At 42.1% G+C, this 144,179-nt stretch overlaps 7 protein-coding genes across 7 annotated transcripts; all 7 read left to right on the forward strand.

Annotated features, from left to right (window-relative positions):
* Nucleotides 1-344: 344 nt before the first annotated feature.
* LOC144683230 (pepsin A-4-like) lies at nucleotides 345-8,392 on the forward strand. The gene is made up of 9 exons (XM_078546187.1): nucleotides 345-393; nucleotides 488-651; nucleotides 2,657-2,774; nucleotides 4,129-4,247; nucleotides 4,937-5,136; nucleotides 6,535-6,654; nucleotides 6,941-7,085; nucleotides 7,800-7,921; nucleotides 8,022-8,392. Exons 1-9 carry the CDS (start codon nucleotides 345-347, stop codon nucleotides 8,146-8,148), a joined length of 1,164 nt encoding a protein of 387 aa, XP_078402313.1. The 3' UTR covers nucleotides 8,149-8,392.
* A 12,043-nt stretch (nucleotides 8,393-20,435) lies between these two features.
* On the forward strand, nucleotides 20,436-29,757 carry LOC144683370 (pepsin A-like). The gene is made up of 9 exons (XM_078546319.1): nucleotides 20,436-20,491; nucleotides 20,589-20,742; nucleotides 24,284-24,401; nucleotides 25,737-25,855; nucleotides 26,549-26,748; nucleotides 28,144-28,263; nucleotides 28,550-28,694; nucleotides 29,409-29,530; nucleotides 29,634-29,757. Exons 1-9 carry the CDS (start codon nucleotides 20,436-20,438, stop codon nucleotides 29,755-29,757), a joined length of 1,158 nt encoding a protein of 385 aa, XP_078402445.1.
* Nucleotides 29,758-41,965: 12,208 nt separating this feature from the next.
* On the forward strand, nucleotides 41,966-51,299 carry LOC144683371 (pepsin A-like). Its single transcript, XM_078546320.1, has 9 exons — nucleotides 41,966-42,021; nucleotides 42,119-42,272; nucleotides 45,821-45,938; nucleotides 47,275-47,393; nucleotides 48,088-48,287; nucleotides 49,686-49,805; nucleotides 50,092-50,236; nucleotides 50,951-51,049; nucleotides 51,153-51,299. The coding sequence occupies exons 1-9, from the start codon at nucleotides 41,966-41,968 to the stop codon at nucleotides 51,297-51,299; spliced, it is 1,158 nt and encodes a 385-aa protein (XP_078402446.1).
* A 12,290-nt stretch (nucleotides 51,300-63,589) lies between these two features.
* LOC144683231 (pepsin A-like) lies at nucleotides 63,590-72,951 on the forward strand. The gene is made up of 9 exons (XM_078546188.1): nucleotides 63,590-63,638; nucleotides 63,733-63,896; nucleotides 67,446-67,563; nucleotides 68,890-69,008; nucleotides 69,703-69,902; nucleotides 71,301-71,420; nucleotides 71,707-71,851; nucleotides 72,566-72,664; nucleotides 72,768-72,951. The coding sequence occupies exons 1-9, from the start codon at nucleotides 63,590-63,592 to the stop codon at nucleotides 72,912-72,914; spliced, it is 1,161 nt and encodes a 386-aa protein (XP_078402314.1). The 3' UTR covers nucleotides 72,915-72,951.
* Nucleotides 72,952-83,412: 10,461 nt separating this feature from the next.
* On the forward strand, nucleotides 83,413-92,739 carry LOC144683232 (pepsin A-4-like). Its single transcript, XM_078546189.1, has 9 exons — nucleotides 83,413-83,461; nucleotides 83,556-83,719; nucleotides 87,225-87,342; nucleotides 88,678-88,796; nucleotides 89,491-89,690; nucleotides 91,089-91,208; nucleotides 91,495-91,639; nucleotides 92,354-92,452; nucleotides 92,571-92,739. The coding sequence occupies exons 1-9, from the start codon at nucleotides 83,413-83,415 to the stop codon at nucleotides 92,700-92,702; spliced, it is 1,146 nt and encodes a 381-aa protein (XP_078402315.1). The 3' UTR covers nucleotides 92,703-92,739.
* Nucleotides 92,740-104,990: 12,251 nt separating this feature from the next.
* On the forward strand, nucleotides 104,991-114,356 carry LOC144683233 (pepsin A-like). Its single transcript, XM_078546190.1, has 9 exons — nucleotides 104,991-105,039; nucleotides 105,134-105,297; nucleotides 108,841-108,958; nucleotides 110,295-110,413; nucleotides 111,108-111,307; nucleotides 112,706-112,825; nucleotides 113,112-113,256; nucleotides 113,971-114,069; nucleotides 114,173-114,356. Exons 1-9 carry the CDS (start codon nucleotides 104,991-104,993, stop codon nucleotides 114,317-114,319), a joined length of 1,161 nt encoding a protein of 386 aa, XP_078402316.1. The 3' UTR covers nucleotides 114,320-114,356.
* Nucleotides 114,357-124,814: 10,458 nt separating this feature from the next.
* On the forward strand, nucleotides 124,815-134,102 carry LOC144683372 (pepsin A-like). Its single transcript, XM_078546322.1, has 9 exons — nucleotides 124,815-124,870; nucleotides 124,968-125,121; nucleotides 128,623-128,740; nucleotides 130,076-130,194; nucleotides 130,891-131,090; nucleotides 132,489-132,608; nucleotides 132,895-133,039; nucleotides 133,754-133,852; nucleotides 133,956-134,102. Exons 1-9 carry the CDS (start codon nucleotides 124,815-124,817, stop codon nucleotides 134,100-134,102), a joined length of 1,158 nt encoding a protein of 385 aa, XP_078402448.1.
* The last annotated feature ends 10,077 nt before the right edge of the window (nucleotides 134,103-144,179 follow it).

A 144,179-nucleotide genomic window follows, 5' to 3' on the forward strand; every position in this document is an offset into this window, starting at 1 on the left:
GTTGTATCCAGCAGTTAACTTATCTTCTGGTGCACTTGTGATATTGATATTTTGTGGCTCTAACACAATTGTTTTTAGCCTGATTTATACAATACTTCAAGTGTTTTGTTATAACCCAAATGCTCTTAATTACTTACCACTTAGGTTGAAGGTTGTCCTTAACTAAAAAGCTTATATTTGAGATAAACTAATCATGAGTACATTAATACTTACTTATCATACTGAATGATCGTATCTGAGGCCTCGTGACAATGGAATAGATTCGTCAGAGAGAGTATAAATGTTGCTGCTCAGGTCCCAAACTCTAGATTCTGTAGAGTCTCGAAACCAACCCAACTGGCAAGATGAAGTGGCTGCTCATCACCCTCGCTTGCATTCAGCTCTCTGAATGTATGGTCAGGTAGGGAATTACCACAAGACAAAAGAGGAAATGAATAATATGTCAGCAAGGAACAGAAAATGTGATGACATTTGCAACTTATTTTATTTCTTTACAGAGTGCCCTTGTATAAGGGTAAATCTGCCCGTGATGTTCTTAAGGAGAAAGGGTTGCTGGAAGACTTCCTGAAGAATCATCCATATGATCCCTGCTCAAAGTTTGAACAACCCTTAACTCTGGATACAAATGAACCAATGATTAACTACTTGGATGTAAGTAATCTCTCAGTTTACCAAACAAAAGAGAAAACTACATCTTAACTTACATTTATTGCAGCTTCCACCTGTAATCTATGTTATTCTCAGAGCCAGTGGCTGGTTAAGGGCAATAATTCAGTGGCACATAAACTGTGCTAGTAGACCTTGTGCTGTAGATATTTAACCTGCTATAATTTACACGGCAATTGTCAATGGATGGGATTCATCTGTTCTATCTGTTGTTGGGTGCCGCAAGTCACTTGGACATATGTGGATTAAGTAAGGAAAGTTAGCATAGATTTGTTAAACATAAATCACGTTAAACTAATTTGATTATATTTTTTGATGAGGTAACAGTGCAGGTTGTTCAGGGTAATGAGTTTGAAGTGGTGTGCGTGGACTTCCTAAAGGCATTTGAACCTGTCATCATAATTGAAGCCTATCGAATAAAAGGGACAGTAGAAGCATGGATATAAAGTTGGCTGAGCGACAGGTCCTGGTGAATGGTTGTTTTCCAGGCTGGAGGAAAGCATATGGTCGGTTTCCCAGGAGTCTGTATTAGCACCACTGCTTTTATTAATCTAGATTAATGACCTAGACTTGGGTGAGACAGGGTACAGTTTCAACATTTGCAGGTGATACAAAGCTTGGAAGTATTGCAAGCTGTGAGGTTGGCAGTGATAGATATCAAGAGGACATAGAGAGTTTGGTGGATTAAGAGAACACCTAGCAGGTAAAATTTAATGCAGTGATGTGTGAAGTGATACATTTTGGTATAAAGAACAAGGAGAGGCAACATAATATAAAGAGTACAATTCTGAAGGGGATGCAGGTGTAGAGAAATCTGGGTGTGTGTGTGCACAAGTTGTTGAAGGTGACAGGGCAGGTTGGTTAAAAAGGCATACGGGATCCTGGACTTCATAAATAGAGACATACTGATCATAAAAGCAAAGAAATTATGATGAACCATTCTACAAAATATTGATTCAACCTCAACTGGAGTCAAATTTCCAATTCTGAACACCACATTATAGGAAGGATACAAAGGCATTAGAAAGGGTACAGAAAAGATTTACCAGATGGTTTCAGGAATGAGAAACTTAAGTTACATGGATAGGTTGAAAAAACTGGGGCTGTTGTGCTTGAAGAGAAGATTAATAGTACGTTTGATAGAGGTTGTCAAAATCATTAGGAGAGTAGTGAAGAAGGAGGGGTTACTGATTTAAGGTGATTGAGAAAAGAACCAATGGTAACACAAGGAAAAACCATTTTTTACACAGCCAATGGTTAGAATCTGGATCATTCTGACTAAAGGGGTGGAGGAGGCAGATTCAATTGCAGCTTTGAAAAAAAAATTGGATAATTATGGGAAGCGACAATATTTGCAGGCATAAGGGGATAATGTGAGAGGATAGGCCTAGCTGAATTGCTATGCAGAGAGCTAGTCGGAAATGATGGGTCAAATGGCCTCCATCTACAGTGTAACCATTTTATGTTTCTATGAAAAACTAATGATCACAACATTGAATCCTATTGATCTGGATTTGAAACTTCTGATTCATTGTGAGAAATTACTTGTGATTTCTGTAGACCTGTGAACTGGCAGCTGCTTGTCTAACCAATGCTGATGGTTACTGGGTTAATATTCCTGGGTACCTTTAATGAGCATGGCTTGTGTTGCTAGGTGGGTGTTTAACAATGCTATCAGTCTTGTTAGCATCAGTCAGAGTTGAGATGCGACCTGAAATTAAAAGAGAACATGAATGAAAGGTGCAACATCATCTTAGCCATGAAGTATATTATTCAGTATAATACATAGAAACAGAGTCATTGCTTATTCCTACTCATTAAATCTCTTGCATTTAAATAGCTACACTCTTCTACTTCTGCATCATGTGATTAGAATAAAGGAGTGATGGGAAGATTTACATTTTCTAATGGGTGTAGAGGAACCTGAGCCTAATAACACAATGATATATTTCCAGGTGATATATTTTGGTCTTTTTCTTTTTGCTGACAGTTGTCATACTATGGAGCAATCAGCATTGGGAATCCACCACAGAGCTTCACCGTAATCTTTGACACTGGCTCATCCAATCTCTGGGTCCCATCAGTTTACTGTTCTGAAAATCCATGCAGTAAGTAAATATTACCCTGCTGTTAACATACTTCCCTTTGTGAATTGTCTTCATGTTAAGGTCAGTTGTGTAGCTGGGTTAGGAAGGGAGTAATCTTTCTACTATAGTCACAGTTGAACAGTGTGTTTTGTAAGATTGAATGAAACCCTAGAATTTTGCTTGGTTATCTCTGGGCTTGGAGAGAAATTTAACTGAGCTTTGATTTTTTGGAGGTTTTCGCTGTGGTTCTTTGTCTCCTGCTGGATATGGATAAATCTTAGGTTGAAGTTACACTAAAATCTTAGCATCAGTTTAAAATAATTTCCAGCTCACACTCCTGGATCAGATAGTTACTGGCAAAGGAAATGGACAGTGGAGAATTTGGGGCAACAAAGCAAACTGAAAACCTGGAAGAATTTAGATCAATGTTTCGAATGCGTAATGAGAATTCAGGTCATAAAAATACTAAACAAATCAAAAGTACAAAACCAAGGTACATTCTCCATAACGCTGAGCCATAGAGTCATGAAGTCATTACTGCACAGAGGGGACAATCTAGCCAATCGGGTCCATGCCAGCTCACTGTAGAGCAACCCAGTCAGTGCTATTCCATGGCTCTATCCCCATAGCCCTGCTGGTTTATATTCCTCAAGTTCTCACCCAATTTCCTTTTGAAATCATTGATTATTTCTACTACCCATTCTTGTAGGCAGCAAGATCCAGGTCACTACCGCCCGCTGCTTAAAAAAGTTCTTCCTGACATCCGCTTGCATCTTTTGCCCGAATCCTTAAATCTGCGCCCTTGGTCTTTAAATTATCAGCTAATGGGAACAGCCTTTCTTCCTCTACCTTATCTAAACCCATCATAAATTTATTATCTTCTACAACTCTATCAAATTTTCCCTCAATCACCTTTGTTCCAAGGAGAAGGACACCAGACTCTCCAACCTGACCAGGTAGCAAAAAATCCCTCTCCCAGGGACCATTCTGGTGTCATGTTAAATTTGATTAGGTTTAAGCTTATCCAATGGCTAGGCTAACAAGAGGGTCTCCCCTAGACTGGCATGAAGTGTCTTCCTTTGTAAGTGTGCACATGGACACACACATGCACACACTTGTCCAACTCAGAGCTCCACCTCACACATGAACACCGCTTTCTGATCCTCCTCACCTTCTCAGGACCTCATTCCAAGGAAAAGTGAACCAGTAATACACCTAAGAGGCTAAAGAAAATTGGGTGGGTGCTTGTTAAAAATAGAAACTTTTAAAAATGTGAGTAATTGATTCTTTTCTGGCATAAAAGTTTCTTGATGTATTAGACTAAATGGTGAAATGTTTTTTTTATTAATTTCATGAAATGAATGTTCTGTTCCAGTGGTGCATAAAAGATTCAACCCCACATTGTCATCAACATATCGTACAAACAACCAGGGTGTTTCTATCCAGTATGGTACAGGAGCCATGACAGGAGTACTGGGATATGACACTGTCAGAGTAAGTAGATTGTAGCCCCTTCATCAAGTAAATTCAACTACATAACAGTGATAATTGATGTCTAACATAATATGTTCCAGATAAGGACACAAAGATCTTGGAATCAAAAATAATGAGTTTGATCAGTTGGAAGACGAACAGATACGTGGGAGTGTAATGATGATGTAGCAGAGAGTGTCTCAACGTCCAAGTTGAGGATTTGTAATAAAACTTGCCTGAAATTCTTTCCATTGGAACAGTAGATATTTGATGAAAATGGTCCCTTCATTCAGTTCAACTCACACCCTTATGTCTATTTGCGTTGAATGTGGGATATGACCTCTGTCAGTCGCCTGCCTTAACTCAGTGGTAGCACTCTGAGTCAGAAGGTTGCATGTTCAAACCCACTTGTACAGATAATCCAGATTGAGAGTGCAAAAGTGTTATAGGTAACCTTTGAAGTGGATGTAAATAAGCCCAAACTACTGATTCAAAGAAGCCCATGTGGCTTCTCCGAAATTCTTTTCCAAAATTTAGCAATGATTGTTAAAAAAAAGTTTAATTGGTCATCTAACCCATTGGGGCTCATGATTGGCTGCATGGGTGTGGGAAAATATATTTGCGAAGTGCAATTTATGGAGAAGTTACAATTCACAGGATAACATTCTGCTCAATTTCTCATGAATAATCACTTGACTTTATTTTTCTAGATTTCAAACATTGCTATCCATGGTCAGGAATTTGGTTTAAGTACAACTGAACCTGGTGGTTTCTTTTCCTATGTTCAATTTGATGGAATTCTGGGCATGGGCTTTCCATCTCTTGCAGCATCAGGAGCGACAACTGTATTTAGTAACATGATGTCTCAGAGACTGGTGGATGTGCCTCTCTTCTCTGTGTACCTAACAAGGTGAAAATCTTTTATGCACTTGTTGCTACATATTATTTCCCTGAATGAAACAGGAACTGCTTATTTAGCTTTCACTCAAACAATCAGCTTGCCTTAGTTGTTAACGATCTTGTCTTTGTGTCAATGCCATGGGCTCAAATTGAATGTAAAACTTGAGCACATTGTGAATGTCAATACTTTAGTGTGGCATTGTACTCCACACCTGAAGTTCCATGGGCAGTTATGGTCCCTGTATCCTAGGAAAGATATAGTTGCACTGGAGGCAGTAAATCAAAGGTTCACTAGATTGGTCCCTGGGGTAAGAGGGTTATCCAATGAAGAGATGTGGAATAAATTAGCTTTATATTCTCTGGAGGTTAGAAGAATTAGAGATGAGCCCAGTAGTGCTCAATTGCTCAACATTTGATTCTGTGTCTGTGTTCACTGCTCACTGTGTATGATTAGTTAAGCCTGGCTGTGGTCAGTTCAAGAGAGAGAGAGAGGCAGAGACTGAACTGAGGCCGGCTGCTGCAAGTGTGGAAGCAGGCATTTTTAAAGCATGGTAAATAAATCTTATCCTGTGCAAGTAGAAAATGGTGTATCATCTCTGCATATCTCCGAGGCATAAAATACAACAGCCTCATTGAAACACACAAGGTTCTGTAGGGCCTTGACAGGATGGACACTGAGAGGTTATTTTCTGGCTGTGGAATTTAGAACAAAGGGGCACAGAGTCAGGATAGGTGGCTGGGGCTGGCATGTTGAGAAACCTCTTCACTATCAGGATATTGTGAATCTTTGGCATTCTCTACCCCAGAGGTTTGCGGATGCTCCATCATTGAGTATACTTAAGGCTGAGATAGACAGATTTTTGGTCACTCATGGAATTGATGGATATGGGAATTGGGCAGGAAACTGATGTCCGTGGTATCTTTTCACTGAGTTTGCTCAGATTATTTGTGGGACACTGCTGTGTGCAAACTGCCTACCACCTTTGTCTACACTGCAATGTTAAATACACTTCAAAAGTATGAGTTGGGTGAGGAAAATTTAAGGCCATTCTCAGGATGTCAAAGGCTCAACATCAATGCAGGTGCTTTCTTTCAAAGTGATTTGGTTCCAAACCTTGAATTTGTCCTCTGGTGCTTCAACCCAATTCAGAATAGAACCAATAAACAGAGCCAGAATATATTCCGCATCATTCATTTAAAAGGTATAGTTGCCCAATTTGAATTTATTATTTTGAATTTATTTTTAGTATTTATGGCAACATTGCAATCAATGACTTTTAGTAGCTGATTTAGAAAGTTGTTGATTTTAGATTTAATATCCAATAGGCAGTCACATTACTAAGTGCTACCTCTAAACTGGAAATGGATCAATCTCTGAGCTTTTCTTGAATTCTCATTTGTTTTACAGACAGCAAGGTCAGTCCGGCAGTGAAATCCTATTTGGTGGAATTGATTCAAGTCACTACACAGGCCAAATTCACTGGGTTCCGGTCACTCGTGATGCCTACTGGCAAATCCTCATTGACAGGTAAGTGATTACCCATCGACAAGAGGAATAGATATTTTCTGCTTCTCTACTGAAGTCTGAGATAATGGTTTTAACAAATTATATTGAAACAAACAAACTAAAAGGAAAGAAGGAATAAAATACTTAGACTAATTTTAAGATCTCAGTTGAATCAGCGTTTATTTAAGATATAATGAATGTCTCAGCGAGCTAGGAAACTCAACTTGCTATTAATTGTTCAATTTGTCTAATACTTGAGGCAGTTTTAAGTCTTTGACGAATTCTTGACGCATTTTTCTCTGTCCAGGGTGACAATCGATGGTGAGGTTGTGGCCTGCAGTGGAGGTTGTCCTGCCATTGTTGATACTGGTACTTCTCTTCTTGTTGGCCCCAGTACACCCATTGGCATTATCCAGCAGGGCATTGGAGCAACTCCAACTTCCTATGGAGAGGTAAACCCATGTTCCAACATTGGGTGTGGATGTGGAGTGTCTGAGTGTGCATCAATGAATCATTCACAATGCAGCCTCTAACAGATCATTTACACTATGACAAAATGCTACACGCTACATTTGTAAAAAATCTTGCAAATTCTCATCCATAATTTGCTCTGTGGAAATTCCCTCAGCCTCTTGTGGGTGGGGGTGGGGATGGTATGTGGGAAGGGAGGGGTAGAGTGGGCGGGAGTGAGAGAACAGAGTGATGTTAAATTAAATTTGACAAATATGAGGCAACAATCACACTAGTATGGACATACTGCCCTATAAATATTTGAAAGGCACCGATATTTGTAGCAAAATTAAGGTGAGGTGTCTTTACATTTTGGAACCTTCTTATTCAAGGGGAAAATTTCATGCAGAAATAGTGCACAGTATCAGAAGACAAAATGTGCAATCCATTATTCTATTTATTATTGTTTTGGCATTGAGATGAACACTGATATTTAGAAATGTTTTGGTGTGATGTTGCTATATGGAAATTAAATCTATCCTGGGAATCGCTAATCTTTCTCTTTAACCATTTCCTGTTATCCTGCTTGTGTATTCCAATTTCACCTCATCTTTAGCTCAATATTGATTAATTAGGAATGGCATTGCACTATTAATGAGTTATTGTAAATCTTTATACTAACACAATGACTGAATGCTGTTTCTATTTTCTTACAGTACAACATAAATTGTTACAATCTGCAGAACATGCCTGATGTGGTCTTCACAATCAATGGAGTGGATTTCCCTCTCCCCCCACAAGGTTACACGTTGCAGGTGTGTTATTGGACAGCAATGGGGTGCTAGAATAAACTTTGAAATTTTAGAAGATGCAATAGGAATATTTTTTTAATGTTAATTGTTCTCCTTTTCCTTACAGCAAACTTTTGACGAGCAAAGAAGCTGCATCAGTGGATTTGGCGTTACTGGTGGAAACCTCTGGATTCTGGGAGACGTGTTCATTGGGGAATATTACTCCATTTTCGACATTGGGAACAATCGTGTGGGTTTGGCTAAGGCTGTCTAATTTCTTCATCTGTATTCTCATTAAAAGCACACCTCGATCTGCATTTTAAGCCATCACATGACTCTCCAGTGCAGCAGTTGTCACCTGGCTGCAGAGTGTAATAGAGGAAGTCATCATCTCTTGAATAACAATAAACAAATATATACAATTGGCAATTGGCTGTGGTTCGTGCTCAGCAGAACTCTGCACTAAATCACAGCTGAAAAACAAAGAAAATAGAAATGACAATTAAAGAAATGGCTTGTCACTGTGTGTTTTTATAGGAACAGACTAAGGACACTGATTCTGGATTGGAAATGAGAATGTTGATAGAGTCTAATTATATTCCCTCTCTGATTGTGCAGCACTTTCACTCTGTTATCTTTTGGTTCTGACATTCAGCCGTGATATATTATTGGTGCAGTGATTCACTCCAGAGACATACACATTTCTGCTGAATGTGGATGACCTCTGCAGTGAAACCTGATTTGAAGTAAATGTGATCCTAACATCACACGGCAGCCTTTTCTCTCCTTTTCTCTTTCATTACAACCGTTCTTAAAATTGTTCAATAAAATATCAACATGCAACACATACTCCCAGTTTTCCTGTTTCTTGTTCCATTTACTTGTGTGTGTGGAGGAGCCTGAATTCATTTCACATTTGAACTGTCTTGTGAGGTGATCCACTCATGTCAAAGTTTGCCAAACACAGGTAGGAATTTGTAGATCACATGAGAAATGGTTGTTGAATAATATCTTCAGAAATTTGGAAGTGGCCTGATGAAGTCTCGTTCTGGTTCTATTTATGTCTCAGTGTAATTCTAATATAAGATCCCATTGATTCAAGATGCTGGATCTTATGGCATAGTGTACAAGAGCGTTGTGTATACTTCTGGGCGCCACATTATAGGAAGGATGTGAACACATTGGAGAGAGCGCAGAAGCGTTTACACGAATGTTTCCAGGGATGGAAACTTCAGGTACAGAGATAGATTGGAGAGGTTGGGGCTGTTCTCCTTGGAGAGAAGAAACCTAAGCAGAGATTTGATAGAGATATTCGAAATCATGACGGGGCTGGACAGAAACGATGGACAGAAGCTGTTCCCACTCGTTAAAGGATCAAGAATGATAGGGCTCAATTTAAAGTGAATTTCAAAAGATGCAAATGTGACGTCAGAAAAAACTTTTTCACACAACAAGTGGTTCGGGTCTGGAATGCACTGCCTCCAAGTGTGGTGAAGGGAGGTTTAATCGAGGCATTGAAGAGGACATTTGATGATTATTTGAATAGAAACAATATGCAGGGTTACGGGGAAAAGGCAGGACTATGGCACTAGGTCATAATGCTCATTTGCAGAGCCAGTGCAGACACGATGGGTGGAATGGCCTCCTCCTGTGCCATTAAAATTCTGTGATTCTGTGATTTCCATTTCAGATTGAGTTTCAGTGCACCCTGGTCTAGATATTCTAAGATGGTCGGCAATGTTTCCCAAGATTGTAAGAAGCAATCACACATATTTTCAAGTCAGCTGCAATGGGACAGCATCGTCCACGTCCTTTACAAAAGTTATCCACATAGTTTTGATCGGCTCTAGAAAGTAGATATCCTGTTTCCCAATGTCAGGTTCAATTTGGGACCTTTTACAGTGGATCTGAGGCATCCAGAGATAGGACAGGCAAAGACAGGCTGATCACCCAATCAGATTGCAGAATTGTCACAGGCAGCATTGCAGGAAGTAAAACGTAGGGAATATAACTCATATTTAAATAAAAGTACAAAAAGCAATGTACAAATTGGGAGATGCTTATCGAGTTAAGGGAGAATCATATGTATCAGAACTAAAACTTAAAAAAAAGATTCTATTAAAAAGATGCAACTTCTATATGTTCTCCTGAGGCAATGAGCTGCTTGCAAAATGTGTTTTTCCAAGGCCAGAGATGTTGTTGAATAAGAACAAAAGAAATGTGAGCAGGAGTAGCATATTCAGCCCCTCAAGACTGCTCCACAATTCAATAAGATTATGGCTCATCTGATTGTGGCCTCAACTCCACTATCCTGCCTGCCTCGCATAGCCTTTAACTGCCTTGTATATCAAAAACCTGTTTAGCTCAGCATTGAATATATTGAATGAGCCAGCCTGTGCTGCTCTCTGGGGAAGAGAATTCCAAAGATTAACAAGCCTCTGAGAGAAGAAATTCCTCCTCATCTCTGTCTTAAATGGGAGATGCCTTTTATTGTGAAACTGTGCTCCATAGTTCCAGATTCTCCATGTGACAGGAAACGTCCTCTCAACATCTACCCTGTCAATCCCCCTCAGAATCTTATATGTTACAATAAGATCACCTCTCATTCTTCTAAACTTCAATGAGTATAACCCTGTAAAGGCTGCGGCAATGCAGCCTGTGGCAAAGCAGTGTATCACTGACAGCAACTTCCTGATTTCCACGTTTAACTGTGCGTATGCGAATGCCAGACCTTGCTGTCAGCTTGACACAGTAATAATAGCAAGCACTGGCAGCATCACTGTTACTACTACTGCAAATTCTGAGCCAAGATGTGATGAAATTAAATGTATTAAATATCAGGAATGCACAGGAGATCAGCATCTGAAAGATAAGTTGCTGTTAAAGTTTATTTTCTTGAAGTATTCACTGGAAACGATAACCTCCAACCCAATAATCCCATTGTGTATATGGATCTCAACTTGAATGAGATGGAAGCTTTCTACTGCCTTAAAGGCTTTAAAACAAAAGAGTCATGGACAGGTTCCACTGGTTTGGAAACATGCCAGCATAGTACCCACATTCAGCTGGTGAAGAATCGATTTTGGGAGAATGCAAATGGTTTTACATCAGTAACAGGCAAAACAATATAATAAACTACCAGGAACAAACTTGAGAGTTACCTGTACGATATGCTAGTAAATCTTTGCCTCTGCATGTTCAGTGGTGAAAAATCCTGCTTACTTGCCATTATCAAAGTACGCTTATAATTTATTTCTTTTCCAAAAAATGGAAAAGCCCAACTGGTCGCTTTAGCCTGGCCATGTAGTTGTGATGCCTTATGCCTCACGGTACAGACTCTCCCTATCCATCTGGAACCATGTCATCTCTGGGGAGAGGGACAAAATTAAATATAAACTCAGGAAATAAAAACTGAAAAATTCCTCTCTCACCCATTTAACCAGGAACACACATTGATCTGGACTTGGATTACTTTTTGATACAAGGTGATCTCGAACCCAGCCCCGAACAGATGCAGCTCATTTCAAGCACCAAAGTAAATCAGCATTCTCCACATGAGCATTAGGAGGGGCATGGAAGGATTTATTAATTGGAATAAATGTTTTGAATTTCATGCATTGGGAGTCAGTGGAATCCAGCAGGGACACAGGTATTAGATGTTTAAGATGCAGAGTTGGGCAAGTTGGAGGTCATGTGGTGAAGACTTCAGGAGGTTAATGAGCAGAGTTTCAAGAAGATGAGCCTCTACAACCCTCCTTAAATAGTGGAACCACATTAGCTGTTCTCCAGTCCTCTGGCACCTCCCCCATGGCCAGAGAGTAATTAAAATTTTGGGTCAGAGCCCCTGCCATCTCCTCCCTTGCCTCCCTCAGCAGTCTGGGAGAAAAATCATTGGGACCTGAAAATTTGTCCTCTTTTAAGCCTGCGGACACCTCCCATACCTTGTCACTCCCTATACCAATTTGCATAAGAACCTTGCAGTTTCTCTCCCCGAGTTGCATTTCGACATCCTCATTCTCTTGGGTGAAGACGGATGTGAAGTATTCATTCAACACTCTAGCGATGTCCTCTGGCTCCACCCATAGATTGCCCCCTTGGTCCCTTAAGGGCCCTACACTTTCCCTAGTTATCCTCTTCCCATTGATATACTTATAGAATATCTTGGGATTTTCCCTACTTTTACCAGACAGAGCTTTCTCATATCCCCTCTTTGCTCTCCTAATTGCCTTCTTAAGCTCCACCCTGCATTTTCTGTACTCCACCAATGCCTCCGCTGATTTGCTTCCCTTGTACCTGCTAAAAGTCTCTCTTTTCCTTCTCATCGTAACCTGAATATTTCTGGTCATCCATGGTTCTCTGGGCTTGTTACTCCTTCCTATCACCCTAGAGGGAACATGTTGAGCCTGTGCCCTCCCCAGTTCCTTTTTGAACACCCCCCACTGTTCCTCTGTAGATTTCCCCACAAGTAGCTGTTCCCAGTCTACCTTGGCCAGATCCTGCCTTATTTTACTAAAATCCACTCTCCCCCAGTCCAAAACATTTTTTGGCAACTGGTCTATTTCTTTGTCCATAACAAGGTTAAATTCTACCATGTTGTGGTTGCTATCACTAAAATGCTCGCCCACCATCACCTCAGCCACCTGTCTGGCTTCATTCCCCAGAATTAGGTCCAGCACTGCGCCATCCCTTGTTGGACCCTCTACATATTGACCTAAAAAGTTCTCCTGTACACATTTCAAGAAATACACTTCATCCCAGCCCTTAACACTATGTCTACCCCAATTAATGTTGGGAAAGTTGAAATCACGTAATATAATTACCATATTGTCATTGTTTTGACACACCTCCACAAATTGTGCACATATTTGCTCCTCAATTTCCCACTGACTAGCTGGGGGTCTATAATAAACACCTAATAATGTGGCTGCCCCCTTTTTAGCTCCTCAGCTCTACCCACAAAGCTTCATTCAATGCTCCCTCCAAGATATCATCTTTCCTTACTGCAGTAACTGACTCCTTAACTAATAATGCAAAGCCTCCTCCACTTTTACCCCCTCCCCTGTCTCGCCTGAAGATTCTATATCCCAGAATGTTGAGCTGCCAATCCTGACCCTCTCTCAACCACATCTCAGTGATGGCTACTGTATCACAATTCCACGTGTCAATCCTCACCCTTAACTCATCCGTTTTACCTGTAATACCCCTGGCATTAAAGTAGAGGCCATCCAGCCTTGCCTTACTCCCTTGAAACTTAATGCAGCTTTACTCCCTCTGACTTGATTGTTTTACTGTATTATGATGTGTCCCTATTCTGCTAACAATCTGTGTCCCCTCACCCTGCCGAATTAATTTGAACTCCTCCCAACAGCACTAGCAAACCCGCCTGCAAGGATGTTAGTCCCGCTCTGGTTCAGCTGTAGGCCGTCCCGCTTCTACAGGTCCCACCTTCCCCAGAAACGGTCCCAGTGACCCAGGAATCTAAAAGCCACCCTCCTGCACCAACTCTTAAGCCATGTATTGACCTGCGCTATTCTACTATTTCTGAGCTCACTAGCACGTGGCTATTTAAGAAGGGTTGTAGAGATAATCCAGGGAACTACAGGCTAGTGAGCCTCACGTCAGTGGTAGGGAAACTATCAGAGAAAATTCTGAAGGAGAGAATCTATCTCCACTTGAGGAGGCAAGGTTTGATCAGGGATAGTCAGCATGATTTTCTTATGCCTAACAAATTTGATTGAATTTTTGAGGAGGTGACCAGGTGTGTAGATGAGGGGAGTGTAGTTGCTGTAGTTTATATAGATTTCAGCAAACCTTTGACAAGGTCCCAGATGGGAGACTTATAAAGGAGGCAAATGCACATGGGATACAGGGTAATTTGATCAGGTGGATTCAAAATTGGCTTAGTTGTAGGAGACAGAGGGTGATGACAGAAGAATGCTTTAGTGACTGGATGCCAGGGATCTGTGCTCGGATCCCAATTATTTGTCATTTATATAAACGACATAGATGAATATGTGGGGGGTAGGAATAGTAAGTTTGCGGTTGACACAAAGATTGGCCGGGTGGTTAATAATGTGGTTGAGTGTCTTGGGCTACAAGAAGATATAGACGGGATGGTCAATTGGGCAGATAAGTGGCCAATGGAATTTAACCCTGAAATGTGTGAGGTGATACACTTTGGAAGGAGTAATTTGACAAGGAAGTATTCAATGAAGAACATGACACTCGTCATGCGTGTCCATTGATCTCTGAAGGCGGAGGGGCATGTTTGTGGGGTGGTGAAAATGGCATTTGGGACACTTGCCTTTATCAATCGAGCCATAGATTACAAAAGTAGGGAGGTTATGTTGGAGTTGTATTGAACCTTGGTGAGGCCACAGCTGTGTGCAGTTCTGGTCATCACATTCTAGGAAGGATGTGATTGCACTGGAGGGGGTGCACAGGATTTTCACCAATATGTGGCCTGGGATGAAACACTTAAGTTATGAAGAGAGGTTGCATAGACTTGGGTTGTTATCGTTGGAGCAGAGAAGACTGAGGGGTGACCTAATCAAGGTGTACAAGATTATGAGGGGCATGGACAGGATGGATAGGGTGCTGCAGTTGCCCAGGGTTGATGGGTCAGTTACACGGGGACACAAGTTCAAGGTGAGGGGCAGGAGGTTTAGGGGGGATGTGAGGAAAAACTTTTTTACCCAGAGGGTGGTGACGGTCTGGAATGCACTGCCTGGGAGGGTGGTGGAGGCGGGTTGCCTCACATCCTTTAAAAAGTACCTGGATGAGCACTTGGCATGTCATAACATTCGAGGCTATGGGCCAAGTGCTGGTAAATGGGATGAGGTAGGAAGGTCAGGTGTTTCTCACGTGTCGTTGCAGACTCGATGGGCCGAAGGACCTCTTCTGCACTGTGATTCTGTGCTTCTGTGATTCTTGACTAAGGATTTCAATGTCAGAGAGCTCATATAGCAATGAAAGTAAGAAATGTCACAAAGTGACAGTATGCAAGGCCTCTCCGTTGTAGCAAAATGATGGAAGTGGCCAGAAACCATAAGTCCTGCCCCTCCCCCCCCCCCCACCGCTCTCCCCCCACCCCCCCACCTCCCCCCCCTCCATCCCCACCCCCAAATATGGCACTTCCCAGTTTTTGCGGGGACAGGGGGTTTTTCTTGCATGCTTGTTTTACAGAGACAAATGGCTATTTTAGTCATTAACTGGACTCCACTAAAGTGGTATTTTGGTAGCCTTGTAGTGTGAAACCTGAATTGTGCAGAATGGACCTGGTAACATCATACTTGAACTTTGGATTCATTTGGATAGCCAGGGTACCTCTTTGGAGTGGTAATGTACCCCTTTGGATTTGGTCCCAAGAAACCTTTGGTGCAGGTCAGGTGCCCTTTGGAATTATTCAAGGGAGGCATAAATGTGCCTAAAAATGCATAAACTCATTACTGTCAACCTCACTGAAACAGTCAATAGATCTGTCAAAGGGGCCTGTTAAAACTGTTAGAAACACCTATCAGGGGAGCTGTCAAAAGTGTCAAGGCATTTAAAGGTCCTGCTCTTTACATCTTTGAAAAAATTGCCTGGTGTATTAAAAAATGATTGCTTGATATTTCATTCTGTCTGTTGACAAAAATCTGAGGGTTGTCATTATTGGATTAGTGCTTTCTGACTGATTTCACAACCATTCATTATCATAGCAGAGTGCCTGCCAATTTCACAGTTTAATTTACAGCTACAAGTGGTTCTGGACTCTTTGATGTGGGACTATGAACTCCAATGCTTGTTGTCATAAGGAATTGAGTACTAGAATGCAATATTTGTTATAGGAACATATAGAAACATAAAAACTAGGAGCAGGAGTAGGCCATTCAGCTCTTTGAGCCTGCTCCACCATTCATTATGATCTTGGCTGATCATCCAACTCAATAGCCTGCTCCTGCCTTCTCCCCATACCCTTTGATCCCTTTCGCCCCAAGAGCAATATCTAACTCCTTCTTGAAAGCATGCAATATTTTGGTCTCAACTACTTTCTGTGGTAACGAATTCCACAGGCTCACCACTCTCTGGGGCAAGAAATTTCTCTTTGTCTCAGTCCTACATGGCCTACCCCGTGTCCTTACACTGTGACTCCTGGTTCTGGACTCCCCCACCATTGGGAACATCCTTCCAGCATCTACCCTGTCTAGTACTGTTAGAATTTTATTGGTTTCTGTGACATCCCCCCTCATTCTTCTGAACTCCAGCGAATTTAATCCTAATCGAACCAATCTCTCCTCATATGTCAGTCCCGCCATCCCAGGGCTAATCCTTTGCTGCTCTCCTTCTATAGCAAGTACGTCTTTCCTCAGATAAGGAGACCAGAACTGCACACAATATTCCAGTTGTGGTCGCACCAAGGCCCTGTACAATTGCAGCAAGACATCCCTGTTGCTGTACTTGAATCCTCTGGCTATGAACGCCAACATACCATTTGCCTTCTTTACCGCCTGCTGCACCTGCATGCTTACCTTCAGCAACTGGTGTACAAGGAGATCCAGGTCTCATTCCACATTCCCCTCTCTCAAATTATAGCCTTTCAGATAATAATCTGCCTTCCTGTTTTTGCTACCAAAATAGATAACCTCACATTTATCCACATTATACTGCATCTGCGATACATTTGCCCACTCACTCAGCTTGTCCAAATCACACTGAAGCATCTCTGCATCCTTCTCACAGCTCACCCTCCCACCCAACTTTGTCTCATCTGCAAATCTGGAGATATTACATTTAATTCCCTCATCTAAATCATTAATATATATTGTGAATAACTGGCTGCCATTCAGAAAAAGACCCGTTTATTCCTACACTTTGTTTCCTGTCTGCCAACCAGTTTTCTATCCATCTCAATGTACAACCCCCAATCCCGTGCACTTTAACTTTACACGCCAATCTCTTATGTGGGACTTTGTTGGAAGTTATTATAAGGCGTTATTTAGTTGAAGGCATGTAAATCCAGAAAAGGGGATTTTTTTGAATGAGAGTGTTTTTAAAATGTTGTGGAGTCTGCAATAGACACTTAGAGCTTCATTTTATAGAACTTTCTTTGATCTCATCACAGCATGGGTCCTGATGTCTGCCCTTGCTGGATACTAGGTCAATTGACATGGTAGCTGTAAAGGAAAAGGGTGGTGTGTGGGGGCCACGGTTTGGCATGAGTGGGGCTATGATGTCATAGAGTTATAAAAAACCATTGAGGCATGTAGAACAGGATAGGTTGGTGTGGAAGTTTTGAGAGGCCATAGGGATGAGTGGGGGGGGCATAGGTTGTGATGGAGGGTGTGAGGGGCCATGGGCATGTATCTCAGCTCCAGGGTGAATAGGAGACTGAATGTGGTCCAGTCAGAGTGAGCAGCTGGGCATTGGGATAGTTCCAGAAACATAGGTGGGAGACAAATAGGCCAGGGTTTTACTGCCCCACCACAGCGTGTCTCCACCCAGCGAATGCAGCGAACCACTGAAATCTCCACTCAGTTCGGCGAACCCTAACATCCCCCAGGGCCAGAGGGGCTGTAAAATCCTGGCCATGAAGTAGTTTGGGTTTTACAATTTCATTCCAATACCAACGTTGTGAACCTGTTTCTCTGCTGAAGAAGATGGGGAACATTTAGGAGACAGTGATTGTTGTATCGTATGTTTTAGGATGATGGAATGCATCGCCTGGAAGTTTGGTGGAGGCAGGTTCAATCGAGGCTTTTTAGAGGGCATTAGATGATTCTTTGAATAGAAACCAGGTGCAGGGGTACGGGGAAAAGACAAGGCAATGGCACTAGGTCATAAGGTTGATTTAGAGAGCCAGTGCAGGCATGATGGGCCGAATGGGCTCCTTCTGTGCCGGTAAGATTCTGTGATTCTGTGAAGAGAATTCAAGACGGAACAATAATGGAATTAATAAAGACACACTCTGAATTATTAGTGTTTTCTGTACTGTTTGGATAAAGAGTAACTCATTATGATTTCAGGTAACAAGAACAAATATTAAACAATGAACTTCTTTACACCACAAGGACAGCCTGGTATTATATATACACCTGGCTCCTTATAAAGTTATGAAACTCTTTTCTTGTCAATGCACAGAGAGGTTCATTCATCTGTTGTCTCACTGTATTTTGCATCACTGTCTCACAGAAAGTCTGATCATTTAACTTGGGGAAACATAATGGGTAAAATGCAGAACATATAAGTTACTCACATACGAAAGAAGCAGTTTTGGGACGAACAGGTTTTCCTATCATGCCCGGCATTGAACTTTTTCTCTGCCTTTGTTGGGTCAGTGCACACAATGGGAACGCATTGGAGCAAGAAATAGTAAGTTAAATATTATACATTCCCAAAAGGGCAACAGGTTATCGAGCTGTTATCGGCCCACAGTTATGTGTAAAGGGAATTGGTCCTCCTGAATGGAAAAATAAAGTCCCGAGACGTTTTTGGGCAAGGTGACCGATTGTACCCAAAGTCGATGTAACCAAAGGTATGATTCAGCAGGAAAACATAGTTAAAAAGGCTGTCTCTGTTCACTTGCCACAGCCGAGAATGATGGGGATTGCCCAGAATTCTTCAGTATGGCTTCAATTCCCAAAGATTATCAGCAAATGTTGAGTTTCTCTTCTATTGGCAATTGCTGAATTCACCCCAATGACCTTTCACGACTTGAGAATTTATAATGAATGCAAGTGGGCTGTTGGACACAATGATGTTTATCGCAGTTTGTAATCTTGCCTTTTTCCAATGTCCAGGGATACAACACTCCACAGAGACCAGTGGATAGTAAACAGGAGCAGGAACCTTGGCTTTTTCTATTTCTTGGGCTGGAAAATGCTGGATTCAATTGCAATGCCATGGAGGAACGAATTAATACTCAAGCATGGGCCTAATTGCTTTGTACATATAGGCAGCAGCCAGTCGTACACAGGAAAATCCGACTTGCAACAATGGGATGGAAATGCACGGATGGGGTGGTCAGTGGCACAACCTAGCAATACATCCAAGTCATGAGTTCAAATCTGACCAGGGAAGTTGCTCAATTTAAATTCAATTAATTAATAAATCTGGAATAAAATGCTAGTCTAATTAAAAATGATCATGTAACAACTGGATTATTGTGTAAAACCCAGCTGAATTACTAATGCCCTTCAGGGGTGGGAATCTGTTGTCCTTAACTGGTCTGGCCCACAGCAAAGTGGTTGACTCTCATCGACCCTCTGAAGTGGCCTAGCAAGCCACTCAGTTGTATCATCCCACTACAGAAAAGTTGATAAGGGGGTTCACCATCACCTGCTCAAGGGCAGTTTGGTGTAATAATTGCTGTCCTTGCCAGTAAGACACATATCCCAAGAACAAATTTAAAAAGCAGTTAATCCCTTTTGGTGGTTTTGGGTAAGGGGGTAAATATTGGGTATAACATTTGGGGAATCCATCTGCTCTTCCTTGATAAAGTTAACTTGAACATGCAGAAGATCCATATTTTAACATGGCATCAAACATGTAAACCCAGATTACATATTCAAGTCCTGGACTACGGCTTTTGAAGCCAGCACATCATAAATCTGAAGTGAAATTTCTACCCCTAAAGAGTATATTTCTAAATTTCAAATGCAAAACTTATCTTGTTGGAGTCAGATGATTTTTCTAAATCAACAGGGCATCACTGTTGCAGCTGATGTTGTCAATTGAGCCCCCTCAATGCAAGCATGTTAAATAAGTACCCTCCAGGAAATTCAACATCAGAGGTTCTTCAACCTCCGCAGTGGCAAATTTTGATTTAATCGTTCATGGGATGTGGGCGACAAAGGCTAGGCCAGCATTTCTTGCCCTTCCCTAATTACCTTTGAGAAGGTGGTGGTGAGCTGCCTTCTTGAATCGCCGTGGTGTAGGTACACCCACAGTGCTGTTAGGGATGGAGTTCCAGGATTTTGATCCAGCAACAGTGAAGGAACAGCAATATATTTCCAAGTCAGGATGATCAGTGGCTTGGAGGGGAACTTCCAGTTTGTGGTGCTCCCATGTGTCTGCTGCCCTTGTCTTTCTAGATGGAAGAGGTGATGGATTTAGAAGGAGCTGTCAAAGGAGCCTTGGTGAGCTCCTTGCAGATGGTACACACTGCTGCTACTGTGCATTGGTGGTGGTTGGAGTGAATGTTGGTGGATGGGCTGCCACAAACATGAACTGGTTAAATGTTGTATACAACAGTTAACTTATCTTCTGGTGCACTTGTGATATTGATATTTTGTGGCTCTAACACAATTGTTTTTAGCCTGATTTATACAATACTTCAAGTGTTTTGTTATAACCCAAATGCTCTTAATTACTTGCCACTTAGTTTGACGGTTGTCCTTAACTAAAAAGATTATATTTGAGATAAACTAATCATGAGTATATTAATACTTACTTATCATACTGAATGATCGTATCTGAGGCCTCGTGACAATGGAATAGTTTGGTCAGAGAGAGAATAAATGTTGCGTCTCAGGTCCCAAACTCTAGATTCTGTAGAGTCTCGGAACCAACCCAACTGGCAAGATGAAGTGGCTGCTCATCACCCTCGCTTGCATTCAGCTCTCTGAATGTATGATCAGGTAGGAAATCAACACAAGACAAAAGAGGAAATGAATAATATGTCAGCAAGGAACAGAAAATGTGATGACATTTGCAACTTATTTTATTTCTTTACAGAGTGCCCTTGTATAAGGGTAAATCTGGCCGTGATGTTCTTAAGGAGAAAGGGTTGCTGGAAGACTTCCTGAAGAATCATCCATATGATCCCTGCTCAAAGTTTGAACAACCCTTAACTCTGGAGACAAGTGAACCAATGATTAACTACTTGGATGTAAGTAATCTCTCAGTTTACCAAACAAAAGAGAAAACTACATCTTAACTTACATTTATTGCAGCTTCCACCTGAAATCTATGTTATTCTCAGAGCCAGTGGCTGGTTAAGGGCAATAATTCAGTGGCACATAAACTGTGCTAGTAGATCTTGTGCTGTAGATATTTAACCTGCTATAATTTACACGGCAATTGTCAATGGATGGGATTCATCTGTTCTATCTGTTGTTGGGTGCCGCAAGTCATTTGCACATATGTGGATTAAGTAAGGAAATTTGGCATAGAATTGTTCAACATAAATCATGTTAAATGAATTTGATTATAAATTTTGATGAGGTAACAGTGCAAGTTGATCAGGGTCATGAATTTGATATTTTTCTTTATTCATTCATGGAATGTGGGCTTCACTGGCTGGGCCAGTGTTTATTGTCAATCCCTAGTTGCCCTTGAGAAGATGGTGGTGAGCTGCCTTCTTGAACCATTGCAGTTCATGTGATGTAGGTAAACCCACAGTGCTGTTAGGAAGGGAGCTCCAGGATTTTGAATCAGCGACAGTGAAGGAACGGCGATATATTTCCAAGTCAGGATGGTGAGTGACTTGGAGGGGAACTTCCCGGTGGTGTCGTTCCCATCAATCTGCTGTCCTTGTCCTTCTAGGTGGTAGTGGTCGTGGGTTTGGAAGGTACTATCTAAGGAGCCTTGGTGAATTCCTGCAGTGCATCTTGTAAATGGGACAGACTGCGGCTACTGTGCGTCAGAGGTGGAGGGAGTGAATGTTTGTGGATGTGGTGCCAATCAAGTGGACTGCTTTGTCCTGGATGATGTTAAGCTTCTTGAGTGTTGTGGGAGCTGCACTCATCCAGGCAAATGGGGAGTACTCCATCATACATCTGACTTGTGCCTTGTAGATGGTGGACAGACTTTGTGGAGTCAGGAGGTGGGTCACTCGTAATGCGATTCCAAGCCTTTGACCTGCTCTTGTAGCCACAGCATTTATATGGCTAGTCCAGTTCAGTTTCTGGTTACTGGTAATCCTCAGGATGTTGATAGTGGGGGATTCAGTGATGAGTCATTGAACATCATGGGGCGATGGTTGGATTCTATGTGGTTGGAGATGGTCATTGCCTGACACTTGTGTGACGCAAATGTTACTTGCCAATTGTCAGCACAAGCCTGGATATTGTCCAGGTCTTGCTGCATTTGGACATGGACTAATTCAGTATATGAGGAGTCGCAAATGGTACAGAACACTGTGCAATCATCAGCAAACATCCCCAATTCTAACCTTATGATGGCAGGAAGGGCATTGATGAAGGAACTGAAGATGGTTAGGTCTAGGACACTACCCTGAGGAACTCCTGCAGTGATGTCCTGGAGCTGAGATGACTGACCTCCAACAATCACAGCCATCTTCCTATATGCTAAGTATGACTCCAACCAGTGTAGATCTTTCCCCCCTGATTGGCATTGAATCCAGTTTCGCTAGGGCTCCTTGAGGCCACACTTGGTCAACTGCTGCCTTGATGTCAAGGGCAGTCACTCTCACCTCACCTCGGGAGTTCAGTTCTTTTCTCCATGTTTCAGCCAAGGCTATAATGAAGTCAGGAGCTGAGTGGCCCTGTCAGAACCCAAACAGGGCGTCAGTGAGCAGGCTATTGCTAAGCAAGTGCCACTTGATAGCACTGTTGATGAACCCTTCTATTACTTTACTGGTAATGGAGAGTAGACTGATGGGGCGGTAATTGGCCGGGTTGGATTTGACCTATTCTTTGTGTACAGGACATACCTGTCAATTTTCCACATAATCGGGTAGATGCCAGTGCTGTAGCTGTACTGGAACAGCTTGGCTAGGGGCGCGGCAAGTGCTGGAGCACAAGCCTTCAGAACTATTGCCGGAATATTGTCAGGGGCCATAGCCTTCGCAGTGTCCAGTGCCTTCAGCCGTTCCTTGATATCACGTGGAGTGAATCAAATTGGCTGAATACAGGCATCTGTGATGCTGGGTACCTCCGGAGGAGGCCGAGATAGATCATCCACTCGGCACTTCTGGCTGATGATTGTTGCGAATGCTTCAGCATTATCTTTGTACTGCTGTGCTGGGCTCCTCCATCATTGAGGATGGGGATATTTGTGGAGCCTTATCCTCCAGTGAGTTGTTTAATTGTCTACCACCATTCACGACTGGATGTGGCAGGACTGCAGAGCTTAAATCTGATCTGTTGGTTGTGGGATCACTTAACCCTATCTATCACTTGCTGCTTATGCTGTTTGGTGCACAAGTAGTCCTGTGTTATAGCTTCACCAGGTTGACATCTCATTTTTAGGTATGCCTGGTGCTGCTCCTGGCATGCCCTCCTGCACTCTTCATTCATACGTGGACTTCCTAAAGGCATTTGATAAAATGCCACATAACAACTTGTCATCAAAGTTGAAGCCATCGAATAAATGGGACAATGGCAGTGACTTCATAAATAGAGACATGCAGATCATAAAAGCAAGGAAATTATGATGAACCATTAGACAAAATATTGATTCAACCTCAACTGGAGTCAAATGTCCAATTCTGAGCACCACATTATAGGAAGGATACAAAGGCATTAGAAAGGGGGCAGAAAAGATTTACCAGATGGTTCCAGGAATGAGAAATTTCAGTTCCATGGATGGGTTGAAAAATCTGGGGCTGTTGTACTTGAAGAGAAGATTAAGAGTACATTTGATAGAGGTTGTCAAAATCATTGGGAGAATGGTCAAGAACGTGTGGTTACTGATTTAAGGCGGTTGGCAAAAGAACACAAGGAAACACAAGGACAAAGCATTTTTTACACAGCCGGTGGTTAGGATCTGGAACGCGCTGACTAAAAGGGTGGAGGAGGCAGATTCAATTGCAGCTTTGAAAAGGAAAATGCATAACTATAACTAAGAGAAAGTATTGGTAGGGACACGGGGATAATGCGGGGGTGTAGGCCTAGATGAATGGCTATTCTAGCAAGTTAGCAGGACATGATGGGTCTTTTATGTTTCTATGAAAAGCTGGTGCTCACAACATTGAATCCTTTTGATCTGGATTTTAAACTTCTGATTGATTGTGAGAAATTACTTGTGATTTCTGTAGACCTGTGAACTGGCAGCTGCTTGTCTAACCAATGCTGATGGTTACTGGGTTAATATTCCTGGGTACCTTTAATGAGCATGGCTTGTGTTGCTGGGTGGGTGTTTAACAATGCTATCAGTCTTGTTAGCATCAGTTAGAGTTGAGATGCGACCTGAAGTTAAAAGAGAACATGAATGAAAGGTGCAACATGATCTTAGCCATGAAGTATATTATTCAGCATAATACATAGGAACAGACGCATTGCTTATTCCTACTCATTAAATCTCTTGCATTTAAATAGCTACACTCTTCTACTTCTGCATCATGTGATTAGAATAAAGGAGTGATGGGAAGATTTACATTTTCTAATGGGTGTAGAGGAACCTGAGCCTAATTACACAATGATATATTTCCAGGTGATATATTTTGGTCTTTTTCTTTTTGCTGACAGTTGTCATACTATGGAGCAATCAGCATTGGGAATCCACCACAGAGCTTCACCGTCATCTTTGACACTGGCTCATCCAATCTCTGGGTCCCATCAGTTTACTGTTCTGAAAATCCATGCAGTAAGTAAATATTACCCTGCTGTTAACATACTTCCCTTTGTGAATTGTCTTCATGTTAAGGTCAGTTGTGTTAGGAAGAGAGTCAAATTTCTACAATAGTCACAGTTGAACAGTGTGTTTTGTAAGATTGGATGAAACCCTAGAATTTTGCTTGGTTATCTCTGGGCTCGGAGAGAAATTTAACCGAGCTTTGATTTCTTGGAGGTTTTCGCTGTGGTTCTTTGTCTCCCTCTGGATATGGATAAATCTTAGGCTGAAGTTACACTCAGATCTTTGAATTAGTGTAAAATAATTTCCAGTTCACACTCCTGGATCGGATGGTTACTGGCAAAGATAATGGACGGTGGAGATTTTGCGGCAACAAAGCAAATTGAAAATCTGGAACCTGTTGGAACAAAGTTTTGAAACCTTAGTGATAAGTCAGTTCATAAAAATACTAAACTAATCAAAAGTACACAACAAAGGTACATTCCTCATAACGCTGAGTCATAGAGTCATGAAGTCATTACTGCACAGAGGGGACAATCTAGCCAATCGGGTTCATGCCAGCTCACTGTAGAGCAACCCAGTCAGTGCTATTCCATGGCTCTATCCCCATAGCCCTGCTGGTTTATATTCCTCAAGTTCTCACCCAATTTCCTTTTGAAATCATTGATTATTTCTACTTCCCATTCTTGTAGGCAGCACGTTCCAGGTCACTACAGCCCACTGCTTAAAAAAGTTCTTCCTGACATCCGCTTGCATCTTTTGCCCGAATCCTTAAATCTGCACCCTTGGTCTTTAAATTATCAGCTAATGGGAACAGCTTTTCTTTCTCTACCTTATCTAAAGCCATCATAAATTTATTATCTTCTACAACTCTATCAAATTTTCCCTCAATCACCTTTGCTCCAAAGAGAGGGACCCCAGGGTCTCCAACCTGACCTGGTAGCAAAAATCCCTCACCCAGGGACCATTCTGGTGTCATGTTAAATTTGATTAGGTTTAAGCTTATCCAATGGCTAGGCTAACAAGAGGGTCTCCCCTAAACTGTCTTCCTTTGTAAGTGTGCACATGGACACACACGTGCACACACATGTCCAACTCAGGGCTCCACCTCACACATGAACAGAGCTTTCTGATCCACCTCACAATCTCAGGAGCTCATTCCAAGGAAAAGGGAACCAGTAATACACCTAAGAGGCTAAAGAAAATTGGGTGGGTGCTTGTTAAAAATAGAAACTTTTAAAAATGTGAGTAATTGATTCTTTTCTGGCACAAAAGTTTCTTGATGTATTAGACTAAATGGTGAAATGTTTTTTTTATTAATTTCATGAAATGAATGTTCTGTTCCAGTGGTGCATAAAAGATTCAACCCCAAATTGTCATCAACATATCGTTCAAACAACCAGGGTGTATCTATCCAGTATGGTACAGGAGCCATGACAGGAATACTGGGATATGACACTGTCAGAGTAAGTAGATTGTAGCCCCTTCATCAAGTAAATTCAACGACATAACAGTGATAATTGATGTCTAAGGTAAAATGTTCCAGATAAGGACACAAAGATCTTGGAATCAAAAGTAATGAGTTTGATCAGTTGGAAGACGAACAGATACGTGGGAGTGTAGATGATGTAGCAGAGAGTGTCTCAACGTCCAAGTTGAGGATTTGTAATAAAACTTGCCTGAAATTCTTTCCATTGGAACAGTAGATATTTGATGAAAATGCTCCCTTACTTCAGTTCAACTCACACCCTTATGTCTATTTGCGTTGAATGTGAGATATGACCTCTGTCAGTCGTCTGCCTTAACTCAGTGGTAGCACTCTGAGTCAGAAGGTTGCGAGTTGAAACCCACTTGTACAGATAATCCAGATTGAGACTGCCATAGTGTTATAGGTAACCTTTGAAGTGGATGTAAATGACTACCATCTACTATTCAAAGAAGCTCATGTGGCTACTCCCCATTTCTTTTCCAAAATTTATCCATGAACCAGGATTGTTAAAAAAGAGTTTAATTGGTCATCTAACCCACTGGGGCTCATGATTGGCTGCATGGGTGTGGGACAATATGTTTGCTAAGTACAATTTATGGAGAAATTACAATTCACTGGATAACATTCTGCTTAATTTCTCATGAATAATCACTTGACTCTATTTTTCTAGATTTCAGACATGGTTATCCAGGGTCAGGAATTTGGTTTAAGTACAACTGAACCTGGTGGTTTCTTTTCCTCTGTTAAATTTGATGGAATTCTGGGAATGGGCTTTCCATCTCTTGCAGCATCAGGAGCCACCACTGTATTTAGTAACATGATATCTCAGAGACTGGTGGATGTGCCTCTCTTCTCTGTGTACCTAACAAGGTGAAAATCTTTTATGCACTTGTTGCTACATATTATTTCCCTGAATGAAACAGGAAGTGCTTATTTAGCTTTCACTCAAACAATCAGCTTGCCTTAGTTGTTAACGCTCTTGTCTTGTGTCAATGCCATGGGCTCAAATCGAATGTAAAACTTGAGCACATTGTGAATGTCAATACTTTAGTGTGGCATTGTACTCCACACCTGAAGTTCCATGGGCAGTTTTGGTCCCTGTATCCTAGGAAAGATATAGTTGCACTGGAGGCAGTATATCAAAGGTTCACTAGATTGGTCCCTGGGGTAAGAGGGTTATCCAATGAAGAGATGTTGAGTAAATTAGCTTTATATTCTCTGGAGGTTAGAAGAGTTAGAGGTGAGCCCAGTAGTGCTCAATTGCTCAACATTTGATTCTGTGTCTGTGTTCACTGCTCACTGTGTATGATTAGTTAAGTCTGGCTGTGCACTTCAAGAGAGAGAGAGAGGCAGAGACTGAACTGAGGCCGGCTGCTGCAAGTGTGGAAGCAGGCATTTTTAAAGCATTGTAAATAAATCTTATCCTGTGCAAGTAGAAAATGGTGTATCATCTCTGCATATCTCCGAGGCACAAAATACAACAGTCTCATTGAAACATACAAGTTTCTGAAGGGCATTGACAGGATGGACACTGAGAGGTTATTTTCTGGCTGTGGAATTTAGAACAAAGGAGCATAGAGTCAGGATAGGTGGCTGGGGCTGGCATGTTGAGAAACCTCTTCACTATCAGGATATTGTGAATCTTTGGCATTCTCTACCCCAGAGGTTTGCGGATGCTCCATCATTGAGTATACTTAAGGCTGAGATAGACAGATTTTTGGCCACTCATGGAATTGATGGATATGGGAAGTGGGCAGGAAACTGATGTCCGTGGTATCTTTTCACTGAGTTTGCTCAGATTATTTGTGGGACACTGCTGTGTACAAACTGCCTACCACCTTTGTCTACACTGCAATGTTAAATACACTTCAAAAGTATTAGTTGGGTGAGAAGAATTTAAGGCCATTCTCAGGATGTGAAAGTCTCAACATCAATGCAGGTGCTTTCTTTCAAAGTGATTTGGTTCCAAACCTTGAATTTGTCCTCTGGTGCTTCAACCCAATTCAGAATAGAACCAATAAACAGAGCCAGAATATATTCCGCATCATTCATTTAAAAGGTATAATTGCCCAATTTGAATTTATAATTTTGAATTCATTTTTAGTATTTATGGCAACATTGCAATCAATGACTTTTAGTAGCTGCTTTAGAAAGTTGTTGATTTTAGATTTAATATCCAATAGGCAGTAACATTACTAAGTGCTACCTCTAAACTGGAAATATATCAATCTCTGAGCTTTTCTTGAATTCTCTTTTGTTTTACAGACAGCAAGGTCAGTCCGGCAGTGAAATCCTATTTGGTGGAATTGATTCAAGTCACTACACAGGCCAAATTCACTGGGTTCCTGTCATTCATGATGCCTACTGGCAAATCCTCATTGACAGGTAAGTGATTACCCATCGACAAGAGGAATAGATATTTTCTGCTTCTCTATTGAAGTCTGAGATAATGGTTTTAACAAATTATATTGAAACAAACAAACTAAAAGGAAAGAAGGAATAAAATACTTAGACTGATTTTAAGTTCTCAGTTGAATCAGCGTTTATGGAAGATATAATAAATGTCTCAGCAATCTAGGAAACTCAACTTGCTATTAATTGTTCAATTTGTCTAATACTTGAGGCAGTTTTAAGTCTTTGACGAATTCTTGACGCATTTTTCTCTGTCCAGGGTGACAATCGATGGTGAGGTTGTGGCCTGCAGTGGAGGTTGTCCTGCCATTGTTGATACTGGTACTTCTCTTCTTGTTGGCCCCAGTACACCCATTGACAATATCCAGCAGGGCATTGGAGCAACTCCAACTTCCTATGGAAAGGTAAACCCATGTTCCAACATTGGGCGTGGATGTGGAGTGTCTGAGTGTGCATCAATGAATCATTCACAATGCAGCCTCTAACAGATCATTTACACTATGACAAAATGCTACACGCTACATTTGTAAAAAATCTTGCAAATCCTCATCCATAATTTGCTCTGTGGAAATTCCCTCAACCTCTTGTGGGTGGGGGTGGGGATGGTATGTGGGAAGGGAGGGGTAGAGTGGGCGGGAGAGAGAGGACAGAGTGATGTTAAATTAAATTTCACAAATATGAGGCAACAATCACACTAGCATGGACATACTACCCTATAAATATTTGAAAGGCACCAATATTTGTAGCAAATTGAAGGTGAGGAGTCTTTACATTTTGGAACCTTCTTATTCAAGTGGAAAATGTCATGCAGAAATAGTACACAGAATCAGAAGACAAAATGTGAAATCCATTATCCTATTTATTATTGTTTTGGCATTGAGATGAACACTGATATTTAGAAATGTTTTGGTGTGATGTTGCTATATGGAAATTAAATCCATACTGGGAATCGCCAATCTTTCTCTTTAACCATTTCCTGTTATCCTGCTTGTTTATTCCAATTTCACCTCATCTTTAGCTCAATATTGATTAATTAGGAATGGCATTGCACTATTAATGAGTTATTGTAAATCTTTATACTGACACAATGACTGAATGCTGTTTCCATTTTCTTACAGTACAACATAAACTGTAACAATCTGCAGAACATGCCTGATGTGGTCTTCACAATCAATGGAGAGGACCTCCCTCTCCCCCCACAAGGTTACACATTGCAGGTGTGTTATTGGACAGCGATGGGGTGCTAGAATAAACTTTGAAATTTTAGAAGATGCAATAGGAATATTTTTTTAATGTTAATTGTTCTCCTTTTCCTTACAGCAAACTTTTGACGACCAAAAAAGCTGCTCCAGTGGATTTGCCGCTACCAGTAGAAACTTCTGGATCCTGGGAGATGTGTTCATTGGGGAATATTACTCCATTTTTGACTTTGGGAGCATTCGTATGGGTTTCGCTAAGGCTGTCTAATTTCTTCATCCGTATTCTCATTAAAAGCACACCTCGACCTGCATTTTAAGCCATTACACGACTCCCCAGTGCAGCAGTTGTCACCTGGCTGCAGAGTGTAATAGAGGAAGTCATCATCTCTTGAACAACAATAAACAAATATATACAATTGGCAATTGGCTGTGGTTTGTGCTCAGCAGAACTCAGCACTAAATCACAGCTGAAAAACAAAGAAAATAGAAATAACAATTAAAGAAATGGCTTGTCACTGTGTGTTTTTATAGGAACAGACTAAGGACACTGATTCTGGATTGGAAATGAGAATGTTGATAGAGTCTAATTATATTCCCTCTCTGATTGTGCAGCACTTTCACTCTGTTATCTTTTGGTTCTGACATTCAGCCGTGATATATTATTGGTGCAGTGATTCACTCCAGAGACATACACATTTCTGCTGAATGTGGATGACCTCTGCAGTGAAACCTGATTTGAAGTAAATGTGATCCTAACATCACACGGCAGCCTTTTCTCTCCTTTTCTCTTCATTACAATCGTTCTTAAAATTGTTCAATAAAATATCAACATGCAACGCATACTCCCAGTTTTCCTGTTTTTTGTTCCATTTACTTGTGTGTGTGGAGGAGCCTGAATTCATTTCACATTTGAACTGTCTTGTGAGGTGATCCACTCATGCCAAAGTTTGCCAAACACAGGTAGGAATTTGTAGATCACATGCGAAGTGGTTGTTGAATAATATCTTCAGAAATTTGGACGTGGCCTGATGAAGTCTCGTTCTGGTTCTATTTATGTCTCAGAGTAATTCTAATATAAGATCCCATTGATTCAAGATGCTGGATATTATGGCATAGTGTACAAGTGTATACTTCTGGGCGCCACATTATAGGAAGGATGTGAACACATTGGAGAGAGTGCAGAAGAGGTTTACAAGAATGGTTCCGGGGATGAGAAATTTCAGCTACGAAGATAGATTGGAGAGGTTGGAACTGTTCTCCTCGGAGGGAAGAAGACGAAGAGGAGATTTGATGGAGATGTGCAAAATCATGAGGGGGCTTGACAGAGTAGATGGGGAAAAGCCATTCCCTCTTGTAAAAGGATCAAGAACGAGAGGGCACAAATTAAAGTGATTTTCATAGATGCAAATGTGACGTGCGAAAACGCTTTTTCACACAACAAGTGGTTCGGGTCTGGAATGCACTGCCTCAAAGAGTGGTGAAGGGAGGTTTAATCGAGGCATTGAAGAGGACATTTGATGATTATTTGAATGGAATCAATGTGAAGGTTTAAGGGGAAAAGGCAGGACTATGGCACTAGGTCATAATGCTCATTTGCAGAGCCAGTGCGGACACGATGGGTGGAATGGCCTCCTTCTGTGCCGTTAAAATTCTGTGATTCTGTGATTTCCATTTCAGATTGAGTTTCAGTGCACCCTGGCCTAGATATTCTAAGATGGTCGGCAATGTTTCCCAAGATTGTAAGAAGCAATCACACATATTTTCAAGTCAGCTGCAATGGGACAGCATCGTCCACGTCCTTTACAAAAGTTATCCACATAGATTTGATCGGCTCTAGAACGTAGATATCCCGTTTCCCAATGTCAGGTTCAATTTGGGACCTTTTTCAGTGGATCTGTGGCATCCAGAGATAGGACAGGCAAAGACAGGCTGATCACCCAATCAGATTGAAGAATTGTCACAGGCAGCATTGCAGGAAGTAAAACGTAGGGAATATAACTCATATTTAAATCAAAGTACAAAAAGCAATGTACAAATTGGGAGTTGCTTATGGAGTTAAGGGAGAATCATAAATGTCAAAAATAAAACTTTAAAAAGAATTTATTAAAAGACGGAACTTCTACATGTTCTCCTGAGGCAATGAGCCGCTTGCAAAATGTGTTTTTCCAAGGCCAGAGATGTTGTTGAATAAGAACAAAAGAAATGTGAGCAGGAGTAGCATATTCAGCCCCTCAAGACTGCTCCACAATTCAAAAAGATTATGGCTCATCTGAGTGTGGCCTCAACTCCACTATCCTGCCTGCCTCGCATAGCCTTTAACTGCCTTGTATATCAAAAACCTGTTTAGCTCAGCATTGAATATATTGAATGAGCCAGCCTGCACTGCTCTTTGGGGAAGAGAATTCCAAAGATTAACGAGCCTCTGAGAGAAGAAATTCCTCCTCATCTCTGTCTTAAATGGGAGATGCCTTTTAATGTGAAACTGTGCTCCATAGTTCCAGATTCTCCATGTGACAGGAAACGTCCTCTCAACATCTACCCTGTCAATCCCCCTCAGAATCTTATATGTTACAATAAGATCACCTCTCATTCTTCTAAACTTCAATGAGTATAACCCTGTAAAGGCTGCGGTAATGCAGCCTGTGGCAAAGCAGTGTATCACTGACAGCAACTTCCTGATTTCCACGTTTAACTGTGCGTATGCGAATGCCAGACCTTGCTGTCAGCTTGACACAGTAATAATAGCAAGCACTGGCAGCATCACTGTTACTACTACTGCAAATTCTGAGCCAAGATGTGATGAAATTAAATGTATTAAATATCAGGAATGCACAGGAGATCAGCATCTGAAAGATAAGTTGCTGTTAAAGTTTATTTTCTTGAAGTATTCACTGGAAACGATAACCTCCAACCCAATAATCCCATTGTGTATATGGATCTCAACTTGAATGAGATGGAAGCTTTCTACTGCCTTAAAGGCTTTAAAACAAAAGAGTCATGGACAGGTTCCACTGGTTTGGAAACATGCCAGCATAGTACCCACATTCAGCTGGTGAAGAATCGATTTTGGGAGAATGCAAATGGTTTTACATCAGTAACAGGCAAAACAATATAATAAACTACCAGGAACAAACTTGAGAGTTACCTGTACGATATGCTAGTAAATCTTTGCCTCTGCATGTTCAGTGGTGAAAAATCCTGCTTACTTGCCATTATCAAAGTACGCTTATAATTTATTTCTTTTCCAAAAAATGGAAAAGCCCAACTGGTCGCTTTAGCCTGGCCATGTAGTTGTGATGCCTTATGCCTCACGGTACAGACTCTCCCTATCCATCTGGAACCATGTCATCTCTGGGGAGAGGGACAAAATTAAATATAAACTCAGGAAATAAAAACTGAAAAATTCCTCTCTCACCCATTTAACCAGGAACACACATTGATCTGGACTTGGATTACTTTTTGATACAAGGTGATCTCGAACCCAGCCCCGAACAGATGCAGCTCATTTGAAGCACCAAAGTGAATCAGCATTCACCACATGAGCATTAGGAGGGGCATGGAAGGATTTATTAATTGGAACAAATGTTTTGAATTTCATGCATTGGGAGTCAGTGGAATCCAGCAGGGACACAGGTATTAGATGTTTAAGAGTTTGCAGAGTTTGGCAAGTTGGAGGTCGTGTGGTGAAGACTTCAGGAGGTTAATGAGCAGGGTTTCAAGAAGATGAGCCTCTATAACCCTCCTTAAATAGTGGAACCACATTAGCCGTTCTCCAGTCCTCTGGCACCTCCCCCATGGCCAGAGAGTAATTAAAAATTTGGGTCAGAGCCCCTGCGATCTCCTCCCTTGCCTCCCTCAGTAGTCTGGGACACAAATCATTGGGACCTGAAAATTTGTCCACTTTTAAGCCTGCGGACACCTCCCATACCTTGTCACTCCCTATACCAATTTGCTTAAGAACCTTGCAGTCTCTCTCCCCGAGTTCGATTTCGACATCCTCATTCTCTTGGGTGAAGACGGATGTGAAGTATTCATTCAACACTCTAGCGATGTCCTCTGGCTCCACCCATAGATTGCCCCCTTGGTCCCTTAAGGGCCCTACACTTTCCCTAGTAATCCTCTTCCCATTGATATACTTATAGAATATCTTGGGATTTTCCCTACTTTTACCAGACAGAGCTTTCTCATATCCCCTCTTTGCTCTTTTAATTGCTTTCTTGAGCTCCATCCTGCACTTTCTGTACTCCACTAATGCCTCCGCTGATTTGCTTCCCTTGTACCTGCTAAAAGTCTCTCTTTTCCTTCTCATCGTAACCTGAATATTTCTGGTCATCCATGGTTCTCTGGGCTTGTTACTCCTTCCTATCACCCTAGAGGGAACATGTTGAGCCTGTGCCCTCCCCAGTTCCTTTTTGAACACCCCCCACTGTTCCTCTGTAGATTTCCCCACAAGTAGCTGTTCCCAGTCTACCTTGGCCAGATCCTGCCTTATTTTACAAAAATCCACTCTCCCCCAGTCCAAAACATTTTTTTGCAACTTGTCTATTTCTTTGTCCATAACAAGGTTAAATTCTACCATGTTGTGGTTGCTATCACTAAAATGCTCGCCCACCATCACCTCAGCCACCTGTCTGGCTTCATTCCCCAGAATTAGGTCCAGCACTGCGCCATCCCTTGTTGGACCCTCTACATATTGACCTAAAAAGTTCTCCTGTACACATTTCAAGAAATACACTTCATCCCAGCCCTTAACACTATGTCTACCCCAATTAATGTTGGGAAAGTTGAAATCACGTAATATAATTACCATATTGTCATTGTTTTGACACACCTCCACAAATTGTGCACATATTTGCTCCTCAATTTCCCACTGACTAGCTGGGGGTCTATAATAAACACCTAATAATGTGGCTGCCCCCTTTTTAACTCCTCAGCTCTACCCACAAAGCTTCATTCAATGCTCCCTCCAAGATATCATCTCTCCTTACTGCAGTAACTGACTCCTTAACTAATAATGCAAAGCCTCCTCCACTTTTAACCGCTCCCCTGTCTCGCCTGAAGATTCTATATCCCAGAATGTTGAGCTGCCAATCCTGACCCTCTCTCAACCACATCTCAGTGATGGCTACTGTATCACAATTCCACGTGTCAATCCTCACCCTTAACTCATCCGTTTTACCTGTAATACTCCTGGCATTAAAGTAGAGGCCATCCAGCCTTGCCTTACTCCCTTGAAACTTAATGCAGCTTTACTCCCTCTGACTTGATTTTTTTACTGTATTATGATGTGTCCCTATTGTGCTAACATTCTGTGTCCCCTCACCCTGCCGAATTAGTTTGAACTCCTCCCAACAGCACTAGCAAACCCGCCTGCAAGGATGTTAGTCCCGCTCTGGTTCAGCTGTAGACCGTCCCACTTGTACAGGTCCCACCTTCCCCAGAAACATTCCCAGTGACCCAGGAATCTAAAAGCCTCCGTCCTGCACCAACTCTTAAGCCATGTATTGACCTGCGCTATTCTACTATTTCTGAGCTCACTAGCACGTGGCTATTTAAGAAGGGTTGTAGAGATAATCCAGGGAACTACAGGCTAGTGAGCCTCATGTCAGTGGTAGGGAAACTATCAGAGAAAATTCTGAATGAGAGAATCTATCTCCACTTGAGGAGGCAAGATTTGATCAGGGATAGTCAGCATGATTTTCTTATGCCTAACAAATTTGATTGAATTTTTGAGGAGGTGACCAGGTGTGTAGATGAGGGGAGTGTAGTTGCTGTAGTTTATATAGATTTCAGCAAACCTTTGACAAGGTCCCAGATGGGAGACTTATAAAGGAGGCAAATGCACATGGGATACAGGGTAATTTGATCAGGTGGATTCAAAATTGGCTTAGTTGTAGGAGACAGAGGGTGATGACAGAAGAATGCTTTAGTGACTGGATGCCAGGGATCTGTGCTCGGTTCCCTATTATTTGTCATTTATATATAACGACGTAGATGACTATGTGGGATGTAGGAATAGTAAATTTGCGGTTGACACAAAGATTGGCCGTGTGGTTAATAATGTGGTTGAGTGTCTTGGGCTACAGGAAGATATAGACAGGATGGTCAATTGGGCAGATAAGTGGCCAATGGAATTTAACCCTGAAATGTGGGAGGTGATACACTTTGGAAGGAGTAATTTGACAAGGAAGTATTCAATGAAGAGCATGACACTCGTCATGCGTGTCCATAGATCTCTGAAGGCGGAAGGGCATGTTTGTGGGGTGGTGAAAAAGGCATTTGGGAAACTTGCCTTTATCAATCGAGCCATAGATTCCAAAAGTAGGGAGGTTATGTTGGAGTTGTATTGAACCTTGGTGAGGCCACAGCTGGAGTACTGTGTGCAGTTCTGGTCACCACATTCTAGGAAGGATGTGATTGCACTGGAGGGGGTGCACAGGATTTTCACCAATATGTGGCCTGGGATGAAACACTTAAGTTATGAAGAGAGGTTGCATAGACTTGGGTTGTTATCGTTGGAGCAGAGAAGACTGAGGGGTGAGCTGATCAAGGTGTACAAGATTATGAGGGGCATGGACAGGATGGATAGGGTGCTGCAGTTGCCCGGCGTTGATGGGTCAGTTACACGGGGACACAAGTTCAAGGTGAGGGGCAGGAGGTTTAGGGGGGATGTGAGGTAAAACTTTTTTACCCAGAGGGTGGTGACGGTCTGGAATGCATTGCCTGGGAGGGTGGTGGAGGCGGGTTGCCTCACATCCTTTAAAAAGCACCAGGATGAGCACTTGGCACATCATAACATTCAAGGCTATGGGCTAAGTGCTGGTAAATGGGATGAGGTAGGAAGGTCAGGAGTTTCTCACGTGTCGGTGCAGACTCGATGGGCCGAAGGACCTCTTCTGCACTGTGATTCTGTGCTTCTGTGATTCTTGACTAAGGATTTCAATGTCAGAGGGCTCATATAGCAATGAAAGTAAGAAATGTCACAAAGTGACAGTATGCAAGGCCTCTCTGTTGTAGCAAAATGATGGAAGTGGCCAGAAACCATAAGTCCCGGCCCTCCCACCCCAAATATGGCACTTCCCATTTTTTGCAGGGACAGGCGGTATTTCGTGCATGCATGTTTTACAGAGGCAACTGGCTATTTTAGTCATTAAGTGGACTCCACTAAAGTGGCATTTTGGTAGCCTTGTAGTGTGAAACCTGAACTGTGCAGAATGGACCTGGTAACATCATACTTGAACTTTGGATTCATTTGGATAGCCAGGGTACCTCTTTGGAGTGGTAAGGTACCCCTTTGGGCCTGGTCCCAAGAAACCTTTGGTGGAGGTCAGGTGCCCTTTGGAATTATTCAAGGGAGGCATCAGTGTGCCTAAAAATGCATAAACTCATTACTGTCAACCTCACTGAAACAGTCAATAGATCTGTCAAAGGGGCCTGTTACAACTGTTAGAAACACCTGTCAGGGGAGCTGTCAAAAGTGTCAAGACATTTAAAGGTCCTGCTCTTTACATCTATGAAATAATTGCCTGGTGTATTAGGAAATGATTGCTTGATATTTCATTCTGTCTGTTGACAAAAATCTGAGGGTTGTCATTATTGGATTAGTGCTTTCTGATTGATTTCACAACCATTCATTATCATAGCAGAGTGCCTGCCAATTTCACAGTTTAATTGACAGCTACAAGTGGTTCTGGACTCTTTGATGTGGGACTATGAACTCCAATGCTTGTTGTCATAAGGAATTGTGTACTAGGATGAAATATTTGTTATAGGTACATATAGAAACATAAAAACTAGGAGCAGGAGTAGGCCATTCGGCACTTTGAGCCTGCTCCACCATTCCTTATGATCATGGCTGATCATCCAACTGAATAGCCTGCTCCTGCCTTCTCCCCATACCCTTTGATCCCTTTCGCCCCAAGAACAATATCTAACTCCTTCTTGAAAGCATGCAATATTTTGGACTCAACTACTTTCTGTGGTAACGAATTCCACAGGCTCACCACTCTCTGGGGGAAGAAATTTCTCTTCGTCTCAGTCCTAAATGGCCTAACCCGTGTCCTCAGACTGTGACTCCTGGTTCTGGACTCCCCGACCATTGGGAACATCCTACCAGCATCTACCCTGTCTAGTACTGTTAGAATTTTATTGGTTTCTGTGACATTCCCCCTCATTCTTCTGAACTCCAGCGAATTTAATCCTAATCGAACCAATCTCTCCTCATATGCCAGTCCCGCCATCCCAGGGCTAAACCTTTGCTGCTCTCCTTCTATAGCAAGTACATCTTTCCTCAGATAAGGAGACCAGAACTGCACACAATATTCCAGTTGTGGTCGCACCAAGGCCCTGTACAATTGCAGCAAGACATCCCTGTTCCTGTACTCGAATCCTCTGGCTATGAACGCCAACATACCATTTGCCTTCTTTACCACCTGCTGCACCTGCATGCTTACCTTCAGCAACTGGTGTACAAGGAGATCAGGTCTCATTCCACATTCCCTTCTCTCAAATTATAGCCTTTCAGATAATAATCTGCCTTCCTGTTTTTGCTACCAAAATAGATAACCTCACATTTATCCACATTATACTGCATCTGCGATACATTTGCCCACTCACTCAGCTTGTCCAAATCACACTGAAGCATCTCTGCATCCTTCTCACAGCTCACCCTCCCACCCAGCTTTGTCTCATCTGCAAATTTGGAGATAATACATTTAATTCCCTCATCTAAATCATTAATATATATTGTGAATAACTGGCTGCCATTCAGAAAAAGACCCGTTTATTCCTACACTTTGTTTCCTGTCTGCCAACCAGTTTTCTACCCATCTCAATGTACTACCCCCAAATCCATGCACTTTAATTTTACACGCCAATCTCTTATGTGGGACTTTGTTGGAAGTTATTATAAGGCGTTATTTAGTTGAAGGCATGTAAATGCAGAAAAGGGTTTTTTTTGAATGAGAGTGTTTTTAAAATGTTGTGGAGTCTGCAATAGACACTTAGAGCTTCATTTTATAGAACTTTCTTTTATCTCATCACAGCATGGGTCCTGATGTCTGCCCTTGCTGGATACTAGGTCAATTGACATGGTAGCTGTAAAGGAAATGGGTGGTGTGTGGGGGCCACGGTTTGGCATGAGTGGGGCTATGATGTCATAGAGTTATAAAAAAATATTGAGGCATGTAGAACAGGCTAGATTGGTGTGGATGTTTTGAGAGGCCATAGGGATGAGTGGGGGGGCATAGGTTGTGATGGAGGGTGTGAGGGGCTATGGGCATGTATCTCAGCTCCAGGGTGAATAGGAGACTGAATGTGGTCCAGTCAGAGTGAGCAGCTGGGCATTGGGATAGTTCCAGAAACATAGGTGGGAGACAAATAGGCCAGGGTTTTACTGCCCCACCACAGCGTGTCTCCACTCAGCGGATGCAGCGAACCACTGAAATCTCCACTCAGTTCCGCGAACCCTAATATCCCCCAGGGCCTGAGGGGCTGTAAAATCCTGGCCATGAAGTAGTTTGGGTTTGACAATTTCATTCCAGTACCAACGTTGTGAACCTGTTTCTCTGCTGAAGAAGATGGGGAACATTTAGGAGACAGTGATTGTTGTATCGTATGTTTTAGGATGATGGAATGCATCGCCTGGAAGTTTGGTGGAGGCAGGTTCTATCGAGGTATTTAATAGGGCAGTAGATGATTCTTTGAATAGAAATCAGGTGCAGGGGTACGGGGAAAAGACAGGGCAATGGCACTAGGTCATAAGGTTGATTTAGAGAGCCAGTGCAGGCATGATGGGCCGAATGGGCTCCTTCTGTGCCGGTAAGATTCTGTGATTCTGTGAAGAGAATTCAAGACGGAACAATAATGGAATTAATAAAGACACACTCTGAATTATTAGTGTTTTCTATACTGTTTGGATAAAGAGTAACTCATTATGATTTCAGATAACAAGAACAAATATTAAACAATGATCTTCTTTACACCACAAGGGGAGCCTGGTATTATACATACACCTGGCTCCTTATAAAGTTATGAAACTCTTTTCTTGTCAATGCACAGAGAGGTTCATTCATCTGTTGTCTCACTGTATTTTGCATCACTGTCTCACAGAAAGTCTGATCATTTAAGTTGGGGAAACATAATGGGTAAAATGCAGAACATATAAGTTACTCACATACGAAAGAAGCAGTTTTGGGACGAACAGGTTATCCTTTCATGCCCGGCATGGAACTATTTCTCTGCCTTTGTTGGGCCAGTGCACACAATGGAAATGCACTGGAGCAAGAAATAGTAAGTTAAATATTATACATTCCCAAAAGGGCAACAGGTTATCAAGCTGTTATCGGCCCACAGTTATGTGTAAAGGGAATTGGCCCTCCTGAATGGAAAAATCAAGTCCCCAGACGTTTTTGGGCAAGGTGACCGATTGTACCCAAAGTTGATGTAACCAAAGATATGATTCAGCAGGAAAACATAGTTAAAAAGGCTGTCTCTGTTCAATTGCCAGAGCTGAGCATGATGGGGATTGCCCAGAATTCTTCAGTATGGCTTCAATTCCCAAAGATTATCAGCAAATGTTGAGTTTCTCTTCGATTGGCAATTGCTGAATTCACCCCAATGACCTTTCACGACTTGAGAATTTATAATGAATGCAAGTGGGCTGTTGGACACAATGATGGTCATCGCACTTTGTAATCTTGCCTTTTTGCAATGTCCAGGGATACAACAATCCACAGAGTCCAGTGGATAGTAAACAGGAGCAGGAACCTTGGCTTCTTCCATTTCTTGGGCTGGAAAATGCTGGATTCAATTGCAATGCCATGGAGGAACGAATTAATACTCAAGCATGGGCCTGATTGCTTTGTACATTTAGGCAGCAGCCAGTCGTACACAGGAAAATACGACTTGCAACAATGGGATGGAAATGCAAGGATGGGGTGGTCAGTGGCACGACCTAGCAATACATCCAAGTCATGAGTTCAAATCCGACCAGGGAATTTGCTCAATTTAAATTCAATTAATTAATAAATCTAGAATAAAATGCTAGTCTAATTAAAAATGATCATGTGACTACTGGATTATTGTGTAAAACCCACCTGAATTACTAATGCCCTTCAGGGGTGGGAATCTGTTGTCCTTAACTGTTCTGGCCTACATGTGGCTCCAGGCCCACAAGCTACTCAGTTGTATCATCCCACTACAGAAAAGTTGATAAGGGGGTTCACCATCACCTGCTCAAGGGAAGTTTGGTGTAATAATTGCTGTCCTTCCCAGTAGGACACATATCCCAAGAACAAATTTAAAAAGCAGTTAATCCCTTTTGGTGGTTTTGGGTAAGGGGGTAAATATTGGGTATAACATTTGGGGAATCCATCTGCTCTTCATTGATAAAGTTAACTTGAACATGCAGAAGATCCATATTTTAACATGGCATCAAACATGTAAACCCAGATTACATATTCAAGTCATGGACTACGGCTTTTGAAGCCAGCACATCATAAATCTGAAGTGAAATTTCTACCCCTAAAGAGTATATTTCTAAATTTCAAATGCAAAACTTATCTTGTTGGAGTCAGATGATTTTTCTAAATCAACAGGGCATCACTGTTGCAGCTGATGTTGTCAATTGAGCCCCCTCAATGCAAGCATGATAAATTAGTACCCTCCAGGAAATTCAACATCAGAGGTTCTTCAACCTCCGCAGTGGCAAATTTTGATTTAATCGTTCATGCGATGCGGGTGACATAGGCTAGGCCAGCATTTCTTGCCCTTCCCTAATTACCTTTGAGAAGGTGGTGGTGAGCTGCCTTCTTGAACCGCTGTGGTGTAGGTACACCCACAGTGCTGTTAGGGATGGAGTTCCAGGATTTTGATCCAGCAACAGTGAAGGAACAGCAATATATTTCCAAGTCAGGATGATGAGTGGCTTGGAGGGGAACTTCCAATTTGTGGTGCATCCATGTGTCTGCTGCCCTTGTCTTTCTAGATGATAGAGCTCATGGATTTGGAAGGTGCTGTCAAAGGAGCCTTGGTGAGCTCCTTGCAGATGGTACACACTGCTGCTACTGTGCATTGGTGGTGGAGGGAGTGAATGTTTGTGGATGTGCTGCCACACACATGAACTGGTTAAATGTTGTATTCAGCAGTTAACTTATCTTCTGGTGCACTTGTGATATTGATATTTTGTGGCTCTAACACAATTGTTTTTAGTCTGATTTATACAATACTTCAAGTGTTTTGTTATAACCCAAATGCTCTTAATTACTTGCCACTTAGAGTGAAGGTTGTCCTTAACTAAAAAGATTATATTTGAGATAAACTAATCATGAGTACATTAATACTTACTTATCATACTGAATGGTCATATCTGAGGACTCGAGACAATGGAATAGTTTGGTCAGAGAGAGTATAAATGTTGCTGCTCAGGTCCCAAACTCTAGATTCTGTAGAGTCTCGGAACCAACCCAACTGGCAAGATGAAGTGGCTGCTCATCACCCTCGCTTGCATTCAGCTCTCTGAATGTATGATCAGGTAGGGAATTATCACAAGACAAAAGAGGAAATGAATAATATGTCAGCAAGGAACAGAAAATGTGATGACATTTGCAACTTATTTTATTTCTTTACAGAGTGCCCTTGTATAAGGGTAAATCTGGCCGTGATGTTCTTAAGGAGAAAGGGTTGCTGGAAGACTTCCTGAAGAATCATCCATATGATCCCTGCTCAAAGTTTGAACAACCCTTAACTCTGGATACAAATGAACCAATGATTAACTACTTGGATGTAAGTAATCTCTCAGTTTACCAAACAAAAGAGAAAACTACATCTTAACTTACATTTATTGCAGCTTCCACCTGTAATCTATGTTATTCTCAGTGCCAGTTGCTGGTTAAGGGCAATAATTCAGTGGCACATAAACTGTGCTAGTAGACCTTGTGCTGTAGATATTTAACCTGCTATAATTTACACGGCAATTGTCAATGGATGGGATTCATCTGTTCTATCTGTTGTTGGGTGCCGCATGTCATTTGGACATATATGGATTAAGTAAGGAAATTTGGCATAGACTTGTTCAACATAAATCATGTTAAATGAATTTGATTATAATTTTTGATGAGGTAACAGTGCAAGTTGATCAGGGTCATGAATTTGATATTTTTCTTTATTCATTCATGGAATGTGGGCTTCCCTGGCTGGGCCAGTGTTTATTGTCCATCCCTAGTTGCCCTTGTGAAGGTGGTGGTGAGCTGCCTTCTTAAACCATTGCAGTTCATGTGGTGTTGGTAAATCCACAGTGCTGTTAGGAAGGGAGTTCCAGGATTTTGAACCTGCAACAGTGAAGGAGGGGCGACATATTTCCAAGTCAGGATGGTGAGTGATTTGGAGAGGAATTTCCAGGTGGTGGTGTTCCCATCTATCTTCTGCCCTTGTCCTTCTAGGTGGTAGTGGTCGTTGGTATGGAAGGTACTATCTAAGGAGCCTTGGTGAATTCCTGCAGTGCATCTTGTAGATGGTACACACTGCTGCTACTGTGCGTCAGGGGTGGAGGGAGTGAATGTTTGTGGATGTGGTGCCAATCAAGTGGACTGCTTTGTCCTGGATGGTGTCAAGCTTCTTGAGTGTTGTGGGAGCTGCACTCATCCAGGCAAGTGGGGAGTACTCCATCATACTTCTGACTTGTGCCTTGTAGATGGTGGACAGGCTTTGGGGAGTCAGGAGGTGAGTTACTCGTAATGCGATTCCAAGCCTTTGACCTGCTCTTGTAGACACAGCATTTATATGGCTAGTCCAGTTCAGTTTCTGGTTACTGGTAATCCCCAGGATGTTGATAGTGGGGGATTCAGTGATGATAATGTCATTGAACATCATGGGGCGATGGTTGGATTCTTTGTGTTTGGAGATGCTCATTGCCTGACACTTATGTAACGCAAATGTTACTTGCCAATTGTCAGCACAAGCCTGGATATTGTCCAGGTCTTGCTGCATTTGGACAGGGACTGCTTCAGTATCTGAGGAGTCGCAAATGGTTCTGAACATTGTGCAATCATCAGCAAACATTCCCAATCCTGACCTTATGATGGAAGGAAGGCCATTGATGAAGTAACTGAAGATGGTTAGGCCAAGGACACTACGCTGAGGATCTCCTGCAGTGGTGTCCTGGAGCTGAGATGACTGACCTCCAACAATCACAGCCATCTTCCTATATGCTAAGTATGACTCCAACCAGTGCAGATCTTTGCCCCCTGATTGGCATTGAATCCAGTTTCGCTAGGGCTCCTTGAGGCTATACTTGGTCAACTGCTGCCTTGATGTCAAGGGCAGTCACTCTCACCTCACCTCGGGAGTTCAGTTCTTTTGTCCATGTTTCAGCCAAGGCTATAATGAAGTCAGGAGCTGAGTGGCCCTGTCAGAACCCAAACTGGGCATCAGTGAGCAGGTTATTGCTAAGCAAGTGCCACTTGATAGCACTGTTGATGAACCCTTCTATTACTTTACTGATAATGGAGAGTAGACTGATGGGGCGGTAATTGGCTGGGCTGGATTTGCCCTGCTCTTTGTGTACACGACATACCGGGCAATTTTCCACATAGCTGGGTAGATGCCAGTGCTGTAGCTGTACTGGAACAGCTTGGCTAGTAGTGCGGCAAGTGCTGGAGCCCAAGCCTTCAGAACTATTGCCGGAATATTGTCAGGGCCCATAACCTTCGCAGTATCCAGTCCCTTCAGCCGTTCCTCGATATCACGTAGAGTGAATCAAATTGGCTGAAAACAGGCATCTGTGATGCTGGGGACCTCCAGAGGAGGCCGAGATGGATCATCCACTCGACACTTCTTGCTGATGATTTTTGCGAATGCTTCAGCATTATCTTTGTACTGCTGTGCTGGGCTCCTCCATCATTGAGGATGGAGATATTTGTCGAGCCTTCTCCTCCAGTGAGTTGTTTAATTGTCCACCACCATTCACCACTGGATGTGCCAGGACTGCAGAGCTTAAATCTGATCTGTTGGTTGTGGGATAACTTATCCCTATCTATCACTTGCTGCTTATGCTGTTTGGTGCACAAGTAGTCCTGTGTTATAGCTTCACCAGGTTGACATCTCATTTTAGGTATGCCTGGTGCTGCTCCTGGCATGCCCTCCTGCACTCTTCATTCATACGGGAATTCCTAAAAACATTTGATAAAATGCCACATAACAACTTGTCATCAAAGTTGAAGCCATCGAATCAAAGGGACAATGGCAGTGACTTCATAAATAGATCATAAAAGCAAGGAAATTATGATGAACCATTAGACAAAATATTGATTCAACCTCAACTGGTGTCAAATGTCCAATTCTGAGCACCACATGATAGGAAGGAGACAAAGGCATTAGAAAGGGGACAGAAAAGATTCAACAGCTGGTTCCAGGAATGAGAAACTTCAGTTCCATGGATAGGTTGAAAAAGCTGGGGCTGTTGTACTTGAAGAGAAGATTAAGAGTACATTTGATAGAGGTTGTCAAAATCATTGGGAGAATGGTCAAGAACGAGTGGTTACTGATTTAAGGCGGTTGGCAAAAGAACACAAGGAAACAGAAGGACAAAGCATTTTTTACACAGCCGGTGGTTAGGATCTGGAACGTGCTGACTAAAAGGGTGGAGGAGGCAGATTCAATTGCAGCTTTGAAAAGGAAAATGCATAACTATCGGAAGAGAAAATATTGGCAGGGACACGGGGATAATGCGGGGGTGTAGGCCTATATGAATTGCTATTCCAGAGAGTTAGCAGGACATGATGGGTCAAATGGCCTCCATCTACACTGTAACCATTTTATGTTTCTATGAAAAGCTGGTGATCACAACATTGAATCCTTTTGATCTGGATTTGAAACTTCTGATTCATTGTGAGAAATTACTTGTGATTTCTGTAGCCCTACGAACTGGCAGCTGCTTGTCTAACCAATGCTGATGGTTACTGGGTTAATATTCCTGGGTACCTTTAATGAGCATGGCTTGTGTTGCTGGGTGGGTGTTTAACAATGCTATCAGTCTTGTTAGCGTCAATTAGAGTTGAGATGCGACCTGAAGTTTAAAGAGAACATGAATGAAAGGTGCAACAGCATCTTAGCCATGAAGTATATATTCAGTATAATACATAGGAACAGATGCATTGCTCATTAAATCTCTTGCATTTAAATAGCTACACTCTTCTACTTCTGCATCATGTGATTAGAATAAAGGAGTGATGGGAAGATTTACATTTTCTAATGGGTGTAGAGGAACCTGAGCCTAATTACACAATGATATATTTCCAGGTGATATATTTTGGTCTTTTTCTTTTTGCTGACAGTTGTCATACTATGGAGCAATCAGCATTGGGAATCCACCACAGAGCTTCACTGTCATCTTTGACACTGGCTCATCCAATCTCTGGGTCCCATCAGTTTACTGTTCTGAAAAGTCATGCAGTAAGTAAATATTACCCTGCTGTTAACATACTTCCCTTTGTGAATTTTCTTCACGTTAAGGTCAGTTGTGTTAGGAAGAGAGTCAAATTTCTACAATAGTCACAGTTGAACAGTGTGTTTTGTAAGATTGGATGAAACCCTAGAATTTTGCTTGGTTATCTCTGGGCTCGGAGAGAAATTTAACCGAGCTTTGATTTCTTGGAGGTTTTCGCTGTGGTTCTTTGTCTCCCTCTGGATATGGATAAATCTTAGGTTGAAGTTACATTAAGATCTTAGCATTAGTGTAAAATAATTTCCAGTTCACACTCCTGGATCGGATGGTTACTGGCAAAGATAATGGACGGTGGAGATTTTGCGGCAACAAAGCAAATTGAAAATCTGGAAACTGTTGGAACAAAGTTTTGAAACCTTAGTGATAAGTCAGTTCATAAAAATACTAAACTAATCAAAAGTACACAACAAAGGTACATTCTCCATAACGCTGAGTCATAGAGTCATGAAGTCATTACTGCACAGAGGGTACAATCTAGCCAATCGGGTCCATGCCAGCTCACTGTAGAGCAACCCAGTCAGTGCTATTCCATGGCTCTATCCCCATAGCCCTGCTGGTTTATATTCCTCAAGTTCTCACCCAATTTCCTTTTGAAATCATTGATTATTTCTACTGCCCATTCTTGTAGGCAGCAAGTTCCAGGTCACTACAGCCCACTGCTTAAAAAAGTTCTTCCTGACATCCACCTGCATCTTTTGCCCGAATCCTTAAATCTGCACCCTTGGTCTTTAAATTATCAGCTAATGGGAACAGCTTTTCTTTCTCTACCTTATCTAAAGCCATCATAAATTTATTATCTTCTACAACTCTATCAAATTTTCCCTCAATCACCTTTGCTCCAAAGAATGGGACCCCAGACTCTCCAACCTGACCTGGTAGCAAAAAATCCCTCACCCAGGGACCATTCTGGTGTCATGTTAAATTTGATTAGGTTTAAGCTTATCCAATGGCTAGGCTAACAAGAGGGTCTCCACTAGACTGTCTTCCATTGTAAGTGTGCACATGGACACACACGTGCACAAACATGTCCAACTCAGAGCTCCACCTCACACATGAACACAGCTTTCTGATCCTCCTCACATTCTCAGCACCTCATTCCAAGGAAAAGGGAACCAGTAATACACCTAAGAGGCTAAAAAAAATTGGGTGGGTGCTTGTTTAAAATAGAAACTTTTAAAAATGTGAGTAATTGATTCTTTTCTGGCACAAAAGTTTCTTGATGTATTAGACTAAATGGTGAAATGTTTTTGTTATTAATTTCATGAAATGAATGTTCTGTTCCAGTGGTACATAAAAGATTCAACCCCAAATTGTCATCAACATATCGTTCAAACAACCAGGGTGTATCTATCCAGTATGGTACAGGAGCCATGAAAGGAATACTGGGATATGACACTGTCAGAGTAAGTAGATTGTAGCCCCTTCATCAAATAAATTCAACGACAAAACAGTGATAATTGACGTCTAAGGTAATATGTTCCAGATCAGGACACAAGATATTGGCATCAAAAACAATGAGTTTGATCAGTTGGAAGACGAACAGATATGTGGGAGTGTAATGATGATGTAGCAGAGAGTGTCTCAACGTCCAAGTTGTGGATTTGTAATAAAATCTGCCTGAAATTCTTTCCAATGAAACAGTAGATATTTGATGAAAATGCTCCCTTCATTCAGTTCAACTCACACCCTTATGTCTATTTGCGTTGAATGTGGTATATGACATCTGTCAGTCGTCTGCCTTAACTCAGTGGTAGCACTCTGAGTCAGAAGGTTGCAAGTTCAAACCCACTTGTACAGATAATCCAGATTGAGACTGCCATAGTGTTATAGGTAACCTTTGAAGTGGATGTAAACAACCAGCATCTACTATTCAAAGAAGCTCATGTGGCTACTCCCCATTTCTTTTCCAAAATTTATCCATGAACCAGGATTGTTAAAAAAAAGTTTAATTGGTCATCTAACCCATTGGGGCTCATGATTGGCTGCATGGGTGTGGGAAAATATATTTGCTAAGTGCAGTTTATGGAGAAGTTACAATTCACTGGATAACATTCTGCTCAATTTCTCATGAATAATCACTTGACTTTATTTTTCTAGATTTCAAACATTGCTATCCCTGGTCAGGAATTTGGTTTAAGTACAACTGAACCTGGTGGTTTCTTTTCCTATGTTCAATTTGATGGAATTCTGGGCATGGGCTTTCCATCTCTTGCAGCATCAGGAGCCACCACTGTATTTAGTAACATGATGTCTCAGAGACTGGTGGATGAGCCTCTCTTCTCTGTGTACCTAACAAGGTGAAAATCTTTTATGCACTTGTTGCTACATATTATTTCCCTGAATGAAACAGGAACTGCTTATTTTGCTTCCACTCAAACAATCAGCTTGCCTTAGTTGTTAACGCTCTTGTCTTTGTTTCAATGCCATGGGCTCAAATCGAATGTAAAACTTGAGCACATTGTGAATGTCAATACTTTAGTGTGGCATTGTACTCCACACCTGAAGTTCCATGGGCAGTTTTGGTCCCTGTATCCTAGGAAAGATATAGTTGCACTGGAGGCAGTATATCAAAGGTTCACTAGATTGGTCCCTGGGGTAAGAGGGTTATCCAATGAAGAGATGTGGAATAAATTAGCTTTATATTCTCTGGAGGTTAGAAGAATTAGAGATGAGCCCAGTAGTGCTCAATTGCTCAACATTTGATTCTGTGTCACTGTTCACTGCTCACTGTGTATGATTAGTTAAGCCTGGCTGTGGTCAGTTCAAGAGAGAGAGAGAGGCAGAGACTGAACTAAGGCCGGCTGCTGAAATTGTGGAAGCAGGCATTTTTAAAGCATTGTAAATAAATCTTATCCTGTGCAAGTAGAAAATGGTGTATCATCTCTGCATATCTCCGAGGCATAAAATACAACAGCCTCATTGAAACATACAAGGTTCTGAAGGGCCTTGACAGGATGGACACTGAGAGGTTATTTTCTGGCTGTGGAATTTAGAACAAAGGGGCACAGAGTCAGGATAGATGGCCTGGGCTGGCATGTTGAGAAACCTCTTCACTATCAGGATATTGTGAATCTTTGGCATTCTCTACCCCAGAGGTTTGCGGATGCTCCATCATTGAGTATACTTAAGGCTGAGATAGACAGATTTTTGGCCACTCATGGAATTGATGGATATGGGAAGTGGGCAGGAAACTGATGTCCGTGGTATCTTTTCACTGAGTTTGCTCAGATTATTAGTGGGACACTGCTGTGTACAAACTGCCTACCACCTTTGTCTACACTGCAATGTTAAATACACTTCATAAGTATTAGTTGGGTGAGAAGAATTTAAGGCCATTCTCAGGATGTGAAAGGCTCAACATCAATGCAGGTGCTTTGTATCAAAGTGATTTGGTTCCAAACCTTGAATTTGTCCTCTGGTGCTTCAACCCAATTCAGAATAGAACCAATAAACAGAGCCAGAATATATTCCGCATCATTCATTTAAAAGGTATAGTTCCCCAATTTGAATTTATAATTTTGAATTCATTTTTACTATTTATGGCAACATTGCAATCAATGACTTTTAGTAGCTGCTTTAGAAAGTTGTTGATTTTAGATTTAATACCCAATAGGCAGTCACGTTACTAAGTGCTACCTCTAAACTGGAAATATATCAATCTCTGAGCTTTTCTTGAATTCTCTTTTGTTTTACAGACAGCAAGGTCAGTCCGGCAGTGAAATCCTATTTGGTGGAATTGATTCAAGTCACTACACAGGCCAAATTCACTGGGTTCCTGTCACTCGTGATGCCTACTGGCAAATCCTCATTGACAGGTAAGTGATTACCCATCGACAAGAGGAATAGATATTTTCTGCTTCTCTATTGAAGTCTGAGATAATGGTTTTAACAAATTATATTGAAACAAACAAACTAAAAGGAAAGAAGGAATAAAATACTTAGACTAATTTTAAGATCTCAGTTGAATCAGCGTTTATTTAAGATATAATGAATGCCTCAGCGAGCTAGGAAACTCAACTTGCTATTAATTGTTCAATTTGTCTAATACTTGAGGCAGTTTTAAGTCTTTGACGGATTCTTGACGCATTTTTCTCCGTCCAGGGTGACAGTCGATGGTGAGGTTGTGGCCTGCAGTGGAGGTTGTCCTGCCATTGTTGATACTGGTACTTCTCTTCTTGTTGGCCCCAGTACACCCATTGGCATTATCCAGCAGGGCATTGGAGCAACTCCAACTTCCTATGGAATGGTAAACCCATGTTCCAACATTGGGCGTGGATGTGGAGTGTCTGAGTGTGCATCAATGAATCATTCACAATGCAGCCTCGAACAGATCATTTACACTATGACAAAATGCTACACGCTACATTTGTAAAAAATCTTGCAAATTCTCATCCATAATTTGCTCTGTGGAAATTCCCTCAGCCTCTTGTGGGTGGGGGTGGGGATGGTATGTGGGAAGGGAGGGGTAGAGTGGGCGGGAGTGAGAGGACAGAGTGATGTTAAATTAAATTTGACAAATATGAGGCAACAATCACACTAGTATGGACATACTGCCCTATAAATATTTGAAAGGCACCAATATTTGTAGCAAAATTATGGTGAGGAGTCTTTACATTTTGGAACCTTCTTATTCAAGGGGAAAATTTAATGCAGAAATAGTGCACACTATCAGAAGACAAAATGTGAAATCCATTATCCTATTTATTATTGTTTTGGCATTGAGATGAACACTGATATTTAGAAATTTTTTGGTGTGATGTTGCTATATGGAAATTAAATCTATCCTGGGAATCGCTAATCTTTCTCTTTAACCATTTCCTGTTATCCTGCTTGTGTATTCCAATTTCACCTCATCTTTAGCTCAATATTGATTAATTAGGAATGGCATTGCACTATAAATGAGTTATTATAAATCTTTATACTGACACAATGACTGAATGCTGTTTCTATTTTCTTACAGTACAACATAAACTGTAACAATCTGCAGAACATGCCTGATGTGGTCTTCACAATCAATGGAGTGGATTTCCCTCTCCCCGCAAAGGCTTACACGTTGCAGGTGTGTTATTGGACAGCAATGGGGTGCTAGAATAAACTTTGAAATTTTAGAAGATGCAATAGGAATATTTTTTTAATGTTAATTGTTCTCCTTTTCCTTACAGCAAACTTTTGACGAGCAAAAAAGCTGCATCAGTGGATTTGGCGTTACTGGTGGAAACCTCTGGATCCTGGGAGATGTGTTCATTGGGGAATATTACTCCATTTTCGACATTGGGAACAATCGTGTGGGTTTGGCTAAGGCTGTCTAATTTCTTCAACTGTATTCTCATTAAAAGCACACCTCGATCTGCATTTTAAGCCTTCACATGACTCTCCAGTGCAGCAGTTGTCACCTGGTTGCAGAGTGTAATAGAGGAAGTCATCATCTCTTGAATAACAATAAACAAATATATACAATTGGCAATTGGCTGTGGTTCGTGCTCAGCAGAACTCTGCACTAAATCACAGCTGAAAAACAAAGAAAATAGAAATAACAATTAAATAAATGGCTTGTCACTGTGTGTTTTTATAGGAACAGACTAAGGACACTGATTCTGGATTGGAAATGAGAATGTTGATAGAGTCTAATTATATTCCCTCTCTGATTGTGCAGCACTTTCACTCTGTTATCTTTTGGTTCTGACATTCAGCCGTGATATATTATTGGTGCAGTGATTCACTCCAGAGACATACACATTTCTGCTGAATGTGGATGACCTCTGCAGTGAAACCTGATTTGAAGTAAATGTGATCCTAACATCACACGGCAGCCTTTTCTCTCCTTTTCTCTTCGTTACAATCGTTCTTAAAATTGTTCAATAAAATATCAACATGCAACGCATACTCCCAGTTCTCCTGTTTCTTGTTCCTTTTACTTGTGTGTGTGGGGCTGCCTGAATTCATTTCACATTTGAACTTTCTTGTGAGGTGATCCACTCATGTCAAAGTTTGCCAAACACAGGTAGGAATTTGTAGATCACATGAGAAGTGGTTGTTGAATAATATCTTCAGAAATTTGGAAGTGGCCTGGTGAAGCCTCGTTCTGGTTCTATTTATGTCTCAGTGTAATTCTAATATAAGATCCCATTGATTCAAGATGCTGGATATTATGGCATAGTGTACAAGAGCGTTGTGTATACTTCTGGGCGCCACATTATAGGAAGGATGTGAACACCTTGGAGAGAGGGCAGAAGCGTTTTCACGAATGGTTCCAGGGATGGACACTTCAGGTACAGAGATAGATTGGAGAGGTTGGGGCTGTTCTCCTTGGAGAGAAGAAGCCTAAGAAGAGATTTGATAGAGATATTCGAAATCATGAGGGGGCTGGACAGAAAAAATGGACAGAAGCTGTTCCCACTTGTTAAAGGATCAAGAACGATAGAGCACAATTTAAAGTGATTTTCAAAAGATGCAAATGTGACGTCAGATAAAACTTTTTCACACAACAAGTGGTTTGGGTCTGGAATGCACTGCCTCCAAGTGTGGTGAAGGGAGGTTTAATCGAGGCATTGAAGAGGACATTTGATGATTATTTGAATAGAAACAATGTGAAGGTTTAAGGGGAAAAGGCAGGACTATGGCACTAGGTCATAATGCTCATTTGCAGATCCAGTGCAGACACGATGGGTGGAATGACCTCCTTCTGTGCCATTAAAATTCTGTGATTCTGTGATTTCCATTTCAGATTGAGTTTCAGTGTACCCTGGTCTAGATATTCTAAAATGGTCGGCAATGTTTCCCAAGATTGTAAGAAGCAATCACACATATTTTCAAGTCAGCTGCAATGGGACAGCATCGTCCGCGTCCTTTACAAAAGTTATCCACATAGATTTGATCGGCTCTAGAACGTAGATATCCTGTTTCCCAATGTCAGGTTCAATTTGGGACCTTTTTCAGTGGATCTGTGGCATCCAGAGATAGGACAGGCAAAGACAGGCTGATCACCCAATCAGATTGAAGAATTGTCACAGGCAGCATTGCAGGAAGCAAAACGTAGGGAATATAACTCATATTTAAATAAAAGTACAAAAAGCAATATACAAATTAGGAGATGCTTATGGAGTTAAGGGAGAATCATAAATGTCAAAAATAAAACTTTAAAAAGAATTTATTAAAAGACGGAACTTCTACATGTTCTCCTGAGGCAAAGAGCCGCTTGCAAAATGTGTTTTTCCAAGGCCAGAGATGTTGTTGAATAAGAACAAAAGAAATACGAGCAGGAGTAGCATATTCAGCCCCTCAAGACTGCTCCACAATTCAATAAGATTATGGCTCATCTGAGTGTGGCCTCAACTCCACTATCCTGCCTGCCTCGCATAGCCTTTAACTGCCTTGTATATCAAAAACCTGTTTAGCTCAGCATTGAATATATTGAATGAGCCAGCCTGTGCTGCTCTCTGGGGAAGAGAATTCCAAAGATTAACAAGCCTCTGAGAGAAGAAATTCCTCCTCATCTCTGTCTTAAATGGGAGATGCCTTTTATTTTGAAACTGTGCTCCATAGTTCCAGATTCTCCATGTGACAGGAAACGTCCTCTCAACATCTACCCTGTCAATCCCCCTCAGAATCTTATATGTTACAATAAGATCACCTCTCATTCTTCTAAACTTCAATGAGTATAACCCTGTAAAAGCTGCGGCAATGCAGCCTGTGGCAAAGCAGTGTATCACTGACAGCAACTTCCTGATTTCCACCTTTAAATGTGCGTATGCGAATGCCAGACCTTGCTGTCAGCTTGACACAGTAATAATAGCAAGCACTGGCAGCATCACTGTTACTACTACTGCAAATTCTGAGCCAAGATGTGATGAAATTAAATGTATTAAATATCAGGAATGCACAGGAGATCAGCATCTGAAAGATAAGTTGCTGTTAAAGTTTATTTTCTTGAAGTATTCACTGGAAACGATAACCTCCAACCCAATAATCCCATTGTGTATATGGATCTCAACTTGAATGAGATGGAAGCTTTCTACTGCCTTAAAGGCTTTAAAACAAAAGAGTCATGGACAGGTTCCACTGGTTTGGAAACATGCCAGCATAGTACCCACATTCAGCTGGTGAAGAATCGATTTTGGGAGAATGCAAATGGTTTTACATCAGTAACAGGCAAAACAATATAATAAACTATCAGGAACAAACTTGAGAATTACCTGTACCGTATCCTAGTAAATCTTTGCCTCTGCATTTTCAGTGGTGAAAAATCCTGCTTACTTGCCATTATCAAAGTACGCTTATAATTTATTTCTTTTCCAAAAATGGAAAAGCCCAACTGGTCGCTTTAGCCTGGCCATGTAGTTGTGATGCCTTATGCCTCACGGTACAGACTCTCCCTATCCATCTGGAACCATGTCATCTCTGGGGAGAGGGACAAAATTAAATAGAAACTCAGGAAATAAAAATTGAAAAATTCCTCTCTCACCCATTTAACCAGGAACACACATTGATCTGGACTTGGATTACTTTTTGATACAAGGTGATCTCGAACCCAGCCCCGAACAGATGCAGCTCATTTGAAGCACCAAAGTAAATCAGCATTCACCACATGAGCATTAGGAGGGGCATGGAAGGATTTATTAATTGGAACAAATGTTTTGAATTTCATGCATTGGGAGTCAGTGGAATCCAGCAGGGACACAGGTATTAGATGTTTAAGATGCCGAGTTGGGAAGTAGGAGGTCATGTGGTGAAGACTTCAGGAGGTTAATGAGCAGGGTTTCAAGAAGATGAGCCTCTACAACCCTCCTTAAATAGTGGAACCACATTAGCTGTTCTCCAGTCCTCTGGCACCTCCCCCATGGCCAGAGAGTAATTAAAATTTTGGGTCAGAGCCCCTGCGATCTCCTCCCTTGGCTCCCTCAGCAGTCTGGGAGAAAAATCATTGGGACCTGAAAATTTGTCCTCTTTTAAGCCTGCGGACACCTCCCATACCTTGTCACTCCCTATACCAATTTGCATAAGAACCTTGCAGTTTCTCTCCCCGAGTTGCATTTCGACATCCTCATTCTCTTGGGTGAAGACGGATGTGAAGTATTCATTCAACACTCTAGCGATGTCCTCTGGCTCCACCCATAGATTGCCCCCTTGGTCCCTTATGGGCCCTACACTTTCCCTAGTAATCCTCTTCCCATTGATATACTTATAGAATATCTTGGGATTTTCCCTACTTTTACCAGACAGAGCTTTCTCATATCCCCTCTTTGCTCTCCTAATTGCCTTCTTAAGCTCCACCCTGCATTTTCTGTACTCCACCAATGCCTCCGCTGATTTGCTTCCCTTGTACCTGCTAAAAGTCTCTCTTTTCCTTCTCATCGTAACCTGAATATTTCTGGTCATCCATGGTTCTCTGGGCTTGTTACTCCTTCCTATCACCTAGAGGAAACATGTTGAGCCTGTGCCCTCCCCAGTTCCTTTTTGAACACCCCCCACTGTTCCTCTGTAGATTTCCCCACAAGTAGCTGTTCCCAGTCTACCTTGGCCAGATCCTGCCTTATTTTACAAAAATCCACTCTCCCCCAGTCCAAAACATTTTTTGGCAACTGGTCTATTTCTTTGTCCATAAAAAGGTTAAATTCTACCATGTTGTGGTTGCTATCACTAAAATGCTCGCCCACCATCACCTCAGCCACCTGTCTGGCTTCATTCCCCAGAATTAGGTCCAGCACTGCGCCATCCCTTGTTGGACCCTCTACATATTGACCTAAAAAGTTCTCCTGTACACATTTCAAGAAATACACTTCATCCCAGCCCTTAACACTATGTCTACCCCAATTAATGTTGGGAAAGTTGAAATCACGTAATATAATTACCATATTGTCATTGTTTTGACACACCTCCACAAATTGTGCACATATTTGCTCCTCAATTTCCCACTGACTAGCTGGGGGTCTATAATAAACACCTAATAATGAGGCTGCCCCCTTTTTAGCTCCTCAGCTCTACCCACAAAGCTTCATTCAATGCTCCCTCCAAGATATCATCTCCCCTTACTGCAGTAATTGACTCCTTAACTAATAATGCAAAGCCTCCTCCACTTTTACCCCCTCCCCTGTCTCGCCTGAAGATTCTATATCCCAGAATGTTGAGCTGCCAATCCTGACCCTCTCTCAACCACATCTCAGTGATGGCTACTGTATCACAATTCCACGTGTCAATCCTCACCCTTAACTCATCCGTTTTACCTGTAATACTCCAGGCATTAAAGTAGAGGCCATCCAGCCTTGCCTTACTCCCTTGAAACTTAATGCAGCTTTACTCCCTCTGACTTGATTGTTTTACTGTATTATGATGTGTCCCTATTCTGCTAACAATCTGTGTCCCCTCCCCCTGCCGAATTAATTTGAACTCCTCCCAACAGCACTAGCAAACCCGCCTGCAAGGATGTTAGTCCCGCTCTGGTTCAGCTGTAGGCCGTCCCGCTTCTACAGGTCCCACCTTCCCCAGAAACGGTCCCAGTGACCCAGGAATCTAAAAGCCTCCCTCCTGCACCAACTCTTAAGCCATGTATTGACCTGCGCTATTCTACTATTTCTGAGCTCACTAGCACGTGGCTATTTAAGAAGGGTTGTAGAGATAATCCAGGGAACTACAGGCTAGTGAGCCTCACGTCAGTGGTAGGGAAACTATCAGAGAAAATTCTGAAGGAGAGAATCTATCTCCACTTGAGGAGGCAAGGTTTGATCAGAGATAGTCAGCATGATTTTCTTATGCCTAACAAATTTGATTGAATTTTTGAGGAGGTGACCAGGTGTGTAGATGAGGGGAGTGTAGTTGCTGTAGTTTATATAGATTTCAGCAAACCTTTGACAAGGTCCCAGATGGGAGACTTATAAAGGAGGCAAATGCACATGGGATACAGGGTAATTTGATCAGGTGGATTCAAAATTGGCTTAGTTGTAGGAGACAGAGGGTGATGACAGAAGAATGCTTTAGTGACTGGATGCCAGGGATCTGTGCTCAGTTCCCAATTATTTGTCATTTATATAAACGACATAGATGAATATGTGGGGGGTAGGAATAGTAAGTTTGCGGTTGACACAAAGATTGGCCGGGTGGTTAGTAATGTGGTTGAGTGTCTTGGGCTACAGGAAGATATAGACGGGATGGTCAATTGGGCAGATAAGTGGCCAATGGAATTTAACCCTGAAATGTGGGAGGTGATACACTTTGGAAGGAGTAATTTGACAAGGAAGTATTCAATGAAGAACATGACACTCGTCATGCGTGTCCATAGATCTCTGAAAGCGGAGGGGCATGTTTGTGGGGTGGTGAAAAAGGCATTTGGGACACTTGCCTTTATCAATCGAGCCATAGATTCCAAAAGTAGGGAGGTTATGTTGGAGTTGTATTGAACCTTGGTGAGGCCACAGCTGGAGTATTGTGTGCAGTTCTGGTCATCACATTATAGGAAGGATGTGATTGCACTGGAGTGGGTGCAGAGAAGTTTCACCAATATGTGGCCTGGGATGAAACACTTAAGTTATGAAGAGACTTGGGTTGTTATCGTTGGAGCAGAGAAGACTGAGGGGTGACCTAATCAAGGTGTACAAGATTATGAGGGGCATGGACAGGATGGATAGGGTGCTGCAGTTGCCCGGGGTTGATGGGTCAGTTACACGGGGACACAAGTTCAAGGTGAGGGGCAGGAGGTTTAGGGGGGATGTGTGGAAAAACTTTTTTACCCAGAGGGTGGTGACGGTCTGGAATGCACTGCCTGGGAGGGTGGAGGAGGCGGGTTGCCTCACATCCTTTAAAAAGTACCTGGATGAGCACTTGGCATGTCATAACATTCGAGGTTATGGGCCAAGTGCTGGTAAATGGGATGAGGTAGGAAGGTCAGGTGTTTCTCACGTGTCGTTGCAGACTCGATGGGCCGAAGGACCTCTTCTGCACTGTGATTCTGTGCTTCTGTGATTCTTGACTAAGGATTTCAATGTCAGAGAGCTCATATAGCAATGAAAGTAAGAAATGTCACAAAGTGACAGTATGCAAGGCCTCTCTGTTGTAGCAAAATGAAGGAAGTGGCCAGAAACCATAAGTCCCGCCCCTCCCCCCCCCACCGCTCTCCCCCCACCCCCCCACCCCCCCCATCCATCCCCACCCCCAAATATGGCACTTCCCAGTTTTTGCGGGGACAGGGGGTATTTCGTGCATGCTTGTTTTACAGAGACAAATGGCTATTTTAATCATTAACTGGACTCCACTAAAGTGGTATTTTGGTAGCCTTGTAGTGTGAAACCTGAATTGTGCAGAATGGACCTGGTAACATCATACTTGAACTTTGGATTCATTTGGATAGCCAGGGTACCTCTTTGGAGTGGTAATGTACCCCTTTGGATTTGGTCCCAAGAAACCTTTGGTGCAGGTCAGGTGCCCTTTGGAATTATTCAAGGGAGGCATAAATGTGCCTAAAAATGCATAAACTCATTACTGTCAACCTCACTGAAACAGTCAATAGATCTGTCAAAGGGGCCTGTTAAAACTGTTAGAAACACCTATCAGGGGAGCTGTCAAAAGTGTCAAGGCATTTAAAGGTCCTGCTCTTTACATCTTTGAAAAAATTGCCTGGTGTATTAAAAAATGATTGCTTGATATTTCATTCTGTCTGTTGACAAAAATCTGAGGGTTGTCATTATTGGATTAGTGCTTTCTGACTGATTTCACAACCATTCATTATCATAGCAGAGTGCCTGCCAATTTCACAGTTTAGTTGACAGCTACAAGTGGTTCTGGACTCTTTGATATGGGACTATGAACTCCAATGCTTGTTGTCATATGGAATTGTGTACTAGGATGCAATATTTGTTATAGGAACATATAGAAACATAAAAACTAGGAGCAGGAGTAGGCCATTCGGCTCTTTGAGCCTGCTCCACCATTCATTATGATCATGGCTGATCATCCAACTCAATAGCCTGCTCCTGCCTTCTCCCCATACCCTTTGATCCCTTTCGCCCCAAGAACAATAGCTAACTCCTTCTTGAAAGCATGCAATATTTTGGTCTCAACTACTTTCCGTGGTAACGAATTCCACAGGCTCACCACTCTCTGGGGCAAGAAATTTCTCTTTGTCTCAGTCCTACATGGCCTACCCCGTGTCCGTACACTGTGACTCCTGGTTCTGGACTCCCCCACCATTGGGAACATCCTTCCAGCATCTACCCTGTCTAGTACTGTTAGAATTTTATTGGTTTCTGTGACATCCCCCCTCATTCTTCTGAACTCCAGCGAATTTAATCCTAATCGAACCAATCTCTCCTCATATGTCAGTCCCGCCATCCCAGGGCTAATCCTTTGCTGCTCTCCTTCTATAGCAAGTACGTCTTTCCTCAGATAAGGAGACCAGAACTGCACACAATATTCCACTTGTGGTCGCACCAAGGCCCTGTACAATTGCAGCAAGACATCCCTGTTGCTGTACTTGAATCCTCTGGCTATGAACGCCAACATACCATTTGCCTTCTTTACCGCCTGCTGCACCTGCATGCTTACCTTCAGCAACTGGTGTACAAGGAGATCCAGGTCTCATTCCACATTCCCCTCTCTCAAATTATAGCCTTTCAGATAATAATCTGCCTTCCTGTTTTTGCTACCAAAATAGATAACCTCACATTTATCCACATTATACTGCATCTGCGATACATTTGCCCACTCACTCAGCTTGTCCAAATCACACTGAAGCATCTCTGCATCCTTCTCACAGCTCACCCTCCCACCCAACTTTGTCTCATCTGCAAATCTGGAGATATTACATTTAATTCCCTCATCTAAATCATTAATATATATTGTGAATAACTGGCTGCCACTCAGAAAAAGACCCGTTTATTCCTACACTTTGTTTCCTGTCTGCCAACCAGTTTTCTATCCATCTCCATGTACAACCCCCAATCCCGTGCACTTTAACTTTACACGCCAATCTCTTATGTGGGACTTTGTCGAAAGTTATTATAAGGCGTTACTTAGTTGAAGGCATGTAAATCCAGAAAAGGGGATTTTTTTGAATGAGAGTGTTTTTAAAATGTTGTGGAGTCTGCAATAGACACTTAGAGCTTCATTTTATAGAACTTTCTTTCATCTCATCACAGCATGGGTCCTGATGTCTGCCCTTGCTGGATACTAGGTCAATTGACATGGTATCTGTAAAGGAAATGGGTGGTGTGTGGGGGCCACGGTTTGGCATGAGTGGGGCTATGATGTCATAGAGTTATAAAAAACCATTGAGGCATGTAGAACAGGATAGGTTGGTGTGGAAGTTTTGAGAGGCCATAGGGATGAGTGGGGGGGCATAGGTTGTGATGGAGGGTGTGAGGGGCCATGGGCATGTATCTCAGCTCCAGGGTGAATAGGAGACTGAATGTGGTCCAGTCAGAGTGAGCAGCTGGGCATTGGGATAGTTCCAGAAACATAGGTGGGAGACAAATAGGCCAGGGTTTTACTGCCCCACCACAGTGTGTCTCCACCCAGCGAATGCAGCGAACCACTGAAATCTCCACTCAGTTCGGCGGGACCCTAATATCCCCCAGGGCCAGAGGGGCTGTAAAATCCTGGCCATGAAGTAGTTTGGGTTTTACAATTTCATTCCAATACCAACGTTGTGAACCTGTTTCTCTGCTGAAGAAGATGGGGAACATTTAGGAGACAGTGATTGTTGTATCGTATGTTTTAGGATGATGGAATGCATCGCCTGGAAGTTTGGTGGAGGCAGGTTCAATCGAGGCTTTTTAGAGGGCATTAGATGATTCTTTGAATAGAAACCAGGTGCAGGGGTACGGGGAAAAGACAAGGCAATGGCACTAGGTCATAAGGTTGATTTAGAGAGCCAGTGCAGGCATGATGGGCCGAATGGGCTCCTTCTGTGCCGGTAAGATTCTGTGATTCTGTGAAGAGAATTCAAGACGGAACAATAATGGAATTAATAAAGACACACTCTGAATTATTAGTGTTTTCTGTACTGTTTGGATAAAGAGTAACTCATTATGATTTCAGGTAACAAGAACAAATATTAAACAATGAACTTCTTTACACCACAAGGACAGCCTGGTATTATATATACACCTGGCTCCTTATAAAGTTATGAAACTCTTTTCTTGTCAATGCACAGAGAGGTTCATTCATCTGTTGTCTCACTATATTTTGCATCACTGTCTCACAGAAAGTCTGATCATTTAACTTGGGGAAACATAATGGGTAAAATGCAGAACATATAAGTTACTCACATACGAAAGAAGCAGTTTTGGGACGAACAGGTTTTCCTATCATGCCCGGCATTGAACTATTTCTCTGCCTTTGTTGGGTCAGTGCACACAATGGGAACGCACTGGAGCAAGAAATAGTAAGTTAAATATTATGCATTCCCAAAAGGCCAACAGGTTATCGAGCTGTTATCGGCCCACAGTTATGTGTAAAGGGAATTGGTCCTCCTGAATGGAAAAATAAAGTCCCGAGACGTTTTTGGGCAAGGTGACCGATTGTACCCAAAGTCGATGTAACCAAAGATATGATTCAGCAGGAAAACATAGTTAAAAAGGCTGTCTCTGTTCACTTGCCACAGCCGAGAATGATGGGGATTGCCCAGAATTCTTCAGTATGGCTTCAATTCCCAAAGATTATCAGCAAATGTTGAGTTTCTCTTCTATTGGCAATTGCTGAATTCACCCCAATGACCTTTCACGACTTGAGAATTTATAATGAATGCAAGTGGGCTGTTGGACACAATGATGGTTATCGCAGTTTGTAATCTTGCCTTTTTCCAATGTCCAGGGATACAACACTCCACAGAGACCAGTGGATAGTAAACAGGAGCAGGAACCTTGGCTTTTTCTATTTCTTGGGCTGGAAAATGCTGGATTCAATTGCAATGCCATGGAGGAACGAATTAATACTCAAGCATGGGCCTAATTGCTTTGTACATATAGGCAGCAGACAGTCGTACACAGGAAAATCCGACTTGCAACAATGGGATGGAAATGCAAGGATGGGGTGGTCAGTGGCACAACCTAGCAATACATCCAAGTCATGAGTTCAAATCCGACCAGGGAAGTTGCTCAATTTAAATTCAATTAATTAATAAATCTGCAATAAAATGCTAGTCTAATTAAAAATGATCATGTAACAAATGGATTATTGTGTAAAACCCAGCTGAATTACTAATGCCCTTCAGGGGTGGGAATCTGTTGTCCTTAACTGGTCTGGCCTGCATGTGGCTCCAGGCCCACAGCAATGTTGTTCACTCTCATCGACCCTCTGAAATGGCCTAGCAAGCCACTCAGTTGTATCATCCCACTACAGAAAAGTTGATAAGGGGGTTCACCATCACCTGCTCAAGGGCAGTTTGGTGTAATAATTGCTGTCCTTGCCGGTAAGACACATATCCCAAGAACAAATTTAAAAAGCAGTTAATCTCCTTTGGTGGTTTTGGGTAAGGGGGTAAATATTGGGTATAACATTTGGGGAATCCATCTGCTCTTCCTTGATAAAGTTAACTTGAACATGCAGAAGATCCATATTTTAACATGGCATCAAACATGTAAACCCAGATTACATATTCAAGTCCTGGACTACGGCTTTTGAAGCCAGCACATCATAAATCTGAAGTGAAATTTCTACCCCTAAAGAGTATATTTCTAAATTTCAAATGCAAAACTTATCTTGTTGGAGTCAGATGATTTTTCTAAATCAACAGGGCATCACTGTTGCAGCTGATGTTGTCAATTGAGCCCCCTCAATGCAAGCATGATAAATTAGTACCCTCCAGGAAATTCAACATCAGAGGTTCTTCAACCTCCGCAGTGGCAAATTTTGATTTAATCGTTCATGGGATGTGGGTGACATAGGCTAGGCCAGCATTTCTTGCCCTTCCCTAATTACCTTTGAGAAGGTGGTGGTGAGCTGCCTTCTTGAACCGCTGTGGTGTAGGTACACCCACAGTGCTGTTAGGGATGGAGTTCCAGGATTTTGATCCAGCAACAGTGAAGGAACAGCAATATATTTCCAAGTCAGGATGATGAGTGGCTTGGAGGGGAACTTCCAATTTGTGGTGCATCCATGTGTCTGCTGCCCTTGTCTTTCTAGATGATAGAGCTCATGGATTTGGAAGGTGCTGTCAAAGGAGCCTTGGTGAGCTCCTTGCAGATGGTACACACTGCTGCTACTGTGCATTGGTGGTGGAGGGAGTGAATGTTTGTGGATGTGCTGCCACACACATGAACTGGTTAAATGTTGTATCCAGCAGTTAACTTATCTTCTGGTGCACTTGTGATATTGATATTTTGTGGCTCTAACACAATTGTTTTTAGTCTGATTTATACAATACTTAAAGTGTTTTGTTATAACCCAAATGCTCTTAATTACTTGCCACTTAGAGTGAAGGTTGTCCTTAACTAAAAAGATTATATTTGAGATAAACTAATCATGAGTACATTAATACTTACTTATCATACTGAATGGTCATATCTGAGGACTCGTGACAATGGAATAGTTTGGTCAGAGAGAGTATAAATGTTGCTGCTCAGGTCCCAAACTCTAGATTCTGTAGAGTCTCGGAACCAACCCAACTGGCAAGATGAAGTGGCTGCTCATCACCCTCGCTTGCATTCAGCTCTCTGAATGTATGATCAGGTAGGGAATTATCACAAGTCAAAAGAGGAAATGAATAATATGTCAGCAAGGAACAGAAAATGTGATGACATTTGCAACTTATTTTATTTCTTTACAGAGTGCCCTTGTATAAGGGTAAATCTGGCCGTGATGTTCTTAAGGAGAAAGGGTTGCTGGAAGACTTCCTGAAGAATCATCCATATGATCCCTGCTCAAAGTTTGAACAACCCTTAACTCTGGATACAAATGAACCAATGATTAACTACTTGGATGTAAGTAATCTCTCAGTTTACCAAACAAAAGAGAAAACTACATCTTAACTTACATTTATTGCAGCTTCCACCTGTAATCTATATTATTCTCAGTGCCAGTTGCTGGTTAAGGGCAATAATTCAGTGGCACATAAACTGTGTTAGTAGACCTTGTGCTGTAGATATTTAACCTGCTATAATTTACACGGCAATTGTCAATGGATGGGATTTAGCTGTTCTATATGTTGTTGGGTGCCTCATGTCATTTGGACATATGTGGATTAAGTAAGGAAATTTGGCATAGACTTGTTCAACATAAATCATGTTAAATGAATTTGATTATAATTTTTGATGAGGTAACAGTGCAAGTTGATCAGGGTCATGAATTTGATATTTTTCTTTATTCATTCATGGAATATGGGCTTCCCTGGCTGGGCCAGTGTTTATTGTCCATCCCTAGTTGCCCTTGTGAAGGTGGTGGTGAGCTGCCTTCTTGAACCATTGCAGTTCATGTGGTGTTGGTAAACCCACAGTGCTGTTAGGAAGGGAGTTCCAGGATTTTGAACCTGCGACAGTGAAGGAGGGGCGACATATTTCCAAGTCAGGATGGTGAGTGATTTGGAGAGGAATTTCCAGGTGGTGGTGTTCCCATCTATCTTCTGCCCTTGTCCTTCTAGGTGGTAGTGGTCGTTGGTTTGGAAGGTACTGTCTAAGGAGCCTTAGTGAATTCCTGCAGTGCATCTTGTAGATGGTACACACTGCTGCTACTGTGCGTCAGGGGTGGAGGGAGTGAATGTTTGTGGATGTGGTGCCAATCAAGTGGACTGCTTTGTCCTGGATGGTGTCAAGCTTCTTGAGTGTTGTGGGAGCTGCACTCATCCAGGCAAGTGGGTAGTTCTCCATCATACTTCTGACTTGTGCCTTGTAGATGGTGGACAGGCTTTGGGGAGTCAGGAGGTGAGTGACTCGTAATGCGATTCCAAGCCTTTGACCTGCTCTTGTAGACACAGCATTTATATGGCTAGTCCAGTTCAGTTTCTGGTTACTGGTAATCCCCAGGATGTTGATATTGGGGGATTCAGTGATGATAATGTCATTGAACATCATGGGGCGATGGTTGGATTCTCTGTGTTTGGAGATGCTCATTGCCTGACACTTATGTAACGCAAATGTTACTTGCCAATTGTCAGCACAAGCCTGGATATTGTCCAGGTCTTGCTGCATTTGGACAGGGACTGCTTCAGTATCTGAGGAGTCGCAAATGGTGCTGAACATTGTGCAATCATCAGCAAACATCCCCAATCCTGACCTTATGATGGAAGGAAGGCCATTGATGAAGTAACTGAAGATGGTTAGGCCAAGGACACTACGCTGAGGATCTCCTGCAGTGGTGTCCTGGAGCTGAGATGACTGACCTCCAACAATCACAGCCATCTTCCTATATGCTAAGTATGACTCCAACCAGTGTAGATCTTTGCCCCCTGATTGGCATTGAATCCAGTTTCGCTAGGGCTCCTTGAGGCTATACTTGGTCAACTGCTGCCTTGATGTCAAGGGCAGTCACTCTCACCTCACCTCGGGAGTTCAGTTCTTTTGTCCATGTTTCAGCCAAGGCTATAATGAAGTCAGGAGCTGAGTGGCCCTGTCAGAACCCAAACTGGGCATCAGTGAGCAGGTTATTGCTAAGCAAGTGCCACTTGATAGCACTGTTGATGAACCCTTCTATTACTTTACTGATAATGGAGAGTAGACTGATGGGGCGGTAATTGGCTGGGCTGGATTTGCCCTGCTCTTTGTGTACACGACATACCGGGCAATTTTCCACATAGCTGGGTAGATGCCAGTGCTGTAGCTGTACTGGAACAGCTTGGCTAGTAGTGCGGCAAGTGCTGGAGCCCAAGCCTTCAGAACTATTGCCGGAATATTGTCAGGGCCCATAACCTTCGCAGTATCCAGTCCCTTCAGCCGTTCCTCGATATCACGTAGAGTGAATCAAATTGGCTGAAAACAGGCATCTGTGATGCTGGGGACCTCCAGAGGAGGCCGAGATGGATCATCCACTCGACACTTCTTGCTGATGATTTTTGCGAATGCTTCAGCATTATCTTTGTACTGCTGTGCTGGGCTCCTCCATCATTGAGGATGGAGATATTTGTCGAGCCTTCTCCTCCAGTGAGTTGTTTAATTGTCCACCACCATTCACCACTGGATGTGCCAGGACTGCAGAGCTTAAATCTGATCTGTTGGTTGTGGGATAACTTATCCCTATCTATCACTTGCTGCTTATGCTGTTTGGTGCACAAGTAGTCCTGTGTTATAGCTTTACCAGGTTGACATCTCATTTTTAGGTATGCCTGGTGCTGCTCCTGGCATGCCCTCCTGCACTCTTCATTCATACGGGAATTCCTAAAAACATTTGATAAAATGCCACATAACAACTTGTCATCAAAGTTGAAGCCATCGAATCAAAGGGACAATGGCAGTGACTTCATAAATAGATCATAAAAGCAAGGAAATTATGATGAACCATTAGACAAAATATTGATTCAACCTCAACTGGAGTCAAATGTCCAATTCTGAGCACCACATGATAGGAAGGATACAAAGGCATTAGAAAGGGGACAGAAAAGATTCAACAGATGGTTCCAGGAATGAGAAACTTCAGTTCCATGGATAGGTTGAAAAAGCTGGGGCTGTTGTACTTGAAGAGAAGATTAAGAGTACATTTGATAGAGGTTGTCAAAATCATCGGGAGAATGGTCAAGAACGAGTGGTTACTGATTTAAGGCGGTTGGCAAAAGAACACAAGGAAACAGAAGGACAAAGCATTTTTTACACAGCCGGTGGTTAGGATCTGGAACGTGCTGACTAAAAGGGTGGAGGAGGCAGATTCAATTGCAGCTTTGAAAAGGAAAATGCAAAACTATCGGAAAAGAAAATATTGGCAGGGACACGGGGATAATGCGGGGGTGTAGGCCTATATGAATTGCTATTCCAGAGAGTTAGCAGGACATGATGGGTCAAATGGCCTCCATCTACACTGTAACCATTTTATGTTTCTATGAAAAGCTGGTGATCACAACATTGAATCCTTTTGATCTGGATTTGAAACTTCTGATTCATTGTGAGAAATTACTTGTGATTTCTGTAGCCCTACGAACTGGCAGCTGCTTGTCTAACCAATGCTGATGGTTACTGGGTTAATATTCCTGGGTACCTTTAATGAGCATGGCTTGTGTTGCTGGGTGGGTGTTTAACAATGCTATCAGTCTTGTTAGCGTCAGTTAGAGTTGAGATGCGACCTGAAGTTTAAAGAGAACATGAATGAAAGGTGCAACAGCATCTTAGCCATGAAGTATATATTCAGTATAATACATAGGAACAGATGCATTGCTCATTAAATCTCTTGCATTTAAATAGCTACACTCTTCTACTTCTGCATCATGTGATTAGAATAAAGGAGTGATGGGAAGATTTACATTTTCTAATGGGTGTAGAGGAACCTGAGCCTAATTACACAATGATATATTTCCAGGTGATATATTTTGGTCTTTTTCTTTTTGCTGACAGTTGTCATACTATGGAGCAATCAGCATTGGGAATCCACCACAGAGCTTCACCGTCATCTTTGACACTGGCTCATCCAATCTCTGGGTCCCATCAGTTTACTGTTCTGAAAAGTCATGCAGTAAGTAAATATTACCCTGCTGTTAACATACTTCCCTTTGTGAATTGTCTTCATGTTAAGGTCAGTTGTGTTAGGAAGAGAGTCAAATTTCTACAATAGTCACAGTTGAACAGTGTGTTTTGTAAGATTGGATGAAACCCTAGAATTTTGCTTGGTTATCTCTGGGCTCGGAGAGAAATTTAACCGAGCTTTGATTTCTTGGAGGTTTTCGCTGTGGTTCTTTGTCTCCCTCTGGATATGGATAAATCTTAGGTTGAAGGTACATTAAGATCTTAGCATTAGTGTAAAATAATTTCCAGTTCACACTCCTGGATCGGATGGTTACTGGCAAAGATAATGGAAGGTGGAGATTTTGCGGCAACAAAGCAAATTGAAAATCTGGAACCTGTCGGAACAAAGTTTTGAAACCTTAGTGATAAGTCAGTTCATAAAAATACTAAACTAATCAAAAGTACACAACAAAGGTACATTCTCCATAACGCTGAGTCATAGAGTCATGAAGTCATTATTGCACAGAGGGGACAATCTAGCCAATCGGGTCCATGCCAGCTCACTGTAGAGCAACCCAGTCAGTGCTATTCCATGGCTCTATCCCCATAGCCCTGCTGGTTTATATTCCTCAAGTTCTCACCCAATTTCCTTTTGAAATCATTGATTATTTCTACTGCCCATTCTTGTAGGCAGCAAGTTCCAGCCCACTGCTTAAAAAAGTTCTTCCTGACATCCGCCTGCATCTTTTGCCCGAGTCCTTAAATCTGCGCCCTTGGTCTTTAAATTATCAGCTAATGGGAACAGCCTTTCTTTCTCTACCTTATCTAAAGCCATCATAAATTTATTATCTTCTACAACTCTATCAAATTTTCCCTCAATCACCTTTGCTCCAAAGAGAGGGACCCCAGAATCTCCAACCTGACCTGGTAGCAAAAAATCCCTCACCCAGGGACCATTCTGGTGTCATGTTAAATTTGATTAGGTTTAAGCTTATCCAATGGCTAGGCTAACAAGAGGGTCTCCACTAGACTGTCTTCCATTGTAAGTGTGCACATGGACACACACGTGCACACACATGTCCAATTCAGAGCTCCACCTCACACATGAACACAGCTTTCTGATCCTCCTCACATTCTCAGCACCTCATTCCAAGGAAAAGGGAACCAGTAATACACCAAAGAGGCTATAGAAAATTTGGTGGGTGCTTGTTAAAAATAGAAACATTTAAAAATGTGAGTAATTGATTCATTTCTGGCACAAAAGTTTCTTGATGTATTAGACTAAATGGTGAAATGTTTTTTTTATTAATTTCATGAAATGAATGTTCTGTTCCAGTGGTGCATAAAAGATTCAACCCCAAATTGTCATCAACATATCGTTCAAACAACCAGGGTGTATCTATCCAGTATGGTACAGGAGCCATGAAAGGAATACTGGGATATGACACTGTCAGAGTAAGTAGATTGTAGCCCCTTCATCAAGTAAATTCAACTACGTAACAGTGATAATTGACGTCTAAGGTAATATGTTCCAGATCAGGACACAAGATATTGGCATCAAAAACAATGAGTTTGATCAGTTGGAAGACGAACAGATACGTGGGAGTGTAATGATGATGTAGCAGAGAGTGTCTCAACGTCCAAGTTGAGGATTTGTAATAAAATCTGCCTGAAATTCTTTCCATTGGAACAGTAGATATTTGATGAAAATGGTCCCTTCATTCAGTTCAACTCACACCCTTATGTCTATTTGCGTTGAATGTGGGATATGACCTCTGTCAGTCGCCTGCCTTAACTCAGTGGTAGCACTCTGAGTCAGAAGGTTGCAAGTTCAAACCCACTTGTACAGATAATCCAGATTGAGACTGCCATAGTGTTATAGGTAAACTTTGAAGTGGATGTAAACAACCAGCATCTACTATTCAAAGAAGCTCATGTGGCTACTCCCCATTTCTTTTCCAAAATTTATCCATGAACCAGGATTGTTAAAAAAAAGTTTAATTGGTCATCTAACCCATTGGGGCTCATGATTGGCTGCATGGGTGTGGGAAAATATATTTGCTAAGTGCAATTTATGGAGAAGTTACAATTCACTGGATAACATTCTGCTCAATTTCTCATGAATAATCACTTGACTTTATTTTTCTAGATTTCAAACATTGCTATCCCTGGTCAGGAATTTGGTTTAAGTACAACTGAACCTGGTGGTTTCTTTTCCTATGTTCAATTTGATGGAATTCTGGGCATGGGCTTTCCATCTCTTGCAGCATCAGGAGCCACCACTGTATTTAGTAACATGATGTCTCAGAGACTGGTGGATGAGCCTCTCTTCTCTGTGTACCTAACAAGGTGAAAATCTTTTATGCACTTGTTGCTACATATTATTTCCCTGAATGAAACAGGAACTGCTTATTTTGCTTTCACTCAAACAATCAGCTTGCTTTAGTTGTTAACGCTCTTGTCTTTGTTTCAATGCCATGGGCTCAAATCGAATGTAAAACTTGAGCACATTGTGAATGTCAATACTTTAGTGTGGCATTGTACTCCACACCTGAAGTTCCATGGGCAGTTTTGGTCCCTGTATCCTAGGAAAGATATAGTTGCACTGGAGGCAGTATATCAAAGATTCACTAGATTGGTCCCTGGGGTAAGAGGGTTATCCAATGAAGAGATGTTGAGTAAATTAGCTTTATATTCTCTGGAGGTTAGAAGAATTAGAGGTGAGCCCAGTAGTGCTCAATTGCTCAACATTTGATTCTGTGTCACTGTTCACTGCTCACTGTGTATGATTAGTTAAGCCTGGCTGTGGTCAGTTCAAGAGAGAGAGAGAGGCAGAGACTGAACTGAGGCCGGCTGCTGCAAGTGTGGAAGCAGGCATTTTTAAAGCATTGTAAATAAATCTTATCCTGTGCAAGTAGAAAATGGTGTATCATCTCTGCATATCTCCGAGGCATAAAATACAACAGCCTCATTGAAACATATAAGGTTCCGAAGGGCCTTGACAGGATGGACACTGAGAGGTTATTTTCTGGCTGTGGAATTTAGAACAAAGGGGCACAGAGTCAGGATAGATGGCCTGGGCTGGCATGTTGAGAAACCTCTTCACTATCAGGATATTGTGAATCTGTGGCATTCTCTACCCCAGAGGTTTGCGGATGCTCCATCATTGAGTATACTTAAGGCTGAGATAGACAGATTTTTGGCCACTCATGGAATTGATGGATATGGGAAGTGGGCAGGAAACTGATGTCCGTGGTATCTTTTCACTGAGTTTGCTCAGATTATTTGTGGGACACTGCTGTGTACAAACTGCCTACCACCTTTGTCTACACTGCAATGTTAAATACACTTCAAAAGTATTAGTTGGGTGAGAAGGATTTAAGGCCATTCTCAGGATGTGAAAGACTCAACATCAATGCAGGTGCTTTGTATCAAAGTGATTTGGTTCCAAACCTTGAATTTGTCCTCTGGTGCTTCAACCCAATTCAGAATAGAACCAATAAACAGAGCCAGAATATATTCCGCATCATTCATTTAAAAGGTATAGTTCCCCAATTTGAATTTATAATTTTGAAATTATTTTTAGTATTTATGGCAACATTGCAATCAATGACTTTTAGTAGCTGCTTTAGAAAGTTGTTGATTTTAGATTTAATACCCAATAGGCAGTCACATTACTAAGTGCTACCTCTAAACTGGAAATATATCAATCTCTGAGCTTTTCTTGAATTCTCTTTTGTTTTACAGACAGCAAGGTCAGTCCGGCAGTGAAATCCTATTTGGTGGAATTGATTCAAGTCACTACACAGGCCAAATTCACTGGGTTCCTGTCACTCGTGATGCCTACTGGGAAATCCTCATTGACAGGTAAGTGATTACCCATCGACAAGAGGAATAGATATTTTCTGCTTCTCTACTGAAGTCTGAGATAATGGTTTTAACAAATTATATTGAAACAAACAAACTAAAAGGAAAGAAGGAATAAAATACTTAGACTAATTTTAAGATCTCAGTTGAATCAGCGTTTATTTAAGATATAATGAATGTCTCAGCGAGCTAGGAAACTCAACTTGCTATTAATTGTTCAATTTGTCTAATACTTGAGGCAGTTTTAAGTCTTTGACGAATTCTTGACGCATTTTTCTCTGTCCAGGGTGACAATCGATGGTGAGGTTGTGGCCTGCAGTGGAGGTTGTCCTGCCATTGTTGATACTGGTACTTCTCTTCTTGTTGGCCCCAGTACACCCATTGGCATTATCCAGCAGGGCATTGGAGCAACTCCAACTTACTATGGAGAGGTAAACCCATGTTCCAACATTGGGCGTGGATGTGGAGTGTCTGAGTGTGCATCAATGATTCATTCACAATGCAGCCTCTAACAGATCATTTACACTATGACAAAATGCTACACGCTACATTTGTAAAAAATCTTGCAAATTCTCATCCATAATTTGCTCTGTGGATATTCCCTCAACCTCTTGTGGGTGGGGGTGGGGATGGTATGTGGGAAGGGAGGGGTAGAGTGGGCGGCAGTGAGAGGACAGAGTGATGTTAAATTAAATTTCACAAATATGAGGCAACAATCACACTAGTATGGACATACTACCCTATAAATATTTGAAAGGCACCAATATTTGTAGCAAGATTAAGGTGAGGAGTCTTTACATTTTGGAACCTTATTATTCAAGGGGAAAATTTCATGCAGAAACAGTGCACAGTATCAGAAGACAAAATGTGCAATCCATTATCCTATTTATTATTGTTTTGGCATTGAGATGAACACTGATATTTAGAAATGTTTTCGTATGATGTTGCTATATGGAAATTAAATCTATCCTGGGAATCGCTAATCTTTCTCTTTAACCATTTCCTGTTATCCTGCTTGTGTATTCCATTTTCACCTCATCTTTAACTCAATATTGATTAGTTAGGAATGGCATTGCACTATTAATGAGTTATTGTAAATCTTTATACTGACACAATGACTGAATGCTGTTTCTATTTTCTTACAGTACAACATAAACTGTAACAATCTGCAGAACATGCCTGATGTGGTCTTCACAATCAATGGAGTGGACTACCCTCTCCCCGCACAAGCTTACACGTTGCAGGTGTGTTATTGGACAGCAATGGGGTGCTAGAATAAACTTTGAAATTTTAGAAGATGCAATAGGAATATTTTTTTAATGTTAATTGTTCTCCTTTTCCTTACAGCAAACTTTTTTCGGCCAAAAAAGCTGCTCCAGTGGATTTGGCGTTACTGGTGGAAACCTCTGGATCCTGGGAGATGTGTTCATTGGGGAATATTACTCCATTTTCGACATTGGGAACAATCGTGTGGGTTTGGCTAAGGCTGTCTAATTTCTTCATCTGTATTCTCATTAAAAGCACACCTCGATCTGCATTTTAAGCCATTACACGACTCTCCAGCGCAGCAATTGTCACCTGGCTGCAGAGTGTAATAGAGGAAGTCATCATCTCTTGAATAACAATAAACAAATATATACAATTGGCAATTGGCTGTGGTTTGTGCTCAGCAGAACTCTGCACTAAATCACAGCTGAAAAACAATGAAAATAGAAATAACAATTAAAGAAATGGCTTGTCACTGTGTGTTTTTATAGGAACAGACTAAGGACACTGATTCTGGATTGGAAATGAGAATGTTGATAGAGTCTAATTATATTCCCTCTCTGATTGTGCAGCACTTTCACTCTGTTATCTTTTGGTTCTGACATTCAGCCGTGATATATTATTGGTGCAGTGATTCACTCCAGAGACATACACATTTCTGCTGAATGTGGATGACCTCTGCAGTGAAACCTGATTTGAAGTAAATGTGATCCTAACATCACACGGCAGCCTTTTCTCTCCTTTTCTCTTCGTTACAATCGTTCTTAAAATTGTTCAATAAAATATCAACATGCAACGCATACTCCCAGTTCTCCTGTTTCTTGTTCCATTTACTTCTGTGTGTGGAGGAGCCTGAATTCATTTCACATTTGAACTGTCTTGTGAGGTGATCCACTCATGTCAAAGTTTGCCAAACACAGGTAGGAATTTGTAGATCACATGAGAAGTGGTTGTTGAATAATATCCTTTGAAATTTGGACGGGGCCTGATGAAGTCTCGTTCTGGTTCTATTTATGTCTCAGTGTAATTCTAATATAAGATCCCATTGATTCAAGATGCTGGATATTATGGCATAGTATACAAGTGTATACTTCTGGGCGCCTCATTATAAGAAGGATGTGAACACATTGGAGAGTGTGCAGAAGAGGTTTACAAGAATGGTTCTGGGGATGAGAAATTTCAGCTACGAAGATAGATTGGAGAGGTTGGAACTGTTCTCCTCGGAGGGAAGAAGACGAAGAGGAGATTTGATGGAGATGTGCAAAATCATGAGGGGGCTTGACAGAGTAGATGGGGAAAAGCCGTTCCCTCTTGTAAAAGGATCAAGAACGAGAGGGCACAAATTAAAGTGATTTTCAAAAGATGCAAATGTGACGTCAGATAAAACTTTTTCACACAACAAGTGGTTCGGGTCTGGAATGCACTGCCTCAAAGAGTGGTGAAGGGAGGTTTAATCGAGGCATTGAAGAGGACATTTGATGATTATTTGAATAGAAACAATATGCAGGGTTACGGGGAAAAGGCAGGACTATGGCACTAGGTCATAATGCTCATTTGCAGAGCCAGTGCAGACACGATGTGTGGAATGGCCTCCTTCTGTGAAATTAAAATTCTGTGATTTCCATTTCAGATTGAGTTTCAGTGCACCCTGGTCTAGATATTCTAAGATGGTCGGCAAGGTTTCCCAAGACTGTAAGAAGCAATCACACATATTTTCAAGTCAGCTGCAATGGGACAGCATCGTCCGCGTCCTTTACAAAAGTTATCCACATAGATTTGATCGGCTCTAGAACGTAGATATCCTGTTTCCCAATGTCAGGTTCAATTTGGGACCTTTTACAGTGGATCTGAGGCATCCAGAGATAGGACAGGCAAAGACAGGCTGATCACCATATCAGATTGAAGAATTGTCACAGGCAGCATTGCAGGAAGTAAAACATAGGGAATATAACTCATACTTAAATCAAAGTACAAAAAGAAATGTACAAATTGGGAAATGCTCATGGAGTTAAGGGAGAATCATAAGTATCAGAACTAAAACTTTAAAAAGAATTTATTAAAAAGATGCAACTTCTACATGTTCTCCTGAGGCAATGAGCCGCTTGCAAAATGTGTTTTTCCAAGGCCAGAGATGTTGTTGAATAAGAACAAAAGAAATACGAGCAGGAGTAGCATATTCAGCTCCTCAAGTAAATCTTTGCCTCTGCATTTTCAGTGGTGAAAAATCCTGCTTACTTGCCATTATCAAAGTACGCGTATAATTTATTTCTTTCCCAAAAAATGGAAAAGCCCAACTGGTCGCTTTAGCCTGGCCATGTAGTTGTGATGCCTTATGCCTCATGGTACAGACTCTCCCTATCCATCTGGAACCATGTAATCTCTGGGGAGAGGGACAAAATTAAATAGAAACTCAGGAAATAAAAATTGAAAAATTCCTCTCTCACCCATTTAACCAGGAACACACATTGATCTGGACTTGGATTACTTTTTGATACAAGGTGATCTCGAACCCAGCCCCGAACAGATGCAGCTCATTTGAAGCACCAAAGTGAATCAGCATTCACCACATGAGCATTAGGAGGGGCATGGAAGGATTTATTAATTGGAACAAATGTTTTGAATTTCATGCATTGGGAGTCAGTGGAATCCAGCAGGGACACAGGTATTAGATGTTTAAGATGCAGAGTTTGGCAAGTTGGAGGTCATGTGGTGAAGACTTCAGGAGGTTAATGAGCAGAGTTTCAAGAAGATGAGCCTCTACAACCCTCCTTAAATAGTGGAACCACATTAGCCGTTCTCCAGTCCTCTGGCACCTCCCCCATGGCCAGAAAGGAATTAAAATTTTGGGTCAGTTACCCTGCGATCTCCTTCCTTGCCTCCCTCAGCAGTCTGGGACACAAATCATTGGGAACTGAAGATTTGTCCACTTTTAAGCCTGCGGACACCTCCACTACCTTGTCACTCCCTATACCAATTTGCTTAAGAACCTTGCAGTCTCTCTCCCCGAGTTCGATTTCAACATCCTCATTCTCTTGTGTGAAGACAGATGTGAAGTATTCATTCAACACTCTAGCGATGTCCTCTGGCTCCACCCATAGATTGCCCCCTTGGTCCCTTATGGGCCCTACTCTTTCCTTAGTTATACTCTTCCCATTGATATATTTATAGAATATCTTGGGATTTTCCCTACTTTTACCAGACAGAGCTTTCTCATGTCCCCTCTTTGCTCTCCTAATTGCCTTCTTAAGCTCCACCCTGCATTTTCTGTACTCCACCAATGCCTCCGCTGATTTGCTTCCCTTGTACCTGCTAAAAGTCTCTCTTTTCCTTCTCATCGTAACCTGAATATTTCTGGTCATCCATGGTTCTCTGGGCTTGTTACTCCTTCCTATCACCCTAGAGGAAACATGTTGAGCCTGTGCCCTCCCCAGTTCCTTTTTGAACACCCCCCACTGTTCCTCTGTAGATTTCCCCACAAGTAGCTGTTCCCAGTCTACCTTGGCCAGATCCTGCCTTATTTTACTAAAATCTACTCTCCCTCAGTCCAAAACATTTTTTTACAACTTGTCTATTTCTTTGTCCATAACAAGCTTAAATTCTACCATGTTGTGGTTGCTATCACTAAAATGCTCCCCCACCATCACCTCAGCCAACTGTCTGGCTTCATTCCCCAGAATTAGGTCCAGCACTGCGCCGTCCCTTGTTGGACCATCTACATATTGACCTAAAAAGTTCTCCTGTACACATTTCAAGAAATACACTTCATCCCAGCCCTTAACACTATGTCTACCCCAATTAGTGTTGGGAAAGTTGAAATCACGTAATATAATTAACCTATTGTTATTGTTTTGACACACCTCTGCAACTTGTGCACATATTTGCTCCTCAATCTCCCGCTGACTATCGAGGGGTCTATAATAAACACCTAATAATGTGGCTGCCCCAATTTTAACTCCTCAGCTCTACCCACAAAGCTTCATTCGATGCCCCCTCCAAGATATCATCTCTCCTTACTGCAGTAACTCTCTCTTTAACTAATAATGCAAAGCCTCCTCCTCTTTTACCCCCTCCCCTGTCTCGCCTGAAGATTCTATATCCCGGAATGTTGAGCTGCCAATCCTGACCCTCCCTCAACCACATCTCAGTGATGGCTACTGTATCACAATTCCACGTGTCAATCCTCACCCTTAACTCATCCGTTTTACCTGTAATACCCCTGGCATTAAAGTAGAGGCCATCCAGCCTTGCCTTACTCCCTTGAAACTTAATGCAGCTGTACTCCCTCTGACTTGATTGTTTTACTGTATTATGATGTGTCCCTATTCTGCTAACATTCTGTGTCCCCTCACCCTGCCGAATAATTTTGAACTCCTCCCAACAGCACTAGCAAACCCGCCTGCAAGGATGTTAGTCCCGCTCTGGTTCAGATGTAAACCGTTCCACTTGAACAGGTCCCACCTTCCCCACAAACAGTCCCAGTGACCCAGGAATCGAAAAGCCTCCCTCCTGGACCAACTCTTCAGCCACGTATTTATCTGCGCTATTCTCCTGTTTCTGAGCACGCTAACACGTAGCTATTTAAGAAGGGTTGTAGAAATAAGCCAGGGAACTACAGGCCAGTGAGCCTCAGGTCAGTGGTAGGGAAACTATCGGAGAAAATTCTGAAGAAGAGAATCTATCTCCACTTGGAGAGGCAAGGTTTGATCAGGGATAGTCAGCATGGCTTTGTCAGAGGGAAGTCATGCCTAACAAATTTGATTGAATTTTTTGAGGAGATGACCAGGTGTGTAGATGAGGGGAGTGCAGTTGATGTAGTTTATATAGATTTCAGCAAACCTTTGACAAGGTCCCCGATGGGAGACTTATAAAGGAGGCAAATGCACATGGGATACAAGGTTATTTGATAAGGTGGTTTCAAAATTGGCTTAGTTGCAGGAGACAGAGGGTGATGACAGAAGAATGCTTTAGTGACTGGATGCCAGGGATCTGTGCTCGATTCCCTATTATTTGTCATTTATATAAACAACATAAATGATTATGTGGGGATAGGAATAGCAAGTTTGCGGTTGACACAAAGATTGTCCGAGTGGTTAATAATGAAGTTGAATGTCTTGGGCTACAGGAAGAGATAGATGGAATGGTCAAATGGGCAGATAAGTGGCCGATGGAATTTAACCCTGAAATGTGTGAGGTGATACACTTTGGAAGGAGTAATTTGACAAGGAAGTATTCAATGAAGAGAATGACACTTGTCATGTGTGACCATAGATCTCTGAAGGTGGAGGGGCATGTTTGTGAACTGGTGAAAAAGGCATTTGGGACACTTGCCTTCATCAATCGAGCCATAGATTACAAAAGTAGGGAGGTTATGTTGGAGTTGTATTGAACCTTGGTGAGGCCACAGCTGGAGTACTGTGCGCAGTTCTGGTCACCACATTCTAGGAAGGATGTGATTGCACTGGAGGGGGTGCAGAGAAGATTCACCAGGATGTTTCCTGGAATGAAACATTTGAGTTATGAAGAGAGGTTGGATAGACTTGAGTTGTTTTCGTTGGAGCAGAGAAGACTGAGGGGTGAGCTGCTCAAGTTGTACAAGATTATGAGGGGCATGGACAGGATGGATAGGGTGCTGCAGTTCCCCTTAGTTGATGGGTCAGTCACAAGGGGACACAAGTTCAAGGTGAGTGGCAGGATGTTTAGGGGGGATGTGAGGAAAAACTTTTTTACCCAGAGGGTGGTGACGGTCTGGAATGCACTGCCTGGGAGGGTGGTGGAGGTGGGTTGTCTCACATCCTTTGAAAAGTACCTGGATGAGCACTTGGCACGTCATAACATTCAAGGCTATGGTCCAAGTGCTAGTAAATGGGATGAGGTAGGTAGGTCAGGTGTTTCTCACGTGTCGGTGCAGACTCGATGGGCCAAAGGACCTCTTCTGCACTGTGATTCTGTGATTCTGTGAGTCTTCACTAAGGATTTCAATGTCAGAGGGCTCATATAGCAATGAAAGTAAGAAATGTCACAAAGTGACAGTATGCAAGGCCTCTCTGTTTTTTGCAAAATGATGGAAGTGGGCAGAAATCATAAGTCCCGCACCCCCTCACCCAACCCCAGATATGGCACTTCCCAGTTTTTGCAGGGACAGGGGGAATTTCGTGCATGCATGTTTTACAGAGGCAACTGGCTATTTAAGTCATTAACTGGACCCCACTGAAGTGATATTTTGGTAGCCTTGCAGTGTGAAACCTGAATTGTGCAGAATGGAGCTGGTAACATCATACTTGAACTTTGGATTCATTTGGATAGCCAGGGTACCTCTTTGGAGTGGTAATGTACCCCTTTGGGGCTGGTCCCAAGAAACCTTTGGTGGAGGTCAGGTGCCCTTTGGAATTATTCAAAGGAGGCATAAATGTGCCTAAAAATGCATAAACCCATTACTGTCAACCTCACTGGAGCTGTCAATAGATCTGTCAAAGGGGCCTGTTAAAACTGTTAGAAACACCTGTCAGGGGAGCTGTCAAAAGTGTCAAGGCATTTAAAGGTCCTGCTCTTTACATCTTTGAAAAAATTGCCTGGTGTATTAAAAAATGATTGCTTGATATTTCATTCTGTCTGTTGACAAAAATCTGAGGGTTGTCATTATTGGATTAGTGCTTTCTGACTGATTTCACAACCATTCATTATCATAGCAGAGTGCCTGCCAATTTCACAGTTTAATTGTCAGCTACAAGTGGTTCTGGACTCTTTGATGTGGGACTATGAACTCCAATGCTTGTTGAAATATTTGTTATAGGAACATATAGAAACATAAAAACTAGGAGCATGAGTAGGCCATTCGGCACTTTGAGCCTGTTCTGCCATTCATTATGATCATGTCTGATCATCCAACTCAATAGCCTGCTCCTGCCTTCTCCCCATACACTTTGATCCCTTTCGCCCCAAGAGCCATATCTAACTCCTTCTTGAAAGCATGCAATATTTTGGTCTCAACTACTTTCTGTGGTAACGAATTCCACAGGCTCACCACTCTCTGGGTGAAGAAATTTCTCCTCATCTCAGTCCTAAATGGCCTACCCCATGTCCTCAGACTGTGACCCCTGGTTCTGGACTCCCCCACCATTGGAAACATCCTTCCTGCATCTATCCTCTCTAGTCCTGTTAGAATTCTATAGGTTTCTGTGACATCCCCCCTCATTCTTCTGAACTCCAGCGAATATAATCCTAATCGACTCAATCTCTCCTCATATGTCAGTCCTGCCATCCCAGGACTAAACCTTTGCTGCACTCCTTCTATAGCAAGTACATCCTTCCTCAGATAAGGAGACCAAAACTGCACACAATATTCCAGTTGTGGTCTCACCAAGGCCCTGTACAATAGCAGCAATACATCTATGTTCCTGTACTCGAATCCTCTGGCTATGAACGCCAACATACCATTTGCCTTCTTTACCGCCTGCTGCACCTGAATGCTTACCTTCAGCAACTGGTGTACAAGGACATCCAGGTCTCGTTGCACATTCCCTTCTCTCAAATTATAGCCTTTCAGATAATAATCTGCGTTCCTCTTTTTCTACCAAAATGGATAACCTCACATTTATCCACATTATACTGCATCTGCGATACATTCGCCCACTCACTCAGCTTGTCCAAATCACACTGAAGCATCTCTGCATCCTTCTCACAGCTCACCCTCCCACCCAGCTTTGTCTCATCTGCAAATTTGGAGATATTACATTTAATTCCCTCATCTAAATCATTAATATATATTGTGAATAACTGGCTGCCATTCAGAAAAAGACCCGTTTATTCCTACACTTTGTTTCCTGTCTGCCAACTAGTTTTCTATCTATCTCAATGTACTACCCCCAATCCCGTGCACTTTAATTTTACACGCCAATCTTTTATGTGGGACTTTGTTGGAAGTTATTATAAGGCGTTATTTTGATGAAGGCATGTAAATGCAGAAAAGGGGATTTTTTGAATGAGAGTGTTTTTAAAATGTTGCGGAGTCTGCAATAGACATTTAAAGCTTCATTTTATAGAACTTTCTTTTATCTCATCACAGCATGGGTCCTGATGTCTGACCTTGCTGGATACTAGGTCAATTGACATGGTAGCTGTAAATGAAAAGGGTGGTGTGTGGGGGCCACGGTTTGGCATGAGTGGGGCTATGATGTCATAGAGTTATAAAAAACCATTGAGGCATGTATAACAGGATAGGTTGGTGTGGAGGTTTTGAGAGGCCATAGGGATGAGTGGGGGGGCATAGGTTGTGATGGAGGGTGTGAGGGGCTATGGGCATGTATCTCAGCTCCAGGGTGAATAGGAGACTGTATGTGGTCCAGTCAGAGCGAGCAGCTGGGCATTGGGATAGTTCCAGAAACATAGGTGGGAGACAAATAGGCCAGGGTTTTACTGCCCCACCACAGCGTGTCTCCACCCAGCAGATGCAGCGAACCACTGAAATCTCCACTCAGTTCGGCGGGACCCTAATATCCCCCAGGGCCAGAGGGGCTGTAAAATCCTGGCCATGAAGTAGTTTGAGTTTTACAATTTCATTCCAATACCAACGTTGTGAACCTGTTTCTCTGCTGAAGAAGATGGGGAACATTTAGGAGACACTAGGTCATAAGGTTGATTTAGAGAGCCAGTGCAGGCATGATGGGCCGAATGGGCTCCTTCTGTGCCGGTAAGATTCTGTGATTCTGTGAAGAGAATTCAAGACGGAACAAAACTGGAATTAATAAAGACACACTCTGAATTATTAGTGTTTTCTATACTGTTTGGATAAAGAGTAAATCATTATGATTTCAGATAACAAGAACAAATATTAAACAATGAACTTCTTTACACCACAAGGGGAGCCTGGTATTATACATACACCTGGCTGCTTATAAAGTTATGAAACTCTTTTCTTGTGAATGCACAGAGAGGTTCATTCATCTGTCGTCTCACTGTATTTTGCATCACTGTCTCACAGAAAGTCTGATCATTTAACTTGGGGAAACATAATGGGTAAAATGCAGAACATATAAGTTACTCACATACGAAAGAAGCAGTTTTGGGACGAACAGGTTTTCCTATCATGCCCGGCATTGAACTATTTCTCTGCCTTTGTTGGGTCAGTGCACACAATGGGAATACACTGGAGCAAGAAATAGTAAGTTAAATATTATACGTTCCCAAAAGGGCAACAGGTTATCAAGCTGTTATCGGCCCACAGTCATGTGTAAAGGGAATTGGTCCTCCTGAATGGAAAAATAAAGTCCCGAGACGTTTTTGGGCAAGGTGACCGATTTTACCCAAAGTTGATGTAACCAAAGATATGATTCAGCAGGAAAACATCGTTAAAAAGGCTGTCTCTGTTCACTTGCCACAGCGGAGAATGATGGGGATTGCCCAGAATTCTTCAGTATGGCTTCAATTCCCAAAGATTATCAGCAAATGTTGAGTTTCTCTTCGATTGGCAATTGCTGAATTCACCCAAATGACCTTTCACGACTTGAGAATTTATAATGAATGCGAGTGGGCTGTTGGACACAATGATGGTTATCGCAGTTTGTAATCTTGCCTTTTTGCAATGTCCAGGGATACAACACTCCACAGAGTCCAGTGGATAGTAAACAGGAGCAGGAACCTTGGCTTTTTCTATTTCTTGGGCTGGAAAATGCTGGATTCAATTGCAATGCCATGGAGGAACAAGTTAATGCTCATGCATGGGCCTAATTGCTTTGTACATATAGGCAGCAGCCAGTCGTACACAGGAAAATCCGACTTGCAACAATGGGATGGAAATGCAAGGATGGAGTGGTCAGTGGCACAACCTAGCAATACATCCAAGTCATGAGTTCAAATCCGACCAGGGAAGTTGCTCAATTTAAATTCAATTAATTAATAAATCTGGAATAAAATGCTAGTCTAATTAAAAATGATCATGTAACTACTGGATTATTGTGTAAAACCCACCTGAATTGCTGATGCCCTTCAGGGGTGGGAATCTGATGTCCTTAACTGGTCTGGCCCTTCCCTAATTAACTTTGAGAAGGTGGTGGTGAGCTGCCTTCTTGAACCGCCGTGGTGTAGGTACACCCAAAGTGCTGTTAGGGATGGAGTTCCAGGATTTTGATCCAGCTACAGTGAAGGAACAGCAATATATTTCCAAGTCAGGATGATGAGTGGCTTGGAGGGGAACTTCCAATTTGTGGTGCATCCATGTGTCTGCTGCTCTTGTCTTTCTAGATGATAGAGCTCATGGATTTGGAAGGTGCTGTCAAAGGAGCCTTGGTGAGTTCCTTGCAGATGGTACACACTGCTGCTACTGTGCATTGGTGGTGGAGGGAGTGAATGTTTGTGGATGTGCTGCCACACACATGAACTGGTTAAATGTTGTATCCAGCAGTTAACTTATCTTCTGGTGCACTTGTGATATTGATATTTTGTGGCTCTAACACAATTGTTTTTAGCCTGATTTATACAATACTTAAAGTGTTTTGTTATAACCCAAATGCTCTTAATTACTTGCCACTTAGGTTGAAGGTTGTCCTTAACTAAAAAGATTATATTTGAGATAAACTAATCATGAGTATATTAATACTTACTTATCATACTGAATGATCGTATCTGAGGCCTCGTGACAATGGAATAGTTTGGTCAGAGAGAGTATAAATGTTGCGTCTCAGGGCCCAAACTCTAGATTCTGTAGAGTCTCGGAACCAACCCAACTGGCAAGATGAAGTGGCTGCTCATCACCCTCGCTTGCATTCAGCTCTCTGAGTGTATGATCAGGTAGGGAATTACCACAAGACAAAAGAGGAAATGAATAATATGTCAGCAAGGAACAGAAAATGTGATGACATTTGCAACTTATTTTATTTCTTTACAGAGTGCCCTTGTATAAGGGTAAATCTGGCCGTGATGTTCTTAAGGAGAAAGGGTTGCTGGAAGACTTCCTGAAGAATCATCCATATGATCCCTGCTCAAAGTTTGAACAACCCTTAACTCTGGAGACAAGTGAACCAATGATTAACTACTTGGATGTAAGTAATCTCTCAGTTTACCAAACAAAAGAGAAAACTACATCTTAATTTACATTTATTGCAGCTTCCACCTGTAATCTATGTTAATCTCAGAGCCAGTTGCTGGTTAAGGGCAATAATTCAGTGGCATATAAACTGTGCTAGTAGACCTTGTGCTGTAGATATTTAACCTGCTATAATTTACACGGCAATTGTCAATGGATGGGATTCATCTGTTCTATCTGTTGTTGGGTGGACATATGTGGATTAAGTAAGGAAATTTGGCATAGAATTGTTCAACATAAATCATGCTAAATGAATTTGATTATAAATTTTGATGAGGTAACAGTGCAAGTTGATCAGGGTGATGAATTTGATATTTTTCTTTATTCATTCATGGAATGTGGGCTTCACTGGCTGGGCCAGTGTTTATTGTCCATCCCTAGTTGCCCTTGAGAAGGTGGTGGTGAGCTGCCTTCTTAAACCATTGCAATACTGTTAGGAAGGGAGCTCCAGTATTTTGAATCAGCGACATTGAAGGAGAGGCGATATATTTCCAAGTCAGGATGGTGAGTGACTTGGAGGGGAACTTCCCGGTGGTGGCGTTCCCATCTATCTTCTGCCCTTGTCCTTCTAGGTGGCAGTGGTCGTGGGTTTGGAAGGTACTGTGTAAGGAGCCTTGGTGAATTCCTGCAGTGCATCTTGTAGATGGGACACATTGCGGATACTGTGCGTCAGAGGTGGAGGGAGTGAATGTTTGTGGATGTGGTGCCAATCAAGTGGATTGCTTTGTCCTGGATGGTGTCAAGCTTCTTGAGTGTTGTGGGAGCTGCACTCATCCAGGCAAGCGGGTTGTACTCCATCATACTTCTGACTTGTGCCTTGCAGATGGTGGACAGGCTTTGGGGAGTCAGGAGGTGGGTCACTCGTAATGCGATTCCAAGCCTTTGACCTGCTCTTGTAGCCACAGCATTTATATGGCTAGTCCAGTTCAGTTTCTGGTTACTGGTAATCCCCAGGATGTTGATAGTGGGGGATTCAGTGATGAGTCATTGAACACCATGGGGCGATGGTTGGATTCTCTGTGAGTGGAGATGGTCATTGCCTGACACTTATGTGACGCAAATGTTACTTGCCAATTGCCAACCCAAGCCTGGATATTGTCCAGGTCTTGCTGCATTTGGACATGGACTACTTCAGTATATGAGGAGTCGCAAATGGTTCTGAACATTGTGCAATCATCAGCAAACATCCCCAATCCTGACCTTATGATGGAAGGAAGGCCATTGATGAAGTAACTGAAGATGGTTAGGCCAAGGACACTACGCTGAGGATCTCCTGCAGTGGTGTCCTGGAGCTGAGATGACTGACCTCCAACAATCACAGCCATCTTCCTATATGCTAAGTATGACTCCAACCAGTGCAGATCTTTGCCCCCTGATTGGCATTGAATCCAGTTTCGCTAGGGCTCCTTGAGGCTATACTTGGTCAACTGCTGCCTTGATGTCAAGGGCAGTCACTCTCACCTCACCTTGGGAGTTCAGTTCTTTTGTCCATATTTCAGCCAAGGCTATAATGAAGTCAGGAGCTGAGTGGCCCTGTCAGAACCCAAACTGGGCATCAGTGAGCAGGTTATTGCTAAGCAAGTGCCACTTGATAGCACTGTTGATGAACCCTTCTATTACTTTACTGATAATGGAGAGTAGACTGATGGGGCGGTAATTGGCTGGGCTGGATTTGCCCTGCTCTTTGTGTACACGACATACCGGGCAATTTTCCACATAGCTGGGTAGATGCCAGTGCTGTAGCTGTACTGGAACAGCTTGGCTAGTAGTGCGGCAAGTGCTGGAGCCCAAGCCTTCAGAACTATTGCCGGAATATTGTCAGGGCCCATAACCTTCGCAGTATCCAGTCCCTTCAGCCGTTCCTCGATATCACGTAGAGTGAATCAAATTGGCTGAATACAGGCATCTGTGATGCTGGGGACCTCCAGAGGAGGCCGAGATGGATCATCCACTCGACACTTCTTGCTGATGATTTTTGCGAATGCTTCAGCATTATCTTTGTACTGCTGTGCTGGTCTCCTCCATCATTGAGGATGGAGATATTTGTCGAGCCTTCTCCTCCAGTGAGTTGTTTAATTGTCCACCACCATTCACCACTGGATGTGGCAGCACTGCAGAGCTTAAATCTGATCTGTTGGTTGTGGGATAACTTATCCCTATCTATCACTTGCTGCTTATGCTGTTTGGTGCACAAGTAGTCCTGTGTTATAGCTTCACCAGGTTGACATCTCATTTTCAGGTATGCCTGGTGCTGCTCCTGGCATGCCCTCCTGCACTCTTCATTCATACGGGAATTCCTAAAAACATTTGATAAAATGCCACATAACAACTTGTCATCAAAGTTGAAGCCATCGAATCAAAGGGACAATGGCAGTGACTTCATAAATAGATCATAAAAGCAAGGAAATTATGATGAACCATTAGACAAAATATTGATTCAACCTCAACTGGAGTCAAATGTCCAATTCTGAGCACCACATGATAGGAAGGATACAAAGGCATTAGAAAGGGGACAGAAAAGATTCAACAGCTGGTTCCAGGAATGAGAAACTTCAGTTCCATGGATAGGTTGAAAAAGCTGGGGCTGTTGTACTTGAAGAGAAGATTAAGAGTACATTTGATAGAGGTTGTCAAAATCATTGGGAGAATGGTCAAGAACGAGTGGTTACTGATTTAAGGCGGTTGGCAAAAGAACACAAGGAAACAGAAGGACAAAGCATTTTTTACACAGCCGGTGGTTAGGATCTGGAACGTGCTGACTAAAAGGGTGGAGGAGGCAGATTCAATTGCAGCTTTGAAAAGGAAAATGCATAACTATCGGAAGAGAAAATATTGGCAGGGACACGGGGATAATGCGGGGGTGTAGGCCTATATGAATTGCTATTCCAGAGAGTTAGCAGGACATGATGGGTCAAATGGCCTCCATCTACACTGTAACCATTTTATGTTTCTATGAAAAGCTGGTGATCACAACATTGAATCCTTTTGATCTGGATTTGAAACTTCTCATTCATTGTGAGAAATTACTTGTGATTTCTGTAGCCCTACGAACTGGCAGCTGCTTGTCTAACCAATGCTGATGGTTACTGGGTTAATATTCCTGGGTACCTTTAATGAGCATGGCTTGTGTTGCTGGGTGGGTGTTTAACAATGCTATCAGTCTTGTTAGCGTCAGTTAGAGTTGAGATGCGACCTGAAGTTTAAAGAGAACATGAATGAAAGGTGCAACAGCATCTTAGCCACGAAGTATATATTCAGTATAATACATAGGAACAGATGCATTGCTCATTAAATCTCTTGCATTTAAATAGCTACACTCTTCTACTTCTGCATCATGTGATTAGAATAAAGGAGTGATGGGAAGATTTACATTTTCTAATGGGTGTAGAGGAACCTGAGCCTAATAACACAATGATATATTTCCAGGTGATATATTTTGGTCTTTTTCTTTTTGCTGACAGTTGTCATACTATGGAGCAATCAGCATTGGGAATCCACCACAGAGCTTCACTGTCATCTTTGACACTGGCTCATCCAATCTCTGGGTCCCATCAGTTTACTGTTCTGAAAAGTCATGCAGTAAGTAAATATTACCCTGCTGTTAACATACTTCCCTTTGTGAATTGTCTTCACGTTAAGGTCAGTTGTGTTAGGAAGAGAGTCAAATTTCTACAATAGTCACAGTTGAACAGTGTGTTTTGTAAGATTGGATGAAACCCTAGAATTTTGCTTGGTTATCTCTGGGCTCGGAGAGAAATTTAACCGAGCTTTGATTTCTTGGAGGTTTTCGCTGTGGTTCTTTGTCTCCCTCTGGATATGGATAAATCTTAGGTTGAAGTTACATTAAGATCTTAGCATTAGTGTAAAATAATTTCCAGTTCACACTCCTGGATCGGATGGTTACTGGCAAAGATAATGGACGGTGGAGATTTTGCGGCAACAAAGCAAATTGAAAATCTGGAAACTGTTGGAACAACGTTTTGAAACCTTAGTGATAAGTCAGTTCATAAAAATACTAAACTAATCAAAAGTACACAACAAAGGTACATTCTCCATAACGCTGAGTCATAGAGTCATGAAGTCATTACTGCACAGAGGGTACAATCTAGCCAATCGGGTCCATGCCAGCTCACTGTAGAGCAACCCAGTCAGTGCTATTCCATGGCTCTATCCCCATAGCCTTGCTGGTTTATATTCCTCAAGTTCTCACCCAATTTCCTTTTGAAATCATTGATTATTTCTACTGCCCATTCTTGTAGGCAGCAAGTTCCAGGTCACTACAGCCCACTGCTTAAAAAAGTTCTTCCTGACATCCACCTGCATCTTTTGCCCGAATCCTTAAATCTGCACCCTTGGTCTTTCAATTATCAGCTAATGGGAACAGCTTTTCTTTCTCTACCTTATCTAAACCCATCATAAATTTATTATCTTCTACAACTCTATCAAATTTTCCCTCAATCACCTTTGCTCCAAAGAAAGGGAGCCCAGGATCTCCAACCTGACCTGGTAGCAAAAAATCCCTCTCCCAGGGACCATTCTGGTGTCATGTTAAATTTGATTAGGTTTAAGCTTATCCAATGGCTAGGCTAACAAGAGGGTCTCCCCTAGACTGTCTTCCATTGTAAGTGTGCACATGGACACACACGTGCACAAACATGTCCAACTCAGAGCTCCACCTCACACATGAACACAGCTTTCTGATCCTCCTCACATTCTCAGCACCTCATTCCAAGGAAAAGGGAACCAGTAATACACCTAAGAGGCTAAAAAAAATTGGGTGGGTGCTTGTTTAAAATAGAAACTTTTAAAAATGTGAGTAATTGATTCTTTTCTGGCACAAAAGTTTCTTGATGTATTAGACTAAATGGTGAAATGTTTTTTTTATTAATTTCATGAATGAATGTTCTGTTCCAGTGGTACATAAAAGATTCAACCCCAAATTGTCATCAACATATCGTTCAAACAACCAGGGTGTATCTATCCAGTATGGTACAGGAGCCATGAAAGGAATACTGGGATATGACACTGTCAGAGTAAGTAGATTGTAGCCCCTTCATCAAATAAATTCAACGACAAAACAGTGATAATTGATGTCTAAGGTAATATGTTCCAGATCAGGACACAAGATATTGGCATCAAAAACAATGAGTTTGATCAGTTGGAAGACGAACAGATATGTGGGAGTGTAATGATGATGTAGCAGAGAGTGTCTCAACGTCCAAGTTGTGGATTTGTAATAAAATCTGCCTGAAATTCTTTCCAATGAAACAGTAGATATTTGATGAAAATGCTCCCTTCATTCAGTTCAACTCACACCCTTATGTCTATTTGCGTTGAATGTGGTATATGACATCTGTCAGTCGTCTGCCTTAACTCAGTGGTAGCACTCTGAGTCAGAAGGTTGCAAGTTCAAACCCACTTGTACAGATAATCCAGATTGAGACTGCCATAGTGTTATAGGTAACCTTTGAAGTGGATGTAAACAACCAGCATCTACTATTCAAAGAAGCTCATGTGGCTACTCCCCATTTCTTTTCCAAAATTTATCCATGAACCAGGATTGTTAAAAAAAAGTTTAATTGGTCATCTAACCCATTGGGGCTCATGATTGGCTGCATGGGTGTGGGAAAATATATTTGCTAAGTGCAGTTTATGGAGAAGTTACAATTCACTGGATAACATTCTGCTCAATTTCTCATGAATAATCACTTGACTTTATTTTTCTAGATTTCAAACATTGCTATCCCTGGTCAGGAATTTGGTTTAAGTACAACTGAACCTGGTGGTTTCTTTTCCTATGTTCAATTTGATGGAATTCTGGGCATGGGCTTTCCATCTCTTGCAGCATCAGGAGCCACCACTGTATTTAGTAACATGATGTCTCAGAGACTGGTGGATGAGCCTCTCTTCTCTGTGTACCTAACAAGGTGAAAATCTTTTATGCACTTGTTGCTACATATTATTTCCCTGAATGAAACAGGAACTGCTTATTTTGCTTCCACTCAAACAATCAGCTTGCCTTAGTTGTTAACGCTCTTGTCTTTGTTTCAATGCCATGGGCTCAAATCGAATGTAAAACTTGAGCACATTGTGAATGTCAATACTTTAGTGTGGCATTGTACTCCACACCTGAAGTTCCATGGGCAGTTTTGGTCCCTGTATCCTAGGAAAGATATAGTTGCACTGGAGGCAGTATATCAAAGGTTCACTAGATTGGTCCCTGGGGTAAGAGGGTTATCCAATGAAGAGATGTGGAATAAATTAGCTTTATATTCTCTGGAGGTTAGAAGAATTAGAGGTGAGCCCAGTAGTGCTCAATTGCTCAACATTTGATTCTGTGTCACTGTTCACTGCTCACTGTGTATGATTAGTTAAGCCTGGCTGTGGTCAGTTCAAGAGAGAGAGAGAGGCAGAGACTGAACTAAGGCCGGCTGCTGAAATTGTGGAAGCAGGCATTTTTAAAGCATTGTAAATAAATCTTATCCTGTGCAAGTAGAAAATGGTGTATCATCTCTGCATATCTCCGAGGCATAAAATACAACAGCCTCATTGAAACATACAAGGTTCTGAAGGGCCTTGACAGGATGGACACTGAGAGGTTATTTTCTGGCTGTGGAATTTAGAACAAAGGGGCACAGAGTCAGGATAGATGGCCTGGGCTGGCATGTTGAGAAACCTCTTCACTATCAGGATATTGTGAATCTTTGGCATTCTCTACCCCAGAGGTTTGCGGATGCTCCATCATTGAGTATACTTAAGGCTGAGATAGACAGATTTTTGGCCACTCATGGAATTGATGGATATGGGAAGTGGGCAGGAAACTGATGTCCGTGGTATCTTTTCACTGAGTTTGCTCAGATTATTAGTGGGACACTGCTGTGTACAAACTGCCTACCACCTTTGTCTACACTGCAATGTTAAATACACTTCATAAGTATTAGTTGGGTGAGAAGAATTTAAGGCCATTCTCAGGATGTGAAAGGCTCAACATCAATGCAGGTGCTTTGTATCAAAGTGATTTGGTTCCAAACCTTGAATTTGTCCTCTGGTGCTTCAACCCAATTCAGAATAGAACCAATAAACAGAGCCAGAATATATTCCGCATCATTCATTTAAAAGGTATAGTTCCCCAATTTGAATTTATAATTTTGAATTCATTTTTACTATTTATGGCAACATTGCAATCAATGACTTTTAGTAGCTGCTTTAGAAAGTTGTTGATTTTAGATTTAATACCCAATAGGCAGTCACGTTACTAAGTGCTACCTCTAAACTGGAAATATATCAATCTCTGAGCTTTTCTTGAATTCTCTTTTGTTTTACAGACAGCAAGGTCAGTCCGGCAGTGAAATCCTATTTGGTGGAATTGATTCAAGTCACTACACAGGCCAAATTCACTGGGTTCCTGTCACTCGTGATGCCTACTGGCAAATCCTCATTGACAGGTAAGTGATTACCCATCGACAAGAGGAATAGATATTTTCTGCTTCTCTACTGAAGTCTGAGATAATGGTTTTAACAAATTATATTGAAACAAACAAACTAAAAGGAAAGAAGGAATAAAATACTTAGACTAATTTTAAGATCTCAGTTGAATCAGCGTTTATTTAAGATATAATGAATGCCTCAGCGAGCTAGGAAACTCAACTTGCTATTAATTGTTCAATTTGTCTAATACTTGAGGCAGTTTTAAGTCTTTGACGAATTCTTGACGCATTTTTCTCCGTCCAGGGTGACAGTCGATGGTGAGGTTGTGGCCTGCAGTGGAGGTTGTCCTGCCATTGTTGATACTGGTACTTCTCTTCTTGTTGGCCCCAGTACACCCATTGGCATTATCCAGCAGGGCATTGGAGCAACTCCAACTTCCTATGGAATGGTAAACCCATGTTCCAACATTGGGCGTGGATGTGGAGTGTCTGAGTGTGCATCAATGAATCATTCACAATGCAGCCTCGAACAGATCATTTACACTATGACAAAATGCTACACGCTACATTTGTAAAAAATCTTGCAAATTCTCATCCATAATTTGCTCTGTGGAAATTCCCTCAGCCTCTTGTGGGTGGGGGTGGGGATGGTATGTGGGAAGGGAGGGGTAGAGTGGGCGGGAGTGAGAGGACAGAGTGATGTTAAATTAAATTTGACAAATATGAGGCAACAATCACACTAGTATGGACATACTGCCCTATAAATATTTGAAAGGCACCAATATTTGTAGCAAAATTATGGTGAGGAGTCTTTACATTTTGGAACCTTCTTATTCAAGGGGAAAATTTAATGCAGAAATAGTGCACACTATCAGAAGACAAAATGTGCAATCCATTATCCTATTTATTATTGTTTTGGCATTGAGATGAACACTGATATTTAAAAATTTTTTGGTGTGATGTTGCTATATGGAAATTAAATCTATCCTGGGAATCGCTAATCTTTCTCTTTAACCATTTCCTGTTATCCTGCTTGTGTATTCCAATTTCACCTCATCTTTAGCTCAATATTGATTAATTAGGAATGGCATTGCACTATAAATGAGTTATTGTAAATCTTTATACTAACACAATGACTGAATGCTGTTTCTATTTTCTTACAGTACAACATAAACTGTAACAATCTGCAGAACATGCCTGATGTGGTCTTCACAATCAATGGAGTGGATTTCCCTCTCCCCCCACAAGGTTACACGTTGCAGGTGTGTTATTGGACAGCAATGGGGTGCTAGAATAAACTTTGAAATTTTAGAAGATGCAATAGGAATATTTTTTTAATGTTAATTGTTCTCCTTTTCCTTACAGCAAACTTTTGACGAGCAAAAAAGCTGCATCAGTGGATTTGGCGTTACTGGTGGAAACCTCTGGATCCTGGGAGATGTGTTCATTGGGGAATATTACTCCATTTTCGACATTGGGAACAATCGTGTGGGTTTGGCTAAGGCTGTCTAATTTCTTCATCTGTATTCTCATTAAAAGCACACCTCGATCTGCATTTTAAGCCTTCACATGACTCTCCAGTGCAGCAGTTGTCACCTGGTTGCAGAGTGTAATAGAGGAAGTCATCATCTCTTGAATAACAATAAACAAATATATACAATTGGCAATTGGCTGTGGTTCGTGCTCAGCAGAACTCTGCACTAAATCACAGCTGAAAAACAAAGAAAATAGAAATAACAATTAAATAAATGGCTTGTCACTGTGTGTTTTTATAGGAACAGACTAAGGACACTGATTCTGGATTGGAAATGAGAATGTTGATAGAGTCTAATTATATTCCCTCTCTGATTGTGCAGCTCTTTCACTCTGTTATCTTTTGGTTCTGACATTCAGCCGTGATATATTATTGGTGCAGTGATTCACTCCAGAGACATACACATTTCTGCTGAATGTGGATGACCTCTGCAGTGAAACCTGATTTGAAGTAAATGTGATCCTAACATCACACGGCAGCCTTTTCTCTCCTTTTCTCTTCGTTACAATCGTTCTTAAAATTGTTCAATAAAATATCAACATGCAACGCATACTCCCAGTTCTCTTGTTTCTTGTTCCTTTTACTTGTGTGTGTGGGGCTGCCTGAATTCATTTCACATTTGAACTTTCTTGTGAGGTGATCCACTCATGTCAAAGTTTGCCAAACACAGGTAGGAATTTGTAGATCACATGAGAAGTGGTTGTTGAATAATATCTTCAGAAATTTGGAAGTGGCCTGGTGAAGCCTCGTTCTGGTTCTATTTATGTCTCAGTGTAATTCTAATATAAGATCCCATTGATTCAAGATGCTGGATATTATGGCATAGTGTACAAGAGCGTTGTGTATACTTCTGGGCGCCACATTATAGGAAGGATGTGAACACCTTGGAGAGAGGGCAGAAGCGTTTTCACGAATGGTTCCAGGGATGGACACTTCAGGTACAGAGATAGATTGGAGAGGTTGGGGCTGTTCTCCTTGGAGAGAAGAAGCCTAAGAAGAGATTTGATAGAGATATTCGAAATCATGAGGGGGCTGGACAGAAAAAATGGACAGAAGCTGTTCCCACTTGTTAAAGGATCAAGAACGATAGAGCACAATTTAAAGTGATTTTCAAAAGATGCAAATGTGACGTCAGATAAAACTTTTTCACACAACAAGTGGTTTGGGTCTGGAATGCACTGCCTCCAAGTGTGGTGAAGGGAGGTTTAATCGAGGCATTGAAGAGGACATTTGATGATTATTTGAATAGAAACAATGTGAAGGTTTAAGGGGAAAAGGCAGGACTATGGCACTAGGTCATAATGCTCATTTGCAGATCCAGTGCAGACACGATGGGTGGAATGACCTCCTTCTGTGCCATTAAAATTCTGTGATTCTGTGATTTCCATTTCAGATTGAGTTTCAGTGCACCCTGGTCTAGATATTCTAAAATGGTCGGCAATGTTTCCCAAGATTGTAAGAAGCAATCACACATATTTTCAAGTCAGCTGCAATGGGACAGCATCGTCCGCGTCCTTTACAAAAGTTATCCACATAGATTTGATCGGCTCTAGAACGTAGATATCCTGTTTCCCAATGTCAGGTTCAATTTGGGACCTTTTTCAGTGGATCTGTGGCATCCAGAGATAGGGCAGGCAAAGACAGGCTGATCACCCAATCAGATTGAAGAATTGTCACAGGCAGCATTGCAGGAAGCAAAACGTAGGGAATATAACTCATATTTAAATAAAAGTACAAAAAGCAATATACAAATTAGGAGATGCTTATGGAGTTAAGGGAGAATCATAAATGTCAAAAATAAAACTTTAAAAAGAATTTATTAAAAGACGGAACTTCTACATGTTCTCCTGAGGCAAAGAGCCGCTTGCAAAATGTGTTTTTCCAAGGCCAGAGATGTTGTTGAATAAGAACAAAAGAAATACGAGCAGGAGTAGCATATTCAGCCCCTCAAGACTGCTCCACAATTCAATAAGATTATGGCTCATCTGAGTGTGGCCTCAACTCCACTATCCTGCCTGCCTCGCATAGCCTTTAACTGCCTTGTATATCAAAAACCTGTTTAGCTCAGCATTGAATATATTGAATGAGCCAGCTGTGCTGCTCTCTGGGGAAGAGAATTCCAAAGATTAACAAGCCTCTGAGAGAAGAAATTCCTCCTCATCTCTGTCTTAAATGGGAGATGCCTTTTATTTTGAAACTGTGCTCCATAGTTCCAGATTCTCCATGTGACAGGAAACGTCCTCTCAACATCTACCCTGTCAATCCCCCTCAGAATCTTATATGTTACAATAAGATCACCTCTCATTCTTCTAAACTTCAATGAGTATAACACTGTAAAAGCTGCGGCAATGCAGCCTGTGGCAAAGCAGTGTATCACTGACAGCAACTTCCTGATTTCCACGTTTAACTGTGCGTATGCGAATGCCAGACCTTGCTGTCAGCTTGACACAGTAATAATAGCAAGCACTGGCAGCATCACTGTTACTACTACTGCAAATTCTGAGCCAAGATGTGATGAAATTAAATGTATTAAATATCAGGAATGCACAGGAGATCAGCATCTGAAAGATAAGTTGCTGTTAAAGTTTAGTTTCTTGAAGTATTCACTGGAAACGATAACCTCCAACCCAATAATCCCATTGTGTATATGGATCTCAACTTGAATGAGATGGAAGCTTTCTACTGCCTTAAAGGCTTTAAAACAAAAGAGTCATGGACAGGTTCCACTGGTTTGGAAACATGCCAGCATAGTACCCACATTCAGCTGGTGAAGAATCGATTTTGGGAGAATGAAAATGGTTTTACATCAGTAACAGGCAAAACAATATAATAAACTATCAGGAACAAACTTGAGAATTACCTGTACGATATCCTAGTAAATCTTTGCCTCTGCATTTTCAGTGGTGAAAAATCCTGCTTACTTGCCATTATCAAAGTACGCTTATAATTTATTTCTTTTCCAAAAATGGAAAAGCCCAACTGGTCGCTTTAGCCTGGCCATGTAGTTGTGATGCCTTATGCCTCATGGTACAGACTCTCCCTATCCATCTGGAACCATGTCATCTCTGGGGAGAGGGACAAAATTAAATATAAACTCAGGAAATAAAAATTGAAAAATTCCTCTCTCACCCATTTAACCAGGAACACACATTGATCTGGACTTGGATTACTTTTTGATACAAGGTGATCTCGAACCCAGCCCCGAACAGATGCAGCTCATTTGAAGCACCAAAGTAAATCAGCATTCACCACATGAGCATTAGGAGGGGCATGGAAGGATTTATTAATTGGAATAAATGTTTTGAATTTCATGCATTGGGAGTCAGTGGAATCCAGCAGGGACACAGGTATTAGATGTTTAAGATGCCGAGTTGGGAAGTTGGAGGTCATGTGGTGAAGACTTCAGGAGGTTAATGAGCAGGGTTTCAAGAAGATGAGCCTCTACAACCCTCCTTAAATAGTGGAACCACATTAGCTGTTCTCCAGTCCTCTGGCACCTCCCCCATGGCCAGAGAGGAATTAAAATTTTGGGTCAGAGCCCCTGCCATCTCCTCCCTTGCCTCCCTCAGCAGTCTGGGAGAAAAATCATTGGGACCTGAAAATTTGTCCTCTTTTAAGCCTGCGGACACCTCCCATACCTTGTCACTCCCTATACCAATTTGCATAAGAACCTTGCAGTTTCTCTCCCCGAGTTGCATTTCGACATCCTCATTCTCTTGGGTGAAGACGGATGTGAAGTATTCATTCAACACTCTAGCGATGTCCTCTGGCTCCACCCATAGATTGCCCCCTTGGTCCCTTATGGGCCCTACACTTTCCCTAGTTATCCTCTTCCCATTGATATATTTATAGAATATCTTGGGATTTTCCCTACTTTTACCAGACAGAGCTTTCTCATATCCCCTCTTTGCTCTCCTAATTGCCTTCTTAAGCTCCACCCTGCATTTTCTGTACTCCACCAATGCCTCCGCTGATTTGCTTCCCTTGTACCTGCTAAAAGTCTCTCTTTTCCTTCTCATCGTGACCTGAATATTTCTGGTCATCCATGGTTCTCTGGGCTTGTTACTCCTTCCTATCACCTAGAGGAAACATGTTGAGCCTGTGCCCTCCCCAGTTCCTTTTTGAACACCCCCCACTGTTCCTCTGTAGATTTCCCCACAAGTAGCTGTTCCCAGTCTACCTTGGCCAGATCCTGCCTTATTTTACTAAAATCCACTCTCCCCCAGTCCAAAACATTTTTTGGCAACTTGTCTATTTCTTTGTCCATAACAAGGTTAAATTCTACCATGTTGTGGTTGCTATCACTAAAATGCTCGCCCACCATCACCTCAGCCACCTGTCTGGCTTCATTCCCCAGAATTAGGTCCAGCACTGCGCCATCCCTTGTTGGACCCTCTACATATTGACCTAAAAAGTTCTCCTGTACACATTTCAAGAAATACACTTCATCCCAGCCCTTAACACTATGTCTACCCCAATTAATGTTGGGAAAGTTGAAATCACGTAATATAATTACCATATTGTCATTGTTTTGACACACCTCCACAAATTGTGCACATATTTGCTCCTCAATTTCCCACTGACTAGCTGGGGGTCTATAATAAACACCTAATAATGAGGCTGCCCCCTTTTTAGCTCCTCAGCTCTACCCACAAAGCTTCATTCAATGCTCCCTCCAAGATATCATCTTTCCTTACTGCAGTAACTGACTCCTTAACTAATACTGCAAAGCCTCCTCCACTTTTACCCCCTCCCCTGTCTCGCCTGAAGTTTCTATATCCCAGAATGTTGAGCTGCCAATCCTGACCCTCTCTCAACCACATCTCAGTGATGGCTACTGTATCACAATTCCACGTGTCAATCCTCACCCTTAACTCATCCGTTTTACCTGTAATACTCCAGGCATTAAAGTAGAGGCCATCCAGCCTTGCCTTACTCCCTTGAAACTTAATGCAGCTTTACTCCCTCTGACTTGATTGTTTTACTGTATTATGATGTGTCCCTATTCTGCTAACAATCTGTGTCCCCTCCCCCTGCCGAATTAATTTGAACTCCTCCCAACAGCACTAGCAAACCCGCCTGCAAGGATGTTAGTCCCGCTCTGGTTCAGCTGTAGGCCGTCCCGCTTCTACAGGTCCAACCTTCCCCAGAAACGGTCCCAGTGACCCAGGAATCTAAAAGCCTCCCTCCTGCACCAACTCTTAAGCCATGTATTGACCTGCGCTATTCTACTATTTCTGAGCTCACTAGCACGTGGCTATTTAAGAAGGGTTGTAGAGATAATCCAGGGAACTACAGGCTAGTGAGCCTCACGTCAGTGGTAGGGAAACTATCAGAGAAAATTCTGAAGGAGAGAATCTATCTCCACTTGAGGAGGCAAGGTTTGATCAGGGATAGTCAGCATGATTTTCTTATGCCTAACAAATTTGATTGAATTTTTGAGGAGGTGACCAGGTGTGTAGATGAGGGGATGTAGTTGCTGTAGTTTATATAGATTTCAGCAAACCTTTGACAAGGTCCCAGATGGGAGACTTATAAAGGAGGCAAATGCACATGGGATACAGGGTAATTTGATCAGGTGGATTCAAAATTGGCTTAGTTGTAGGAGACAGAGGGTGATGACAGAAGAATGCTTTAGTGACTGGATGCCAGGGATCTGTGCTCGGTTCCCAATTATTTGTCATTTATATAAACGACATAGATGAATATGTGGGGTGTAGGAATAGTAAGTTTGCGGTTGACACAAAGATTGGCCGGGTGGTTAATAATGTGGTTGAGTGTCTTGGGCTACAGGAAGATATAGACGGGATGGTCAATTGGGCAGATAAGTGGCCAATGGAATTTAACCCTGAAATGTGTGAGGTGATACACTTTGGAAGGAGTAATTTGACAAGGAAGTATTCAATGAAGAACATGACACTCGTCATGCGTGTCCATAGATCTCTGAAGGCGGAGGGGCATGTTTGTGGGGTGGTGAAAAAGGCATTTGGGACACTTGCCTTTATCAATCGAGCCATAGATTCCAAAAGTAGGGAGGTTATGTTGGAGTTGTATTGAACCTTGGTGAGGCCACAGCTGGAGTATTGTGTGCAGTTCTGGTCATCACATTATAGGAAGGATGTGATTGCACTGGAGTGGGTGCAGAGAAGTTTCACCAATATGTGGCCTGGGATGAAACACTTAAGTTATGAAGAGACTTGGGTTGTTATCGTTGGAGCAGAGAAGACTGAGGGGTGACCTAATCAAGGTGTACAAGATTATGAGGGGCATGGACAGGATGGATAGGGTGCTGCAGTTGCCCGGGGTTGATGGGTCAGTTACACGGGGACACAAGTTCAAGGTGAGGGGCAGGAGGTTGAGGGGGGATGTGAGGAAAAACTTTTTTACCCAGAGGGTGGTGACGGTCTGGAATGCACTGCCTGGGAGGGTGGTGGAGGCGGGTTGCCTCACATCCTTTAAAAAGTACCTGGATGAGCACTTGGCATGTCATAACATTCGAGGCTATGGGCCAAGTGCTGGTAAATGGGATGAGGTAGGAAGGTCAGGTGTTTCTCACGTGTCGTTGCAGACTCGATGGGCCGAAGGACCTCTTCTGCACTGTGATTCTGTGCTTCTGTGATTCTTGACTAAGGATTTCAATGTCAGAGAGCTGATATAGCAATGAAAGTAAGAAATGTCACAAAGTGACAGTATGCAAGGCCTCTCTGTTGTAGCAAAATGAAGGAAGTGGCCAGAAACCATAAGTCCCGCCCCTCCCCCCCCCACCGCTCTCCCCCCACCCCCCCACCCCCCCCATCCATCCCCACCCCCAAATATGGCACTTCCCAGTTTTTGCGGGGACAGGGGGTATTTCGTGCATGCTTGTTTTACAGAGACAAATGGCTATTTTAATCATTAACTGGACTCCACTAAAGTGGTATTTTGGTAGCCTTGTAGTGTGAAACCTGAATTGTGCAGAATGGACCTGGTAACATCATACTTGAACTTTGGATTCATTTGGATAGCCAGGGTACCTCTTTGGAGTGGTAATGTACCCCTTTGGATTTGGTCCCAAGAAACCTTTGGTGCAGGTCAGGTGCCCTTTGGAATTATTCAAGGGAGGCATAAATGTGCCTAAAAATGCATAAACTCATTACTGTCAACCTCACTGAAACAGTCAATAGATCTGTCAAAGGGGCCTGTTAAAACTGTTAGAAACACCTATCAGGGGAGCTGTCAAAAGTGTCAAGGCATTTAAAGGTCCTGCTCTTTACATCTTTGAAAAAATTGCCTGGTGTATTAAAAAATGATTGCTTGATATTTCATTCTGTCTGTTGACAAAAATCTGAGGGTTGTCATTATTGGATTAGTGCTTTCTGACTGATTTCACAACCATTCATTATCATAGCAGAGTGCCTGCCAATTTCACAGTTTAGTTGACAGCTACAAGTGGTTCTGGACTCTTTGATATGGGACTATGAACTCCAATGCTTGTTGTCATATGGAATTGTGTACTAGGATGCAATATTTGTTATAGGAACATATAGAAACATAAAAACTAGGAGCATGAGTAGGCCATTCGGCTCTTTGAGCCTGTTCTGCCATTCATTATGATCATGTCTGATCATCCAACTCAATAGCCTGCTCCTGCCTTCTCCCCATACCCTTTGATCCCTTTCGCCCCAAGAACAATATCTAACTCCTTCTTGAAAGCATGCAATATTTTGGTCTCAACTACTTTCCGTGGTAACGAATTCCACAGGCTCACCACTCTCTGGGGCAAGAAATTTCTCTTTGTCTCAGTCCTACATGGCCTACCCCGTGTCCGTACACTGTGACTCCTGGTTCTGGACTCCCCCACCATTGGGAACATCCTTCCAGCATCTACCCTGTCTAGTACTGTTAGAATTTTATTGGTTTCTGTGACATCCCCCCTCATTCTTCTGAACTCCAGCGAATTTAATCCTAATCGAACCAATCTCTCCTCATATGTCAGTCCCGCCATCCCAGGGCTAATCCTTTGCTGCTCTCCTTCTATAGCAAGTACGTCTTTCCTCAGATAAGGAGACCAGAACTGCACACAATATTCCACTTGTGGTCGCACCAAGGCCCTGTACAATTGCAGCAAGACATCCCTGTTGCTGTACTTGAATCCTCTGGCTATGAACGCCAACATACCATTTGCCTTCTTTACCGCCTGCTGCACCTGCATGCTTACCTTCAGCAACTGGTGTACAAGGAGATCCAGGTCTCATTCCACATTCCCCTCTCTCAAATTATAGCCTTTCAGATAATAATCTGCCTTCCTGTTTTTGCTACCAAAATAGATAACCTCACATTTATCCACATTATACTGCATCTGCGATACATTTGCCCACTCACTCAGCTTGTCCAAATCACACTGAAGCATCTCTGCATCCTTCTCACAGCTCACCCTCCCACCCAACTTTGTCTCATCTGCAAATCTGGAGATATTACATTTAATTCCCTCATCTAAATCATTAATATATATTGTGAATAACTGGCTGCCACTCAGAAAAAGACCCGTTTATTCCTACACTTTGTTTCCTGTCTGCCAACCAGTTTTCTATCCATCTCCATGTACAACCCCCAATCCCGTGCACTTTAACTTTACACGCCAATCTCTTATGTGGGACTTTGTCGAAAGTTATTATAAGGCGTTACTTAGTTGAAGGCATGTAAATCCAGAAAAGGGGATTTTTTTGAATGAGAGTGTTTTTAAAATGTTGTGGAGTCTGCAATAGACACTTAGAGCTTCATTTTATAGAACTTTCTTTCATCTCATCACAGCATGGGTCCTGATGTCTGCCCTTGCTGGATACTAGGTCAATTGACATGGTATCTGTAAAGGAAATGGGTGGTGTGTGGGGGCCACGGTTTGGCATGAGTGGGGCTATGATGTCATAGAGTTATAAAAAACCATTGAGGCATGTAGAACAGGATAGGTTGGTGTGGAAGTTTTGAGAGGCCATAGGGATGAGTGGGGGGGCATAGGTTGTGATGGAGGGTGTGAGGGGCCATGGGCATGTATCTCAGCTCCAGGGTGAATAGGAGACTGAATGTGGTCCAGTCAGAGTGAGCAGCTGGGCATTGGGATAGTTCCAGAAACATAGGTGGGAGACAAATAGGCCAGGGTTTTACTGCCCCACCACAGTGTGTCTCCACCCAGCGAATGCAGCGAACCACTGAAATCTCCACTCAGTTCGGCGGGACCCTAATATCCCCCAGGGCCAGAGGGGCTGTAAAATCCTGGCCATGAAGTAGTTTGGGTTTTACAATTTCATTCCAATACCAACGTTGTGAACCTGTTTCTCTGCTGAAGAAGATGGGGAACATTTAGGAGACAGTGATTGTTGTATCGTATGTTTTAGGATGATGGAATGCATCGCCTGGAAGTTTGGTGGAGGCAGGTTCAATCGAGGCTTTTTAGAGGGCATTAGATGATTCTTTGAATAGAAACCAGGTGCAGGGGTACGGGGAAAAGACAAGGCAATGGCACTAGGTCATAAGGTTGATTTAGAGAGCCAGTGCAGGCATGATGGGCCGAATGGGCTCCTTCTGTGCCGGTAAGATTCTGTGATTCTGTGAAGAGAATTCAAGACGGAACAATAATGGAATTAATAAAGACACACTCTGAATTATTAGTGTTTTCTGTACTGTTTGGATAAAGAGTAACTCATTATGATTTCAGGTAACAAGAACAAATATTAAACAATGAACTTCTTTACACCACAAGGACAGCCTGGTATTATACATACACCTGGCTCCTTATAAAGTTATGAAACTCTTTTCTTGTCAATGCACAGAGAGGTTCATTCATCTGTTGTCTCACTATATTTTGCATCACTGTCTCACAGAAAGTCTGATCATTTAACTTGGGGAAACATAATGGGTAAAATGCAGAACATATAAGTTACTCACATACGAAAGAAGCAGTTTTGGGACGAACAGGTTTTCCTATCATGCCCGGCATTGAACTATTTCTCTGCCTTTGTTGGGCCAGTGCACACAATGGGAACGCACTGGAGCAAGAAATAGTAAGTTAAATATTATGCATTCCCAAAAGGCCAACAGGTTATCAAGCTGTTATCGGCCCACAGTTATGTGTAAAGGGAATTGGTCCTCCTGAATGGAAAAATAAAGTCCCGAGACATTTTTGGGCAAGGTGACCGATTGTACCCAAAGTCGATGTAACCAAAGATATGATTCAGCAGGAAAACATAGTTAAAAAGGCTGTCTCTGTTCACTTGCCACAGCCGAGAATGATGGGGATTGCCCAGAATTCTTCAGTATGGCTTCAATTCCCAAAGATTATCAGCAAATGTTGAGTTTCTCTTCTATCGGCAATTGCTGAATTCACCCCAATCACCTTTCACGACTTGAGAATTTATAATGAATGCAAGTGGGCTGTTGGACACAATGATGGTTATCGCAGTTTGTAATCTTGCCTTTTTCCAATGTCCAGGGATACAACACTCCACAGAGACCAGTGGATAGTAAACAGGAGCAGGAACCTTGGCTTTTTCTATTTCTTGGGCTGGAAAATGCTGGATTCAATTGCAATGCCATGGAGGAACGAATTAATACTCAAGCATGGGCCTAATTGCTTTGTACATATAGGCAGCAGCCAGTCGTACACAGGAAAATCCGACTTGCAACAATGGGATGGAAATGCACGGATGGGGTGGTCAGTGGCACAACCTAGCAATACATCCAAGTCATGAGTTCAAATCCGACCAGGGAAGTTGCTCAATTTAAATTCAATTAATTAATAAATCTGGAATAAAATGCTAGTCTAATTAAAAATGATCATGTAACAACTGGATTATTGTGTAAAACCCAGCTGAATTACTAATGCCCTTCAGGGGTGGGAATCTGTTGTCCTTAACTGGTCTGGCCTGCATGTGGCTCCAGGCCCACAGCAATGTGGTTCACTCTCATCGACCCTCTGAAATGGCCTAGCAAGCCACTCAGTTGTATCATCCCACTACAGAAAAGTTGATAAGGGGGTTCACCATCACCTGCTCAAGGGCAGTTTGGTGTAATAATTGCTGTCCTTGCCAGTAAGACACATATCCCAAGAACAAATTTAAAAAGCAGTTAATCTCCTTTTGTGGTTTTGGGTAAGGGGGTAAATATTGGGTATAACATTTGGGGAATCCATCTGCTCTTCCTTGATAAAGTTAACTTGAACATGCAGAAGATCCATATTTTAACATGGCATCAAACATGTAAACCCAGATTACATATTCAAGTCCTGGACTACGGCTTTTGAAGCCAGCACATCATAAATCTGAAGTGAAATTTCTACCCCTAAAGAGTATATTTCTAAATTTCAAATGCAAAACTTATCTTGTTGGAGTCAGATGATTTTTCTAAATCAACAGGGCATCACTGTTGCAGCTGATGTTGTCAATTGAGCCCCCTCAATGCAAGCATGATAAATTAGTACCCTCCAGGAAATTCAACATCAGAGGTTCTTCAACCTCCGCAGTGGCAAATTTTGATTTAATCGTTCATGGGATGTGGGTGACATAGGCTAGGCCAGCATTTCTTGCCCTTCCCTAATTACCTTTGAGAAGGTGGTGGTGAGCTGCCTTCTTGAACCGCTGTGGTGTAGGTACACCCACAGTGCTGTTAGGGATGGAGTTCCAGGATTTTGATCCAGCAACAGTGAAGGAACAGCAATATATTTCCAAGTCAGGATGATGAGTGGCTTGGAGGGGAACTTCCAATTTGTGGTGCATCCATGTGTCTGCTGCCCTTGTCTTTCTAGATGATAGAGCTCATGGATTTGGAAGGTGCTGTCAAAGGAGCCTTGGTGAGCTCCTTGCAGATGGTACACACTGCTGCTACTGTGCATTGGTGGTGGAGGGAGTGAATGTTTGTGGATGTGCTGCCACACACATGAACTGGTTAAATGTTGTATCCAGCAGTTAACTTATCTTCTGGTGCACTTGTGATATTGATATTTTGTGGCTCTAACACAATTGTTTTTAGTCTGATTTATACAATACTTAAAGTGTTTTGTTATAACCCAAATGCTCTTAATTACTTGCCACTTAGAGTGAAGGTTGTCCTTAACTAAAAAGATTATATTTGAGATAAACTAATCATGAGTACATTAATACTTACTTATCATACTGAATGGTCATATCTGAGGACTCGTGACAATGGAATAGTTTGGTCAGAGAGAGTATAAATGTTGCTGCTCAGGTCCCAAACTCTAGATTCTGTAGAGTCTCGGAACCAACCCAACTGGCAAGATGAAGTGGCTGCTCATCACCCTCGCTTGCATTCAGCTCTCTGAATGTATGATCAGGTAGGGAATTATCACAAGTCAAAAGAGGAAATGAATAATATGTCAGCAAGGAACAGAAAATGTGATGACATTTGCAACTTATTTTATTTCTTTACAGAGTGCCCTTGTATAAGGGTAAATCTGGCCGTGATGTTCTTAAGGAGAAAGGGTTGCTGGAAGTCTTCCTGAAGAATCATCCATATGATCCCTGCTCAAAGTTTGAACAACCCTTAACTCTGGATACAAATGAACCAATGATTAACTACTTGGATGTAAGTAATCTCGCAGTTTGCCAAACAAAAGAGAAAACTACATCTTAACTTACATTTATTGCAGCTTCCACCTGTAATCTATATTATTCTCAGTGCCAGTTGCTGGTTAAGGGCAATAATTCAGTGGCACATAAACTGTGTTAGTAGACCTTGTGCTGTAGATATTTAACCTGCTATAATTTACACGGCAATTGTCAATGGATGGGATTTAGCTGTTCTATATGTTGTTGGGTGCCTCATGTCATTTGGACATATGTGGATTAAGTAAGGAAATTTGGCATAGACTTGTTCAACATAAATCATGTTAAATGAATTTGATTATAATTTTTGATGAGGTAACAGTGCAAGTTGATCAGGGTCATGAATTTGATATTTTTCTTTATTCATTCATGGAATATGGGCTTCCCTGGCTGGGCCAGTGTTTATTGTCCATCCCTAGTTGCCCTTGTGAAGGTGGTGGTGAGCTGCCTTCTTGAACCATTGCAGTTCATGTGGTGTTGGTAAACCCACAGTGCTGTTAGGAAGGGAGTTCCAGGATTTTGAACCTGCGACAGTGAAGGAGGGGCGACATATTTCCAAGTCAGGATGGTGAGTGATTTGGAGAGGAATTTCCAGGTGGTGGTGTTCCCATCTATCTTCTGCCCTTGTCCTTCTAGGTGGTAGTGGTCGTTGGTTTGGAAGGTACTGTCTAAGGAGCCTTAGTGAATTCCTGCAGTGCATCTTGTAGATGGTACACACTGCTGCTACTGTGCGTCAGGGGTGGAGGGAGTGAATGTTTGTGGATGTGGTGCCAATCAAGTGGACTGCTTTGTCCTGGATGGTGTCAAGCTTCTTGAGTGTTGTGGGAGCTGCACTCATCCAGGCAAGTGGGTAGTTCTCCATCATACTTCTGACTTGTGGACAGGCTTTGGGGAGTCAGGAGGTGAGTGACTCGTAATGCGATTCCAAGCCTTTGACCTGCTCTTGTAGACACAGCATTTATATGGCTAGTCCAGTTCAGTTTCTGGTTACTGGTAATCCCCAGGATGTTGATATTGGGGGATTCAGTGATGATAATGTCATTGAACATCATGGGGCGATGGTTGGATTCTCTGTGTTTGGAGATGCTCATTGCCTGACACTTATGTAACGCAAATGTTACTTGCCAATTGTCAGCACAAGCCTGGATATTGTCCAGGTCTTGCTGCATTTGGACAGGGACTGCTTCAGTATATGAGGAGTCGCAAATGGTTCTGAACATTGTGCAATCATCAGCAAACATCCCCAATCCTGACCTTATGATGGAAGGAAGGCCATTGATGAAGTAACTGAAGATGGTTAGGCCAAGGACACTACGCTGAGGATCTCCTGCAGTGGTGTCCTGGAGCTGAGATGACTGACCTCCAACAATCACAGCCATCTTCCTATATGCTAAGTATGACTCCAACCAGTGTAGATCTTTGCCCCCTGATTGGCATTGAATCCAGTTTCGCTAGGGCTCCTTGAGGCTATACTTGGTCAACTGCTGCCTTGATGTCAAGGGCAGTCACTCTCACCTCACCTCGGGAGTTCAGTTCTTTTGTCCATGTTTCAGCCAAGGCTATAATGAAGTCAGGAGCTGAGTGGCCCTGTCAGAACCCAAACTGGGCATCAGTGAGCAGGTTATTGCTAAGCAAGTGCCACTTGATAGCACTGTTGATGAACCCTTCTATTACTTTACTGATAATGGAGAAATGGAGAGTAGACTGATGGGGCGGTAATTGGCTGGGCTGGATTTGCCCTGCTCTTTGTGTACACGACATACCGGGCAATTTTCCACATAGCTGGGTAGATGCCAGTGCTGTAGCTGTACTGGAACCGCTTGGCTAGTAGTGCGGCAAGTGCTGGAGCCCAAGCCTTCAGAACTATTGCCGGAATATTGTCAGGGCCCATAACCTTCGCAGTATCCAGTCCCTTCAGCCGTTCCTCGATATCACGTAGAGTGAATCAAATTGGCTGAAAACAGGCATCTGTGATGCTGGGGACCTCCAGAGGAGGCCGAGATGGATCATCCACTCGACACTTCTTGCTGATGATTTTTGCGAATGCTTCAGCATTATCTTTGTACTGCTGTGCTGGGCTCCTCCATCATTGAGGATGGAGATATTTGTCGAGCCTTCTCCTCCAGTGAGTTGTTTAATTGTCCACCACCATTCACCACCGGATGTGGCAGCACTGCAGAGCTTAAATCCGATCTGTTGGTTGTGGGATAACTTATCCCTATCTATCACTTGCTGCTTATGCTGTTCGGTGCACAAGTAGTCCTGAGATATAGCTTTACCAGGTTGACATCTCATTTTCAGGTATGCCTGGTGCTGCTCCTGGCATGCCCTCCTGCACTCTTCATTCATACGGGAATTCCTAAAAACATTTGATAAAATGCCACATAACAACTTGTCATCAAAGTTGAAGCCATCGAATCAAAGGGACAATGGCAGTGACTTCATAAATAGATCATAAAAACAAGGAAATTATGATGAACCATTAGACAAAATATTGATTCAACCTCAACTGGAGTCAAATTTCCAATTCTGAGCACCACATGATAGGAAGGATACAAAGGCATTAGAAAGGGGACAGAAAAGATTCAACAGCTGGTTCCAGGAATGAGAAACTTCAGTTCCATGGATAGGTTGAAAAAGCTGGGGCTGTTGTACTTGAAGAGAAGATTAAGAGTACATTTGATAGAGGTTGTCAAAATCATTGGGAGAATGGTCAAGAACGTGTGGTTACTGATTTAAGGCGGTTGGCAAAAGAACACAAGGAAACAGAAGGACAAAGCATTTTTTACACAGCCGGTGGTTAGGATCTGGAACGTGCTGACTAAAAGGGTGGAGGAGGCAGATTCAATTGCAGCTTTGAAAAGGAAAATGCATAACTATCGGAAGAGAAAATATTGGCAGGGACACGGGGATAATGCGGGGGTGTAGGCCTATATGAATTGCTATTCCAGAGAGTTAGCAGGACATGATGGGTCAAATGGCCTCCATCTACACTGTAACCATTTTATGTTTCTATGAAAAGCTGGTGATCACAACATTGAATCCTTTTGATCTGGATTTGAAACTTCTCATTCATTGTGAGAAATTACTTGTGATTTCTGTAGCCCTACGAACTGGCAGCTGCTTGTCTAACCAATGCTGATGGTTACTGGAATAATATTCCTGGGTACCTTTAATGAACATGGCTAGTGTTGCTGGGTGGGTGTTTAACAATGCTATCAGTCTTGTTAGCATCAGTTAGAGTTGAGATGCGACCTGAAGTTTAAAGAGAACATGAATGAAAGGTGCAACAGCATCTTAGCCATGAAGTATATATTCAGCATAATACATAGGAACAGATGCATTGCTCATTAAATCTCTTGCATTTAAATAGCTACACTCTTCTACTTCTACATCATGTGATTAGAATAAAGGAGTGATGGGAAGATTTACATTTTCTAATGGGTGTAGAGGAACCTGAGCCTAATAACACAATGATATATTTCCAGGTGATATATTTTGGTCTTTCTCTTTTTGCTGACAGTTGTCATACTATGGAGCAATCAGCATTGGGAATCCACCACAGAGCTTCACCGTCATCTTTGACACTGGCTCATCCAATCTCTGGGTCCCATCAGTTTACTGTTCTGAAAAGTCATGCAGTAAGTAAATATTACCCTGCTGTTAACATACTTCCCTTTGTGAATTGTCTTCATGTTAAGGTCAGTTGTGTTAGGAAGAGAGTCAAATTTCTACAATAGTCACAGTTGAACAGTGTGTTTTGTAAGATTGGATGAAACCCTAGAATTTTGCTTGGTTATCTCTGGGCTCGGAGAGAAATTTAACCGAGCTTTGATTTCTTGGAGGTTTTCGCTGTGGTTCTTTGTCTCCCTCTGGATATGGATAAATCTTAGGTTGAAGGTACATTAAGATCTTAGCATTAGTGTAAAATAATTTCCAGTTCACACTCCTGGATCGGATGGTTACTGGCAAAGATAATGGACGGTGGAGATTTTGCGGCAACAAAGCAAATTGAAAATCTGGAACCTGTCGGAACAAAGTTTTGAAACCTTAGTGATAAGTCAGTTCATAAAAATACTAAACTAATCAAAAGTACACAACAAAGGTACATTCTCCATAACGCTGAGTCATAGAGTCATGAAGTCATTATTGCACAGAGGGGACAATCTAGCCAATCGGGTCCATGCCAGCTCACTGTAGAGCAACCCAGTCAGTGCTATTCCATGGCTCTATCCCCATAGCCCTGCTGGTTTATATTCCTCAAGTTCTCACCCAATTTCCTTTTGAAATCATTGATTATTTCTACTGCCCATTCTTGTAGGCAGCAAGTTCCAGGTCACTACTGCCCACTGCTTAAAAAAGTTCTTCCTGACATCCGCTTGCATCTTTTGCACGAATCCTTAAATCTGCGCCCTTGGTCTTTAAATTATCAGCTAATGGGAACAGCCTTTCTTTCTCTACCTTATCTAAACCCATCATAAATTTATTATCTTCTACAACTCTATCAAATTTTCCCTCAATCACCTTTGCTCCAAAGAGAGGGACCCCAGAATCTCCAACCTGACCTGGTAGCAAAAAATCCCTCACCCAGGGACCATTCTGGTGTCATGTTAAATTTGATTAGGTTTAAGCTTATCCAATGGCTAGGCTAACAAGAGGGTCTCCACTAGACTGTCTTCCTTTGTAAGTGTGCACATGGACACACACGTGCACACACATGTCCAACTCAGAGCTCCACCTCACACATGAACACAGCTTTCTGATCCTCCTCATATTCTCAGCACCTCATTCCAAGGAAAAGGGAACCAGTAATACACCTAAGAGGCTAAAAAAAATTTGGTGGGTGCTTGTTTAAAATAGAAACTTTTAAAAATGTGAGTAATTGATTCTTTTCTGGCACAAAAGTTTCTTGATGTATTAGACTAAATGGTGAAATGTTTTTGTTATTAATTTCATGAAATGAATGTTCTGTTCCAGTGGTACATAAAAGATTCAACCCCAAATTGTCATCAACATATCGTTCAAACAACCAGGGTGTATCTATCCAGTATGGTACAGGAGCCATGAAAGGAATACTGGGATATGACACTATCAGAGTAAGTAGATTGTAGCCCCTTCATCAAATAAATTCAACGACAAAACAGTGATAATTGATGTCTAAGGTAATATGTTCCAGATCAGGACACAAGATATTGGCATCAAAAACAATGAGTTTGATCAGTTGGAAGACGAACAGATACGTGGGAGTGTAATGATGATGTAGCAGAGAGTGTCTCAACGTCCAAGTTGTGGATTTGTAATAAAATCTGCCTGAAATTCTTTCCAATGAAACAGTAGATATTTGATGAAAATGCTCCCTTCATTCAGTTCAACTCACACCCTTATGTCTATTTGAGTTGAATGTGGTATTTGACATCTGTCAGTCGTCTGCCTTAACTCAGTGGTAGCACTCTGAGTCAGAAGGTTGCAAGTTCAAACCCACTTGTACAGATAATCCAGATTGAGACTGCCATAGTGTTATAGGTAACCTTTGAAGTGGATGTAAACAACCAGCATCTACTATTCAAAGAAGCTCATGTGGCTACTCCCCATTTCTTTTCCAAAATTTATCCATGAACCAGGATTGTTAAAAAAAAGTTTAATTGGTCATCTAACCCATTGGGGCTCATGATTGGCTGCATGGGTGTGGGAAAATATATTTGCTAAGTGCAGTTTATGGAGAAGTTACAATTCACTGGATAACATTCTGCTCAATTTCTCATGAATAATCACTTGACTTTATTTTTCTAGATTTCAAGCATTGCTATCCCTGGTCAGGAATTTGGTTTAAGTACAACTGAACCTGGTGGTTTCTTTTCCTATGTTAAATTTGATGGAATTCTGGGCATGGGCTTTCCATCTCTTGCAGCATCAGGAGCTACCACTGTATTTAGTAACATGATGTCTCAGAGACTGGTGGATGAGCCTCTCTTCTCTGTGTACCTAACAAGGTGAAAATCTTTTATGCACTTGTTGCTACATATTATTTCCCTGAATGAAACAGGAACTGCTTATTTAGCTTTCACTCAAACAATCAGCTTGCCTTAGTTGTTAACACTCTTTTCTTTGTTTCAATGCCATGGGCTCAAATCGAATGTAAAACTTGAGCACATTGTGAATGTCAATACTTTAGTGTGGCATTGTACTCCACACCTGAAGTTCCATGGGCAGTTTTGGTCCCTGTATCCAAGGAAAGATATAGTTGCATTGGAGGCAGTATATCAAAGGTTCACTAGATTGGTCCCTGGGGTAAGAGGGTTATCCAATGAAGAGATGTTGAGTAAATTAGCTTTATATTCTCTGGAGGTTAGAAGAATTAGAGGTGAGCCCAGTAGTGCTCAATTGCTCAACATTTGATTCTGTGTCACTGTTCACTGCTCACTGTGTATGATTAGTTAAGCCTGGCTGTGATCACTTCAAGAGAGAGAGAGAGGCAGAGACTGAACTGAGGCCTGCTGCTGCAAGTGTGGAAGCAGGCATTTTTAAAGCATTGTAAATAAATCTTATCCTGTGCAAGTAGAAAATGGTGTATCATCTCTGCATATCTCCGATGCATAAAATACAACAGCCTCATTGAAACATATAAGGTTCCGAAGGGCCTTGACAGGATGGACACTGAGTGGTTATTTTCTGGCTGTGGAATTTAGAACAAAGGGGCACAGAGTCAGGATAGATGGCCTGGGCTGGCATGTTGAGAAACCTCTTCACTATCAGGATATTGTGAATCTTTGGCATTCTCTACCCCAGAGGTTTGCGGATGCTCCATCATTGAGTATACTTAAGGCTGAGATAGACAGATTTTTGGCCACTCATGGAATTGATGGATATGGGAAGTGGGCAGGAAACTGATGTCCGTGGTATCTTTTCACTGAGTTTGCTCAGATTGTTAGTGGGACACTGCTGTGTACAAACTGCCTACCACCTTTGTCTACACTGCAATGTTAAATACACTTCAAAAGTATTAGTTGGGTGAGAAGAATTTAAGGCCATTCTCAGGATGTGAAAGTCTCAACATCAATGCAGGTGCTTTGTATCAAAGTGATTTGGTTCCAAACCTTGAATTTGTCCTCTGGTGCTTCAACCCAATTCAGAATAGAACCAATAAACAGAGCCAGAATATATTCCGCATCACTCATTTAAAATGTATAGTTCCCCAATTTGAATTTATAATTTTGAATTCATTTTTACTATTTATGGCAACATTGCAATCAATGACTTTTAGTAGCTGCTTTAGAAAGTTGTTTATTTTAGATTTAATACCCAATAGGCAGTCACATTACTAAGTGCTACCTCTAATCTGGAAATATATCAATCTCTGAGCTTTTCTTGAAATCTCTTTTGTTTTACAGACAGCAAGGTCAGTCCGGCAGTGAAATCCTATTTGGTGGAATTGATTCAAGTCACTACACAGGCCAAATTCACTGGGTTCCTGTCACTCGTGATGCCTACTGGGAAATCCTCATTGACAGGTAAGTGATTACCCATCGACAAGAGGAATAGATATTTTCTGCTTCTCTACTGAAGTCTGAGATAATGGTTTTAACAAATTATATTGAAACAAACAAACTAAAAGGAAAGAAGGAATAAAATACTTAGACTAATTTTAAGATCTCAGTTGAATCAGCGTTTATTTAAGATATAATGAATGTCTCAGCGAGCTAGGAAACTCAACTTGCTATTAATTGTTCAATTTGTCTAATACTTGAGGCAATTTTAAGTCTTTGACGAATTCTTGACGCATTTTTCTCTGTCCAGGGTGACAATCGATGGTGAGGTTGTGGCCTGCAGTGGAGGTTGTCCTGCCATTGTTGATACTGGTACTTCTCTTCTTGTTGGCCCCAGTACACCCATTGGCATTATCCAGCAGGGCATTGGAGCAACTCCAACTTACTATGGGGAGGTAAACCCATGTTCCAACATTGGGCGTGGATGTGGAGTGTCTGAGTGTGCATCAATGATTCATTCACAATGCAGCCTCTAACAGATCATTTACACTATGACAAAATGCTACACGCTACATTTGTAAAAAATCTTGCAAATTCTCATCCATAATTTGCTCTGTGGATATTCCCTCAACCTCTTGTGGGTGGGGTTGGGGATGGTATGTGGGAAGGGAGGGGTAGAGTGGGCGGCAGTGAGAGAACAGAGTGATGTTAAATTAAATTTCACAAATATGAGGCAACAATCACACTAGTATGGACATACTACCCTATAAATATTTGAAAGGCACCAATATTTGTAGCAAGATTAAGGTGAGGAGTCTTTACATTTTGGAACCTTATTATTCAAGGGGAAAATTTCATGCAGAAACAGTGCACAGTATCAGAAGACAAAATGTGCAATCCATTATCCTATTTATTATTGTTTTGGCATTGAGATGAACACTGATATTTAGAAATGTTTTCGTATGATGTTGCTATATGGAAATTAAATCTATCCTGGGAATCGCTAATCTTTCTCTTTAACCATTTCCTGTTATCCTGCTTGTGTATTCCATTTTCACCTCATCTTTAACTCAATATTGATTAGTTAGGAATGGCATTGCACTATTAATGAGTTATTGTAAATCTTTATACTGACACAATGACTGAATGCTGTTTCTATTTTCTTACAGTACAACATAAACTGTAACAATCTGCAGAACATGCCTGATGTGGTCTTCACAATCAATGGAGTGGACTACCCTCTCCCCGCACAAGCTTACACGTTGCAGGTGTGTTATTGGACAGCAATGGGGTGCTAGAATAAACTTTGAAATTTTAGAAGATGCAATAGGAATATTTTTTTAATGTTAATTGTTCTCCTTTTCCTTACAGCAAACTTTTTTCGGCCAAAAAAGCTGCTCCAGTGGATTTGGCGTTACTGGTGGAAACCTCTGGATCCTGGGAGATGTGTTCATTGGGGAATATTACTCCATTTTCGACATTGGGAACAATCGTGTGGGTTTGGCTAAGGCTGTCTAATTTCTTCATCTGTATTCTCATTAAAAGCACACCTCGATCTGCATTTTAAGCCATTACACGACTCTCCAGCGCAGCAATTGTCACCTGGCTGCAGAGTGTAATAGAGGAAGTCATCATCTCTTGAATAACAATAAACAAATATATACAATTGGCAATTGGCTGTGGTTTGTGCTCAGCAGAACTCTGCACTAAATCACAGCTGAAAAACAAAGAAAATAGAAATAACAATTAAAGAAATGGCTTGTCACTGTGTGTTTTTATAGGAACAGACTAAGGACACTGATTCTGGATTGGAAATGAGAATGTTGATAGAGTCTAATTATATTCCCTCTCTGATTGTGCAGCACTTTCACTCTGTTATCTTTTGGTTCTGACATTCAGCCGTGATATATTATTGGTGCAGTGATTCACTCCAGAGACATACACATTTCTGCTGAATGTGGATGACCTCTGCAGTGAAACCTGATTTGAAGTAAATGTGATCCTAACATCACACGGCAGCCTTTTCTCTCCTTTTCTCTTCGTTACAATCGTTCTTAAAATTGTTCAATAAAATATCAACATGCAACGCATACTCCCAGTTTTCATGTTTCTTGTTCCATTTACTTCTGTGTGTGGAGGAGCCTGAATTCATTTCACATTTGAACTGTCTTGTGAGGTGATCCACTCATGTCAAAGTTTGCCAAACACAGGTAGGAATTTGTAGATCACATGAGAAGTGGTTGTTGAATAATATCCTTTGAAATTTGGACGTGGCCTGATGAAGTCTCGTTCTGGTTCTATTTATGTCTCAGTGTAATTCTAATATAAGATCCCATTGATTCAAGATGCTGGATATTATGGCATAGTGTACAAGTGTATACTTCTGGGCGCCTCATTATAAGAAGGATGTGAACACATTGGAGAGTGTGCAGAAGAGGTTTACAAGAATGGTTCTGGGGATGAGAAATTTCAGCTACGAAGATAGATTGGAGAGGTTGGAACTGTTCTCCTCGGAGGGAAGAAGACGAAGAGGAGATTTGATGGAGATGTGCAAAATCATGAGGGGGCTTGACAGAGTAGATGGGGAAAAGCCGTTCCCTCTTGTAAAAGGATCAAGAACGAGAGGGCACAAATTAAAGTGATTTTCAAAAGATGCAAATGTGACGTCAGATAAAACTTTTTCACACAACAAGTGGTTCGGGTCTGGAATGCACTGCCTCAAAGAGTGGTGAAGGGAGGTTTAATCGAGGCATTGAAGAGGACATTTGATGATTATTTGAATAGAAACAATATGCAGGGTTACGGGGAAAAGGCAGGACTATGGCACTAGGTCATAATGCTCATTTGCAGAGCCAGTGCAGACACATTGTGTGGAATGGCCTCCTTCTGTGAAATTAAAATTCTGTGATTTCCATTTCAGATTGAGTTTCAGTGCACCCTGGTCTAGATATTCTAAGATGGTCGGCAAGGTTTCCCAAGACTGTAAGAAGCAATCACACATATTTTCAAGTCAGCTGCAATGGGACAGCATCGTCCGCGTCCTTTACAAAAGTTATCCACATAGATTTGATCGGCTCTAGAACGTAGATATCCTGTTTCCCAATGTCAGGTTCAATTTGGGACCTTTTACAGTGGATCTGAGGCATCCAGAGATAGGACAGGCAAAGACAGGCTGATCACCGTATCAGATTGAAGAATTGTCACAGGCAGCATTGCAGGAAGTAAAACATAGGGAATATAACTCATACTTAAATCAAAGTACAAAAAGAAATGTACAAATTGGGAAATGCTCATGGAGTTAAGGGAGAATCATAAGTATCAGAACTAAAACTTTAAAAAGAATTTATTAAAAAGATGCAACTTCTACATGTTCTCCTGAGGCAATGAGCCGCTTGCAAAATGTGTTTTTCCAAGGCCAGAGATGTTGTTGAATAAGAACAAAAGAAATACGAGCAGGAGTAGCATATTCAGCTCCTCAAGTAAATCTTTGCCTCTGCATTTTCAGTGGTGAAAAATCCTGCTTACTTGTCATTATCAAAGTACGCTTATAATTTATTTCTTTTCCAAAAAATGGAAAAGCCCAACTGGTCGCTTTAGCCTGGCCATGTAGTTGTGATGCCTTATGCCTCACGGTACAGACTCTCCCTATCCATCTGGAACCATGTAATCTCTGGGGAGAGGGACAAAATTAAATAGAAACTCAGGAAATAAAAATTGAAAAATTCCTCTCTCACCCATTTAACCAGGAACACACATTGATCTGGACTTGGATTACTTTTTGATACAAGGTGATCTCGAACCCAGCCCCGAACAGATGCAGCTCATTTGAAGCACCAAAGTGAATCAGCATTCACCACATGAGCATTAGGAGGGGCATGGAAGGATTTATTAATTGGAACAAATGTTTTGAATTTCATGCATTGGGAGTCAGTGGAATCCAGCAGGGACACAGGTATTAGATGTTTAAGATGCAGAGTTTGGCAAGTTGGAGGTCATGTGGTGAAGACTTCAGGAGGTTAATGAGCAGGGTTGCAAGAAGATGAGCCTCTACAACCCTCCTTAAATAGTGGAACCACATTAGCCGTTCTCCAGTCCTCTGGCACCTCCCCCATGGCCAGAAAGGAATTAAAATTTTGGGTCAGTTACCCTGCGATCTCCTTCCTTGCCTCCCTCAGCAGTCTGGGACACAAATCATTGGGAACTGAAGATTTGTCCACTTTTAAGCCTGCAGACACCTCCATTACCTTGTCACTCCCTATACCAATTTGCTTAAGAACCTTGCAGTCTCTCTCCCCGAGTTCGATTTCAACATCCTCATTCTCTTGTGTGAAGACAGATGTGAAGTATTCATTCAACACTCTAGCGATGTCCTCTGGCTCCACCCATAGATTGCCCCCTTGGTCCCTTATGGGCCCTACTCTTTCCTTAGTTATCCTCTTCCCATTGATATACTTATAGAATATCTTGGGATTTTCCCTACTTTTACCAGACAGAGCTTTCTCATGTCCCCTCTTTGCTCTCCAAATTGCCTTCTTAAGCTCCACCCTGCATTTTCTGTACTCCACCAATGCCTCCGCTGATTACCTTCCCTTGTACCTGCTAAAAGTCTCTCTTTTCCTTCTCATCGTAACCTGAATATCTCTGGTCATCCATGGTTCTCTGGGCTTGTTACTCCTTCCTATCACCTAGAGGAAACATGTTGAGCCTGTGCCCTCCCCAGTTCCTTTTTGAACACCCCCCACTGCTCCTCTGTAGATTTCCCCACAAGTAGCTGTTCCCAGTCTACCTTGGCCAGATCCTGCCTTATTTTACTAAAATCTACTCTCCCTCAGTCCAAAACATTTTTTTACAACTTGTCTATTTCTTTGTCCATAACAAGCTTAAATTCTACCATGTTGTGGTTGCTATCACTAAAATGCTCGCCCACCATCACCTCAGCCAACTGTCTGGCTTCATTCCCCAGAATTAGGTCCAGCACTGCGCCGTCCCTTGTTGGACCATCTACATATTGACCTAAAAAGTTCTCCTGTACACATTTCAAGAAATACACTTCATCCCAGCCCTTAACACTATGTCTACCCCAATTAATGTTGGGAAAGTTGAAATCACGTAATATAATTAACCTATTGTTATTGTTTTGACACACCTCTGCAACTTGTGCACATATTTGCTCCTCAATCTCCCGCTGACTATTGAGGGGTCTATAATAAACACCTAATAATGTGGCTGCCCCAATTTTAACTCCTCAGCTCTACCCACAAAGCTTCATTCGATGCCCCCTCCAAGATATCATCTCTCCTTACTGCAGTAACTGACTCCTTAACTAATAATGCAAAGCCTCCTCCACTTTTACCCCCTCCCCTGTCTCGCCTGAAGATTCTATATCCCGGAATGTTGAGCTGCCAATCCTGACCCTCCCTCAACCACATCTCAGTGATGGCTACTGTATCACAATTCCACGTGTCAATCCTCACCCTTAACTCATCCGTTTTACCTGTAATACCCCTGGCATTAAAGTAGAGGCCATCCAGCCTTGCCTTACTCCCTTGAAACTTAATGCAGCTGTACTCCCTCTGACTTGATTGTTTTACTGTATTATGATGTGTCCCTATTCTGCTAACATTCTGTGTCCCCTCACCCTGCCGAATAATTTTGAACTCCTCCCAACAGCACTAGCAAACCCGCCTGCAAGGATGTTAGTCCCGCTCTGGTTCAGATGTAAACCGTCCCACTTGAACAGGTCCAACCTTCCCCACAAACAGTCCCAGTGACCCAGGAATCTAAAAGCCTCCCTCCTGCACCAACTCTTCAGCCACGTATTTATCTGCGCTATTCTCCTGTTTCTGAGCACGCTAACACGTAGCTATTTAAGAAGGGTTGTAGAAATAAGCCAGGGAACTACAGGCCAGTGAGCCTCAGGTCAGTGGTAGGGAAACTATCGGAGAAAATTCTGAAGAAGAGAATCTATCTCCACTTGGAGAGGCAAGGTTTGATCAGGGATAGTCAGCATGGCTTTGTCAGAGGGAAGTCATGCCTAACAAATTTGATTGAATTTTTTGAGGAGATGACCAGGTGTGTAGATGAGGGGAGTGCAGTTGATGTAGTTTATATAGATTTCAGCAAACCTTTGACAAGGTCCCCGATGGGAGACTTATAAAGGAGGCAAATGCACATGGGATACAAGGTTATTTGATAAGGTGGTTTCAAAATTGGCTTAGTTGCAGGAGACAGAGGGTGACGACAGAAGAATGCTTTAGTGACTGGATGCCAGGGATCTGTGCTCGATTCCCTATTATTTGTCATTTATATAAACAATATAAATGATTATGTGGGGATAGGAATAGCAAGTTTGCGGTTGACACAAAGATTGTCCGAGTGGTTAATAATGAAGTTGAGTGTCTTGGGCTACAGGAAGAGATAGATGGAATGGTCAAATGGGCAGATAAGTGGCCAATGGAATTTAACCCTGAAATGTGTGAGGTGATACACTTTGGAAGGAGTAATTTGACAAGGAAGTATTCAATGAAGAGAATGACACTTGTCATGTGTGACCATAGATCTCTGAAGGTGGAGGGGCATGTTTGTGAATTGGTGAAAAAGGCATTTGGGACACTAGCCTTCATCAATCGAGCCATAGATTCCAAAAGTAGGGAGGTTATGTTGGAGTTGTATTGAACCTTGGTGAGGCCACAGCTGGAGTACTGTGCGCAGTTCTGGTCACCACATTATAGGAAGGATGTGATTGCACTGGAGGGGGTGCAGAGGAGATTCACCAGGATGTTTCCTGGAATGAAACATTTGAGTTATGAAGAGAGGTTGGATAGACTTGAGTTGTTTTCGTTGGAGCAGAGAAGACTGAGGGGTGAGCTGCTCAAGTTGTACAAGATTATGAGGGGCATGGACAGGATGGATAGGGTGCTGCAGGTTCCCTTAGTTGATGGGTCAGTCACAAGGGGACACAAGTTCAAGGTGAGGGGCAGGATGTTTAGGGGGGATGTGAAAAAAACTTTTTTACCCAGAGGGTGGTGACGGTCTGGAATGCACTGCCTGGGAGGGTGGTGGAGGTGGGTTGTCTCACATCCTTTGAAAAGTACCTGGATGAGCACTTGGCACGTCATAACATTCAAGGCTATGGTCCAAGTGCTAGTAAATGGGATGAGGTAGGTAGGTCAGGTGTTTCTCACGTGTCGGTGCAGACTCGATGGGCCAAAGGACCTCTTCTGCACTGTGATTCTGTGATTCTGTGAGTCTTCACTAAGGATTTCAATGTCAGAGGGCTCATATAGCAATGAAAGTAAGAAATGTCACAAAGTGACAGTATGCAAGGCCTCTCTGTTGTAGCAAAATGATGGAAGTGGGCAGAAATCATAAGTCCCGCACCCCCTCACCCAACCCCAGATATGGCACTTCCCAGTTTTTGCAGGGACAGGGGGAATTTCGTGCATGCATGTTTTACAGAGGCAACTGGCTATTTAAGTCATTAACTGGACCCCACTGAAGTGATATTTTGGTAGCCTTGCAGTGTGAAACCTAAATTGTGCAGAATGGAGCTGGTAACATCATACTTGAACTTTGGATTCATTTGGATAGCCAGGGTACCTCTTTGGAGTGGTAATGTACCCCTTTGGGGCTGGTCCCAAGAAACCTTTGGTGGAGGTCAGGTGCCCTTTGGAATTATTCAAAGGAGGCATAAATGTGCCTAAAAATGCATAAACCCATTACTGTCAACCTCACTGGAGCTGTCAATAGATCTGTCAAAGGGGCCTGTTAAAACTGTTAGAAACACCTATCAGGGGAGCTGTCAAAAGTGTCAAGGCATTTAAAGGTCCTGCTCTTTACATCTTTGAAAAAATTGCCTGGTGTATTAAAAAATGATTGCTTGATATTTCATTCTGTCTGTTGACAAAAATCTGAGGGTTGTCATTATTGGATTAGTGCTTTCTGACTGATTTCACAACCATTCATTATCATAGCAGAGTGCCTGCCAATTTCACAGTTTAATTGACAGCTACAAGTGGTTCTGGACTCTTTGATGTGGGACTATGAACTCCAATGCTTGTTGAAATATTTGTTATAGGAACATATAGAAACATAAAAACTAGGAGCATGAGTAGGCCATTCGGCACTTTGAGCCTGTTCTGCCATTCATTATGATCATGTCTGATCATCCAACTCAATAGCCTGCTCCTGCCTTCTCCCCATACACTTTGATCCCTTTCGCCCCAAGAGCCATATCTAACTCCTTCTTGAAAGCATGCAATATTTTGGTCTCAACTACTTTCTGTGGTAACGAATTCCACAGGCTCACCACTCTCTGGGGGAAGAAATTTCTCCTCATCTCAGTCCTAAATGGCCTACCCCATGTCCTCAGACTGTGACCCCTGGTTCTGGACTCCCCCACCATTGGAAACATCCTTCCTGCATCTATCCTGTCTAGTCCTGTTAGAATTCTATAGGTTTCTGTGACATCCCTCCTCATTCTTCTGAACTCCAGCGAATATAATCCTAATCGACTCAATCTCTCCTCATATGTCAGTCCTGCCATCCCAGGACTAAACCTTTGCTGCACTCCTTCTATAGCAAGTACATCCTTCCTCAGATAAGGAGACCAAAACTGCACACAATATTCCAGTTGTGGTCTCACCAAGGCCCTGTACAATAGCAGCAATACATCTATGTTCCTGTACTCGAATCCTCTGGCTATGAACGCCAACATACCATTTGCCTTCTTTACCGCCTGCTGCACCTGAATGCTTACCTTCAGCAACTGGTGTACAAGGACATCCAGGTCTCGTTGCACATTCCCTTCTCTCAAATTATAGCCTTTCAGATAATAATCTGCGTTCCTCTTTTTCTACCAAAATGGATAACCTCACATTTATCCACATTATACTGCATCTGCGATACATTCGCCCACTCACTCAGCTTGTCCAAATCACACTGAAGCATCTCTGCATCCTTCTCACAGCTCACCCTCCCACCCAGCTTTGTCTCATCTGCAAATTTGGAGATATTACATTTAATTCCCTCATCTAAATCATTAATATATATTGTGAATAACTGGCTGCCATTCAGAAAAAGACCCGTTTATTCCTACACTTTGTTTCCTGTCTGCCAACTAGTTTTCTATCTATCTCAATGTACTACCCCCAATCCCGTGCACTTTAATTTTACACGCCAATCTTTTATGTGGGACTTTGTTGGAAGTTATTATAAGGCGTTATTTTGATGAAGGCATGTAAATGCAGAAAAGGGTTTTTTTTGAATGAGAGTGTTTTTAAAATGTTGCGGAGTCTGCAATAGACATTTAAAGCTTCATTTTATAGAACTTTCTTTTATCTCATCACAGCATGGGTCCTGATGTCTGACCTTGCTGGATACTAGGTCAATTGACATGGTAGCTGTAAATGAAAAGGGTGGTGTGTGGGGGCCACGGTTTGGCATGAGTGGGGCTATGATGTCATAGAGTTATAAAAAACCATTGAGGCATGTATAACAGGATAGGTTGGTGTGGAGGTTTTGAGAGGCCATAGGGATGAGTGGGGGGGCATAGGTTGTGATGGAGGGTGTGAGGGGCCATGGGCATGTATCTCTGCTCCAGGGTGAATAGGAGACTGTATGTGGTCCAGTCAGAGCGAGCAGCTGGGCATTGGGATAGTTCCAGAAACATAGGTGGGAGACAAATAGGCCAGGGTTTTACTGCCCCACCACAGCGTGTCTCCACCCAGCAGATGCAGCGAACCACTGAAATCTCCACTCAGTTCGGCGGGACCCTAATATCCCCCAGGGCCAGAGGGGCTGTAAAATCCTGGCCATGAAGTAGTTTGAGTTTTACAATTTCATTCCAATACCAACGTTGTGAACCTGTTTCTCTGCTGAAGAAGATGGGGAACATTTAGGAGACACTAGGTCATAAGGTTGATTTAGAGAGCCAGTGCAGGCATGATGGGCCGAATGGCCTCCTTCTGTGCCGGTAAGATTCTGTGATTCTGTGAAGAGAATTCAAGACGGAACAAAACTGGAATTAATAAAGACACACTCTGAATTATTAGTGTTTTCTATACTGTTTGGATAAAGAGTAACTCATTATGATTTCAGATAACAAGAACAAATATTAAACAATGAACTTCTTTACACCACAAGGACAGCCTGGTATTATACATACACCTGGCTGCTTATAAAGTTATGAAACTCTTTTCTTGTCAATGCACAGAGAGGTTCATTCATCTGTCGTCTCACTATATTTTGCATCACTGTCTCACAGAAAGTCTGATCATTTAACTTGGGGAAACATAATGGGTAAAATGCAGAACATATAAGTTACTCACATACGAAAGAAGCAGTTTTGGGACGAACAGGTTTTCCTATCATGCCCGGCATTGAACTATTTCTCTGCCTTTGTTGGGTCAGTGCACACAATGGGAATACACTGGAGCAAGAAATAGTAAGTTAAATATTATACGTTCCCAAAAGGGCAACAGGTTATCAAGCTGTTATCGGCCCACAGTCATGTGTAAAGGGAATTGGTCCTCCTGAATGGAAAAATAAAGTCCCGAGACGTTTTTGGGCAAGGTGACCGATTTTAACCAAAGTTGATGTAACCAAAGATATGATTCAGCAGGAAAACATCGTTAAAAAGGCTGTCTCTGTTCACTTGCCACAGCGGAGAATGATGGGGATTGCCCAGAATTCTTCAGTATGGCTTCAATTCCCAAAGATTATCAGCAAATGTTGAGTTTCTCTTCCATTGGCAATTGCTGAATTCACCCAAATGACCTTTCACGACTTGAGAATTTATAATGAATGCGAGTGGGCTGTTGGACACAATGATGGTTATCGCAGTTTGTAATCTTGCCTTTTTGCAATGTCCAGGGATACAACACTCCACAGAGTCCAGTGGATAGTAAACAGGAGCAGGAACCTTGGCTTTTTCTATTTCTTGGGCTGGAAAATGCTGGATTCAATTGCAATGCCATGGAGGAACAAGTTAATGCTCATGCATGGGCCTAATTGCTTTGTACATATAGGCAGCAGCCAGTCGTACACAGGAAAATCCGACTTGCAACAATGGGATGGAAATGCAAGGATGGAGTGGTCAGTGGCACAACCTAGCAATACATCCAAGTCATGAGTTCAAATCCGACCAGGGAAGTTGCTCAATTTAAATTCAATTAATTAATAAATCTGGAATAAAATGCTAGTCTAATTAAAAATGATCATGTAACTACTGGATTATTGTGTAAAACCCACCTGAATTGCTGATGCCCTTCAGGGGTGGGAATCTGTTGTCCTTAACTGGTCTGGCCCTTCCCTAATTAACTTTGAGAAGGTGGTGGTGAGCTGCCTTCTTGAACCGCCGTGGTGTAGGTACACCCAAAGTGCTGTTAGGGATGGAGTTCCAGGATTTTGATCCAGCTACAGTGAAGGAACAGCAATATATTTCCAAGTCAGGATGATGAGTGGCTTGGAGGGGAACTTCCAATTTGTGGTGCATCCATGTGTCTGCTGCTCTTGTCTTTCTAGATGATAGAGCTCATGGATTTGGAAGGTGCTGTCAAAGGAGCCTTGGTGAGTTCCTTGCAGATGCTACACACTGCTGCTACTGTGCATTGGTGGTGGAGGGAGTGAATGTTTGTGGATGTGCTGCCACACACATGAACTGGTTAAATGTTGTATCCAGCAGTTAACTTATCTTCTGGTGCACTTGTGATATTGATATTTTGTGGCTCTAACACAATTGTTTTTAGCCTGATTTATACAATACTTAAAGTGTTTTGTTATAACCCAAATGCTCTTAATTACTTGCCACTTAGGTTGAAGGTTGTCCTTAACTAAAAAGATTATATTTGAGATAAACTAATCATGAGTATATTAATACTTACTTATCATACTGAATGATCGTATCTGAGGCCTCGTGACAATTGAATAGTTTGGTCAGAGAGAGTATAAATGTTGCGTCTCAGGGCCCAAACTCTAGATTCTGTAGAGTCTCGGAACCAACCCAACTGGCAAGATGAAGTGGCTGCTCATCACCCTCGCTTGCATTCAGCTCTCTGAGTGTATGATCAGGTAGGGAATTACCACAAGGCAAAAGAGGAAATGAATAATATGTCAGCAAGGAACAGAAAATGTGATGACATTTGCAACTTATTTTATTTCTTTACAGAGTGCCCTTGTATAAGGGTAAATCTGGCCGTGATGTTCTTAAGGAGAAAGGGTTGCTGGAAGACTTCCTGAAGAATCATCCATATGATCCCTGCTCAAAGTTTGAACAACCCTTAACTCTGGAGACAAGTGAACCAATGATTAACTACTTGGATGTAAGTAATCTCTCAGTTTACCAAACAAAAGAGAAAACTACATCTTAATTTACATTTATTGCAGCTTCCACCTGTAATCTATGTTAATCTCAGAGCCAGTTGCTGGTTAAGGGCAATAATTCAGTGGCATATAAACTGTGCTAGTAGACCTTGTGCTGTAGATATTTAACCTGCTATAATTTACACGGCAATTGTCAATGGATGGGATTCATCTGTTCTATCTGTTGTTGGGTGGACATATGTGGATTAAGTAAGGAAATTTGGCATAGAATTGTTCAACATAAATCATGTAAAATGAATTTGATTATAAATTTTGATGAGGTAACAGTGCAAGTTGATCAGGGTCATGAATTTGATATTTTTCTTTATTCATTCATGGAATGTGGGCTTCACTGGCTGGGCCAGTGTTTATTGTCCATCCCTAGTTGCCCTTGAGAAGGTGGTGGTGAGCTGCCTTCTTAAACCATTGCAATACTGTTAGGAAGGGAGCTCCAGTATTTTGAATCAGCGACATTGAAGGAGAGGCGATATATTTCCAAGTCAGGATGGTGAGTGACTTGGAGGGGAACTTCCCGGTGGTGGCGTTCCCATCTATCTTCTGCCCTTGTCCTTCTAGGTGGCAGTGGTCGTGGGTTTGGAAGGTACTGTGTAAGGAGCCTTGGTGAATTCCTGCAGTGCATCTTGTAGATGGGACACATTGCGGATACTGTGCGTCAGAGGTGGAGGGAGTGAATGTTTGTGGATGTGGTGCCAATCAAGTGGACTGCTTTGTCCTGGATGGTGTCAAGCTTCTTGAGTGTTGTGGGAGCTGCACTCATCCAGGCAAGCGGGTTGTACTCCATCATACTTCTGACTTGTGCCTTGCAGATGGTGGACAGGCTTTGGGGAGTCAGGAGGTGGGTCACTCATAATGCGATTCCAAGCCTTTGACCTGCTCTTGTAGCCACAGCATTTATATGGCTAGTCCAGTTCAGTTTCTGGTTACTGGTAATCCCCAGGATGTTGATAGTGGGGGATTCAGTGATGAGTCATTGAACACCATGGGGCGATGGTTGGATTCTCTGTGAGTGGAGATGGTCATTGCCTGACACTTATGTGACGCAAATGTTACTTGCCAATTGCCAACCCAAGCCTGGATATTGTCCAGGTCTTGCTGCATTTGGACATGGACTACTTCAGTATATGAGGAGTCGCAAATGGTACAGAACATTGTGCAATCATCAGCAAACATCCCCAATCCTGACCTTATGATGGAAGGAAGGCCATTGATGAAGCAACTGAAGATGGGTAGGTCAAGGACACTACCCTGAGGAACTGCTGTAGTGATGTCCTGGAGCTGAGATGACTGACCTCCAACAATCACAGCCATCTTACTATATGCTAAGTATGACTCCAACCACTGTAGATATTTCCCCCTTGATTGGCATTGAATCCAATTTCGCTAGGGCTCCTTGATGCCACACTTGGTCAACTGCTGCCTTGATGTCAAGGGCAGTCACTCTCACCTCACCTCGGGAGTTCAGTTCTTTTGTCCATGTTTCAGCCAAGGCTATAATGAAGTCAGGAGCTGAGTGGCCCTGTCAGAACCCAAACTGGGCATCAGTGAGCAGGTTATTGCTAAGCAAGTGCCACTTGATAGCACTGTTGATGAACCTTTCTATTACTTTACTGATAATGGAGAGTAGACTGATGGGGCGGTAATTGGCCGGGTTGGATTTGACCTATTCTTTGTGTACAGGACATACCTGTCACTTTTCCACATAGCTGGGTAGATGCCAGTGCTGTAGCTGTACTGGAACAGCTTGGCTAGTGGCGCGGCAAGTGCTGGAGCACAAGCCTTCAGAACTATTGCCGGAATATTGTCAGGGCCCATAACCTTCGCAGTATCCAGTGCCTTCAGCCGTTCCTTGATATCACGTGGAATGAATCGAAATGGCTGAATACAGGCATCTGTGATGCTGGGGACCTCTGGAGGAGGCCGAGATGGATCATCCACTCGGCACTTCTGGCTAATGATTGTTGCGAATGCTTCAGCATTATCTTTGTACTGCTGTGCTGGGCTCCTCCATCATTGAGGATGGGGATATTTGTGGAGCCTTCTCCTCCAGTGAGTTGTTTAATTGTCCACCACCATTCATGACTGGATGTGGCAGGACTGCAGAGCTTAAATCTGATCTGTTGGTTGTGGGATCACTTAACCCTATCTATCACTTGCTGCCTATGCTGTTTGGTGCACAAGTAGTCCTGTGTTATAGCTTCACCAGGTTGACATCTCATTTTCAGGTATGCCTGGTGCTGCTCCTGGCATGCCCTCCTGCACTCTTCATTCATACATGGACTTCCTAAAGGCATTTGATAAAATGCCACATAACAACTTGTCATCAAAGTTGAAGCCATCGAATAAAAGGGACAATGGCAGTGACTTCATAAATAGAGACATGCAGATCATAAAAGCAAGGAAATTATGATGAACCATTAGACAAAATATTGATTCAACCTCAACTGGAGTCAAATGTCCAATTCTGAGCACCACATTATAGGAAGGATAGAAAGGCATTAGAAAGGGGACAGAAAAGATTTACCAGATGGTTCCAGGAATGAGAAACTTCAGTTCCATGGATGGATTGAAAAATCTGGGGCTGTTGTACTTAAAGAGAAGATTAAGAGTACATTTGATAGAGGTTGTCAAAATCATTGGGAGAATGGTCAAGAACGAGTGGTTACTGATTTAAGGCGGTTGGCAAAAGAACACAAGGAAACAGAAGGACAATGCATTTTTTACACAGCCGGTGGTTAGGATCTGGAACGTGCTGACTCAAAGGGTGGAGGAGGCAGATTCAATTGCAGCTTTGAAAAGGAAATTGCATAACTATCGGAAGAGAAAATACTTGCAGGAACACGGGGATAATGCGGGGGATGTAGGCCTAGATGAATGGCTATTCTAGCAAGTTAGCAGGACATGATGGGTCTTTTATGTTTCTATGAAAAGCTGGTGATCACAACATTGAATCCTTTTGATCTGGATTTGAAACTTCTGATTCATTGTGAGAAATTACTTGTGATTTCTGTAGACCTGTGAACTGGCAGCTGCTTGTCGAACCAATGCTGATGGTTACTGGGTTAATATTCCTGGGTACCTTTAATGAGCCTGGCTTGTGTTGCTGGGTGGGTGTTTAACAATGCTATCAGTCTTGTTAGCATCAGCTGGAGTTGAGAAGCGACCTGAAGTTAAAAGAGAACATGAATGAAAGGTGCAACAGCATCTTAGCCATGAAGTATATTATTCAGCATAATACATAGGAACAGATGCATTGCTTATTCCTACTCATTAAATCTCTTGCATTTAAATAGCTACACTCTTCTACTTCTGCATCATGTGATTAGAATAAAGGAGTGATGGGAAGATTTACATTTTCTAATGGGTGTAGAGGAACCTGAGCCTAATAACACAATGATATATTTCCAGGTGATATATTTTGGTCTTTTTCTTTTTGCTGACAGTTGTCATACTATGGAGCAATCAGCATTGGGAATCCACCACAGAGCTTCACCGTCATCTTTGACACTGGCTCATCCAATCTCTGGGTCCCATCAGTTTACTGTTCTGAAAAGTCATGCAGTAAGTAAATATTACCCTGCTGTTAACATACTTCCCTTTGTGAATTGTCTTCATGTTAAGGTCAGTTGTGTTAGGAAGAGAGTCAAATTTCTACAATAGTCACAGTTGAACAGTGTGTTTTGTAAGATTGGATGAAACCCTAGAATTTTGCTTGGTTATCTCTGGGCTCGGAGAGAAATTTAACCGAGCTTTGATTTCTTGGAGGTTTTCGCTGTGGTTCTTTGTCTCCCTCTGGATATGGATAAATCTTAGGTTGAAGTTACACTAAGATCTTAGCATTAGTGTAAAATAATTTCCAGTTCACACTCCTGGATCGGATGGTTACTGGCAAAGATAATGGACGGTGGAGATTTTGCGGCAACAAAGCAAATTGAAAATCTGGAACCTGTTGGAACAACGTTTTGAAACCTTAGTGATAAGTCAGTTCATAAAAATACTAAACTAATCAAAAGTACACATCAAAGGTACATTCTCCATAACGCTGAGTCATAGAGTCATGAAGTCATTACTGCACAGAGGGGACAATCTAGCCAATCGGGTCCATGCCAGCTCACTGTAGAGCAACCCAGTCAGTGCTATTCCATGGCTCTATCCCCATAGCCCTGCTGGTTTATATTCCTCAAGTTCTCACCCAATTTCCTTTTGAAATCATTGATTATTTCTACTTCCCATTCTTGTAGGCAGCAAGTTCCAGGTCACTACTGCCCACTGCTTAAAAAAGTTCTTCCTGACATCCGCTTGCATCTTTTGCCCGAATCCTTAAATCTGCACCCTTGGTCTTTAAATTATCAGCTAATGGGAACAGCTTTTCTTTCTCTACCTTATCTAAACTCATCATAAATTTATTATCTTCTACAACTCTATCAAATTTTCCCTCAATCACCTTTGCTCCAAAGAGAACAACCCCAGACTCTCCAACCTGACCTGATAGCAAAAATCCCTCTCCCAGGGACCATTCTGGTGTCATGTTAAATTTGATTAGGTTTAAGCTTATCCAATGGCTAGGCTAACAAGAGGGTCTCCCCTAGACTGTCTTCCATTGTAAGTGTGCACATGGACACACACGTGCACACACATGTCCAACTCAGGGCTCCACCTCACACATGAACACAGCTTTCTGATCCTCCTCACATTCTCAGCACCTCATTCCAAGGAAAAGGGAACCAGTAATACACCTAAGAGGCTAAAGAAAATTAGGTGGGTGCTTTTTAAAAATAGAAACTTTTAAAAATGTGAGTAATTGATTCTTTTCTGGCACAAAAGTTTCTTGATGTATTAGACTAAATGGTGAAATGTTTTTTTTATTAATTTCATGACATGAATGTTCTGTTCCAGTGGTGCATACAAGATTCAACCCCAAATTGTCATCAACATATCGTTCAAACAACCAGAGTGTATCTATCCAGTATGGTACAGGAGCCATGAAAGGAATACTGGGATATGACACTATCAGAGTAAGTAGATTGTAGCCCCTTCATCAAGTAAATTCAATTACATAACAGTGATAATTGATGTCTAAGGTAATATGTTCCAGATAAGGACACAAAGATCTTGGAATCAAAAGTAATGAGTTTCAATCAGTTGGAAGACGAATAGATACGTGGGAGTGTAATGATGATGTAGCAGAGAGTGTCTCAACGTCCAAGTTGAGGATTTGTAATAAAACGTGCCTGAAATTCTTTCCATTGGAACAGTAGATATTTGATGAAAATGCTCCCTTCCTTCAGTTCAACTCACACCCTTATGTCTATTTGCGTTGAATGTGGGATATGACATCTGTCAGTCGTCTGCCTTAACTCAGTGGTAGCACTCTGAGTCAGAAGGTTGCAAGTTCAAACCCACTTGTACAGATAATCCAGATTGAGACTGCCATAGTGTTATAGGTAACCTTTGAAGTGGATGTAAACAACCACCATCTACTATTCAAAGAAGCTCATGTGGCTACTCCCCATTTCTTTTCCAAAATTTATCCATGAACCAGGATTGTTAAAAAAAAGTTTAATTGGTCATCTAACCCATTGGGGCTCATGATTGGCTGCATGGGTGTGGGAAAATTTATTTGCTAAGTGCAATTTATGGAGAAGATACAATTCACAGGATTACATTCTGCTCAATATCTCATGAATAATCACTTGACTTTATTTTTCTAGATTTCAAACATGGTTATCCATGGTCAGGAATTTGGTTTAAGTACAACTGAACCTGGTGGTCTCTTTTCCTGGTTTAAATTTGATGGAATTCTGGGCATGGGCTTTCCATCTCTTGCAGCATCAGGAGCTACAACTGTATTTAGTAACATGATATCTCAGAGACTGGTGGATGAGCCTCTCTTCTCTGTGTACCTAACAAGGTGAAAATCTTTTATGCGCTTGTTGCTACATATTATTTCCCTGAATGAAACAGGAACTGCTTATTTAGCTTTCACTCAAACAATCAGCTTGCCTTCGTTGTTAACGCTCTTGTCTTTGTGTCAATGCCATGGGCTCAAATCGAATGTAAAACTTGAGCACATTGTGAATGTCAATACTTTAGTGTGGCATTGTACTCCACACCTGAAGTTCCATGGGCAGTTTTGGTCCCTGTATCCTAGGAAAGATAAAGTTGCACTGGAGGCAGTATATCAAAGGTTCACTAGATTGGTCCCTGGGGTAAGAGGGTTATCCAATGAAGAGATGTTGAGTAAATTAGCTTTATATTCTCTGGAGGTTAGAAGAATTAGAGGTGAGCCTAGTAGTGCTCAATTGCTCAACATTTGATTCTGTGTCTGTGTTCACTGCTCACTGTGTATGATTAGTTAAGCCTGGCTGTGGTCACTTCAAGAGAGAGAGAGAGGCAGAGACTGAACTGAGGCCGGCTGCTGCAAGTGTGGAAGCAGGCATTTTTAAAGCATTGTAAATAAATCTTATCCTGTGCAAGTAGAAAATGGTGTATCATCTCTGCATATCTCCGAGGCATAAAATACAACAGCCTCATTGAAACATACAAGATTTTGAAGGGCATTGACAGGATGGACACTGAGAGGTTATTTTCTGGCTGTGGAATTTAGAACAAAGGGGCACAGAGTCAGGATAAGTGGCTGGGGCTGGCATGTTGAGAAACCTCTTCACTATCAGGATATTGTGAATCTTTGGCATTCTCTACCCCAGAGGTTTGCGGATGCTCCATTATTGAGTATACTTAAGGCTGAGATAGACAGATTTTTGGCCACTCATGGAATTGATGGATATGGGAAGTGGGCAGGAAACTGATGTCCGTGGTATCTTTTCACTGAGTTTGCTCAGATTATTAGTGGGACACTGCTGTGTACAAACTGCCTACCACCTTTGTCTACACTGCAATGTTAAATACACCTCAAAAGTATGAGTTGGGTGAGAAGAACTTAACGCCATTCTCAGGATGTGAAAGTCTCAACATCAATGCAGGTGCTTTGTTTCAAAGTGATTTGGTTCCAAACGTTGAATTTGTCCTCTGGTGCTTCAACCCAATTCAGAATAGAACCAATAAACAGAGCCAGAATATATTCCGCATCATTCATTTAAAAGGTATAGTTCCCCAATTTGAATTTATTATTTTGAATTCATTTTTAGTATTTATGGCAACATTGCAATCAATGACTTTTAGCAGCTGATTTAGAAAGTTGTTGATTTTAGATTTAATACCCAATAGGCAGTAACATTACTAAGTGCTACCTCTAAACTGGAAATATATCAATCTCTGAGCTTTTCTTGAATTCTCTTTTGTTTTACAGACAGCAAGGTCAGTCTGGCAGTGAAATCCTATTTGGTGGAATTGATTCAAGTCACTACACAGGCCAAATTCACTGGGTTCCTGTCATTCATGATGCCTACTGGGAAATCCTCATTGACAGGTAAGTGATTACCCATCGACAAGAGGAATAGATATTTTCTGCTTCTCTATTGAAGTCTGAGATAATGGTTTTAACAAATTATATTGAAACAAACAAACTAAAAGGAAAGAAAAAATAAAATACTTAAACTAATTTTAAGATCTCAGCTGAATCAGCGTTTATGGAAGATATAATAAATGTCTCAGCGAGCTAGTAAACTCAACTTGCTATTAATTGTTCAATTTGTCTAATACTTGAGGCAGTTTTAAGTCTTTGACGAATTCTTGACGCATTTTTCTCTGTCCAGGGTGACAATCGATGGTGAGGTTGTGGCCTGCAGTGGAGGTTGTCCTGCCATTGTTGATACTGGTACTTCTCTTCTTGTTGGCCCCAGTACACCCATTGACAATATCCAGCAGGGCATTGGAGCAACTCCAACTTCCTATGGAAAGGTAAACCCATGTTCCAACATTGGGCGTGGATGTGGAGTGTCTGAGTGTGCATCAATGATTCATTCACAATGCAGCCTCTAACAGATCATTTACACTATGACAAAATGCTACACGCTACATTTGTAAAAAATCTTGCAAATTCTCATCCATAATTTGCTCTGTGGAAATTCCCTCAACCTCTTGTGGGTGCGGGTGGGGATGGTATGTGGGAAGGGAGGGGTAGAGTGGGCGGGAGAGAGAGGACAGAGTGATGTTAAATTAAATTTCACAAATATGAGGCAACAATCACACTAGCTTGGACATACTGCCCCAGAAACATTTGAAAGGCACCAATATTTGTAGCAAATTGAAGGTGAGGAGTCTTTACATTTTGGAACCTTCTTATTCAAGTGGAAAATGTCATGCAGAAATAGTACACAGAATCAGAAGACAAAATGTGCAATCCATTATCCTATTTATTATTGTTTTGGCATTGAGATGAACACTGATATTTAGAAATGTTTTGGTGTGATGTTGCTATATGGAAATTAAATCTATACTGGGAATCGCCAATCTTTCTCTTTAACCATTTCCTGTTATCCTGCTTGTTTATTCCAATTTCACCTCATCTTTAGCTCAATATTGATTAATTAGGAATGGCATTGCACTATTAATGAGTTATTGTAAATCTTTATACTGACACAATGACTGAATGCTGTTTCTATTTTCTTACAGTACAACATAAACTGTAACAATCTGCAGAACATGCCTGATGTGGTCTTCACAATCAATGGAGAGGACCTCCCTCTCCCCCCACAAGGTTACACATTGCAGGTGTGTTATTGGACAGCAATGGGGTGCTAGAATAAACTTTGAAATTTTAGAAGATGCAATAGGAATATTTTTTTAATGTTAATTGTTCTCCTTTTCCTTACAGCAAACTTTTGACGACCAAAAAAGCTGCTCCAGTGGATTTGCCGCTACCAGTAGAAACCTCTGGATCCTGGGAGATGTGTTCATTGGGGAATATTACTCCATTTTCGACTTTGGGAGCATTCGTATGGGTTTCGCTAAGGCTGTCTAATTTCTTCATCCGTATTCTCATTAAAAGCACACCTCGACCTGCATTTTAAGCCATTACACGACTCCCCAGTGCAGCAGTTGTCACCTGGCTGCAGAGTGTAATAGAGGAAGTCATCATCTCTTGAACAACAATAAACAAATATATACAATTGGCAATTGGCTGTAGTTTGTGCTCAGCAGAACTCTGCACTAAATCACAGCTGAAAAACAATGAAAATAGAAATAACAATTAAATAAATGGCTTGTCACTGTGTGTTTTTATAGGAACAGACTAAGGACACTGATTCTGGATTGGAAATGAGAATGTTGATAGAGTCTAATTGTATTCCTTCTCTGATTGTGCAGCACTTTCACTCTGTTGTCTTTTGGTTCTGACATTCAGCCGTGATATATTATTGGTGCAGTGATTCACTCCAGAGACATACACATTTCTGCTGAATGTGGATGACCTCTGCAGTGAAACCTGATTTGAAGTAAATGTGATCCTAACATCACACGGCAGCCTTTTCTCTCCTTTTCTCTTCATTACAATCGTTCTTAAAATTGTTCAATAAAATATCAACATGCAACGCATACTCCCAGTTTTCCTGTTTCTTGTTCCTTTTACTTCTGTGTGTGGAGGAGCCTGAATTCATTTCACATTTGAACTTTCTTGTGAGGTGATCCACTCATGTCAAAGTTTGCCAAACACAGGTAGGAATTTGTAGATCACATGAGAAATGGTTGTTCAATAATATCTTCAGAAACTTGGACGTGGCCTGATGAAGCTTGTTCTGGTTCTATTTATGTCTCAGTGTAATTCTAATATAAGATCCCATTGATTCAAGATGCTGGATATTATGGCATAGTGTACAAGTGTATACTTCTGGGCGCCACATTATAGGAAGGATGTGAACACATTGGAGAGAGTGCAGAAGAGGTTTACAAGAATGGTTCCGGGGATGAGAAATTTCAGCTACGAAGATAGATTGGAGAGGTTGGAACTGTTCTCCTCGGAGGGAAGAAGACGAAGAGGAGATTTGATGGAGATGTGCAAAATCATGAGGGGGCTTGACAGAGTAGATGGGGAAAAGACATTCCCTCTTGTAAAAGGATCAAGAACGAGAGGGCACAAATTAAAGTGATTTTCATAGATGCAAATGTGACGTGCGAAAACGCTTTTTCACCAACAAGTGGTTCGGGTCTGGAATGCACTGCCTCAAAGAGTGGTGAAGGGAGGTTTAATCGAGGCATTGAAGAGGACATTTGATGATTATTTGAATGGAATCAATGTGAAGGTTTAAGGGGAAAAGGCAGGACTATGGCACTAGGTCATAACGCTCATTTGCAGAGCCAGTGCGGACACGATGGGTGGAATGGCCTCCTTCTGTGCCATTAAAATTCTGTGATTCTGTGATTTCCATTTCAGATTGAGTTTCAGTGCACCCTGGTCTAGATATTCTAAGATGGTCGGCAATGTTTCCCAAGATTGTAAGAAGCAATCACACATATTTTCAAGTCAGCTGCAATGGGACAGCATCGTCCACATCCTTTACAAAAGTTATCCACATAGATTTGATCGGCTCTAGAACGTAGATATCCCGTTTCCCAATGTCAGGTTCAATTTGGGACCTTTTTCAGTGGATCTGTGGCATCCAGAGATAGGGCAGGCAAAGACAGGCTGATCACCCAATCAGATTGAAGAATTGTCACAGGCAGCATTGCAGGAAGTAAAACGTAGGGAATATAACTCATATTTAAATCAAAGTACAAAAAGCAATGTACAAATTGGGAGTTGCTTATGGAGTTAAGGGAGAATCATAAATGTCAAAAATAAAACTTTAAAAAGAATTTATTAAAAGACGGTACTTCTACATGTTCTCCTGAGGCAATGAGCCGCTTGCAAAATGTGTTTTTCCAAGGCCAGAGATGTTGTTGAATAAGAACAAAAGAAATGTGAGCAGGAGTAGCATATTCAGCCCCTCAAGACTGCTCCACAATTCAATAAGATTATGGCTCATCTGAGTGTGGCCTCAACTCCACTATCCTGCCTGCCTCGCATAGCCTTTAACTGCCTTGTATATCAAAAACCTGTTTAGCTCAGCATTGAATATATTGAATGAGCCAGCCTGCGCTGCTCTCTGGGGAAGAGAATTCCAAAGATTAACGAGCCTCTGAGAGAAGAAATTCCTCCTCATCTCTATCTTAAATGGGAGATGCCTTTTAATGTGAAACTGTGCTCCATAGTTCCAGATTCTCCATGTGACAGGAAACGTCCTCTCAACATCTACCCTGTCAATCCCCCTCAGAATCTTATATGTTACAATAAGATCACCTCTCATTCTTCTAAACTTCAATGAGTATAACCCTGTAAAAGCTGCGGCAATGCAGCCTGTGGCAAAGCAGTGTATCACTGACAGCAACTTCCTGATTTCCACGTTTAACTGTGCGTATGCGAATGCCAGACCTTGCTGTCAGCTTGACACAGTAATAATAGCAAGCACTGGCAGCATCACTGTTACTACTACTGCAAATTCTGAGCCAAGATGTGATGAAATTAAATGTATTAAATATCAGGAATGCACAGGAGATCAGCATCTGAAAGATAAGTTGCTGTTAAAGTTTAGTTTCTTGAAGTATTCACTGGAAACGATAACCTCCAACCCAATAATCCCATTGTGTATATGGATCTCAACTTGAATGAGATGGAAGCTTTCTACTGCCTTAAAGGCTTTAAAACAAAAGAGTCATGGACAGATTCCCTTGGTTTGGAAACATGCCAGCATAGTACCCACATTCAGCTGGTGAAGAATCGATTTTGGGAGAATGCAAATGGTTTTACATCAGTAACGGGCAAAACAATATAATAAACTTTCAGGAACAAACTTGAGAGTTACCTGTACCGTACCCTAGTAAATCTTTGCCTCTGCATTTTCAGTGGTGAAAAATCCTGCTTACTTGCCATTATCAAAGTACGCTTATAATTTATTTCTTTTCCAGAAAATGGAAAAGCCCAACTGGTCGCTTTAGCCTGGCCATGTAGTTGTGATGCCTTATGCCTCACGGTACAGACTCTCCCTATCCATCTGGAACCATGTAATCTCTGGGGAGAGGGAAGAAATTAAATAGAAACTCAGGAAATAAAAATTGAAAAATTCCTTTCTCACCCATTTAACCAGGAACACACATTGATCTGGACTTGGATTACTTTTTGATACAAGGTGATCTCGAACCCAGCCCCGAACAGATGCAGCTCATTTCAAGCACCAAAGTGAATCAGCATTCACCACATGAGCATTAGGAGGGGCATGGAAGGATTTATTAATTGGAACAAATGTTTTGAATTTCATGCATTGGGAGTCAGTGGAATCCAGCAGGGACACAGGTATTAGATGTTTAAGAGTTTGCAGAGTTTGGCAAGTTGGAGGTCGTGTGGTGAAGACTTCAGGAGGTTAATGAGCAGGGTTTCAAGAAGATGAGCCTCTACAACCCTCCTTAAATAGTGGAACCACATTAGCTGTTCTCCAGTCCTCTGGCACCTCCCCCATGGCCAGAGAGGAATTAAAATTTTGGGTCAGAGCCCCTGCGATCTCCTCCCTTGCCTCCCTCAGCAGTCTGGGACACAAATCATTGCGAACTGAAGATTTGACCACTTTTAAGCCTGCGGACACCTCCCATACCTTGTCACTCCCTATACCAATTTGCTTAAGAACCTTGCAGTCTCTCTCCCCGAGTTCGATTTCGACATCCTCATTCTCTTGGGTGAAGACGGATGTGAAGTATTCATTCAACACTCTAGCGATGTCCTCTGGCTCCACCCATAGATTGCCCCCTTGGTCCCTTATGGGCCCTACACTTTCCCTAGTTATCCTCTTCCCATTGATATACTTATAGAATATCTTGGGATTTTCCCTACTTTTACCAGACAGAGCTTTCTCATGTCCCCTCTTTGCTCTTTTAATTGCTTTTTTGAGCTCCATGCTGCACTTTCTGTACTCCACCAATGCCTCCGCTGATTTGCTTCCCTTGTACCTGCTAAAAGTCTCTCTTTTCCTTCTCATCGTGACCTGAATATTTCTGGTCATCCATGGTTCTCTGGGCTTGTTACTCCTTCCTATCACCTAGAGGAAACATGTTGAGCCTGTGCCCTCCCCAGTTCCTTTTTGAACACCCCCCACTGTTCCTCTGTAGATTTCCCCACAAGTAGCTGTTCCCAGTCTACCTTGGCCAGATCCTGCCTTATTTTACTAAAATCCACTCTCCCCCAGTCCAAAACATTTTTTTGCAACTTGTCTATTTCTTTGTCCATAACAAGGTTAAATTCTACCATGTTGTGGTTGCTATCACTAAAATGCTCGCCCACCATCACCTCAGCCACCTGTCTGGCTTCATTCCCCAGAATTAGGTCCAGCACTGCGCCGTCCCTTGTTGGACCCTCTACATATTGACCTAAAAAGTTCTCCTGTACACATTTCAAGAAATACACTTCATCCCAGCCCTTAACACTATGTCTACCCCAATTAATGTTGGGAAAGTTGAAATCACGTAATATAATTACCATATTGTCATTGTTTTGACACACCTCCACAAATTGTGCACATATTTGCTCCTCAATTTCCCACTGACTAGCTGGGGGTCTATAATAAACACCTAATAATGTGGCTGCCCCAATTTTAACTCCTCAGCTCTACCCACAAAGCTTCATTCAATGCTCCCTCCAAGATATCATCTCTCCTTACTGCAGTAACTGACTCCTTAACTAATAATGCAAAGCCTCCTCCACTTTTACCCCCTCCCCTGTCTCGCCTGAAGATTCTATATCCCAGAATGTTGAGCTGCCAATCCTGACCCTTTCTCAACCACATCTCAGTGATGGCTACTGTATCACAATTCCACGTGTCAATCCTCACCCTTAACTCATCCATTTTACCTGTAATACCCCTGGCATTAAAGTAGAGGCCATCCAGCCTTGCCTTACTCCCTTGAAACTTAATGCAGCTTTACTCCCTCTGACTTGATTGTTTTACTGTATTATGATGTGTCCCTATTCTGCTAACATTCTGTGTCCCCTCACCCTGCCAAATTTGTTTGAACTCGTCCCAACAGCACTAGCAAACCCGCCTGCAAGGATGTTAGTCCCGCTCTGGTTCAGCTGTAGGCCGTCCCGCTTCTACAGGTCCACCTTCCCCAGAAATGGTCCCAGTGGCCCAGCAATCTAAAAGCATCCCTCCTGCACCAACTCTTAAGCCATGTATTGACCTGCGCTATTCTACTATTTCTGAGCTCACTAGCACGTGGCTATTTAAGAAGGGTTGTAGAGATAATCCAGGGAACTACAGGCTAGTGAGCCTCAGGTCAGTGGTAGGGAAACTATCGGAGAAAATTCTGAAGGAGAGAATCTATCTCCACTTGAGGAGGCAAGGTTTGATCAGGGATAGTCAGCATGATTTTGTGATGCCTAACAAATTTGATTGAATTTTTGAGGAGGTGACCAGGTGTGTAGATGAGGGGAGTGTAGTTGATGTAGTTTATATAGATTTCAGCAAACCTTTGACAAGGGTCCAGATGGGAGACTTATAAAGGAGGCAAATGCACATGGGATACAGGGTAATTTGATCAGGTGGATTCAAAATTGGCTTAGTTGTAGGAGACAGAGGGTGATGACAGAAGAATGCTTTAGTGACTGGATGCCAGGGATCTGTGCTCGGTTCCCAATTATTTGTCATTTATATATAACGACATATATGACTATGTGGGGTGTAGGAATAGTAAGTTTGCGGTTGACACAAAGATTGGCCGGTTGGTTAATAATGTGGTTGAGTGTCTTGGGCTACAGGAAGATATAGACGGGATGGTCAGTTGGGCAGATAAGTGGCCAATGGAATTTAACCCTGAAATGTGTGAGGTGATACACTTTGGAAGGAGTAATTTGACAAGGAAGTATTCAATGAAGAGCATGACACTCGTCATGCGTGTCCATAGATCTCTGAAGGCGGAAGGGCATGTTTGTGAACTGGTGAAAAAGGCATTTGGGACACTTGCCTTTATCAATCGAGCCATAGATTACAAAAGTTGGGAGGTCATGTTGGAGTTGTATTGAACCTTGGTGAGGCCACAGCTGGAGTACTGTGTGCAGTTCTGGTCACCACATTCTAGGAAGGATGTGATTGCACTGGATGGGGTGCAGAGGAGTTTGACCAATATGTGGCCTGGGATGAAACATTTAAGTTATGAAGAGAGGTTGGATAGACTTGGGTTGTTATCGTTGGAGCAGAGAAGACTGAGGGGTGAGCTGATCAAGGTGTACAAGATTATGAGGGGCATGGACAGGATGGATAGGGTGCTGCAGTTGCCCGGCGTTGATGGGTCAGTTACACGGGGACACATGTTCAAGGTGAGGGGCAAGAGGTTTAGGGGGGTTGTGAGGAAAAACTTTTTTACCCAGAGGGTGGTGACGGTCTGGAATGGACTGCCTGGGAGGGTGGTGGAGGCGGGTTGCCTCACATCCTTTAAAAAGTACCTGGATGAGCACTTGGCACATCATAACATTCAAGGCTATGGGCCAAGTGCTGGTAAATGGGATGAGGTAGGAAGGTCAGGTGTTTCTCACGTGTCGGTGCAGACTCGATGGGCCGAAGAACCTCTTCTGCACTGTGATTCTGTGCTTCTGTGATTCTTGACTAAGGATTTCAATGTCAGAGGGATGATATAGCAATGAAAGTAAGAAATGTCACAAAGTGACAGTATGCAAGGCCTCTCTGTTGTAGCAAAATGATGGAAGTGGCCAGAAACCATAAGTCCCGCCCCCCCCACCCCAAATATGGCACTTCCCATTTTTTGCAGGGACAGGGGGTATTTCATGCATGCATGTTTTACAGAGGCAACTGGCTATTTTAGTCATTAAGTGGACTCCACTAAAGTGGTATTTTGTTAGCCTTGCAGTGAGAAACCTGAATTGTGCAGAATGGACCTGGTAACATCATACTTGAACTTTCGATTCATTTGGATAGCCAGGGTACCTCTTTGGAGTGGTAATGTACCCCTTTGGGTCTGGTCCCAAGAAACTTTTGGTGGAGGTCAGGTGCCCTTTGGAATTATTCAAGGGAGTCATAAGTGTGCCTAAAAATGCATAAACTCATTACTGTCAACCTCACTGAAACAGTCAATAGATCTGTCAAAGGGGCCTGTTACAACTGTTAGAAACACCTGTCAAGGGAGCTGTCAAAAGTGTCAAGACATTTAAAGGTCCTGCTCTTTACATCTATGAAATAATTGCCTGGTGTATTAGAAAATGATTGCTTGATATTTCATTCTGTCTGTTGACAATAATCTGAGGGTTGTCATTATTGGATTAGTGCTTTCTGACTGATTTCACAACCATTCATTATCATAGCAGAGTGCCTGCCAATTTCACAGTTTAATTGACAGCTACAAGTGGTTCTGGACTCTTTGATGTGGGACTATGAACTCCAATGCTTGTTGTCATAAGGAATTGTGTACTATGATGAAATATTTGTTATAGGTACATATAGAAACATAAAAACTAGGAGCAGGAGTAGGCCATTCGGCACTTTGAGCCTGTTCCACCATTCCTTATGATCATGGCTGATCATCCAACTCAATAGCCTGCTCCTGCCTTCTCCCCATACCCTTTGATCCCTTTCGCCCCAAGAACAATATCTAACTCCTTCTTGAAAGCATGCAATATTTTGGTCTCAACTACTTTCTGTGGTAATGAATTCCACAGGCTCACCACTCTCTGGGGGAAGAAATTTCTCTTCGTCTCAGTCCTAAATGGCCTACCCCGTGTCCTCATACTGTGACTCCTGGTTCTGGACTCCCCCACCATTGGGAACATCCTTCCAGCATCTACCCTGTCTAGTACTGTTAGAATTTTATTGGTTTCTGTGACATTCCCCCTCATTCTTCTGAACTCCAGCGAATTTAATCCTAATCGAACCAATCTCTCCTCATATGCCAGTCCCGCCATCCCAGGGCTAAACCTTTGCTGCTCTCCTTCTATAGCAAGTACGTCTTTCATCAGATAAGGAGACCAAAACTGCACACAATATTCCAGTTGTGGTCGCACCAAGGCCCTGTACAATTGCAGCAAGACATCCCTGTTCCTGTACTCGAATCCTCTGGCTATGAACGCCAACATACCATTTGCCTTCTTTACCGCCTGCTGCACCTGCATGCTTACCTTCAGCAACTGGTGTACAAGGAGATCAGGACTCATTCCACATTCCCCTCTCTCAAATTATAGCCTTTCAGATAATAATCTGCCTTCCTGTTTTTGCTACCAAAATAGATAACCTCACATTTATCCACATTATACTGCATCTGCGATACATTTGCCCACTCACTCAGCTTGTCCAAATCACACTGAAGCATCTCTGCATCCTTCTCACAGCTCACCCTCCCACCCAGCTTTGTCTCATCTGCAAATTTGGAGATAATACATTTAATTCCCTCATCTAAATCATTAATATATATTGTGAATAACTGGCTGCCATTCAGAAAAAGACCCGTTTATTCCTACACTTTGTTTCCTGTCTGCCAACCAGTTTTCTACCCATCTCAATGTACTACCCCCAAATCCATGCACTTTAATTTTACACGCCAATCTCTTATGTGGGACTTTGTTGGAAGTTATTATAAGGCGTTATTTAGTTGAAGGCATGTAAATGCAGAAAAGGGTTTTTTTTGAATGAGAGTGTTTTTAAAATGTTGTGGAGTCTGCAATTGACACTTAGAGCTTCATTTTATAGAACTTTCTTTTATCTCATCACAGCATGGGTCCTGATGTCTGCCCTTGCTGGATACTAGGTCAATTGACATGGTAGCTGTAAAGGAAAAGGGTGGTGTGTGGGGGCCACGGTTTGGCATGAGTGGCGCTATGATGTCATAGAGTTATAAAAAAATATTGAGGCATGTAGAACAGGATAGGTTGGTGTGGATGTTTTGAGAGGCCATAGGGATGAGTGGGGGGGCATAGGTTGTGATGGAGGGTGTGAGGGGCCATGGGCATGTATCTCAGCTCCAGGGTGAATAGGAGACTGAATGTGGTCCAGTCAGAGTGAGCAGCTGGGCATTGGGATAGTTCCAGAAACATAGGTGGGAGACAAATAGGCCAGGGTTTTACTGCCCCACCACAGCGTGTCTCCACTCAGCGGATGCAGCGAACCACTGAAATCTCCACTCAGTTCGGCGAACCCTAATATCCCCCAGGGCCAGAGGGGCTGTAAAATCCTGGCCATGAAGTAGTTTGGGTTTGACAATTTCATTCCAGTACCAACGTTGTGAACCTGTTTCTCTGCTGAAGAAGATGGGGAACATTTAGGAGACAGTGATTGTTGTATCGTATGTTTTAGGATGATGGAATGCATCGCCTGGAAGTTTGGTGGAGGCAGGTTCTATCGAGGTATTTAATAGGGCAGTAGATGATTCTTTGAATAGAAACCAGGTGCAGGGGTACGGGGAAAAGACAGGGCAATGGCACTAGGTCATAAGGTTGATTTAGAGAGCCAGTGCAGGCATGATGGGCCGAATGGGCTCCTTCTGTGCCGGTAAGATTCTGTGATTCTGTGAAGAGAATTCAAGACGGAACAATAATGGAATTAATAAAGACACACTCTGAATTATTAGTGTTTTCTATACTGTTTGGATAAAGAGTAACTCATTATGATTTCAGATAACAAGAACAAATATTAAACAATGATCTTCTTTACACCACAAGGGGAGCCTGGTATTATACATACACCTGGCTCCTTATAAAGTTATGAAACTCTTTTCTTGTCAATGCACAGAGAGGTTCATTCATCTGTCGTCTCACTGTATTTTGCATCACTGTCTCACAGAAAGTCAGATCATTTAACTTGGGGAAACATAATGGGTAAAATGCAGAACATATAAGTTACTCACATACGAAAGAAGCAGTTTTGGGACGAACAGGTTATCCTTTCATGCCCGGCATTGAACTATTTCTCTGCCTTTGTTGGGCCAGTGCACACAATGGAAATGCACTGGAGCAAGAAATAGTAAGTTAAATATTATACATTCCCAAAAGGGCAACAGGTTATCAAGCTGTTATCGGCCC

The sequence above is a fragment of the Cetorhinus maximus genome, chromosome 8 (assembly GCF_964194155.1).
Source record: "Cetorhinus maximus chromosome 8, sCetMax3.hap1.1, whole genome shotgun sequence".
Classification (NCBI taxonomy): Eukaryota; Metazoa; Chordata; class Chondrichthyes; order Lamniformes; family Cetorhinidae; genus Cetorhinus; species Cetorhinus maximus.

Excerpts from the sequence above, each read along its gene's own strand:
- LOC144683230 (XM_078546187.1), top strand. The coding sequence starts at position 345 with ATGAAGTGGCTGCTCATCACCCTCGCTTGCATTCAGCTCTCTGAATGT. Across the intron at positions 5,137-6,534 it reads TTCTCTGTGTACCTAACAAG|ACAGCAAGGTCAGTCCGGCA; the intron begins GTGAAAATCTTT and ends TTTGTTTTACAG. Across the intron at positions 6,655-6,940 it reads TGGCAAATCCTCATTGACAG|GGTGACAATCGATGGTGAGG; the intron begins GTAAGTGATTAC and ends TTCTCTGTCCAG.
- LOC144683370 (XM_078546319.1), top strand. The coding sequence starts at position 20,436 with ATGAAGTGGCTGCTCATCACCCTCGCTTGCATTCAGCTCTCTGAATGT. Across the intron at positions 20,492-20,588 it reads CTCTCTGAATGTATGATCAG|AGTGCCCTTGTATAAGGGTA; the intron begins GTAGGAAATCAA and ends ATTTCTTTACAG. Across the intron at positions 28,695-29,408 it reads CTCCAACTTCCTATGGAAAG|TACAACATAAACTGTAACAA; the intron begins GTAAACCCATGT and ends ATTTTCTTACAG.
- LOC144683371 (XM_078546320.1), top strand. The coding sequence starts at position 41,966 with ATGAAGTGGCTGCTCATCACCCTCGCTTGCATTCAGCTCTCTGAATGT. Across the intron at positions 42,273-45,820 it reads CAATGATTAACTACTTGGAT|TTGTCATACTATGGAGCAAT; the intron begins GTAAGTAATCTC and ends TTTTGCTGACAG. Across the intron at positions 51,050-51,152 it reads CAAAGGCTTACACGTTGCAG|CAAACTTTTGACGAGCAAAA; the intron begins GTGTGTTATTGG and ends TTTTCCTTACAG.
- LOC144683231 (XM_078546188.1), top strand. The coding sequence starts at position 63,590 with ATGAAGTGGCTGCTCATCACCCTCGCTTGCATTCAGCTCTCTGAATGT. Across the intron at positions 63,897-67,445 it reads CAATGATTAACTACTTGGAT|TTGTCATACTATGGAGCAAT; the intron begins GTAAGTAATCTC and ends TTTTGCTGACAG. Across the intron at positions 71,421-71,706 it reads TGGGAAATCCTCATTGACAG|GGTGACAATCGATGGTGAGG; the intron begins GTAAGTGATTAC and ends TTCTCTGTCCAG.
- LOC144683232 (XM_078546189.1), top strand. The coding sequence starts at position 83,413 with ATGAAGTGGCTGCTCATCACCCTCGCTTGCATTCAGCTCTCTGAGTGT. Across the intron at positions 83,462-83,555 it reads CATTCAGCTCTCTGAGTGTA|TTCTTTACAGAGTGCCCTTG; the intron begins TGATCAGGTAGG and ends AACTTATTTTAT. Across the intron at positions 91,209-91,494 it reads TGGCAAATCCTCATTGACAG|GGTGACAGTCGATGGTGAGG; the intron begins GTAAGTGATTAC and ends TTCTCCGTCCAG.
- LOC144683233 (XM_078546190.1), top strand. The coding sequence starts at position 104,991 with ATGAAGTGGCTGCTCATCACCCTCGCTTGCATTCAGCTCTCTGAATGT. Across the intron at positions 105,040-105,133 it reads CATTCAGCTCTCTGAATGTA|TTCTTTACAGAGTGCCCTTG; the intron begins TGATCAGGTAGG and ends AACTTATTTTAT. Across the intron at positions 108,959-110,294 it reads CTGTTCTGAAAAGTCATGCA|TGGTACATAAAAGATTCAAC; the intron begins GTAAGTAAATAT and ends GTTCTGTTCCAG.
- LOC144683372 (XM_078546322.1), top strand. The coding sequence starts at position 124,815 with ATGAAGTGGCTGCTCATCACCCTCGCTTGCATTCAGCTCTCTGAGTGT. Across the intron at positions 130,195-130,890 it reads TGGGATATGACACTATCAGA|ATTTCAAACATGGTTATCCA; the intron begins GTAAGTAGATTG and ends TTATTTTTCTAG. Across the intron at positions 133,853-133,955 it reads CACAAGGTTACACATTGCAG|CAAACTTTTGACGACCAAAA; the intron begins GTGTGTTATTGG and ends TTTTCCTTACAG.